Consider the following 106700-nt stretch of genomic DNA (forward strand, 5'->3'; position numbering starts at 1 on the left):
CATTGTGGACGCCGGCCTTTCAAGGTCTGTGGGAGATGTAGCATCCTAGATAATACACCGTCACATGAAACTTTGAATGATCTGGTTGGGGCTAGGTGTCGGGGGTCGGCAGCTTTTTGGTCTGTCTTCTTGAGCCTCCGAATCACGATTTTCAGACTACTGAGCTCTTCAGACTGAATAAGAATGCAAGGGTACTTTAACTCCCATCGTCACCTTTTAGAATAAAAAGGAAGACGAACGGTGTATGATTCCAACAGGTTTTATGAATTTAAGGTGTCTTTTAATATCTGCGTGAACCACGAAATAGTTTCCCGGGGAACTGTCACGTCTCCTTCTTCATGTTAAACAGTTGCTTCATTTTGCCTCACTAAGAGAAAAGGTATCGCTTTATTTCTTAAAAGAGCACAAGAGGGTTTCAGTACCCTCTTTAGGTTTATGCATCTCTGTGTGCAATGTTTATCGTTACTAAATATAGATATGAAAAGCACCAATCCATTTCACGGTATTTAAAACACAATGGCTCTCCAGCCTCTTCAGCTTTCCTCCTATTTCAAGTGGGAAAAAATACTCAGCCTGCAGTATGTGTGTTGCCTCAGAAAGATGTATGCGTCTACAGTAAAATCATAAATGCTTGGTTGCCTGAACCTTTATAAATATCGTCCTTTTGCCCACTGAAGTGATTGCTTCATTAGCCCAAGATATACAGCTGAAATAAACATGATATACAGTGTGAAGTTGTTCTGATTTTGGCTGGATTCTCAGTCTGTAAGGTCCCTTTTACTCTGGGGAACATAAGATATTCTTTTCTGTTTGCAGAGCTAGTGATTACTTACGCCACAGAGGACAGAAGACTTAGGTTGAACTTGATCTGAAAACATTGCTTAATCTTGGGGCACTATCTAGAATGGTCTCTGTTTCAGCCGAGGTTCAAGTTCACGTCCCTTTGATGCTGTAAATGGAGCATGTCGGACTGGCTGACGCAGTATGAAACATACTGCGTACTTTTAGAAGAACAAATTAACAAATTATCTGAGAGTTAGCATGCTCTGCTTTGAATGCTGAAAATTCAGAGGTAGTGACTTTAAAAGCTGATTTGTGTTTTCTTTCATGCCCTAGAGCTTCATTCACACGTGTTGTCCTTCTTGTTCCTTCTGCTGATCTAGAACATCTGGCTGTCTCGGCAGAGTTTATACACAAATGGACCACAAAGCTCAAGTGAGAAAGAGGATCCAAACCCTTATTCCAGTGTTGATCTCCATAGTAACAATTCCCATGGTAATTGAAGCGGGTATCATCCACTGGACAACCTGCTCTAGGTGACTCTGTTTGAGCAGGGGGTTTGGACAAGATGACCTCCAGAGGTCCCTCCCAACCTCAACCGTTCTGTGATTCTGTGAAGTCTGCCTCCCCCCGAGAATCAAAGCCTTGAGCTTGTCCTAGGATGATTAAAAGTGGCAGGATTGCTTTATCAGATATATTTATGTTCTCTTTCATTTAAAAATGATAAGGATATGGCTGAATTTTTAAATTGTATTTTAAAAACAGACGGAAAATCTGTAGTATCTCTGTGGTTCTTCACCCCCCTCAGTCATTCATTGAATCAGCTGAGCATATTTTTCCACTTTTTTCCAATTATGGTACATTTTTAAATTTCAATAGGAAAATGTTTTGAATATTTCAGGATCTGGCTTGTTCTTTTCTGCCTACAGTCTTATTTTTTAACCATATTTTTACATGGTATCCCTTCCCAGTAAAGGAAAAGGAATGTCAAACCTTTTTCCGTTCACTGCCAGTGTCAGTATAACTACGGCGTGATTACATCCCTAGCGCCAGTCAAGCAGATAAAAGACTTGTTCAGGGTGGGACTCTCTGTTCCAAGGCCGGTTGCTTTGATACCTGCTTTTCTGTTCCTGCAAAGCTTTCTGCCTTGTATCTTCAGATCTCTTTAGGCTCTGTTTCTTCTCATAGATCATTTTCAGCGTTGCACATATTGTCTTCATCCAGGAAATACAGCACTACACAAACTCATCAAACCTCTGAAATACTTTTTATATGCCCATTTACAGTGGGTAGTGCTTCTGCAGTGATTTTTTTTTCCACATCCAAAACATCGCAGCAACAGGCAAAAAATTGCATCAGATATCAAGGTGGTGTTGAATTTTCAGCAGCAGTAAGCTAATTGCTGTGTGATCTTTTCTCCATGCTTCTAATGCTAAAAAGCTAAAGGTTTCCCAGGTACTGCAAGAAAAGATTTGTCACCCTTTGGAGAATTTTCCCAGGTGCAGCTGGTTATACACGATGCTGTGGGAAGACTAAATCACAAATTTGCTGTACATTCTCTCTTAAACACAACGTGTAAAATTGTCTCTTAAAGGCAAGATGTATTCTGTGGAGGGCTGAAATACTAGAACCCTTGTTGAAGTTATCTGGGTCTCATGTTAATAAATTAATAAAGTGATTTCTGTCATGTATCTTCTAGTTATAGGTGGTTTACTTTTGTATAGCTTCAAAGTGATTTTTCTTTCAGGAAAGAAAATTCCTGTGGCTGAAAATAGTACCCCAGGCCGAGGCATATATGTTGGAAGGGTATAGACAATAGCCTAGGTGCATGGCAGAGTCATCAAAAATAAAATCCTGCCTTTCCTTTCCAAGACAAGCCGTGCAGCTGATTTGTGATGGGCTGCCTTTGGATTTCATTGCTGCACCATTAAAAAAAATGCTGACCCAGAAAAATCAATAATAACCAGACCAGAGGACTGAACACTGAATTGTGGGGTCCATTCCCACCCCTAGGTAGATTCCTTGGGTCATCCAGAGCAGTTCCTCTACGCCTTACTTCTCCTTCAAGGAGAAAGAGAACAACTCTCCGTCTGAGAAGGTTCAGAGAATAGCTACAGGAGGTCTTCAGATGTTTATAACAGGAGGGCTGTCTACTGATACCCACACCCCAAAAAAGTGTCCAGAGAACCCTAAAGAAGCAAGTTCAGCTGCAGCCCTCAGAAAGGCCATCTACAGAGAATCCCATTATGATTCAAAAGCCTGCTTAAATAACAAAGAAAGCTTCAGTCTTTGGTTCCTTCCTATTCTGGAGTAAAACACAGTGCTAGAAGAATAACATCTGTAGCCATAAGGATGTGTTGCTTTTTATGTGTCAATGTAGGGTTTTTTATGGAGATGATTGAGGAGACCAGAGGGAGCTCCTTAAATTACAATGAGCTATCCAGGTAATATCAATTTGGGGTCATTTTCTATTCTTTTCTGATCCTTAATGCCTAAGCTCTACTGCTGATCTTTGCAGCAGGCAGATGCCAATATAAACTTCTGTTCTCTTTTCCTTCTTTATTTACGCCTGACACACCAGAAAATGTAATCAACTCTGCAGATACACCACGACTAGTGCTGCCACAGGGCTGGGGCCTTGCCCTGGTAGGATTACACAGCTGCTTGGGTTGACTAGTCTGTCAGCCTGCTTGACAAATTAATTTTCTCTTAACTGGTTACAGGTGATTGCCTTTTAAAACCTTGGCTGCAGAAGTTTGCCCTTGTTAATATTACCAGGCGAGGAAGAGTAAGTGAGATAGTGAAGGAAGTGGGAAAGTTGGTGTTTTTAAAGTAGTTTGGCGGTGGCTATTTTTCTTTTGTTTTTCAGTTCACCATATTAAACTCTCATCAGAGATGGACCAAACAGGGGGAAAAAAGAAATCTCAGGCAAAAAACACCCAGTAAATCCTGCTTTGTCTAGCACAAATACGGAGAAACTGGCCTTCTGGCACCTCGGATGGCGGAAGGTTTACACTGGAGAAGAGGAGGGTTTGGCTCTTCATTCCTAGGGATTTGTGTGCATAAAACAATACAAGTGCATTTGTGTCGTTTCTTAGGCTGGAGCCTTAAATCGCAAAGATTTACACACTCCCAGTCTGACCTGGTACTAATCGTTTGATAGTACACAAGCTATGAGGACGTTTCTTCTGCCCCCCGGGTCAGGTCTCAGGGGGAGGCAGGGTCTGAGGTGACACTGCCTCAACGGGAGAGCTGACGTTTCCTCTGGCCTCTTGGGGCTGTACAGCGTTGGTATAGCCTCAGGTGGTGGCGAGTATCCGTGCACGGGCCCACTCAGCCTTCGTATCCCACCTTTGGCCGAAATTACAGCTTGTGGCGATGACATCTCACCTATTAAATGTGTCAGAAATGCGTGTGAAAATCTATGTTGAAGTTGCTTCAGGTCTGTGCCTTTTGACAGCAGGACTCAGACAGTAACAAACGCTTTTTGGGGGACAAGCTGTCAAAAGCTTATGTAGACTGAAAGGATTGCGCTGTGTACCTTCACACGGTTTTACTTGTGAGTAACGGTAACTAAAAAATAAAGTGAAGCCACCTACAATTAAAGCACCCCGTAAAGGAAAGAGCAGGGCGTCTCCATGTTGCGAATGGCGAATGGAAAATGAATACTTTGGATGTCAGGTAACCAGGGGTGAGAGCACGTTTCTCTATTGAACACACATGACGTTAAGTGGATGAGTACAAACACATTTTCCACATATATTTAATCATGCATTCACAGCCCTTTTTTTTTTATCTTTAATTGGGATATGGGCATAAGAGAATGAAGTGGCTTCACATCACCCTCCTGCGATGTTTTACTGCTGCACAGCAAGGTCTGTGCGCATTAGCCAGTTCTAGATATTAAAAATGCTTTTGTAACCTTTGCAGCTGGCACAGAGGTTGTCAGACTGAGATCTACAGCTGAGGTGAGTGAACAAAAAGCTTCTCTCAGTGGTGGTAAGCGGGCGAGAAGAAAACAGTGGTCTAGGGATTTGTCAGAAAGACCACAGAATATGGCAGGGCCATGATGTCAGTTGTGATAGTTTTTTTGTATTTAATTAGCCTTCTAACTGGACCTCCTAACACATTGTAGACTGTCTAAAGTCCGGCATGAAGAGATACATTCAATGTTGGAACAAACGAAGAGTTATGACTCCTGGGTGGTACTCTGCCTCTCGGACTGGTTTGAGTCCAGCCCTCGGATCTTCAGCTTCGCTCCGTTGCAGCAGAAGAGCTGAGTTATGTGGTGGGCATCATGCTCGTAGGCTGGGCGATACGACCCAAGAAGCAACAGACTGACAGTATGCCAAACTCCGGAGCTTTTCTTTGAATGCAGAAGTCAGCAGAAAGGGTCCTAGGTTGCAAGAAGAATCATAGAATAGTTTGGGTTGGAAGAGACCTTAAAGCTCATCTAGTTCCACCCCCCTGCCCTGGGCAGGGACACCTCCCACCAGACCAGGCTGCTCAAAGCCCCGTCCAGCCTGGCCTTGAACACCTCCAGGGAATCAATGTGATGGAAATAGCCCCCTGCAATATTATGAGCTCTGTTATATTCTGTCCGCGGGGTATAATTTTTGCCCGGTGCTTCAGTCGGGCACATGAGAATTTGACATACTTATGTGAACGCTTTTTAAAATTGGAGAAGGACATCGTGTTTTGGTTCTAACTTAGTGCTTGTGACTTGCAGTTTAAACATCATGATTGCAATATTATTGTGCAACGTAGGTGTAATAGCACATTACTTTACACAGGCGTTCTGATTTCTGTTTGAAGGAGCATTCAGGAATCCTGTATGTATTTAAAATGACAAGCGGTGACATTGTAAAGCTTTACAAAATCAGTTATTAGGGAAACGAGCGTTACTTTCACTTTGCAGAATGTACAATCTATGCCATCAATTACAGACTAGGTGTAGTAAATAATGACTAGCTAATGAAAAGTAAAACTGCAAATTAACTTTCTTTTTTTGCAGTGGGAGGAAGTGAGGCAAAGACCAGAGGCGTCTTCCTGACACCTCACGGGCTTTCCTGTGTTGCTTTTTGTTTCTGTTCTAAGAATTTTGCCAATTCAAAGAAGCTGTGCTGGCAACAGCCAGCTGGCACCCTAATTAAGGCTTCAGAATTATGTTCTAATTTTGTTCCAGTGTTGCAAGGGTGGAAATAATTTAGCTTCATGGACGAACTGCAGCACTGTTGCAAAGAGTCATAATCCTCAACTAGAAGGTAGGGAATCAGTCCTGTCACACCCTCCTACCTTCCCACTCTCCTCTTAAATTTTAGGACATTTGTTTTCCTCCGTCACTTCTTTGGAACAAACAGAAAAGAAAGGGACAGAAGAGGTTTCCCACTCTCCGCCTTCGTACTCATCTATTTCCCAGGGTGGGACCGGACAGATGCAGCTTCTGGCTCACAGCATCTCCATGGCCTGTCAGGATTGCATTTAGCTGCTGTTCGCAACTTCTGGGGCAGTGTGAGATACACAGACTTCATTTTTCGCCAGCTGCTGGGTATTTTTATAAATAGAACTGGACAGGAGAAACACACTCGCTTCTTTTCAAAGATCCTACCAGTTGACAGGACTCAGTTTTTATGGCGCAATTCGCAGTCCTGCTAAAAAAAAAAATCAACAGAAATCACAAAAATGTATTGGACCTCTAGAGATCATCTAGTGCAAGGGAGTTGGACTAGATGATCTCTAGAGGTCCCTTCCAACTCTGAAGATTCTGTGATTCTGTATTCTCCCATCACAAAGAAACCTAATTTCATTTCACAATAAATACACGGGCATCATGCAGCCAAAACCTGATGCACTTCCCCTCATACTTCCCCCAGGTCAAAAATTTGACTTAAAAACAAAAAGTATTTTTAAAAACTATATTTGAGGATGTGGTGCCTTCATAGATTATGTTTTCAAGTTTCTCTGCAATCACAAAAGTTCGGTAAATGATCTTTTGGGGAAGGGGACTGACTGCTTGTTTTTTAACGACTGTTGTGATCCTTGATCCCAAAGGTTCCCAAATCTCAGGCACCAGACAGAGAGACAACTAAATTCAATTCATTCTCCTCCTCTTGTTTGTAAGCTGACTTAAGGCAGAAGATTCTTTGGGTCAGACTTTGTTCTTAATTCTTGTGCACTAGAAGAATCTCACATGGCCACCACTGCACAGTTAATAATAAAAATGCAGACGAAGGCTGCTAATTCTCAGCCATTAGCCCCCAAGTGTGATACCTGATTCCCTTCCATGGAAAACCCCAATCAAAAAAATATCCACAGTACTTTATAGGTGGTTGGATCTGGAGTTACATTAGAAGAGCCAGGGATTATACTCTTTCTGCATAGAAACACAGACCTCAAAGTATTATTCCTTTGCTAATGTTGCTTAATGTCTCTAGGCCTGACTGTTATTTGTTATTCTGAACTCCCTTATATGAATCTAAATATATGCCAGTAATTAACTCTTCATTAACAGAATGGAGTTTGCAAAGTTTAGCATTAGATGGGAAGTGCCGTATGAATGGAAAATACACAGATGTATAAGCACATATGTATGAGCACAGGACCTCTATATAGGTAGACCTGGAGGTTATCTGACATATCTCTCTGCCGCATCCTGCTTTTTAAACTTTAACTCCTTTGTTAAGACCTATGATTGCTGATGTTACATAAACAAGGACGTGGATAATTTTTGTTCTTGAAAGAAATTAAAGGCTTAATGTTATGCTAAAAAAACCCAAAACCCACACCAAAAAAAACCCCCACCACTTTAAGATACCAGCAGTAGAAACCAACTGTAATAGAGGAATTTGTGACTTGGATGTTTGGTGCTAGTGAAAATTTTACTACCCACATAATCATTAATAAAACCACACACTTTTCTGCTTACATAAAGTGATGGATAAATAAAGACAGTGCGAGTGGAGGTGAGATAACTCATTGACAAAGAATCTTGAAACCCTGCGCTCTATTTGGAGGAAGAGTTATGTTGGCCAGGAAGGTCTCCAGCCGGGGCTTGTGGTCCTATTCTTCTGGGCTCTGTGAAGACTTGTAATGAGAAGAACCTTCCAAACCATTCTCAAAGTGCTTACCAAGACCACAAGTGGGAGGTGAAACAGATGGAGATTTACCATTTCTGTAGTAAGAAGGCAGGCACATCTAGGCAGTCCACCTTGCCATACACCGTCCCACAACACCATTTCACACTGAGGAGAGACCTTCTGCCAAGGTCCTCACCAAAACTTCTGTTGTACCTCTTTATATCTGTCAGTGTTTGTGTCCTGTTCCAGCTCCCAATTTAACGCCTTATCTTTTCACCTTCCTAAATATTTGCTAGTTCGGGTCTTTTCCTAAACAGACAGTCCAGTTGCATCCCACTAAAAGCACCTGGCACACTGGTGGATGGGTTGCTACATAGCACTTAGGGCTAACGCAGGCTCAGCATCCTCTGCTCCACGTGTTGCACCAGGGAAACACCTCCACTTACTGCTCTGAGACAGCTTGAAGGAAACGTAAAGGACAAATTGATTTAAGGAAAACAATCCCTTTGAATATAATGGCGCCTAAACCAGATAATTCCTTTTGTCTGTAAACTCTCTGATACCGTTTCTGCTACTCCAAGCTGAAATTGATTTTTTTTTTAATCACAGGTCAGTTGAAAAAAAGAAAGATGGGAAAACACAATAGAAGGTGCCAGCTCTATTTTTTTCCCCTTCTTCTCCTCACAAGCGAGTCCAGAGGTTCAGATAAGCCGGGGAAAAAAACAGGAAATCAATGATCTGTCACCAAGGGCTCCCAGCAGTTCCCTTTCTAGCCGTGTACCGCAGCAGCAGACAGCACCGGTCCCCATGGGCTCTGCGGAGACGTCGCCATCCCACAGCTCCCCACCGCCACTGGAAGATTTGCTGGGAGCACGGGCTTCGTGTCACACCAACTTTTGCCAATTTTAGATATTTCAACTTCCTCGCATCCCCTCCCGATATGTCACAGGAGGCCCATTAATTCTCTCAGCTATGTCTCACACACCACGATACCTTTGAATCATCTTTACCCTAAAGGAAAGGAAAAAAATAAATGCCTGGGTCATTGCAATTCCACGGCTGCCTAGAAAAAGCAGTGCCATTCCTGCAAGGCTCTTTGATTTGAATGGCCCGAGTAGAGTGCTGACCATTACTGGTTCTATTTCCTTGGACTCAAAAGGTAGGACAAGGTTTTATGCTGGTAATTTCCAGATATTTAGGAGGCTTTACCTCCCCGTGTCCTAGCTTTATCTACAGTTGCAGACAGCAGGATTGTGTTACACATGTCTCGGGAGAAGTTTTGAGAGCATTTCATTATTAAGAATTATAGCAATATTATCCAAAGAGTGTGTCTGGGAATAAAAACAGTTTCCAAGTAGCTCTGACCAGTGTTCAGAAGAAAACCATACCTGACTGGGCAATGAAAACAAGTTAACGTGACTGTGCTGCTTGTAAGAGAAACAAACCTGGATTTTGCCCTCTCGGTGATATGTTAACAGAGTGTCCTGCTTTGAGAATTAATTCTAGCAGGTGGCAAATGACCACAGTATTCCCCATGAAAACAAGTCTCTGAGAGTGCTCACATATGGCACATTCCAGCGGAGAGATAAAACTCAAGATTGCTTACTCCTTGAGTTAACCAATCCTACAATCTTTTCCCTAAAGCTGAGAAATAATGAGCCTAATTTCTTAACCAAACCCTATGAGTTTTAATTAGAAATATCAATATATTTTTTAAATTAGCCCAGTGAACAAGGATTAGATTTTCCTTGTGCAAAGCCATGGTTTGTCACTGCTAGGCACTCTGCAGTAACACTCCAGCCTGGTGTAGGTCACTTCAGGGTGACCTTTCAGCCCTGTACCAAGAGTTTCTATTCTATGGGAGGCTGCGGGAACTGTATGGCAGGTATTCCTCTGCTCACTCATCGACTGAATTGTTTCTGGCCTTTTATTGCCATTGAAGGGTAACGTAAAACTGAGCAGCTCTGACCGTTCGAAGGCAGAGCAGGTGAACCAGCCTGTGTGAAGCAGGACCAAAATGAGAGGAATACAGCAGGAATCTCTGTGCCGTTTCCGTGCATGACGTGCTGACTTGTGCACAAAGCATCTCGACTATAAATAAGAATCTGGCCCTTTGTTTATGAAGCTTGATGATTGGCATCTTAGATGAAAAGGACGAAATCATCAGATCATTAATGCCTTTCACTTTTTGTCAAACGATGGGTGAAAACTCCAAACAGAACTTGGGGCAAAGTTCATTAAGCTGGCAACAGTCCTGGGATCACAAGCCAGGAGCTTCCAGTGAATTCTGTTCATCTGGGTCATTACCCAAAATGGTCAGAGACAGAAAACAACAGTGGACACCATTGCCGGTTAAATCTCTCCGTTTTGAGTTCCTCCTGCATTAAAAAAAATAATATATATATATATATATGAAAAATATAAAAATACTAAGTCCATGTCCATGTTTAAAATCATAAGTCTGTGTTTCTCCTCTTCTTGAACAGAGAGCAGCTTGAACTCTGGATATACAAGTTAACTAATTTTCCCTCTTTCCAAGATTTTGTGCTCTTTATGCAGAGATGGAGGTTTCTGTTTCACAGTTTTCTGATATTCTTTATGACACCAATCCCAGAAGCCCAGAAGCACGTACAGAACACCCTTCAACAGCAAAGCTGTTGAAACCTTCATGCAAACTTCAACGCACTCCAGTTTTAGATTCTTGCAGCTGCTGCAAATCATGTAAGTTTTTTCCGTTCCCATCTTCAGCAGATATCTTCCTAGTACTTGCCTGTGGCAGCATGGTCTAAATCGTACGGGCCAAATTCCCTGCCACTGTGTATGGGTGCTGTTGTAGGCACCCCAGGGAGCCTCATTCTTTTGTACTGGCGAGTAACTGGCACCAGAAGCGTGCGTGTGCGTGTTGCAAAATGAAAACAGTACCAAAATTCAGGTCCTCGTGTTCTGTTCCCTGCAAACACCATGGTAACTCCCAGAGCTGCTGAAGTCCTGTGTCCCCGTAGTGCACCACATGATGCTATAAACAGCTACGGGGAGCTAACTCATAATAGATAAATAGCTAATAGCTATAAATAGCTTTAAGATTTGTCTGAAGGAGGAGACAGTTTTATGTCTTTTTAATATCTGTCAAGCCACATGCCTCTGCAAACAGCTGCTAAACATTTTTTTCCACTCAAATATCCAGTTTAATAAGCTTCTGTTAGCATTGTGGGGATATTTCTGTGACAAAAAGAATCGGGTTCTCTTAAACTAACAAATCTATGAAAATGGTTTTAAAAATCAGGTGAGTATGAACTTGCTAATAAAGATACAGGCTACTGAGAGTTTAATCTCTCCTTTCCCACGATCGGGAAGCTGAAGGGTTTTTGAATGCCTAGGAGAGATTGACTGGCTACTGAATAATTACTGGCATAGCTAAACCATCCTGCGGCTAGTCCAGCATCCCTGGAATGATTCAGTCAGGCAAACTGGGGACTTTCTTGAGTTGAAGGTTGCAGCTGGAAGTAGAACAGCAACCTCTGACTGAGACGCCCTAGTGGTGCATGTTTTTATGCGGTAGCACCCAGCATTTGCAGTACAGCCAGGGGAGGTGGCTGCCATGGGCTATCCACCATAGCCCAAGCCCACACTGTGACCATACCTACTGAATACACACAGAGAACTGACACCTCGTTGGGTTTCTAGAGCCCCCAGGTCTAGAAAGTTGCTACAGGGGTCCTGTCTTCTGCTGCTACTGTGTCAAGTGATATAGGTAATAAAATTAGCAAGTGACAATTGGAAAATGGTAGATTAAGCAAATTGTCCTGGCAGGCCACATGGAGGAGGAGCTCCTCGTGATGGGACTCAGCAGAGCATCAGGAGACCTGCCAGCAACGTAAACGTTTCATGAATTTGTCTCAGTTGTGCTCAACTGTCCATGAATAACAAACCACAATAAACGGTGGAAGCTGAAATTTTTCATGCTGGCAACTCCAGCCAGGACATTTGGTTTCCAGTTGGAAATGTCTCTTCATGTAGAAATTTCATTCCCCTTTATTCAAGAAAATAGATGTTAGAACATCCTACAATGCTTGAATCTGTAATAAAATGTTTTCTTTACATCAGATTCCAGAAACTGGTGGGACGGGGAGTTGGAGGGATTTTAGTAATTTTTAAAAATAAACAAACCCATCAATCATTGGAAAAGTTCTCTTCCTGGCTCTGCCTCTGCCTTCTGATGGGATTTGGGGTATCTCAGGACATTTACTAACCCTTTGTTTTGCCAGCTTAATGTGGAGCTACAGCTATCCCTGCCCGTGTTTGCGTTACACCAGTGGGTTTCTGACCTTGGATGGGCTCTGCTTTCATGAATCCTGCAACACTTCCCCTTCTCTCCTCTTGTCCTCCCAAGACCTCCTAACACTCTCAGCGGCATGGCCTCACTTAAACTGTTGATGAACCGTGGATAAGAGCCCATCTGTCTTCCGACGCCATGCATCTTCTGCCTTCACCCTTGTTCTGCTTGCCGCTGCCTTCTGCAGGAGACTGCACAAGAGAGCGCAGATAAGTTGCTCTAAAAGGGCAAATGGGCTTCCCGTGCTGATCCCTCCAGTGCTGTCCCGGAGCACCACAATCACGGACAAGCCAGCCCTGCCAGATGCGAGTGGGTCAGCATAATCTGCCCCCATCCACAACTCTCATGATAACCAGCACAAGATGAGCCAGGACAGATTGTTCTCAATGACAGACTCTAACTTCTGCTACTCTCTAGTGCCAGCAATTACTTTAGCCAGAGCATGACCATATTCACACAGAAGATTAGCCTTTTCCATGAATACCAGTACAGTTTTCCCTGTAATCCTCTACTTTCTTTCCCCTTTAGAGTCCTGAGAAAACTTCTGCTGGCACAAATTATCCTGACTCTACAGAAATCAACAGAGCTCTGACAATTTTTCTTCCAAGTCAGGTTCTTCTGCCACTTGGCAAGGAGACCCACAGGGCATTAAGGTAACCTGATAGGAGAATTCAGGTCTTTGTCCCTGCCCTTGGACCTGCCTTACTAAGAGGGAAAGTAGAGTCCAGGGAACGAGAGTGAAAGGGCAGCACGATGTTTAACAGAAATGAATGCCATCATAATGCCATCATCATCTGCAATTGCAATAGATCTATCTTAACGGCAACGAGTTTGGAGTCAGGATTGCATTGACTCAGTTTGCACGACCTCAAGAAATTCTCATCTAGTTTCTGCTTATTTTGAGTGAAAACAGTCAGGAAGTGGACAGAGTGCTGCTTTCTTTCATTGGGTGTTTTGGGAAGTGTGATTGATGGGCTAGATGGATAGCGTTATGGTTTGTGCTGTCACAATAACTCTTCATGCCTGATAGTGCAGGGCTGCACATCTCACAAAACCTTGTCAAAGTAATAGTAAATAGCCTTTTTGAACTAAAAAAAGAGTAAAATCAAGATTAGTACCAGGAAGGACAGAAATTCTTCTTGGAAGTTATTTTCTTAATATTTGGATATAATCTACCTTATCCAAAACATCTGTCTGTGTGCACAAGAAAGAAATACACTTTCGTCCCCTGCAGCTGTGTCCAAAAATGAGGTAGTAAGTATTGCTTCCTGATCACACACAAATGGGGTTTTTATCTGTGCCAAGATCATAATACGAACAGTGGAATAAAATTGCAAACAGACAAAAAAAAGGGCACACACCTGAAAGCCTTTATCTCGCCTTTCCATCCCCTGAGCTTCACTAGCCTGCTCTAATAAAGCTTCCCTAAAGCTTTGTTTTCTGAGGACATTTATATTCTATTAGGAAACTGCAAACATCTCCAACAATAGCTTTGTGTCAGGCCACAATTGTATTCCTTGAGGCTAATGCAGGCTATTAAAAAATAAAGTTCAGCCAGTGCCCCTTCGGTTCTGGGGGAGCTGGACAATTTGGATGTCAGCTTCACTTCCAGTTCCAAAGCTTTGCTCTATAGAGGGTTTCAAACCTCACGATTACAACAAGAGAGACTATACCCGCTAAACTTGCGGAGGCCACTAAACTGAGAGGGGCTGCAAATCAGTCGCAGTTAGAATACCAACGTATCTTGGCAAATAGGAAAAAAAAAAAAAGTCTGGAAAAAAAATGATTCTATAGGGACTAGACCAGGGCAGAAATGATCATACATCACTGCAGAAAAGGGGGCAAACTGAATTGCAAGCTGAGCTTGATGCTGTCCCTTTGCAAAAGAGCTGAGCTGCATGATGGGCTGGCCAGGCTGGGAGCCTACTCTGCAAAGGCGGGGGGAGAAACCCTGCTGTACGCGGGGCTGGGAACGCCCGAGCTGAAGCACCAGTTGCAACACGGCAGATTTACATGGTAGGAAAAATCTTTTAATTGAAAGTGTAGGGAAGGAGCGCAGCAGATGGCTTGAGGATGACACAGAATCTGCATCCCAAGAGATTTTGAAAAATAAGTGGGGAATGGGTGAGAACGACAAAGGCAAAGCTGGTTCTGTCCTGAAGGAGGGGCAGGGGATCCCTCTTCTGCTTTCCACGGTTGCGTCTTTGGTTGCTGTGCTGGAGTTTGGGCTTCAGTTCTCGGAGCCAACTGGGGTTAGAGCCAGTTGCGTCCACACAACTTGTGCAGAATCACGGGCTGTGCAGGAGAACAGTGTGTTGTCCATGTACTGCCTCAGGGTTTCTTCATTTTAATTCATTTCCCACAGGACTGCACAACAGAAAGAGGCAGCACTCCAAGGAAAACATCCCTGACTGACCTTCATTGCCCCCAGTTAATCCCTCTGCTCAAGTGGCCAACTCACTCCAACCCAGTGCCAGAGCATTGATCACTTCACGTGACCAGGGCGTCCGGGCTCAGTTACAGGACTTAAGCCAAAACAACAATAGATGCAACTACTAACTCCATGTCTTCTAGACATCACTTACATATAAATGTCCCTTATCCCATCCATGAGATATGCAAGCCTAGAAAGCGTCACGTTGCGCCAGATCAGTAGCCCACCTAGTTAATCAGGCCGTGACTGCTGTTTGACTGCCCTGTGTATTTCCCTGTAAATCAGCTCCTTTCTCCAGAAAGGCACCTTTGGAGGCAGTTCTGAGTATTGGCAACTGGCAGGAAGGCAGCAGAGCAATAGTGGCCTCTTGCAGGCATGAATAGTTTTGCCCAAGCAGAAGCATTATAACTTGCACACACAGAGTTATAGGAAAGAGTCAATTCCCTCCAGCCATACTAAAATCAAAATATCATACTCCTTTCTGAGACTGGATCTAAATGATATTTCCCATCCTAGCATTCCTTACAGAGCTAGGAATTGGGGAAAACAGGCTATTACTCTGAAGAATCCTTTCTGTTTGAAAGAGCGTGCTCTTACATGCTTTCTAAGGATATCTTAATTTCTCCTCGGCATCTACAGGGCTCTACGGCACACACAGGAGGGAAGCATTTTAAGTAAATCACCCCAGCCTGACTTCAAAGGAAAGTGAGCTGGACAAGATGTGCCAAAGGGTTTAACATCTGCGCCATTCCTATAAAGCATTGTTTTGTCCTTCATACTTAGTGAGGAGACACCCACATGTGTTTTCCACTTTCATTGTGAAAGCAGGAAACGTTTAATTAAAATCAAGCTTAACCTACTTTGTTTTCTCTTCATGCCAAAGTAACATCAGCCGCTGAGAGGGAGGATCTGTAAGTCTTGGCACCCAAATGGCCTCGCCCAGCGGAGGGACAGAGCCGGAGAGATCCGGAGAGATCCACTGGGATGATATCTGTGTCCCTGGGGCATGGTAACAAATTAGGTCGTGTACCAGGAAGAGCAGAACTTGCTGTGTGCTGGGGAAATTCAACACAGCTAGCTGTACCGGGCCAAACCCTGCTGTCATTTACACAGAATGACAGAAAATAGGGATGGCAAGAACCTCACCAGGAGGTGGGGTCCACCTGTCTTACTCCGGTCTGTCACCCTGGTGAGCCACAGCCACTTGGGGTTAGGGAGCCGCAGTGAAGGCAGCTGCAGATATTGTACTCCAGGATCCTCCCCAAACCCAACAGCCACGGCTTCAGGTACCAAATTAGATTAAGAAACTCAGAGTTGTGACTGATTTATATCCTCACTGGATCAGGCCAAAGTAAGGACGCACCATCCAACTTAATATCCAGATCTTACGATGTGGTGCCTTTCATTTTCCAAAGGCCGAAAGGCTTTTCAGTCCCCTTTCACTGGCCCTATGGCAACACAAATCCGTGTTATGTGTTAGCAATGCAGAAAACAGTCCCACGGTCATGAGCGGTTTGGGAGGAAGTTTAAGGCTGCAGATTCTTTTCCCAGAGACAACTCCACTTCCAATTACATATCATTATGTGTCGAACACAACTTTGCGACCCCAAGGGTGGTATTCTCAAGTGCTTTTTGTTACAGAATCACAGAATCTTAGTGGTTGGAAGGGACCTCTGAGATCATCGAGTCCAACCACATAAAAAAAAAAACCAAACAAAAACACACACACAAAAAAACCAAACAAACAAAAAAAGCACCCACCTACTAAACTCCACACCCACAACCCCACACAAAACACCCCACCACAAACCAATAATCTTGGGCACTAGAGCATGCCCTGAAGAGCCATGTCTACACGTTTCTTAAATACCTCCAGGGATGGTGACTCCACCACCTCCCTGGGCAGGCTGTTCCAGTGCCTGACCACTCTGTCAGTAAAGTAATTCTTCCTAATATCTAATCTAAATCTCCCTTGCCACAGCTTCATACCATTTCCTCTGGTCCTGTCGTTATTCCCTTGGGAGAAGAGGCCAACCCCTGCCTCTCTACAGTTTCCTTTCAGGTAGTTGTAGGGGGCAATGAGGTCTCCCCTCAGCCTCCTCTTCTCCAAACTAAACATGCCCAGTTCCCTCAGCCTCTCCTCATAGGACTTGTTCTCCAGACCCCTCACCAGCTTGGTGGCTCTCCTCTGGACACACTCCAGGACTTCAATGTCTTTCCTGTAGTGAGGGGCAAATGCCAGGAGAGGCACTAGTTCTCTTAGGGGAAAAAAAACAAACCCTGCGTAGCGGGAACTTTCCATGCAGTGATCATACGTAAAGCCCCTGGAGGCATCCATCAGGCCACTTTGGAAAATTCTGTAGCTTCAAGGTAGGCTCTGATTTCCATTAAAATTTTCACCAATTCAGATATTCTTGAAATTGAAGCATTCTTCAAATAATTTAGTGTTTTCGGTCAAATCTCTCTGTGCAATTTTCTTGCAGAAGATGAGTGACCCAAGTCAAGCTAGAAGCAAATTAACATTTGCAATTTTAATAAATTTCCCAGCCAGGTGTTAACTTTCTCATTTGCAGGGAAATTTTGAGGCAGGCTTGTTGAATCCATAAATTACTATTTAAAACCCATTGGGATTGTCATATTTATCAACATAATCACTGGCATTTTTCTACAATTTAGATGAGGCCTTTAGGGCTTAGAAGAAGAGCAGCCGGAATATAGTGCTAGCCACGATCCTATTATCAGAAGACAACCCCCATCCATAGGAACATAATCCCTGGCTCATATAACATATTAAAGTAGGCTAAAATTGATTACTCAGTTACAGATGGGGTAACTGAGGATAAGAAGGAAAAAAGTGACTCAGAAAGTAGGATTCCCTTCTTCCATGAAGCTGTAACATCTTGCAGGAAAGAGAAGGCTGAGAGACAATGGATTACCTAAATATATTGTTGTGCTTATGCATCCAAAGTGAGAAGAGGATGGGTGGATTCGTCCCATGTACCCATGCTACAACAGCGGAGGTTTGTCTCAATCATTTTAATGCCGTTTCTTGTTTTCCCTTCATTCCCCCTTTGGCCCATCCTGACATCACCCCACACTTTAACTATTTGGCCCCTTCCTCCTGTTTTCCCCAGGGAAGGGGAAGTAAACAGAAGTTGACATAAGCTCAGGAAGGAGCTCAGGACAGAACAGGAGCGTAAAGTACTGTGGCTCATAGAGTCAAAGTACAGCAGTGTTGTTTCCTCGGCTTTAGAGGCTATAAAACAGCAAGCAGCAGAACACAAGGATGTTGTCATGACAATGAGTATGATAAAAAAATGGGGGGTTCTCTGCATGGTTAAAGTGCTGAGAGAAAGGTAACCAGGACAGCAATAAACACTTGATAGATTTCACTGTGTTGAGGACCAAAGCAGTGGAGAGCCTGAAACATAATTACAGCAGAGACAAATTATCTGTTATTGATGAAATGACCCAAACTTTTCTATCTGTATTGATGGACACTAGCGCTCTAGTGCCATGAGGCACAGAAAAGGGTCTGTGTAGGCCTGGGCCTCACGGACTAGTCCAACGTCCTCCTAAATTAGCAAGAGTTTCTCCAGAAAATCAAAATCTATTCTACAGGCTAAATGCCAGTCTGTAGAATGAAATATGAGGGTTACAGTGTCACCATGCAGATCTCCACCCAGAATGTGGACTAGATTATTTAGTTTGTAGGGAAAAAGCATCAGGACAGGTTCCTTGATGAAAATTATTACTTGGGGGAAAAGCATCAGGTGGCAAGCCTCAGGCTGGCCGGTTACAAATGATTTTAAGAGGGGAATCGTGATAGTAACAGTAGTTAGACTTTCTGTTTACTCTTCTGCAGTTTTTGTAACACCATCAGCTATGGAAAACTCCATAATACCTCCTCATGCCCCCTACAGCACTTTCAGTCAGAGGCACCTTATTCAGTATCAAGCAGTTATGCGTCCTCCTCCCAACAACAGTAGACTCCCTGACATACAAGAGTCTCCAGAACTCGTGCTCATCAGCAGAAGGGATGGTCAACCATTCAGTGAGTCACCAACGTCTGCCAGGTCAGGATCCTAACTCTCTGCCCTACCTCAGCAGGCTTTGGGTAAACAGAGATGAATTAGAAAGGGCAGGCATAGAAGACGAGGACCTACAGACACATTCTGCCCTCTCTCTTCATGCATCCACCCTGTACAGGGGAAGCCATTCCTGCCTGACCTAACACTGGCCAGCCAACTTTTCTGCATGGTTGCAACGCCACATTCAACCCATCCAACCAGGAAAGGTGCAAGAAGAACATATGGTACAGTCTGATGCCTTGACACTGTAAAAGAGGTGACAAATGGAGAGAAGTAGAAAAGAAATCAACAAAAGTGCTACTAAACACACAGGTTAAGTGTGAGTCACGGCACAGTACTCTCCACCCACTCAGGCTGGGTGAGTTGAGGTTGAAGGGACAGTGTACAAGTCCAACAGCCACAACCCAAAGACCCTGGATGCTGATCACTGCAAGAAGCCAGTGCCTGTGAAAAATTCTGAGCCTATTTTTTTTTTTTTTTAAAAACCTATTTCCCTGTTTAATCAGGGCAGCAACAATGGGAACACCATGCCATGACCCGACAACAGTCTACCTCAAAACGTACAGTTCTCTGGATAGAGGATTCCTTTTTCGTTTTCTCTTGTGTTCATGAACTATTTACCTTTGATCCTAAGGATGCAGATAATGGTTCTTTTTTGAACAAAGACAAACTGATAGTAATAGACCTCTCAGTTCATAGGAGGGTTTTCTTTGTTTTCATGTCAAAACACACTGGCTCAGATCCAGCTAGCTGTCCTGAGTTTCTGGATGTGGCTCTTGAGCAAGGTTTTAAAACTAAATCCAGCATTATTTAATTGATGAAGACTCATATTTTCAAGCTTTACAGGGACGACATGTCAAACAATAAGGAATGGTAGAGGCCAGCCTGCCATATTTAATAAACTCTGTGGGTCATCCTCTCCATGGGTCTTCTGTTCTTGCAAAAATAAATCTCTAGCTAGTCTCCTCTAGTCTCACTGATGTCTCCCTCTCTCAAAGCAGACAGCCCTTGCTATGTTGAATTCCAAAAGCAGGAATAGTCCATACCTTTCTGCTTGAGCATGTCTGATCACATTTGTGTTCTGTTTCACAATGCTGGAGATCTCTGCTGCTTCTCTAGGACTGCTCCATAGCCTACTAGATAACACCAGCAGGAAGTTTTGCTTGATATTCCCGCTTCTTCTTCTTCTTCAGCTGGCCTAGATAGGTTCAAGTGTCTTGTTCAAAGCCTTTCTTCAGGACATCTCTCATTACGTTGCTAATCCCACCCCCATCTTCTCCATCTATGTTCACAGCAGTCCTCTTCAGCAGCACAAGAGGGCTAATACCTGCCACATCGTGTTTATTTTCTTTCCTTTCACAGCTCACCTGAGGCTCTTTCCTTCCTGCAATCATCTTCCTGTGAAATTAAGAACACATGCAGCCAATCACATTTTCAAAATTAGGTCCTGCTTTGAAGGCACACCTGCTTTCAAGCCCCTCAGGGCACACTGTAGGTCACTTGCTGTGCCTGTGAGAAGGGCTCCTGCTGGGCATCCAGGCACCGGAGAGGGAGTCCTAACTTTTCTGATCTCAACTGGGGGTAAGCTTTCACCTCTGATGAAACCAGAATTTCCACACTGAGAATGTGTCTCTCTGCTGCTTGGACAATGCAAGTGAACACTGGGGTCTTACCTCTCAAGTTGGCCACAAAACCCCTTCAGGTATTTTGACTCCTCTCTTTGAAATTCCCTTTTGTTTCCCAGCTGCCATTAAGAAATGTGCCATTCTGCCGATTGCGCAGGATCTCAAGGACTTGGAGGTCCAACTTGGCTGGAAGAATTTTCCTCCCTGGCCACCTTTCTTTTCTCAGTGGCTTGAAATCAGTCACATGCCAGACAGGTGGCCACTGTGAGCACCCCATCAACCCAGCAAGAATAAATGGTCGTTACTTACCTGGCACATCAAGCTACCAATGGTCATGGTGTTTACCATGGGAAAGAAGAGGGGACTCCCTCGTTTCAAAGCAGGGTCTGGGCTGTGTTGTGAAGGGAGAAAGCCAGGCTGATATGTTGTGGGCAGCACCTACATACAGACCGTCTCCGTTTCGTTCACCAGAATGACAAATGTGGGAACCTCTCAGCTAGGAAACTAGTGATTGATTCATATTGCATCTAGGGAAGAGAGACAGCAGGCATTTTTTGTAATGGAACTACACTGTGCATAAGTAGCTTATGGCACTAGGACTAACAACTTCCCCGTTATTACCTTACCACTCATATTGGAGGGACAAATCTGACACTACAAAAGTGCTATTTCTCCCTATTCTGTCACACATAGAAGAAAATCACTGGGAAGGTTTTTACTTCTCTTTACTAAGTGGAAACTAAAGCATGTTTCCCATTTATTTGCCTGGATGTTTAGTGTATCTGTTATTTTTAAAGGTATTGAAGTTCACCACCTCCAGTCAACAGGCTACTGTTCTTACACAAAATTTTACTGCTCCGAGAAGAAGTCACACAAGGGTTAACTGACTTGTCCAAGGCTGGGAGCACAGAACCAAGTGGGGATTGTAACTAAGGGGCAACCAGGCTCCTTTCCTGTTCAGTCACACTGCTGTCTGCTCTGCGATGATTTCATTCACCAAAACATGGTCATGGACAAAGAACGGACTCTGCAAAAACAGCCCCTTATCTGCTCCTGCCTGCCTCTTGTCCAAGTCATGTGTGATTAGTTTACTGACACAAACACCCCTCTGGAGCCAAAGCAGCTGCAGAAGCGAGCTGTGCTCTGATACAGTTCATGCCTTTACAGCAGGGTAAGAGCAGTAGCTATGGTCTAGCCGAGTCCAGGAGCTACGCTCTTTATAGAGCTGGAAGAAAAATACAGCTCAATTATAAGGTATCAAGTAGACCTGGTTGAGCTGGCAATCAAAAAAAAAAAAAAGTCAATCCTGACTTGTAACAATAACCGCAGTGAGTATGAAATAAAGATTAGCTCTAGGGAACAAATACAGGACAGAGAAATGTAATTCCTAGGAGAAGTTTTAACTTGCCGTTTTTTTAATTTGTTGGTAGGAAGCAAAAGGGTTCAAAGTACTTGGGGCTGGGGAGACTAGAAGCAGATAACAGCAGAGCCTCTACGTGCCATAACTCCAACCAAATATCTTTTAAGCAATTACTCCTGTAAGAATTAAAACTGCGGGAAGCTTCATTTCAAATAGGTCTCTGCTATGAGGGTTCTTTCATATCTGCTGTGAAAGGAGCTCTGCAGCTGCTTTTCTCTAAGTGAGGCACTAGTAGGCTCTCTTCACTCTATGCAACTCCTGTTTCCATTAATACTTCTAGGAACGTATTCTACCGGAGATCTTTTGTCCTCTGTCAACCTTCGTTGAAATTAGCCAGCAGGAGGAAAGAATCGTATGTGCACACAGCACTGGGTGTGTGAGTTTATAAGGCTTGTTTCCTTGAGAAGACAGGCTAGAATCATCACCGTGCTTTGCAGTCACCTCCTCAGCGTTGATTCCCACTGCTAGCAGGGACCGTGGAAGCATGGATATAGGACACGCCATGGTACGGACCTCCTGTCATGCTGCAGCAGCTTTTCCAGTGCAAGTGTTTTGATTCCAGTTTTAAATCTCACGTCCATGCTTTTCCCAGTTTCAACTTCAGAGAGTTCATTGGAGACCCTCATCTTTTACTTCCTTATAGGTATACAATGTGAAAAACAAAGGAAGCACACCCCGTAGATTCAGAAAAAAAAAAAACAAAAAACAAAACCAAAACAAAACCAGGGAGCATTTAAGACAAAACTCGGTCTTTCTAAAAGTACAGCCTCAAGAGTTTTAGGCCACTATGATTCTTCTGGGGACGGGATCTTTGCTCTGCTACAAAACAGTGTTTGGTGTTAATTAACCTAAGACAATTCCCCAGTATTGCCTTAGTCCATAGTAACGTGTTTATAGATGGACTTTTTTAATGCTACTTCTTCTGACCGGATAGGACAGTCAGATTACTAGGATGTTGCCATGGTATATTTTTTTTTTCTGTATTTGCTCATATTTATAAAGAATTTTGAAAACTGAGACTAAAATCAATTTTGCATTTATCTGTTTTTTTAGTACTTACACTGGAATACAACACACTAGGTAAAAAGTTATTCATTACCAATTATTTTAGAAGAGAAATGGTTTAGCTGATAGAGCCTTCAGAATCATGTCTATATATTCAAAGGCAATTTGTTAAACAGTTTGGTGCAGTAAACAAATCTTTAACCTTCCTGAAGAACAGGAAATCTGCCTTACGCTAAGGTTGTTCAAACTCCTGTCAAGCAAAGATTCACTGCTGAACACAGCAAGGAAACTGAACAGCAATGACGAAAGCAGAAACTGGAGACCAAGATGTAGGACCCCCAGGGTCCGATGATGAACCACAGGGTGAAGGCAAGTCACTGAGGTCCAGATCCATCCCATTTAACTTTAGGCGCTTAAAAGAATTGGCTAATGTAGGAAGATGGGCTCCCTCACTAGTCAATGTAGAGATAAAAGCTTCTTCAAAGAAAGTTGAAGCACAGCCAGAATTAACATCTCTCTTTATTACATATAGAAGTCTCAACTCTAAAGTTCAGTGGTGGTCCTAGCCTCGAGTCCTCACTTAAGTGCACAAAGTTACTCCCTTCCCAGGCAGCCCAAACTGGAGTCCAGCTGTCTCCAGTGCAGCTTAAATGTCTCTTGCTGCAATGTATGTTCATTCCTTCTTGTCCTGTATCCAGTAGAGAACAGTTTATTCCTCTCCTCTTTGCAGGAACATTTTACACTGTCATTGTGTCCCCTTAGTGATGTCTCCGGAGTAAACAAACCCAGTTCTTTCAGTCTTTCCACTCCAGCCACAGCGTCAAGGCCTCCAGTTGTTCTCACTGCTTGCTTTTGGGATCATGCCACTAGGGCTTACATACTTCTAAAAGCTGGCACCCAGATCCGGACACAGGCATTGCCAGTAGACTAATGCCAGGCATTGATTTGCTACTTTATTTTCAATAGAGTGGAGGGATTATTTTGTGTCTTGCATGTAACTCCTGCTTGTGATGCTTGTGTAATAGTGGTCACCACTCCCCAGAGACCTTACAGCATGTCAGGATTATCAGACCTTTTCACTGAGACAAACAAGGGCCCTACCCCCTTAGTCCTACTCACACAGGAATGTCTTTTCATGGTACGGTAACTGGTGCCAAGAGTAATAAGAGAAGGAAACGGGTATAAAGAGAAAAAGACCAGTTCGGTGGAATCAGTAGGCAGCAATCCCACAGACCAAACATCGGTGGAGATGCTGAAGCGGTGAGTCGCAGTCTGGCCTTGCAACAGTCCTTCTGGGTGCCACTGGGAAAGTCATTTAACCTGTCTGTCCCTTTCATTTCCCTCCTAACTTTGACCTAACTCACCTGGTTCAGGTCTGGAGGAGGACACCTGTGTTACCGCGTCCTAGATTCAGTCATTCTCCTACCTCACTCAAACCACCGAACTCCACTGTAGTACTAGTGGCAACTGAAGTAAAAATTTAAGAGCCACACCAGATGCTCAACCCAAGTCTCCAAAAATACTTAAGAGTGAATCTGTGATTTCAGAAAGAGTTGAATGAGAGCTGCAGCGACCTGGGAAACAGCAAGATGCCCTAATGTAAGATGCCTCCTGTGCGTTCCAGAAATGCGGTTCCTGGGTTTGAGACTCATCAGTCAGGGAACAAAAGCGATGCCACACGATGTGGTTTGTATATGAGTTCTGTAGACAGCACATGATGAACAGCAAATACGCAAAGCAATTAGGAAAGCAAAGAGTTCATAGAGAGCCTGTGGCCTGAAATGCTTTTGCATGAACAAACTCCTTGAATCATTATGAATAATTAATGTGTAAAAAAACCCTCCCGATCTCATTCCTGGATGGTCTGCAGAATAAAGGGATAGATAAATCATAAGGAACAAGGTGTTTGCTGAGTGAGAATAGCTAAGCTAACTATGAGCTTAGCAGTTTCAGATTTCGAGGCTGCAGCGAGTAGCCTGTGGTTACTGTCAAAAACAGCTTGAGCACTGAGGTGTCTCAATAACAGTTCTGCCATTTAAAATAGTAATATTGTTCTGTCTATAGGAGACCTTTCAGATGAGGACTGCAAAGTGGTTCACAGCTATTCAGCTTCACAAAAGCCCAGTGAGGGCAGAGAGACTATTTATTAGATGCAATTATGGCATCATTACTAATGCATTACAAATTTATTGGCAGATGTAATTTTTTGCTACTCTCATATGAGGGAGTTACATGCATTAAGTGGAATAGCTAACAAAGAAAATTTTTTTTAAAAAAAGTTAATCTCCCTTTTTGTCCAAAGGCATTGTATATAAGCAGCAGGTATATCAAGAATTTCTTGCAGGTATCATTTATGTCACTTGGTCATAAATGAGTTTAGCTTGAAGCCACAGTGAGGTATTTATATATTATTCGATGTCTTGCTGATTGAAGACGAAGGGGAAAAGGGAGGCCTAGTTAAGCTGAATTCAAAATTAGGCTCTTAAAATGAAAATTGAGATAGGACTCAAGAATGACTTTGTTTCATCAGACGCTGAACAAAACTAGAGAAGCACAGGACTGGCAGAGCTGTGTTAAATGCCTGCAGTAAAGCTCCAGTGAAGTCACTACAACTTTTGTGATTTACCCACACCAACTGACTACCCCTCTCTCTCCATCTTTTTTTAATAAAAAAGACACGATTTCTAGAACTTGGACAATTTTTCTAAGCATTAAAATGGGTAGAATGGTTAAGGTGGCAGATATTGTGATCTGTTGTCAAAGGCAACGTCGTTTCAAGAGAAATACTTTTCTTGGGACTTGTTCTACTGGGGGCATCCCCATGAAGAGGTATCATGTTGAGGAGGTCACTGACACTAATGCTGCATGTTGTTTTCCTCTTTCATACAATAATTAAAACTAATTACAGCTTGAGGAGTCTGGAAAGAAGGCTTTGTAATTTTCAGGGGTGTGCTCACTGATGACCTAATCCTGCAAGGGGCTAAGTACTGTCCGATCTTCCCCATATTCCTGGGAATCTGGTCTAACACTACCAGGCTGGATCAGAGCCTCCCTTTTAGTTTTAAGACTTTAAGATTAACCATATTACTTCACCAGTGTTGTGGCTTCACCGTCCATGAGGGAACCCTGAAGTCTTTGGTGACTGCACAACCAGCACGGCTTGTGGGGAAAGGCGTAGGGGTGGACTGGAGCTGCCAAGGCTGGGCTGACATGTGGACCATGCTCTGTTGCTCGGGAGTATATGGAGTCCCTAAGAGAGAGAAAAAATCGGATCCAAATTTCTGAGGAAAGACTACAGTCAGATAAGATTATTGTCGGACTCCAATGCCAAGACTTTGGGACAAGTTATGATGAAAAGAAAGACACTGAGACCAAAGCCAGGCCCAGGGTCACTTCAGCTCTATTTCTAGTTCAGCTGCGCTTCGAAACCACGATTGTTTTACTGAAAGATGTAGTTATATAGCTTTAAATTCTGGCCAGATTTTCAGAAGTACAGAGCACATATTTATTTGCTTTACCTCCAGGAAACCAGGGAACGCTGAGCGCTTCACTTTGTCATGCCGGGTGGCTGGTGCTAAATGCAGACTGAAGAGACACTTCCCAACGGGTGGTACCTAAACAGAGGATTTGCCATCAGAAATATGCTATTACCTGCAGAGCTGGAATATCATAATTTAATTTGTTATCACAAATAGATGAGCAAACTGGTGAACAGTGAAGCAATTCATCACTATCTCAGCATGATTTTACGACAGATAGAAGAAAAAAGGGCAGGCCCTGGTCCGAAACTATTTAAGAGCAAAATGTGCATAGGTGACAAATAGCATAATGCAAACCAGCAGTATGAAGGCCAACAAGAAATGGTCAACAGGGATGTCTCCTAGCCAGTACGAAGAGGTTAATAGAAGCAGATACGTTCCTTAAAGGATTGGCTTAAACACAATCAATGTGTTTAGAAGAAGTAGGTACAAGAGGATTCCAGCACTTCTCCTTTCCCTCTTGCCAGAGGTCTGTGGTGGTCTGCAAGTCAGCCAGGGTGGTACACTAGTAGGTAACTGACTAGTTCACCCCAGTCTGAGGTAGGTATAAGTCAACCGTTTATTCGGTGACAATTGAACCACAGCAGTTTTCACTCAATGACATTCGATGACTATATTGAAGGTTAACGTTAAGGATGTTTAACCTTTCTCCACAATTTCCAGAACTAGATACCAAAGACATTTATCAGAGATGACCAAAGCAACAGGTTGGGGAAAAACAATGCCAGAACACCCAGAAAAACAACAGAAGTAGACCAAAGTTGTGGCAATAAATTTCCAGAAACAGATTTTTTGGGGGATAACTGTTAGCTTTTGGGTTTTCTTATATTACATAATGGCAATTTCACATGGCTCTGCATGACACCCATCCAACCCTGAAACTTCATACTATTTCTTCCTCTTTTAGCTAATCCTAAGACTATTTGCACCAAATAAAAGCACTAGATCCCCACACTTTTTGGAGAGGTACATCCCTCATTACTTTAAAATATCTTTGCTCTGTTCGTATGTGTCATGGCAGGTTAATGTTGTATATTTGATATTTAGCCGAGGGGACACACAGGGCTACAGCTAGATGCTAATCACTGCTTATGAAATCTAAGGCAAGGCTTATTCTTCCCCTTAACAAAAAAAAAAAAAAAAAATTAGTTTACATTGTTTTAAAAGATACTAAGGCAATTTATGAGGACCATCACTCAGAAAAAGCCTGTCACTGAACATTATGAGTTGTCTGAAAGACAGACTAGAAAAGTAAAAATTGCAACAGCTTCAAAAAGCACTCTTAATTCCACCAAAAAGGAATAACCAGTCAGCTTTTTCGCATGTTGTGACATAATCTCAGCTATTCAGAGCTCTTTCCCAGGGTACTGCCCTCAGTTAGCATGAACTGCAATTGACTTTTCTTGCTTAAAAAAAGCAGTGGGAACCCTAGCCCATTTCCCTGCAAAATCTGTCTCCTCAGTCCTACATCTGGAGACACTCAGCCAGCAACACTGGGCTGCCCAGACATCCAAATCAGTCTTAGCCACGCACCCACCATCACAGCCAGCCAGAGCCGGACCCGTAGCCACGCTGCTCAAGTCAGTCTTTTGCTTCCAGAACATAGATACATATTTCCCAAACATGTGAAAATGCTGATTCCACCACAAGCCACCTGCATTAGTCTTTTTGCACATTCCAGCCACTAGCTTAGGGGCTCTAGTCCTCCATGATGTGAAGGGGAAAGGAATGGTTTCCTGACTTACACACTTCACCAACCAGCATGTTGCTTGACACCAAAACGCTGTCACCATGGCTTTTCACTGCACTTCATGTCCACACCTCATTGCGTGCTCGTAAAGGATTAGCTTTTAGTTCCAATTAAAATGTGAGATATTTCCCAAAACACGCAACTTTTTTCCTACAGATGGATAAGCCTCAGGATGGAGAAATAAAGCGACCTCCTGCAGCCAGTATGCGTTGAAGCTAGAATAGAGTAAATTCTCAGAGGACTCCTAGTCACCACTCCTCTCCTCTGGTCTCCGACCACAATCTCTCTGTATAAACAAAGGCTCTGGCCTCCGCAGTGTTTTCTGGCCTGCTGTAAAATGTTTCGCCACCCCTCTCAAAGGAATCACCGATGCTTAAAAAAGAGGCAGTCTTGGTCAGGCTTTTCTCACAGTGCCAGTGTCTCTGCGGAGGAGTCCGGATGACAAGAAAGTATAGGGAGTACAGTGAGACCTGGCAAATTGGGCAATAAAAGGCAGCTCTTAGTTGTAATCTGGATTAATGAGCACATTATTACTGCTCCAAATTAATATTAGTTAAGATTGTAAATAAAATGCTTCAAATAATTCTTCTGTCAAATAATTATGGGGATTTACTTTACAAAAATTACATTAACAGCAAAAAGAACACTCTGTTTCCAGAAATACCAAAGCTGGCTTGTTCTCAGCAAAGTTTGAATATTGCTTTTGCCCAAGGAGAATTCATTCCTGCAGAGTGAACGGTAACACAATGGTAAAAGCACTCTATAAACTGGGACATCAGTCAAGGGCTCAGTCAACAACAGCAAGCCTAGATCATGCAGAGACAACCTGTCACTGAGAAAGGCAAAATAAGAATTTCCTCTGAGTGAGATACTTAAAAGTTGAACCACAGACCTCCTCTGAGAGGTGCAGAGTGAGGCTGGGGAAGGGAACAGTGAAAATTATCACCCAGGTAGACAAAGAGCCAGCTCTTTAACTACCGTACATTGGTGTGACTCCTTTTGAATTAGGCTTCTGTATGACAAATAAATACACTTGGCATGAGCCAGAAGTTTTACTCCCAGTACAAACCTCTTCTGCAGGTACAAGACCAAGCCCACTTTCTGAAAGGGTCACATTTCCAGAGTCCCTTCCTTCACTCACCTCAGTCTAGGACCCTACACTTCTCTAAAATTGTGGGTAGGATTACAAAATACATCACAATTCTCATGAAATACAGGAAAAGCAGAGACCTGGTCTCAATCCTACAGAGGAAATCAGAACTTCTTAAAATCTAAGCACTTCTAAACGGTGCTAGGAAAAACAACAAAAAAAGAGTCCTCAATCCATTCTGTAAGGATTGAATGGAGTTGAACTCATTGGTCATTTTCCTGAGGTTTGACTTTTTAGCAACAGCACAACACAGATTTCAAGAGACAAGGAAGCCTTTGCCTTGGCTGTTCCTCTGCATCTTTTTACTCCATGTATGAGAGACAGACACAAAAAGACAGAGAGTCATTGCATCTCTTTTGTCACCTGGAGGGAATTAATGAATCAGCCTCCTTGTAAGAGGGAAAAAAATGCTCTTCACAAGGGCTGGGTTACTGAGGCAGGGTCTTCCAGACTATCAGGATTTATTTCTGTGTCTTCCGACTGGTTTAGAGTCTTTCAAACTGTTGATACTCTCGATCCTGTACATGCTGACCAACACACCAACCACAGCCCTCGAGTCAAGGGGAATTAATAGGCGTTCAGTACTTTGGACCCCTCAAGTCAAACTCGGCGTGTGCTTGCTAACGTAGAACACGCCCCTACATAGTGTGCCTCATGTAATTATGGTGTCACACGCACCGTATAGGGCTGGAAAGTACGGCCACCTCTGTTATTTAATGTATTTGGGTTATATTTTTGTGGCCTTATTTAACTAAAAGCAACTACATACAGTATTTGGCGCACTGTCACGTGTAATCAAGAGATAATGTCAATGGAATTGCATGTTGTCACAGGATAACAGCCTCCCGCTGTTGCTGAAATGCCAAATTGAAGCCGAGATGTTTATGGAAAATAAACGTCAAGTCAAAGCCAAGATGTTTATTTTAAAAACAAGAGACATGGATCTTGTGGCAATGTTCCATCATGTCTCTATTTCTCTAATAACAAATGTCCAATGTGAATAGAGCCAAGTGACGGTTTCTTCCTCGGACAACGCGGAGCGGGTGAAGCCTGATCACTTCACTTGAAGACTTGCAGAGTTGTTTCTCATCTGCTTTCCTTCAGTTCAGGTTTTAGTCAAAGCATCCAGGTAATCAACACAAAATCATTTCTCAGATGTATGCTAGGTTTAAAAAGGGATTTAGGAGGACAGCAGGAAGAAAAAAGGACACCAAATGCCTTTTTAATTTGCTTTTACATAGAACTTTTTCTCCAGAGAAAGAATGACAACAACGTGAAGCTCACTGAAGTCAACGGGACGCATTCCAGGCATTTCAGTGGGCTTTGACTAATGCCTTAAGAGAACAAACAGTTAATATTTTAAGATGATATTATGTTAATAATGGTGGTGACTGAATTTGATTGCAATGGGGACATGTCTGGACCAAGGCTGGACAAGGAAGATAAGATCCTTTTGGGTCATAAGCAGCAGCCTGGTCACCCCTTGCTCCTCGCAGGCAACTGCTCATCCCAGCTGCTGGCCCACGGGAGATTTCTGCTGTATCCATGCCAGCCTCACAGCCACAGAGAAGCTGCTCCTTCACTTCATTTCTCCAGTAAAGCTTCCTGAAATCCAGCTGGTTACCCAGTAACACTGATGACAGAGTTTATTTTTCTTCGCGTGGGGAAAACTGAAGGATATTTGTCAAGACCCAAGTTGCTGAGATACAGTAAAAAGCCATGTTAAAGCTAAAAGTAAGAGCTGGGAAAGTCCAGATCTTAGACATGATGCAATCTGATTCAAATTTGAAAATTAGAGTTTTTTCAAACCTAACTATAAAGGCCCAAGTGATGAGACAGCCACTGCTACTCCTGGCAACCTAACGGGTTTGACGTCCTAAAAGCTCTTTCAGATATTCATATCAAATTTTCCCTTTCATCACATTACCACTCATTAAATCTCCTTGTATTCATCTAAATCATTCGTCTTGCTCCCTGACAATCTTTTCTTCCTCCAACTACATTAAGAGATTATGTTTTCAACAAGCTAAAACTGTCTCTTCACTCTCCCCATCAGCTAACCCCACCATACTTCTGTAAACGTTCGTCACCTCTCTGCCAACATCCCCCTCTCCAACCAACCTCGCAGGCCACGTGAGAGCGCCCAGACGCGGTACGCAGAGCTCAGAGCATCCCTGGAGATCCAGGGATGGGCTCCGGCAGCAAGTCACCCGTCTGTCCCCAGGAGGCAGAGCTGGCAACAGCAAATCCACTGCCCCCATTGCTGCCCCAGCCACTGCAACGAGAAAGGACGGGGACAGCCCCAGTCCTTTTCCAGTCTCCTGACCCACTGCTGGTGCTGCTGACATTGCCCAGGGCAGCAGCGTGTACGTAGATGCCCATGCAACAGACCCTCATCTCACAGTCTGTTTCGCATGGAGAGAGGCAAGAGGACAAGCAGGAAGCTGTGCAAAGCATCTCAAAGGGCTGCGTTTAAAAATATACCTCGATAACCTACTCCAGGTCCTGAAACGTTGAAGCTTCACAGCTCACGCCAACAGGGTTCCTCAAATGCAATACATTTTGATTTTAATCGGAACTATCCGCTATCCTCTGTGCAACATTAGGCTGATCTGTCCTAATAACTACTGAGAGTTTGGGCTTTTTTTTTTTAATGACTTCCAAGGGAAAAAATAAATTAGTTGCTCATTAAAAACTATGGTCAGGAGAGCAAGTAGAAACAATCCATTTCTAGATGGATTCAAGAGCTCTTCTCTTGACCTGATGGCCTTAAATAATATGCAAGCAAAGAGTTATATTACAATCATGTGAAGGAGCTGTCTGAAATTCAAAAAAACCAAGGAAATTCTGAGTTAAAGGAGATTTGCAAAAGGTAACGCTCTGAAAGGGGTTAAGCCTACAGTGATTATTTGGCTGCTCTGTGCTGCGAGGACCAGAGGGATGTTCTGTACAGAAATCATAAATTTGCTTATTTTTTCCTTTGGAGATGCATTGTTTCCCAAAGACATTCTGGCTCCAGCTCTGATCTGGCATTCCAGATTGATGCTTGTTGAACCAACAAAGATACTGGGAAGCAATGCATGATTACGCATCTTCTGGTTTATTGCACACTTGCTAGTAATTTCCTTTACTTCTCCAACCTTTAACCTTACAGTGGGATGAGGATCTCCAACTGGAGATCTGACAGGACAGCTTGATAGGCAAAGAGCTGGCATTTGACTAGGTTACATTTTTAATTAACTCTATAAGGATACTATCGCAATAATGGATCTGAACAGATGACAGATGGATGATGCTCCAGGAATAGCAAGCAAAGGAGCTACATGGTACCCTCAACCCTGCTTCCCACTGTCAGTGTCATCTTGGAAAAGTATTTGAGATTTTATCAGATTTTAATCTGCCTGATTTTGCACTAAAATGGACTATGCACATTCACAAAATCCATCCGAGAGTCTCAGCTGTGAAGGCTTTGGTGTGGTGAGGCACCGCAGGGCTCGCACCTACTTTAAGTGGTCCAGCTAGACGTAGAAAATACAAAATTGCTTCTATCCCCAAGTTCCTCTCTCCTAACCTGCTTTCAGATTATTATTTTTTTTAAATCGGTATTACAGATACTAGTCCTGGGTAAATATTCCCAGCCACAATCCTGCTGCCTTTTATTCAGCATAAGGTCTCCCTCTGCTCTTGAAGATGCCATGCCGCCTGCCCTTCCCACCGAAGAGGGTCATGCTTTGGTCCAGCGGATGACGAGCAGCAAAGCAAATTCCATGGGAACGCGAGGGAACGGTTTGCCAAGCAGCAGGTCCGAGCTGGTGTGTGGCCTTTAGCCCAGGTTAAACAAACAGCGTGTAAATAAATAAATAAATAGCTCCTAGGTTGCGACCTTGTAAATCAAGTCTAAGCCTGGAAGGGATTTTTACGGTCCAGCTGGAACAGCAGAGCAGTCTTGGCCAAATAAATATATATATAGGGAAAGAAAAAAAAACAATAACTGTGCCTTCCAGTTGCTCCCAGGCTGCTGTGGGGAACGTTTGGTGCTGCTGTACGACATGCTGATGATTAAAAAAAAGGAGAGAGGGGACCTCACTTTGATTTACCCAACAGCTGTTTCCCATTATTTTAAGAGGTTTAAAAGAGGAGTAAAACAGTTAAATGCACCCAAGAGTAATCTTCCAGCTTCGGAGCTGAAGAGAGGGCTGAGCAAGTAAATGAAAATCCAGCCCAAGTAGTTCCTAGCAGCAGGTTTCATGGAAGTGGATGGGAGGCGGCCAGGGATTTGCTCAGGGTCCGTTATCTGAGCATTACAGCCCCGGGACGCTTCGTGTGCTTTATTGCTCATTACCAAATAACAGCACTCATACGGAGAGCAGTGCCTAGATTTGGTGTGGTTTGACCAGACTGGGTAATAGTCTGGCTGCATTTTTAAAAGTCCAGAGAGATCTGTTCGATGCACCAGAGGAAAGACAGAAACGGGAACTGGGACTTCCACCTCCCAGCCCTGCAGCGGCTTGGTGTGGCAGGGCTGGGGAAGACAGAGCAGAGAGGGCTCACGAAGGGGAGAAGCCATAGCCACAGCCCCTGCACAGCGCTGGTAGCACCATCCCTTGAGCCAGAAGGTTTTACATGGGGCTCTGGGGGTTTCTGGGCTGGGGCAGGGGACACACATAGAACCATAGAATGGATTGGGATGGAAGGGATCTTAAAGACCATCTAGTTCCAAGCCCCCTGCCCTGGCCAGGGACACCCCCTGCTAGACCAGGTTCCTCAAAAGCCCCATCCAACCCGTCCTCGAACACCTCCAGGGATGGGGCGTCCACAACTTTCCCTGGGCAACCTGTTCCAGTAACCGCGCTCAGAGCAAAGAACTCCTTGCTGGTGTCTGATCTAAACCTGTCTTCTTTCCGCTGAAAACCCCTACCCTTCGTCCCATCACTGTAAGTGATGAGCGTCCATAGGTTCTTCCATGGAGAATGATGCCAACGGTGCTGGATGCGGGCAGGAGCCCACAGACACGCGCCCCCCCCCCCCCCCCCGGGGCCACCCACCCTGCCAACGGCAGGGTGGGTGGCCCCGGGGGGGGGGGGGGGGGCGCGTGTCTGTGGGCAGGAGCCGCCGGGCAGGCTGCAGGCAGGGGTGCAGGCAGGGAGGGGCGTGTCTTCCCCGCCCCCTCGATACCGATTGGCTGGGGGCGGCGGGGCGGGGCGGCGGGGCGGTGCGGAGCCATGCGGGCAGCCCGGGGCGGCGGCGGCGGCGGCGGCAGCGGCGGCGGCAGCGGCGGCAGCGGCGGCGGCGGCAGCGCCGCCTTCCTGCCCGCGGGCTCGGCCATGGGCGATGGGTGGCTGCCGCCCGACTGCGGTCCCCAAAACCGGTCGGTGGCCGGCGGCGGGGTGACGGCGGCGCCGGCGGGGGGGAGGCAGGTGGCGGGCGAGGTGCTGTCGCAGCAGTGGGCGGTGGGCATGAGCCTGCTGATGGCCCTGGTGGTGCTGCTCATCGTGGCCGGCAACGTGCTGGTGATCGCGGCCATCGGGCGCACGCAGCGGCTGCAGACCCTCACCAACCTCTTCATCACCTCGCTGGCCTGCGCCGACCTGGTGATGGGGCTGCTGGTGGTGCCCTTCGGGGCCACGCTGGTGGTGCGGGACACCTGGCTCTGGGGATCCTTCCTCTGCGAGTGCTGGACCTCCCTGGACGTACTCTGCGTGACGGCCAGCATCGAGACCTTGTGCGTCATCGCCATCGACCGCTACCTGGCCATCACCTCGCCTTTCCGCTACCAGAGCCTCATGACCAAGGGTCGGGCTAAGGGCATCATCTGCACCGTCTGGGCCATCTCCGCCCTGGTCTCCTTCTTGCCCATCATGATGCATTGGTGGCGGGACGAGGACCCCCAGGCGCTGGAGTGCTACCAGGACCCTGGCTGCTGCGACTTTGTCACCAACAGGGCTTACGCCATCGCCTCGTCCATCATTTCTTTCTACATCCCCCTCCTCATCATGATCTTCGTGTACCTCCGGGTGTACAGAGAGGCCAAGGAGCAGATCAGGAAGATCGATAGGTGTGAGGGCCGGTTCTACGGCAGCCACGAGCAGCCGCAGCCGCCCCCGCCCCCTCACCCTCACCACCAGCCCATCCTCGGCAACGGACGAGCCAGCAAGCGGAAGACCTCCCGGATCATGGCCATGAAGGAGCAGAAAGCCCTCAAGACTTTGGGCATCATCATGGGGGTGTTCACCCTCTGCTGGCTCCCTTTCTTCCTGGTCAACATCGTCAACGTCTTTAACAGGGACCTGGTGCCCGACTGGCTCTTCGTTTTCTTCAACTGGCTGGGCTACGCCAACTCCGCTTTCAACCCCATCATCTACTGCCGCAGCCCCGACTTTCGAAAGGCCTTCAAGAGGCTGCTCTGCTGCCCCCGGAAAGCTGACCGGCGGCTGCACGCCAGTGGTGGGGAGCTGGCCCGCCTGCCCGGGGGCTTCATCAGCACCGTGGGCTCCCCCGAGCGCAGCCTGGGAGGGACCTGGTCTGACTGCAACGGGGGCACGCGGGGCGGCAGCGAGTCCAGTCTGGAGGAGAGAAATAGCAAAACGTCCGATTCGGAGTCCAAGGTATAGGGGAGGGACACGTGGGGGGCTGCGTCGGAGCCAGGGCAGGGGGAGAGGCAGGCAGGGAGATGCATGGGAGCAGACAAATCCCCGGCAGCCGGCCGGTCATAAAGCTAGTGCCAAGCAAAACTGATGCCTGGCTTAGCCGGGAGAGAGCGGGTGTTTACTTAGGAATAAAAGCAGGTGAACTGGTGTACGAGATACCTCATCCGAAACTACAGCAAACAGGAAACCCACTGACCAGAGAACAAAGAAAATAAACAGCCCGACCCAAAGATAGCCAGCTTATATTTAGGAGAAGCGCTTTCGAAAGGGGCTGCGGCAGAAGCGCCCGTCGCTCGGGTGAGTTGACCCAGGACGGTGCTGGTGGTCAAACCTGAGCGTGGAGGTGCCGGTGTTTGGCTGACGAGTTCGGCTGCGGCTAGGGTCTCGGCCGTCCCCCACCTCGCCGGGGGCTGTCGGGTGCCCCGGGTTTTCATTCCCTCAGCCCCGGCACCGGGGGGGGTTTTGGGGAGACGCAGGGTCCGTGCTGCAGGTGCTCCGGGCAGAGAGACCCGGGGGCAAGATGAGCTTTAAGCTCGGGGTAGCTGCGCTCCCCTCTTCCTCAGAGTCACGGTGGGGAAAAACAGGGAGTAATGAGGAGCATGGGTGTATTTTGAAAGGGGGTAAAAAAAAAAAACCCAACCCACGCTCGTGTGCTTTTTCCCTCTGCATCAGCCAGCAGTGAGTTACTGTGCTTATCTCCTTCGGCCAGACAATAGCAGTCAGGCTGAGAAACTTCTACCTCAAACTGTGCATATTGTACAGGGGAATAAACGGACCATGTTTATATTAAACAGCATATTTACATACCGTTAATAGTATTTTATGAAAAGGCGGGGGTGGGGGGGAGGTGTGTGAGGAGCCTTCTGCAGCTCGTTCATTGTAATCACAGATGAACGGGGGAGAAAAAAAAAAAAATCCTGGCAGCAACAAAAAATTACTGCACATTTTTTTTTTTTTAAAAACGGCAAGAAAGCCGTTTTTTTTGCACAGTGTTAAGAGTTGTAAAGTTATTTGAAGATGTTACTTGCACACACATACACACGCGCAAATTAAAAATGAAACGGAGGTTTGAGTAACACCGACCCTGAAACTGATTTCTGGTTTTGTCTGATCTGTTATAGTTTTATTGAGAAGTGACTTTTTTTTATATTATTTTATGAAGGTACTGTAAATATATCCATATTATAAATTAAAATATCTTAAGGGACTTCTATTATTTTTATTTTTGTTTCCAAGTGCCCACGTGAATCTGCTGTTATTTTAGCACTTGTGTGTCATTTCCATTTTCCTCTCTGTGTGTGTTTTATAACATATTTATACTCCGGTGCAAATTACTACTGTGTAAGTAATTGGTCTATGTGCAATAAATACCATTGCAGCACAAGCGAGCGTGTCTCTATAGGTTTTGAAACAATACCTACCTGTAATGGGAAGAACAGCATTTGTTTTTCTCCAAAGATGGCTCAGATTACCAATATAACTCTATCTAATGGCTTTTCCTGACACGGTATTGTAAAAAACGTGTTTGAAACCCAATAAGGTCGTGTTCCTGTTGCACTGAAGTCTGCTGACTTCCCTTAAAATTAATGGCTGAAGACAAGGTGTTTCCAGTCTGATAATGAATACACTCATTTTCTGTAACTATTCCTTTCTGGAATATATTCTTTTGCTTGTTTGTTTGTTTTTTGTTAGGAGTACGCGTCTGGGAGTCAGGAGACCAGAATATTTAAGATTACAGAGGATGCTTAATTTGAAAGCTAGAAATGGTCTCGAGTAGAAAAGAAATCTCCGTACGTGGTACCTGCCGCCCCACAAGTAAGTCTGCCTCGTGCCGACGGTGGGCCTGATCCTGCCCGAGCGAGGTGGGCGGTGGGCGTCACGGTGGGGTCGGGTCCCGGTGCCGAGCGCGGAGGTCGGGGGAGACCCCTGCCTGAAAAGCAGCCGCAGGAGGCTCGTGCCCTGTAAGGGGAGATGGCAGCCGGGCAGCCGGTCGCGGGACTCCAGACTTTGGTTCCCTCTTACTGTGAAAAAAAAGGAGTTAACAGCCTCCGAGGGAATGGCTGGGGCACAACCGGAGCAGGATCGGACTCTGGGATAGACTTAAAACACTGCTGAAACCTCTTCTGTGTCACTGGGTGGAATAAAACTACCGAGTTTGTGGATCGTAAAGCTAATGGTGACGTGCAGCGTGGCTTCAGCGTGCTGCCGACAAGTCACATACTCCTTGGGGGCCAGATCATGATAACCGAATGTTATATTGCGGACTGACCCAAGCAAGGAGGTGCTGTGAGCAGAAGGGCTTTAGATCTGCACTCCCGGGACAAAAGATTTTCTTCCTTCATTGCTTCGTGAAGGTGCGCTGCATCCTTGTGGTTTCATAAAGTTTTTCGTTACTGCAATGAATACACAGCAGATAGAGCAACAAAAAGGCAGCGTGGAATAAAAGTGAAGCCATTTTTAGCTTTATTAAGCTCAGAAGTATAGTTAAATTAGAAATCAGCTCCCAGGAAGGGCACTTGCCAAAGCGAGATCTTTAGGATGGTGGCCAACGGTTTGTTTTTGGAAACCATTTGTTCATTTTTTTTTTTCGTTTTAAAAATTAAGGAATTTGCCCTTTGCAATTTCTAATGATGGACTTTATGGGGGAAAAAAAAAAGTTATGCTTTTTGTGTAAGCACAAAATAAAGGGACCAGGGAAGTAAATAATACTTTTCCATTGATGTTACTGGGGTTTGATGTGAGCTGCAGTTAATGATGTCTCCCTTGATAACAGTGAAATGAGCTCCTTAAAATGCGGGGGTGATGTCAGATCAGGTGCTAAGTGAAGTAGGCTCTGCCACCAAATTGTTTGCTATTTTTTATTAATGTGGTTTTGTCTGTGATTCCAGCAAAGACAACAGGACCAAAAGGGTGCCCAGAATGGTGGTGTCTGATGCCGGCGACCACGGCGAGATGTTGTCTGCGCATGTCGGGGTCGGGACGGGAGGGGAGGCAGCCCTGCGGTTCTCCTGCGCCCTAGGGATTGCAGGGAGCCGGGGCAGGACCTGCCAGCGTCCCCTTCTGCCAGGCAGAGCAGGGCAGGATCCGTCCCCCGCGCCCGGCTGGGAGCTGAAGTGGCTGCGGAGCCCCCATCCTCGGCGGGGGGCTGGATCCTGGGGAAGCGCGGTGCCTGCTGCGGGGGGTGGGATAATCTAATGGACTTGGCTCTTCGTCTCATAAATCATGCTTAATTGTAACCATCCGAACACTCGTGTCCTTAGACTTTAAAAAGTGATGAAAGTTTTGGCTCGACAGGCTCCAACTTAGGTGGGAATTTTATGGCCAGAACTTGCTCGGCTTCTCCTGCCGAATAGCTGCGCTGGGTCATGCTTCTGCTGGACGAGTGTAATGGCACTGAGAAGGTGAAAGGTAGGATGAGTTTGGCCCTTTGGCTTCAGCAGGGCCAGCTGTGGGAGCGAGGTGGTCAGGATTTGTCCGCCGGTGAGTTTTGGCCAGTCAGGGACCTGCTGGCAGGGTCTGGAGGCTGGCACGTTAAGTCCCTCCGGAGACAGCTAAGATGATTCACCTGACAGGGTGGATGGCGGACACTGGTCCCTCTCGCACGGTGTAAAAAAGGCGGTGGCACAGTAACGGTGCGGACAGAGCAGGACATATGGCAGGCACGTGTGCGAGGAAGGGGAGGCTGCTGGCGAGCAGTCTGCCGTGGATCACACCCGGAACAGGCTGTTCTCCGCGGAGAAGAAGGATACTCTGAAAAGTGTTACGGGGCAGCTGAAATACTCCGGAGGCGATGAGCCAAACGCTCACGACGAATATTTTTTTTTTTTTTTTTGTCTGACAAAAACCAGACATGGATTAGCGATTGGAGCTGCAAGTCAGACAGTATAGGAGGTGGGCATGCGGCTGCACACGTACGTGGGCAGGAAAGTAACGGCAAAGAGCCGCCGGCCTGCAGGAAAGGGAGGCACAGGTAAAACTGAAATCCACTCCCAGAAAATTATTTGGCGAGGGCGTCTGAGACTTCCACAGGCGAGGCGCCTGATTCTCAAAGGCGCCGGCTGCACTTCAAGCCGTGTTTGCTCAGCACTTCTGAAAAGCAGGCTGCATCTCTCCACGGGCTTAGGTGGGAATGCATCGGGTGGGAAGCCTGGCTTCAGTTTTCCGCCTGTTGGGGAACAATAAGGATGTTTCAGACACACGGTGGTCTTGTTGAAGCGCCTGCAGAAGGACTTCCCGGCCCGCGAGGGCTGTGCAAAAACACCCCGGCAAATTCACTGCGCTTGGAGACCGCGGCCCTCAGCGTTACCTGACTGTAGCTCCAAGCAGCAACTGACGAACGAATGAAACTAGGTGCAAAAAATGTGGCTTAAAGTTGTCATCTGAACTGTGCCCATGGCACACGCCGGGTTTGACAGCATCAGCTGGGGGTTTGCGATACAACACGCACCGGTTTGTCTGCAAACGCTGCTTTCCCTTTTGGGTATGCACATGTTTTCAAGCATAAGGACAACTTCTTTATCAGCTTGCTTTTTTTTTTTTTCCCTTTTGACTTTTTTTTTTTTTCTTTAAACCCTATCTGTAGTCGAGGTTTTATTAATAACTTTTAAGTGGCTATTTTGCAAACCTTCCTTGTGCTGCACGCTTTCCTAATTTATTGTAATTTCCCGTCCGGTGGAGTGCACTCACTTCCTTTATGTAATATATCAGCTGCGGGGCTGGAAATTGTGCTGCCATGAACCGAAAGAGCAGACTTTCTTGAGGCCAAATGCGGTCAGGCATCATTGCCACTGGGAGCAGAATTTGACCTGATAATCTAATCTCATATGAGAGAGTATCTCCCGAAAAGTATTGTTACCAGCAGCAAATGACCTCTGTTAATGAAGCTGGAGCAATTAGTCCTATTCAAAGCTGTCAAGAAAATGTTAACTGCTAAACAACAGTTAACGTTGGATAGCTCAAATAATGAGTGTTTTGTTTGCTGGTGTGTGTTAGGTGATGTGTTGGGAAATAATTATCCTTTGACTAGCAGCCAGCTTTGTACTAATCAGAAAGGAGAAGTCATGTTCTGTTTGAAGGATTAGACCTAAAAATAGTTCTGTTGCCGCCACATGAACGAGTGAAATGAAGCAAATTCACGGAGACGTACACACCTTCTTAACATTTCGCTTTTCGTCCTCAAAACTCATTGTTCAGCTGGAACTTTCTGTTTGATCGTGTCAAAAGCACTAATACGATCTCCTGCAGTAGCGCTGAGCACACTCCCCCCGAGGAGCATTACCCTATGCGCCACTGACTCGCTTTCAGAGCCTGCCAAATTCCCCAAGGGCCCAGGAGGAAGTAAGGAGTCTTTCTCTTTATATAAACAATCGCTTATGATGTAAGGTCAACAATATTTGTGATAATCGCCTCGCAGAAGAAATCGATACGCTTTCCGTTTGCGATGCGTGTACGCCTGCCCGTGCGCGAGGAGCAGCCGTGGTAACAGCAGGTGATTTATTCCTGCGATTCGGTAACTCCAGGCTGTCAAACTGCCCTCGAAACAGTGACCGAGATGGGAAAAGGATAAAAAAGGTGATGCTGGCAAGGAAATCCGGGGTTGTCATTGCAAACAGCAAAAACCAGGGCATCTTTTGCCATACTTTCCCACTTTTACTGGGAAAGCCTTACCAGTTTGGATAGGGATGCACCTGACGGATGCACTATAGAAAGGCAGGTTAAGAAGAGTAAGGGGTAAGGCACTTCCCATGCAGGACTGTGCCACCAAGAGACTGGCAGCTGGAACATGCCCCAGACATGCCTAAAAGCTTTTCTTATTCTTTTTGGATGACAGCAGCAGACTGAAGCACACCTGAGCAGCTTCTCTGCTGCTTCCTGGCCACCTGTGGCCCCCAGGACACGTGCCTCCCCCTTAGCATCTCCCCTTCCATGCCAAGTTTTGCAGGACCTGGAGCTTTCCCGCAGCCCGGAGCTGTTGTCCTCTTTGGGCGGTGCAGCACAGGAGGTGCCAGTGGCCCCTGGGGGCGGCAGGTGCCGCAGGGCACAGGGTGCTGCCGCGGCCGTGCCAGGCGTGCTGGTGCAGGCCGCCGGCCGCCCCGCTCCCCTGAGTCACCACTGCCTCCTGCACGCGCCAGAGACAGGATCGGGCCCGATTCTGGGAGGGTGCTCGGGTTTGTTATGTAAACTGGCCATCAGCTTCCTGGTTCACAGACACTGGCAGCTCGGTACGCACGTTCACTTTGCAAACTGCCCTTTTGGCTTAGAATCATAGAACCATAGAATCGCCTGGGTTGGAAGGGACCTTTCAGATCATCTGGTCCAACCATCAACCTAACTCTGACAAAAACCGTCACTAAACCTTATCTCTAAGCACTATGTCTACCTGTCTTTTAAATACCTCCAGGGATGGTGCCTCAACCACTTCCCTGGGCAGCCTGTTCCAATGCTTGATAACCCTTTCCGTGTAAAATTTTTTCCTAATATCCAATCTAAACCTCCCCTGGCGCAACTTGAGGCCATTTCCTCTTGTCCCATCACTTGTTACTTGGGAGAAGAGACATCTCGGCTCCTAGGTTTTCCATGGTGGTGTTGGCTTGCTCGGCCTTAGCATGCAGCAGCATGAGGTTTCTGGCTGTGCCCCGGCAGCGGTCGGCATCCAGACGTGAATGGTACCAGGCGCCGGGCAGTGTTTCGGTTTGGTCATACCTGTTCCTTCCAGGGTAGATGCTCGGAGTTATCAGTACCAGCTGCACCAAGGTGCAAAAGTACCAAACAAATAGGAAATTTGTTCCTATCCTCCAGATCCACAACCTGAAGGAGAAAACAGAAGTTCACCCAGACTTTTGCCATTGCCGCGGTTAGCAGTGCGTCTCAGATGTAATGATATGCCTTTCCTTTCTGATCCTGTGTAATGCACCAAATCCTGTTGTCCTTAATGAGATTAAATGAGGATTTTCTACTACTTCAATGCTCCAGCCGTTAGCCACTGTTGTGCGTCTCTAGGCAATGGTGTACCTTTGCATGCCTGGCCCAGTGTCTCTCTTAAAGCCGTGATATTTAGACTTCTTCCTGCCAAAATTATTTTTATAATTGGTCTTAAGCTCGTTGGCACAATGCTTTGAAAGGTAGATTTAAGTGTATACACCAAAGAGGCAACCAGAGGCATTAAGGAGCTCAAAATCTCAGGAGCTGCTGGCTGTATAAATATTTCAGCTACCAACAAGTCGTTTTTCGGGGCCAGGCGAGCGCTGTGTCCCCTCAGAGGCTGTCAGCTGCCCTCAAAGCGTGGCTGCAGAATACCCTGCCGCTGTAAGGGAAAACTGCAGGGACAGCACAACAGCTCGTGACAAAAGATTTGACAGGTGGTAAAATTTAAACAGGGCTTGCTGGCCAAAATTTAGAGAGAGCTGGTTAAGAGAAAACACGGTGCCCAGAGCCGCCCTCCCTCTGCTCCCGTGTGGGTGCTTAACGTGCCTCCCTCTCACCTGTCTCGGAGGGGACCCCAGTGGTGTTCTGCGACACGAAGGTGTGTGCCAGCCTGTCCCCCGCCTCGGGGCTCGCCGCCCCGCCGTTGTGCTGCGCAGGGAGGAGCGCTTCCGCTGGGGCTGGAGCAGGTGAACGGGGAGATGTCCCACAGAGTTCCCATTGTTCATCAGCTCGCCCGCTCGCCGTCAGCGAGGGGTGTTCTGTTTGTCTGTTCTTCCCCTAAATACTCACCTGGGAGCTGTCAAATAAAATCTCAATTGACTTCCCTTTGGCAGGAGGCGGGGTGCGGGATGCGTTCCCTGGCAGGCAGCTGGGAGGGGGATGCAGGACGGGTGAGGAGGGGACCTGTTCCTGACACCCCCCACCCTGACCAAAGCATCACTGGTGCCCTGGCAGGTTCCCATCACCAGAGTAGGACATCTGCAACACCACTGTGCACCCAAAATCCCTGATCCCGACACCAGAGCATCTGATCTGCTCGTGAATCAGCTTGCCTCACATACTCAGGTTTTTTGGAGCTTTTATGTAATATTGGGCACTGCTGTAATTGCCAGTAATAACAGGTATTGTAACACTGGGCTAAACCACCTTGAGAGCATCCACGGGAGAGGTTTTGTTCCTGTTTCGCTGCCAGGCGGTTCCCAGCTCGCTGGCAGCGGGGTGAACGCATGTCTGCAGTTTTCAGCATCAGCCCATCCAAGCCGGGGCTGGTGCTCGCACTCTCCCCTCCGCTGCGTGTCCCGCTGCCCGGACCGGCTCTGCCACCTGTGCAACCTCCTGGGCTCCTCGGGCTGAAAAGCACGGGAATGTGCAGAGTGATGGGGCTGAGATTGTGTTTTGGTAGCAGCCCTGATTTGGATCCGTCGCTGTGATCACAAACCTTGTGCCCGGCGGTGATGCTGCAGAAGCTGGGACCCAGACCAGCACCCTCTGGCCTGTCGTTTTGCCTGACCTGCGCCGGAAAAGCAGGACTCGCCACCTAAACCTTCCCTCCCTTCAGGCGCCACGCTGAATATTATATTCAGAGTGGCTTAGCCATTGAGCTTCTTGTTGCACGTGAAAACTGAAAAAAAAAAATGAGCTTTGTACAAATATTCATGCAATAGAATAAAAACATGATTTAAAACTGATTATCTGCTGTGTAGCCAGACCACGGTGAAGAGGATGGGACAGACTCCTCAACTTTCGGCAGAGATCTGGACCAGGGGAGCTGAAAGAGCAACTCAGGTACCAGGTGACAGCACTAAGCTGTCCCCAACTGCAAGAGGGTGACATGGCAATGGGCCACAGGCGTTGCAACAATAATTCCCCAGGACGAGCGTCTCTGTTTGCACAACAACTTCGTGTGGATCCCAACGCTGACGGGCACCATTGAGCTGTTAGTGACTTGTGAGTAATCCCCATTGTCTGTGTCTTCTGCTGGATGGTGTTTAACCGCTTTTATTCCCGTGCATTTTATTCCTCGCTCATGTGGGAGGGAGGAAGGAATGCGGTGATAAATATGCTGGAATAATTTCAGTGCTGGATAGTTTCCATTAATGTATTTCTCATTATGTAACGCTGCCATCGCTGTACAAAATCTGGAAAGGTGCCTTTCGGGAAGATGGAACATTTCTACCTAGCCAGAGTTAGGAAAGTCGTGTTGTGGAGCGGGCTGGCCTTTGATCAGATGCTTGTTAATTGCACCGGATGCGCTTGGGCTTTCGCATGGTATGGATTTCTTTGCCCTTACATTACGAGGCACCTCATAAATTAAATGGTTGATGTTGTCAAATGCATGCCATTAGCACTCTGAGCAGATAAGGCGTTCGGTGGCCTCAGCGGGGTCTATCGCAGGGCCTGTCTCCAGATAACGCCCTGGAAGGAGAACAATGGTGCTCCGAGCTCCCAGGGACCTCCACTCTTCAGTTCTGCACTTCAGAAGAGAAAAATTATCATCTGCATGGCTCAAGCTCTTTTTGAAATGTGGTTATTTTTTACTCACACATTCCAAGTATTTTTTACATGATATCAGCAAGAAACTTGAAACTCCCTTTGAGAAGAGGAAGATTTCCTGCAGCCCTACTACTAAAGAAAATGGGTAGATCAAGTAGTAAAGTTCAACAACTTACTTAGCATTAAATAAGAAAGAGAATAATGAATTGGATTTTGTGTGCCTGTTTTTCCTCTGCAGGGAACAGGCAGGCTAATGGCTTTGCATTGCCTTCTGCTTCTGTTCATCAGTCTAGGTGAGTTCAAAACACTGCTGCCTTTGTGCGCTCTCCTCTCCCTGCTCACTTCTCACAACTTCAAGCACTTGGAGCCTAGCGAACGCATGGGTTTGCTACCATCAATGCCATCCAGACCAGTGAGAAAAACATGCAAGGTTAACCCCCTACGTCCGACGGTGGTGTGTGGCCTGCTTGCTGCATGGACATCTGTATTTTATGCTAGGTAGCCACAAGTAGGCAATTCCTTACTTGGGGTGGACCCTAGTTTCCTACTATTATGAGCTCAGGCTTTAACGTCCTTCAAGAGAGACATTATTTCCCTACTGGGTTCACCAAAACCTGGTTGGGTCTCCAAACCACTCCTTTGTTTACGGGCTTTGCCAAGCGCGCCGTAGGGCTTTTTACTGGGGAAGGAAGGGAGGTGGTGTAGGAGGAAACTATTACAAAGCTATTTAACATAAACAACTTTCGCATGCAAACTCCGAACACCGCTTGGCAAGGAAGAGGTTAAAGCTGGGGGGTGGAGGACGGGGAAACTCATTAGGGCAAAGACATAAATAGCAAGTCGGGAAGCCTGGGGAGGGACACAGGGGAAGGGGAAGCCATGAGTTGACCCTCGATGGGGTGGACTGCCTTGGCTTGCTGAAAGCCCTCTGCCCCTCTGCCCTCAGGTTTGGATCTGGATCCCCCCTATGGCACACCAAAGCCGGGGGGATGCTCAGACAGAAACCCCACGTAACTGACCAGGAGTCCTATTTGATCAAAGGTGAACCCGAAAGGTGTTGGGGTCACCTGAAGACTTTCTGTGGAGCCAGAAACCACTGCTGGTCTCACCTGCCCCTTCCTGCTCCAAACCTTCACCGGGTCGACCAGCGCCTGCCCAGAGCCGGGGAGCTGCTGTGTGCCCGCTCGGATGGTCGGAGCAGGATTTCCGTTTTCCTACCAGCCTTGGTGCCTCAGCCTTTCTGGCCTGTGTTTATTCCAAATGGGAAACGCATAATGAGAAACTGTTTAAACAACTTAAGGTACAAGGAAACTCACTGGAGTAAAGTACAACGTTAAAATACATTTCCAAGGAAATGATGCACTCTCCAAAAGGACTCCACTCAAGCACTGCAATTTAAAGTTGCAGGATAATTGCTGGCCATCTTGGGTGCTGCCTGCAGCCTCATCTAGGCCTGAGTGTGGTGCACAAGGTGGACAGGAGTCTGCCAAGATCGTCTGTGCTGCTGGCTGCTCTTGCCACCAGCAACCATTCATCGGTAGTTATTGCAGATCTTTGCACACGAGATGCTCAGTGTGGGCATAACTCTGCTGGCGAAGAGGCACCAGGCAACGTTTTATAAACTCCGTGCCAACAGATATCTTAAGATATACACAAATATTAGTGAGGGCGTTTCCTTAACAACAATGTTTTAAACCACCCATAGCAGCTATGTGGACCAAGATGACAAAGTGCAGAGACTGACCAAGCGAAGGAGCATCTCCCCTATCTCCCGGGCTGTGGGTGAGGTTGGTACCCAGGCACATTTGAATGTCTGAGGTTCAGGGAGGGTCTGTCCTCTCGGTTGGTTTGCTTGCATGCGTAGGTCTGGACAGCCTGGTGCTGGTGAAGGAAAGCCCAGGAGCCACCAAAGCCCTGGAGGAATTCTCTTGTTCTATTTCCAGCCCTGCTTTTTAAGATACAAAGGGCTTCAGATCAGATGCATTTCTGAAGCTTATCTGTGTGAATATTTGACTGCTTATTCAAACAGAACAAAAACCTTCAAGCCTTCTGAGGTCCATCCATCAAGAGCCTTATCTCCCCATGTCACCGCTCAGCTCCGGCTGCTGCTCGGAGCCTCCTGCCAGCCAGGGCTCAGCTCTGCCCACCAGCTTCCCATCTCCCCTTTCCGGGCAGCTTCATGGCATTATCCAGGGTCACCTCCTTGGCTCCCTGCCGCTTCAGTGATGGCCTCTGCATTGCATGCAGGAGTGGCAGCCTGGGCTGCTGCATGGTCTACAGCCAGCCAGCATCCCGATGGGCTGCATTTGTGCTGCTGTATCGCAGCCCATCGCCTCCATCCCCCACATACATAGCCATCTGGGCTATGGCCACAGCCACGACCACAGCAGAGCACACTGAGTCTGCTTGGCCCCAAGAAAGAAGAACATTTGTCTTTTTTAATGGAATATTAATGAAGCCCGGATAAAGGAATGCAGTCTCCTCTATCTGAGGTTCAAAGACTGAACTCCCCAAGGAGAGTATTTCTGATCCCCTCTCTGGTAAAAAGGAGGTTCTGTAAGAGGTCCCCCCAGCTGTTGGGTTGGGGAGGAGCGTCAGCCCTTGCCACCTGACAGCCGCTGGTCCCCTCTGGCAGAGGCATCCTCACCGTTGCAGTCGGGCTGCTAGAGATCTCAGATAGCATCCCTAAGAACCCAGGTGGGCTCTACCCTGGGTGGGTGAGCATGGCACGTGAGCCACCGAGATGCACGAGGAGCATGGTGAGCACGCAGAGGGAGCATCAGCATCAGCAGCCCTGCAGAGGTTCCTGGCCAGGTAAAACAGCTGCATGGTTAGTCTTACGCCCAATGCATTATACAATGCATTATTCAGCCTTGTCAGAAGAGCCTTTGCAGTGCTTGGTTTCAGGGCCACAGGACATTTCTTGCTTTGCAGCTGAGCTGGCACAAGAAGTCGTCTGCAGTCCTGCCGTCCTGTCAAAGCAGCGGCCAAAAACAACAGGGTGAAGACTTTGGAAAGAGCCACCCCTCCACAGCGTAAACGAGTTTAAATGGGGAGCTGGCTGGCTCAGGGCTTGAGAACAGCTTTCAAGCACATCAGAGGTTGAAATCCTGTGCACAACGGCGGGGATCAGAGGTCTCTGCTGCTTGGTACTGCCTAGTCTTGGCCCGGATCTAGACAAGCGTCAGCATTGGGGTGGCCTTTTCCGATGGAGACCATTTTCCTATGGTCCTTTTCACAGGAGACTCTGACCCGTGGGCTGTTGTTGCTCTCCTCCCTGTGGTTTTCATTTTTTTCTCTGTTTTGATAGTCAGAAGGGTAAAACTAATTCCCATCTCATATATAACAATGAATTTGACTCAATAGCAAGAGGATAAATGTACTTTTTATACCGTGGTGTATTATAAGCTATTTATGAATGTCATATCACTTCTGGGTCATCTTCAGGGTTTAAAATAAAGTTTTAATTTAAACATAATTTTCCAGTGTTGACAGATATGATAAATACATTTTTATTCCAATGAAACCTAATTTCAGCAATGTTTTGCAAAAGTCGTTACAAGCTAAGGATTATTCCCCTGACTTTTTTGCTTTGTTTGTCTCCATGTTCCAGTGTTTAGTTTAATGTTACATTCCATTACAGAAAAAACATCTGTGACTACAGTAATCTGTTCACCAAGGTCTCTGCTTAAGGGATGGGAGGATGCTTTTGAGAAGAACGATGGAGGGAGGAGTTAGCTTGTGTCACGGAGGCCTTGGGGCAGCGGCAGCACTTAAGGGACACTACCTTCCTTGCAGCTCCGTGGTGAGCTAATCTTGATATTCAAGGCAATCCCAAAAGAAAGCCACGAGGGCACAGTGGGACAGATTTCATGTCTGGAAGGTGAGGTTAAACAGAAGGCCTCCATCTACAGGAGGGCTGCATTCCTGTTGCCTCAGCTACCCATCCATTGATGAGCTGAGTCCCTCCAAAATGTCTCTGGACATTCTCTGGTTTTCCTGCTTTCCCATGTAAACAGCTCTGAGGAAGATCTCTTTTTCTGCAATCAAACGTTTTCATTCTGCAGTAAAATAGCTCTCACATCAGCTACCATTGTATTGTGGATGCAAATGCCGCACACCAGAGCCCTTATGTGTTGTGAGGGGAGGGGGTCAGACCCTGTGCTCTGAACAGCAAAAGCACAAGGAATGATGAGCAGGAAAAACAACTTGTTTTAAAGTGCTTTAAAGCTGCTGTTTATCTTCTGCACCCTGCAGCTTACAGCCCATATTTCTCACACCACCTCCCCGTTAGACAGTCAAACAGGAGGCGATGCTATTTGGAGAGCCAAGACTGTGTGCTGGAGACTCGCGAACACTGCCACTTGTATCCACATGGAGTGGCCTCCATCTGCGAGGGGCTTCCAGCTGCTGTGCTAAAATACCTGGGAAAGGGGCATCCAGAAGGGGAGGGAGGTCTTCTTCTGGTGGGTTGCCATGTCACTCGGGCTGCTCTCATGGCAATACCTAGAGGTCGTCATCCGGGGTGGCCAGCTATGGTAATCCTTTCAGTGGGAACAGGTGCTGGAGGATAATCCTGCTGTTTTTCTTCGTTATGGCTCACTTCAGTCACTAAGACTGAGCAAACAGGATTATGGGAGCAGCCATTCAGGAGGTGAAGCTGCTGGTGCTGGGTGTCCGTGGCTCTGTGGACATGTGTTTCCAAGGCAGACGCCGCCTTGGCGGAGCAGCCCGCCCTGGCAAGGACAGTGCGGCAGTGGGGGAGCCATCAGCACCAAAGGGCTTTTGCTGGCCGGCTCCTGCCATTCTCGCACAGGCCTGTGCTGTGCCCCTCGGGGACAAGGGCTGGATGCCAGCTGCAAAGCCCATGCTCTTTACAGCTCTCCTGGAAAGGTAGAAACTGCCCGGTCCCGCAGCAGCCAGCGGCATCGCCCCAAAACCTGGGACCAAGGCCCTGGGGAGGGAGGACGAGGGGCAGCAGCTCCAGCCGGGCTCCAGGCACTGTGGGATCCCCAGGGTTTATGGTGAACCAGCCCCTCCCTGTAAAACTTCAGAGCAAATCTGTCCCTGTGTAAGCACGGCTTCATGCTTCCAGCAGACTTTCATGTATCTCCAGGTTTTAAGTCCCCAGAGTGTGCACTCATCCGTTCCTTCTCAGTCCTCCTCCATCGCTCGTAGGGACCAGCATGGGCCCTGGTGACACTCCTTGCTATGCAAAGTCAGTGCCTCTCTGTTGCTGTTTTACCACCTTTTGCTTCTGCTGATAACAACCCCTGACACACACAGCCCCCCCCAGCAATTCCCTTCTCCACCAGCAAAGGAGGACGATGTGTGAGGTTCGTGGCACCAGCCTTTACGCAGTGTCTATGCACAGACATCTGCTCCCCTTTACTGGTTCGCTTTAGGACTTAGCCGACACCTAATTTCAGTAACAGCAAAGCGATCGAGCTTGGCTTCATGCGTTTGTGGCAATCTTGGTCCCAAGCTGTTTTAAATACCAAGTTGCAAAATAAGCATACGTGTACAGAGACAAATACCAATCTGCAGGAATAGGAACTAGAGACGTGCAGCTCAGGAAGGGTTGTTAAAGCTCCAGCTTGTAGCCGTGCTGATAAGGCAGTTTCCAAGAAGTTGCCCAGCCCTTAAATTCTAGAAACTTTCTCTTCCCAGGTCAATAACCTTATATGGACTGAATCCTGGTGTCATCCTACAAGCAAACAAGGTCCAGGCAGGACCTTCTGAGAGTGATAGAAAAGCGAGGAGAACCCGTGTTGCTAAGAAGAAGTCCAGACACTTTGTGGCATAGAGAACGAAAATAATCTGTGAAAAGCACATTTGGTAATTCTGGTATTTTGGGGAAGCACAAGAAAATGTGCTTCGAGTTCATTCTTCTCTGGTCAGGTCTCTTCCTTGCCTGGGAGGGGGTCAGGACGGTGTTGGCTGAGCGGCAGCTCCCCCCTTGCTGTGCCACGCAGGCAGGGGGCTGCAGCACTGCCAGGCTTGGACTCCCTCCAAGGTCCCCCCTCTTCCCGGGGAGCCCTCCATCAGCCCTGGGAGCAGAGCTCTGCCCCCACCGTGCCCCAGCACCAGCTCCCTCACAGCTACGCACCCTGCTTTTCACCAGCCTTAACCACGGACATGAAGAGAAGCTCTTTGGAGAGATTTTTCATAGCATCCTGCATCTCCATTAGGAAAAACATTCAATGCAGCTCTAGTGAGAGCACCAAGACAGAACTGATGAGACACAGTTGGTTGGCTCCCTCATTTCATGGGGATTTTTTAAAATATCTTATGCAGGTGTGGGAGTTGACACAACAGAGCACGCACCGCATTAAGAGTCCGTCCAGCTTGTGTGTAAACACTGCTAGTCCCTTTTAAAAACTCTTAGGAGTTGTTTCATAAACACAACATGCTTAATTTCCAAATCATGTGCCATTTCCTCAGTGGGCCTGGTGGGGGAGGAGCTGCCCATGTGGACATGGGCTGCAGCCCCACGTCCTGCACAGCAGTGCCGGGTCCCTGGCAGCAGAGCCAGGCAGAGGCTACCACCTGCTGGACCTTTCTCATGGCCTCCCTGCTCTGTACCTCTCCACAATGACATTTACTGACGGCATCAACCGCTTTCTGAGTGACCACAGAAATGCTGTGTGCTGCGCATCGTGGCACAAACACCCCTCGCGAGCTCTTCATCAGTAACAGAGCTATTGAGATGCGTGTCAGCCGTGTAAATGGTGAGGATGCTCAATGAGTAGCTTTGTGGGCCTGACCTGTTTTTTGCTCATTTGGGGTCTGACGTGTGTTTTCCAGTGTCCGGGTGTGCTCTCTTCCTTGCTGGCCCTGCAGGACAGAGGTATCTTTCTGAGCTGAGGCAACTGCTGGAGTTTTGCTGAGCTGGGGAACCTGCCATTTCCCCATTGAAACTTGCTCCCACCAGAAAAAGAAATGACTCTTCCAACAGTCTTTAAGAAGGGGGGATAAAGTTCATACATACTGGATGGGCACCTGCCTGAATTTGCGTGGGACCTCACCCTTGTATGGGGGGGTGTCTTGGAGGTCTACCTCAAGACCCTTGCACGCTTAGGAGTCTTCATGGGAAGCAGTGCTAGAGCACGATTCCAGCTCTGCCGTGCAATGGTGCATCACGGTGCAGGCAGCACTCCCGAGCAGCCAAGTCGGGTCCACGGGGCTGCTGCTCTTGTGAGGGTGCAGGACCTGGCCCATGTAATCCAGGCAACCCATGGTCAGGTTTGTCCCACTCAAGGAGCTCAGCCAAAGGACTCCAAAGGACATTAAGGAGGCCCTTAATCTCATCATGCAGCCTTGAGATTAAGGGACTCGGCACCTGCTTTGGATGGGCAAACTTTGGGGATCTTGCAGGGCTGAACACCCACTGCTGCCTGTGTGTCCAGGGGGGCTCGTGATGCTGCAGCATATGCATTTCTGGGGCAGAGGCTTTGTTTTTCCACCAAGCATGCTGAATGCTGTCGGTACAATTTCCTGACCTAGGTTTTTTTGGATTGAGCTGCTCTTCTGAGCTGTCCTCAACCTCGGCAGGTTGTGCTAGCTCACACCTACATCGCGTCAGGCCTCGGCTGCCCAGTTAGCCAAGCTCCGGGAAGGTCACTGGAAGAACTCCAGGGGCCTCAAATAGGAGTTGACTCATGCCCCATGAGATCAAAACAAAATGTCTCTGCATATGACAAAAATATTATGGAAACTGTATCATTCATGCACAAAAGCCGCACTTCAAACTTTATCGTATAAAATACATAATATCATAAGTGGAAAGAAAAATTGTGTGAGGCCTGGTACACATTAAAATGATGGCCCGTGAAAAATATCCTTTCCCATAAACACAGCTATTTCCTGCACACAAGTAGGCATCCAAAGCTGGAAGATTTGGACCCTTTCTGCACTCCTTCAAAGCACTCATTTCTCTGTAGCAGTAATTGATTTCTAGGCTCATCCCTCGTCTTGTCAAGAGCGACCCAGAGCAAGTGCTTACGATGGAGTTCTCCATATGAGGCGAGGCGGTGGTGTGACAGGTAATGCTTCGGGACGCCTGGGGGCTTCGGGATGCCATGGGCAGGCTGCAGCGCTTGGCTCGCTTAGGTCTTTCTGGGAGGTCTGACTCTGTGGTCCAGTCCTGCCCCACTGATGCTGGCCAGGATTTGACCGTGGTGCTCAGCAATGCAGAGTCCCTGCGGTCCCCACAGCTGCCGTCTGCAGCTTGATGGTGTTCCAGCAACAGCTGATTGCCACAGCCCAGGGAGCAGGATTTAGCACATCACCTCGAGGAAAACAGCAGAGGATGGCTTGGCATGCACAGCAAATGCAATTCGTAGAGAGAAAAAATGAATTAATGTGGGTATTAACCAGCAATTTGTCGTACAGCCTCTAAAGCCAGCTTCTGCTGTTGTGAAGCGTGCAGTGAAAAGCGACGGGTACTTCTGCCTCTCCTCTGGCTTCTCCAAAGTTCTTCGGTGCTGGGAGCAGGTGAACTCCACCAAGGCTGTTTGCTGCTCAGTAAATGGAAGAAGCCATGCTGAATGCTTCAGCTGCTCGCCGCAACTGGCTCTTCCTTCTGAGCTGGGGCCACAGGACGAAGTGTAGCTCAGCCTTTCCCCCTGTGCTGCGCTCCTCTCCTCGGGCAGGAGCACCAGGAGCTGACTGTGGACACTGCAGAAGTCTCCTAGTAGGCTGGACCTGAAGAACTTTCTCGATGACAGAGGGGTCCCACCGCAACACCCTCCAGCAGCTGGGCCCAAATGCAAACACATTCAAGCTTCAAGCAATACAGAACCAAGTGAAATAACCCATCTGCACCGTTTGTCTACTGTTGCAATCAAATGACCCTTTTTTTTCCCAAAAGACATGCAGTTTAGGCCAGCTGGTCACACTGTGCAAGCCCATCGCTGGCCTGCATCCCCAGAGAGCGCGAGAGCTGTGAGACGGCTGATGGGCTCTCCTGCTCTCCTGCCCCAGTGTTATGGGTTGGCTGTGGAATGTGGCTCAGCTAACTGTGCTATACTGGTTCCTCGCTGGAGCATGTTCCCCTAACTGACATCAGGAGACATCAGGAGACATCCATCTGCGATGACTAAGCTCTTCTTACATTCCAGACATCCAACAAATAAATGTTTCTTGAAAATAAGCTAGCGTTTTGTTTTGGGAAATGAGCGAACCATCAGCCTGGTCGGTTTTGCGTAGGGGGCAAAGCTTCACGAGGACCCGCTGGGCACCAGGCAGTAACGCGAGCATCTCCCTCGCCCACCCTCCCAGCTCGCCTCTCCTCCTTTGATGGGTTTGGAATGAGCTCTGGAGGTCTAACTGCCGAGAGTAATGATGTGTGAAAGCTCACTTTCATTTTTCACTCTACTTTTTTGGAAGGTGGAACATTTTACAGTTGACAGTACCACGCTAAAGCCATATGAGGCAAGTGACTATTTTTAACCAGACGGAGACTATCTGAGAGTCTACTGCTGAATCATTTTAAACAAGGAAGAAATCATGGGATCCAAAAGTGGTGCTGGGAGGGATGGGGGTGGAAAGGCTTTTATCATGTACTTGTTCCAATAACTGTTCAACTACTTCAAGACTATGATGACGACTATCTCAAAATGCCTGTGGGGTCACTTCAAGTAGTGGCTGCATTTTACAAAATGCTTCTGTTTTGAGAGAGGGGTGGGTTAGAGCATCTTGAGAGGCTACCCGTGCTCGTTAACCCACTTCGCACCCTGCTCTGAACTGTGCCAAATGGGAGGAGGCACTTGAGCTTTTTAGCACTGCCCTTCCCCGAGCCCCCATCTCCCCAGATTAGCTGGGTGCAATACGGGAAGGCTTGTGGGACCGCAGCCTGAGGTGAGAAGGAGAAAGGGTGGCCTCAGCCCTGCTCTGGATGCCCTTCCACCTGACGGCAAAAAGCACCATTTCTCCCCCCTCTGCCCACGCCAGCGCAGAGGTGGCACTTCAAATAACGCGAGTTTGCCAGGTGAAACCGGCCTTGTGGATAAACTGAGGAATTTCCCTCCCATTTCCTTTGTCTGACATGCCTCAGACTCGCAGCAGCACCCCTTCTCGCCAGAGGGCTGGCAGCCATGGACTAAGGCAGCTCCTCGTGCGAGGGAAGGGAGAGCTAGCAAGTACAGCTGAGTTACAGCTGCCCAACAGGCCGTGACCCAAGCTGTGTTACGAGCCGACCAGCACGACCATGTGAATTAATGCATGGCCTTTTCATGCTCACGCAGAGCACAAGGGTGGCAAACCCGTGCATTGCGTTTAGCTTTGTTCTGAAGTTTGTGGTTCCATCTCACGTGCAGCATTTGGCCTCGGAGCTGAGCTGAGTCCGTGCAGAAGCACAGCACTGCACCATGGTGCCGGACCAAGCACCAGGAGGAACATTTCTGCATTTGACCCCGCTGCGGTCTGCAAGGCTTTGTGGTCTGCAATGTTTTCCCATTTTGCAAGGGGAAATCGAACCTCCTTCCCTGACCTAGTTTGGTGCTCGGTCACTGGCCTGTCTTCTCACTATCATTGAAACCATGGTGGGACACATGTCCTCATCTGCCTTTAGACCAGTCTCTTTGCTCTGATTTCCCAAAAGCTGCTGCTCCTGGCTTCCAGAACAAAAGTCAAACCCTGCCTCGAGTTTGCGCTGCAGCACGGCTGGGGCAGAGTGTGTGGAGATGACACCAAGGCATCATGGAGAGATCCCGTGTCTGCTTGTCACACAACAAAACATAGTGCCTTACTTTTGGGGAGATGGGGAAATTCAAACGGATTATTTCTCTACCAAGCCATCGCTATCACCTCCAGGAGGAGTGAGTGCATATCAAGAGTAGTTTTAGCTGCCAACTTGGTGGCAAGCTGGAATGAGGAGCATGGAAGGCCGTGGTAGGTAGGTTGCAGCTCTCTCTGGTGTCTCTGATACACAGCGTTTGCCTTTGCAAACATCCTGCACATGAGCTATAAGACCAGGTGGACTTTCTGGCTGCAAGGACACAGAAGCAAATTTAGCCAAAGGGACTGGATGCATCCCCCTTAAAAAGCCGCCAGGGTCGGCGTCTGCAGCACAGGGAATGGAGCTCAGAATAAATGTTCCTTGAACTCCATGTTTTTAAGAGCAATTGCGAAGCGAGGGGAATGCAGCACGGCCCGCTGCGACCTCCGCCAACCTCTGCATAAAACCCAAAGCGCTGCAGAGCCCCGGCTCCGTGCCGGGGGGGTTATAGCTGTCACCGTAGGTGTCACCTCTCTGTGGTTTTGCTCTCCCCGTGCAATGGACAGAAGCGAGCAGCAGGGGCTGCATCGCTACCCGTGATGTTAAAGGCAGCACAAGCTGTCGAGCTCACACGTGTGGTCTGAGGGGTCTTGGAGAGAGGAGACTTGCGTCTCCCATGGGACTTGGCTCCCATGTGGAATCTCCATCCCTGGAGTGGCCCAGAACTGCCCTTCCAAAACCTCCTCTTCTCCCTTTTCCTCTGGTTATTTCTGATCTCACCCATACTCTCCGGGCACCACTGCGGGGAGCGGGTGGCTCCCACCCGGCCGGTGGGTGCAAAGCTGACCTGCGCCTTTCACTTGAGGAAACGTGTGGCTCAGCTGATGCCACCGATGGGCATCCAGCATGCTCACGCTTGCACGCCACACGTGGCTTGTCCCGTCCCTGCGCCTGAAATCTTGAGTAATGGGGCCTGACACGTGTGTTTTTCCAGAACAAAATCTCTTCAGATCAGATTAATTCTGCAATTTCCATCTGCTTCCTCCTCTGCATAAATGATGAAGACTTCCTGAAGCTAACGGCCAAGCCTGCTCGAAGCTGGGACATTAAAATTAATCTTTTGTTCTCGGGTACTTTCTGTAGCCTGACGACTCGTGGTGCTGCTTCTCCCTTCTCGCCTGCAGACCCGTAGGTCCCCAAGCCGCAGGCAAAGAAGCATTTTTTGGGAGGGAAGAGGAGGGCAGGGTGTGAAGTCTGTGGGTTGGGGCCCTCCTGGAGGCTCACACTGAAAGGTCTTTGCCGAGAGCGTCCCTGTCGAGCCGCTGCTGGCGTGGGGCGAGGGCAGCGCAGTGGGTCCAGCCTGGCGTCCACCACAAAGAGCCTCAAATGCGCCTGCAGCCGCATCCCCATGACCCGGGGCCTCAGGCGGTCATCCACGCATTTCTGAGGACATGGGAACAGTGAGCTGTGTTTAAAACCACCAGAAAGTCTCTCCTTCCCGGTTTGAGGGGATGCTCGCTGAATAGGATGTTTGTATTCGAGCCCTAGCAACGCTGTGTCCTGTAAGTCCTCTTTGCATTAAGAGGAACTGAAATTTTGATGGGAACATCTTGTATTGTGCATGGATTTCCCCTCTGCCGCTTATCAGGGGTTGCATCGTGTTGCTTATATTAAAGTCTAAAATACAGATGAAGCCGTGAAGCATGAATAATAAATGCTGCTCACCAGTAGATACCCCAGAAGCACATCCCATTAATAAAGGGCACTGGGTGAATAAAATGCCTCTTACTGCTTGAGCAGGACATTTTTGTTCACAGCTTTTTAGCAAAACAGAGCGTTGGGTCTGAGCCCAGATGTTTGTATTTTCGTGTGGATCTCCATTTGCACTTTCTCATGCCTCGTTCTATAACCTGGCTGCATTGCTTGCGTGAGTAGTGCTGGCACCACAAACTTTTCCCAGCCTATAAAAGGCACGGAGCAGAAGTGTAGGGAACATAACCTGCATCTGTCTCCCACCTGCAGTGCCACCACCAGTCCATATCTGACAGGTAGGGCCTCTCTGGATGAGAGATCTCAAAGCCCCTGGTGAAGTGTATTCCTTTTTTTTTTTTTTTCTAAAAAAAGATGCTAATCACATCCTCATCCAGCTTTTTGTTTGAGCAAGACACAGCGTCCTGGTGCTGAGCTGCATCTTTCTCGGCTTGCTCTGCTCACCAGGTGGGGCTGTTCTTGTGGGATTTTTCAGCGTGGTGGATTTTAAATTTACAAATTTACAAGTTTACAAACCTGAGCACGCAGCTTTCGTGCTTACTTCAGTATCACCCCTCAGGAACAGGCCTGTTGATGCTTTCGGTAGGGTCAGGTCCCTCTTTCTAACACTGGTTTTACTTGCGTCTGCTTTTGTGTCCTTCTCCTGCCTGCCAGCTGTGAGATCTACATCCCTGTTACACAAGCGAATGTTGCCGGTGTTTTCCTTCTTGATTGTTCTGCGTGTAATTTAGATTCCACTAGCAGCATTTAGATTATGTCATCGCATCACTTTAACGGTGTTTTTCTTGGCCGCAGGTTTGATTTTCTTGGCGTCGTGGTTCGGGCATCTCTGCAGACACATCCACTTGCTCGCCGCACACGCCGGTTCCCCTTTTGCGCACCTTGCGCTCACCTCCGCACATCCAAACTGCGAAGTACTTATTTTGCAATTCTTTCCTTGCTTGTTCGCAACGGCTAACGCAATTTCTCTTCCCCTTTCATTTTCGTACGTCAGTACTTATCTTGGATTAAAGTTGTCCTTATACTAATGAAAACTTTAAAGTTTTCTTTTTGATAGGAGTGCCTGGAAGATCCAGGCAAGGACCAGGAACAACTTGTCCTGGTTGTGCACAGGCAAAACCCAACGCTCCTGGTACCCAAGGGCTTCTGCTCTAACCTTCACACGGGACAACACAGGGACGTGGACAGGGAGACGGGAGCATCAAGAAATGATGAAGCAGCATTACGCAGCACGATAGACCTGCATCGTTGGCACTAATCATTTGCAGACCTTTGTCAGCAGCTGTGCAAAGGGATTCCGCAGGAACCATGAAGGATAACTACGTATGTTTGACTGTTTTTCATCCCTTCACACACAGCTCTTCATTGTGCTCGTCCTTCTCTGGATGAGCACCTTCCCAACAACATGGATTTAGGACCGTATTTTTCCCTGGACCATTTAGCAAAGCCCGTTCCTTACTCCTCGCAGTACTGTGTCTCCAGCTTCCCATAACGCTAGTGAAGGGCTCTTGGCGGATTCACTCAAATCCTCACATTTATCATCCCCGATACTATTATGACACAATCTTCCCTTTCTTGTAAGAGCTGACAGTCAAATCAGACATGTATATTTTGCAAGCACAAAGTTATCTGTTTTCTTGTATTACCAATTATATTCCTTGCCAGTGCTTTTTGTTAAACAAAACCGAAGCAATTGCTCCCCAACAACAATTTTTTTTCTCCTTTAAACCCACCAGAAATTCTATAAAGGCACTGACCTGGAATCTGCATCTTCCTTTTCTCCCCCCCTGCCCGTGTTATTGCTATTTCTGTGCTCTCTGCCCTGAGGCTCACAGCTCTTGGCTGCCACGTCCCCAGCAAGCCCGGTGCCTTCTCCCAGGATAGCTGGGGGCAAGCGTGATATACGCCATAATTCCCACCGCACAGAGCGTGTGGTGGGAATTCACCAAACTCTGGGCCTCCAGGAACCTGAAAGCAGACTAGAAACGCAAGCAACGTGCTGCCCTCATGACTTCTTGTCGTAAGATATAGGAAGAAACAGGAAAAAAATGGGCCCAGATATTACCCTGGGAGAAAGCGGTGCTGGAAGGGCAAGGTTTGGCTCAGGGGGATGGTCCCTGTGCCACCACCATGGCCTCCTCCTCGGTGGGAATGCTCTGTGAGCAATCACGAAGCTGGGTGAGGTCCGGCAGGGGCTGGTCCCTGGATCCCACACCGGCAGCAAACTCCCAGAGGCCTGGAGAAGAAGGAGGGGAAGGGAAAGTTGATGGGGTTGGGAGCCAACAAAAAGCCCAGCACAGGCAGACACTTCCCTCCAAAGTTAATAAGATGGTGGAAGCCTTTTCTGTGCCACATTGGCAGAGACAGCCAGACTTTTCTAGTTCTTTTTCATATATAAATCCACTCAAAAGTGCATGTTTTGGATGCCCTGGGTTTGAACAGGGAGAAGTTAGGATCATGCTGGCAGTTGCACTCCAGGTTTGGGCTTGCAGCACCCCAAGTTCGTTCTGCAGAGGAGAACCATCTGTTAGCATCCCCCCATCTCTCAGCTTTTCACCAGCTCCCAGCCCTTTCCTCTCCCTGTACATCAATTTTTAAGCCTTTTCCGTGTGCTGTGGGCAGGCAGCTCCCCCAGCCCGAGGATCCCGGAGGAGCAGTGAGCTGGACGGGGGGGAGCACACGGGGGGGCTGCTCACAACGCTGCTTCTCAGTGTTTTTGCACACCCAACGTGTTCCTGAAACTGTCATTAATGGTGCCCAGCCCAAGCCTGCCTTCTTCCAAGACCCATCAAGGACACAAAACCAAACTGAACCATGGATATTTATTTTTGCAGGCATGATGGACCCAGGGAACTATAGGCCGGTTAGTCTCACCTCTGTCCCTGGGAAGGTAATGGAGCGACTCATTCTGGATGTCATCTCCAAACACATAGAGGAACAGGAAGTTATTGGAAGTGGTCAGCATGGTTTTACCAAGGGCAAATCATGCCTGACCAATCTGATAGCTTTCTATGATGTTATAACGGGTTGGCTGGATGAGGGGAGAGGCGTAGATGTCATCTACCTTGACCTTAGCAAAGCTTTTGACACTGTCTCCCATAACATCCTCAGTAGGAAGCTGAGGAAGTATGGGCTAGATGAGGTGACAGTGAGGTGGATCGAGAGCTGGCTGAGTAACAGAACTCAGAGGGTTGTGATCAGCGGCACAGAGTCCAGTTGGAGGCCTGTAACGAGTGGTGTCCCTCAGGAGTCAATACTTGGACCAATTTTGTTCAATATATTCATTAATGACCTAGATGAGGGGACAGAGTGTATCCTCAGCAAGTTTGCTGATGATACCAAGCTGGGAGGGGTGGCCGACACTCCAGAGGGCCGTGCTGCCATCCAGCGTGACCTGGACAGGCTGGAGAGCTGGGCAGAGAAGAACCTAATGAGGTTCAACAAAAGCAAGTGTAGGGTCCTGCACCTGGGAAGGAAGAATGCCAAACACCAGTATATGTTAGGGGCGGATATGCTGGGAAGCAGCTCTGAGGAGAAGGACCTGGGGGTCCTGGTAGACAGCAAACTATCCATGAGCCAGCAGTGTGCCCTTGTCGCCAAGAAGGCCAATGGCATCCTGGGCTGCACAGGGAAGACTGTGGTCAGTAGGTCGAGGGAGGTCATTCTCCCCCTCTACTCTGCACTGGTGAGGCCACAACTGGAGTACTGTGTCCAGTTTTGGGCTCCCCAGTTCAAGAGGGACAGGGAACTACTGGAGCGAGTCCAGCGAAGGGCAACCAAGATGATTATGGGACTGGAGCACCTCCCTTATGAGGAAAGGCTGAAAGAGCTGGGACTCTTTAGCCTGGAGAAGAGAAGGCTGAGGGGGGACCTGATTACAAGTATCTAAAGGGTGGGTTTAAGGAGGACGGAGCCAGGCTCTTTTCAATGGTTCCCAGCGACAAGACAAGGGGCAATGGGCACAAGCTAGAACATAGGAAGTTCCGTTCAAATACACGGAAAAACTTCTTTACGGTGAGGGTGACAGAGCACTGGAACAGGCTGCCCAGGGAGGTTGTGGAGTCCCCTTCTCTGGAGATTTTCAAGACCCGCCTGGATGCAGCCCTGAGGGATGTGCTTTAGGCAATCCTGCTCTAGCAGGGGAGTTGGACTAGATGATCTCTAGAGGTCCCTTCCAACTCTGAAGATTCCGTGATTCCGTGATGTTTTCAGAAATAAAGTCTTTGTTCAGGCCTAGCCTCGAAGTGTCATAGACCAGCTCAATTCCTCAATTAACGGGCAAATTGTATGTAGGAAAGTCCCACAAACAACAGGTTCGTTGCTGGCTGTACTCCACCTTCCTGACAGCACAAACTGGGTTTTCTGGTTGCCTTCATGGCCTCAGCTAACAAAGCCAGGTCTGGTCTCTCTCTGGGGAAGACTGGCTCCTTTTCCAGTCCTGCCTTGACTACTCTGGCTGACTTTGTCCCTGCTCAAAGGTTTGCCCTGGCTGATGAGCCAGCAGGTCAGTAAGGGAACAGGAGGTCCCTTATGCTGCTGGATGTACCAGGTCCCTGGTGGCCATAAGGCTGAAAACCCAAAGGAACCACCTCATGTTGGAAAATGTATGAATTTTTCATCTTAATACTTATACGAGGGGTCAGGACCTCATCTCACCTCGCTGCCGGCCGTGTCTGAGACAGGCTCCTCGCTGGTCACAGGGCAGCCGGACAGGGGACAGTACCCGGCCGGTAGCTGCTGCTCTGTGCCCCAGTCCAGTGTGGTGGGGATGAGCCGCCAGCGCAGGAGCCTGCGAGGCTGCTCTGAGTCACCCTTTGGACAGACCTCGCTTCCTTGCTGTCCGATCCAAGGCTGCTTTCTTGGCAGAAGCCTCCCCCAGCAGTCGGTGGTAAACGCGCTGCTTTGGGTTGGGAGGGTTCGTTGGTTTGGGTTTTTTCCAGTGTTTGCTCTGATACACAATTAATTAAACGTAAGTGCCTCCATTTATTGCTCTCTAGAGAAACCCGGCTGGCTTGCATGCCCTGGCCTTTGGGGACATTTCTATTGTTTCAGCTACCGCCAAATCCAAGGAAAGCTAAATCACACTCTCCTTCAGTGCGATGGCAGGCAGCTCGCCCGCAGCCGTGCCTGAGCATGGCTTCTGGTTGCCTAAACGTTGTCTTTAATGAGAGACACGCTGCAGTGGATTTGGCATGACAAGGTGACCACTACCAGCGAGGTCTGGGCTCCGCCACCAACCCGAGCAAGGTCAAATCAGTTTGAAATAGTTGACTGGTCTTTTCACCGTCAACAAGCAGCCTTGGAAGATTGCAAGGAAAGTCTGAGAGAGGGAAATGGTTTGACGTAAGTCAGGTAACAAAAAAATGTAATCTGCGAGCCTCGTGCTACAGGCTTACTGCCAAATCTGCCACATCTCTTTTCCAAGGGCTTCACCTGCTTTAGAAGCAAAGGGAAATTAATCCAAGCCAAGTTTTGTCAGGTCCTGGTTTAGAGGCGCACCTACACTTTTGAAGTGCCAGCGTGGTAGTCATTCCCTGCCCGGCAGCCCATCTCGATGCACTCGGTATCAGGGTTGGATGGCTCAAGAAAAAACACAAGGGCTTTGAAGCACAGCATCCAGCCCGCAGATACCCGGATCGATGGCTGCTCGCTTCACCAGACTGGTTTACAAAGCAGCAGCTTTCCTCCGCCAGTCCTTGCTGATGGAAAACGCCTGCTTGGCTCCAGCTGCACCTTTCTAGAGCCCAGAAATTCTGATTAAAGCCAAGCGAAACAAGGGGCTGTGGATGCTGGGGGAGGGTTTACCTGGGGCAGTGCAGGGGTTTCCCTGCCAGCTGTCCTGCCTCGCTCGAGGAGCTCTGTCTCCTTGGCATGGAGGACATGGGAGCTGCTCAGCCACCTCCGACACGCTGCAGGTCACAGCACAGCATTGACAGGGAAAACACGGACTCCTTGCTTCGCCTCATAAGGCTGAGCAGTGACCGGCAGCAGGTCAGGACCTACTTGAACAACCACACAGCTTGGGAGCAGGTGGACAGCAGTGGGCAATAACCTCACCCCGGGCCCGTCCTGTCTCCATCCCCACCGCAGTGGAGTCCTGTCCCCTACACAAGCCATCCCCGATGCCTGATTGAGCCCCAGGGCCAGATCAGACGTGTGGCAAGGGGAAGGGACCAGTGAAGGGGCATCACAAGCCTGGCTGCCATCAGCCTGTGTCATTCCCGACATTAAGCCCATGACAAGCTGATCATTCCGATTTCTCACTTCAGGCTTATGGCTGAAGATCCCTTCTCCAGAAGGGTGAAACATTTTCCAGAGTCCATCTAATCAAGATTTCTCTGATAATCTAATTAGTTAGGTGAAGCCAGACCAGCTGATCAGTACAAGCCACTTAAAACATTAACAGGTCACAGCTCTGAGCCCGTTTGCTGTTTTTCAACCTCTTTTACTCACCAAAGTTTCCAGGGAATTTGCAGACCCACAAAACAGGTTTAGGCTGCCCAGGGCTAAGATTGTTTTTTTCAGCCCGTGACTTGACCATATGCTGCTTTTACCCGCAGTGTTGGTATAAGGGATTTTCACCTTCTTCCTCTCCCCTGTGCCAGGCACCAACTGGAGTTAAAATAATTTCAGACATAATCATTTTCAAAGCATTTTTAACAAGCTGCTTTCACAGTGCAGCCTCACAATCCCTTCTGTCAGGCTACAGACCACAGCTTGAAAAAGCATCGCCCTGCATTCACACCTTGCTTCAGCCTTCAAAGGCAGCACCAGTTCCTGAATAACCGCAGGCTGGTGTGCCTGCTAGCCTGGGCTCTCCTACCCTCTGTCATAGACTCACAGAATGGCTTAGGTTGGAAGGGATCTCAAAGATCATCATGTTCCAAACCCCCTGCCCTGGGCAGGGACACCTCCCACCAGACCAGGTTGCTCAAAGCCCCGTCCAGCCTGGCCTTGAACACCTCCAGGGATGGGGCAGCCACAGCTTCTCTGGGCAACCTGAGCCAGTGTCTCACCACCCTCAGCGTAAAGAATTTCTTCCCAATACCTAATCTAAATCTCCCCTCTTCCAGTTTGAAGCCATTACTGTCACTACACTCCCTGATAAAGCGTCTCTCCACATCTTTCCCGTTGCCCCTTTAGGTACCGGGAGGCCACTGTAAGGTCTCCCTGGAGCCTTCTCTTCTCCAGGCTGAACAACCCCAACTCTCTCAACCTGTCCTCACAGGAGAAGTGCTCCAACCTGATCATCCGATCATCTTTGTGGCCCTAACACGTGTCAAACACCAGCATTTCAGTTAGAGGTCACAGACTTTGTGTTTCATTTGCTCCTCCTTATTCCACACACGTGGGTTTATTTTATACATAGAAACTTCTTAAGAAGCTCACAGGCGTTTAAGACGAGAATGGATTCAGCCTTTTAGTCCACGAGGCGTTTCACTCGAGGCATCAGAGCAGCCCCGCTGAGATCAGCAGGCGGCTGCACATGGCCAAGAGCCCCGCAAAACCTGAGGGCCAGAGGATTTCCTGACTATGGGGCATCCACCGGAGCAGAACAGCCACAAACACATCTAACTGCTTATTTACACACATGAGATGAGAACAACTCGTTCGGCAGCACTCTTCCACTGCAAAGGTTACATTTATGCCTGCAAAAATCTTGCAAAGACCCGCTGTGGTTTAATGCAAAATAGCCTAAAAACAACCGCAACTACAAAAACCCGACCATACCTCTCTATTTAAAAAAAATCTCTCAAAATAGGGCAGAGAAGGAGAGAAAAATAGCAGCGCTGACTTCCTCTTTCGCAGTCGGCTAGACAAGTAAACCGCTAGCACTGGGTTATGTATTTATCACCCAACAGCTCCAGTATGAGACGGCCTTGCTTCAGGGCTGAGCTTACCACCGCTGTGCCGTCAGAATCCTTCCTCTGCACAGCCTTGTGCCGCGTCAGCCTGAAATACAGAGGGGTGAGAAGTTGTTCGCTGAACTCGCAATTGCCGCCAAAGCCAAAACTAGTATGTGAGGAAGTTCAGCTTCAGGCTGTCGTTTCCAAACAGCAGCGGTAAAGTACTGGGGGAGCGCAAATGAATCTTGAATTTTGGTCACGTCCGTCACCAAGAGCTGCACCTGCTACCAGCGGAAAAGGCTGGAAGAAAAATGGTCAACTCCAAAACAATTCCAGCAAAGGGTCATACAGGTAACAGTAACCAGAAAACTTACTGGGAGCCCGCACCCTGGGAAGCCAGTGGTAGTTTGCCATTAAATTTCAACAGAAAATAGGACACCTCCTTCTCTCACTTAAGGTGCTCTGGGAGATACTAGAATAAACTCCATAGAATCATAGAATCATTTTGGTTGAAAGAGACCTTTGAGATCATCAAGTCCAACCATTAACCTAGCACTGCCAAGTTAAATTATCCCCTTCATGGCATTCCTTTCTCCCTTTTTCTGTCTCCCTACCAATCAGGTTGCAAGGGCAGGACAGCCCATATTAATCTGATTCCCAAATTTTTAATATAAGCATAGCCACAATGAACAGCCAGCAACATGACAGCATCACTTTTTTTAAAAGCAAAAACAAAGACCTCAATAATATCATGGCTAAAAACCAGGCTACATTAGATCTCTGCAATGGAATAAATAAACCAGAGCAGCAAATAGTATCCCAAATGCGGAGCTGTGGCCAAGAAAGCCAGCCCTTGCTGGTTTGTCAAACCTGTGGGATTGTCAAATTTGCATGACTCAAGGGAAAAGGGGACTCCAGCATCAAGGCTGCTTACTGGTATCGGCAGTGGCTCACAGCAGTAGTTAATTGCAGCCCACCTATCACCTGTCCTTAAGATGGAAAAGTCTCACCCATTTCCAGAGATGAATGAAGTACAGTGTGAAAGCCGCACAGCCCTTTTTTCCCCCGGCATCGCTGTTACAGGTGCCCGGCAGAACCGGCGATACGGCAGGACACACTGCCACCTCTTGTTTGGACACTGCAATAGGAAAGTACGGGCTGGTGGCCCGCAGTGCCCTGCCAAGCTGCGGGCAGCAGCGATGCCTCCACCTGCAGATCATACTATATCCTTATAGATAGTTATATCCCACTTGAGGGGAAACAAGAAGGGGCTTTAATGGTGCCCTCCCAGTTTCCAAGCTGGCAAGAAGTTTGCTGGCATTTAAGCTGTTTTTAGCCTGGTTACTTGTTCGCAAGCATCACGAGGACATTTCTGCTCTGTCAGAAGGGGAGGCCCCCAGGCACTGAAGATGACCACCCAACAGGGAGCAGCCGGGCACCACCACCACCAACCTTCATGGAGAGCTATCAGCGCGACCCAGAGTTCATCAGTGGTGCAACACGCAGACCCAAGCCAGACTTCCACACATTTGTATGTTTATTATTTCAAAGTACAATATATACATAATGTATAGCGATATCTTCAAAAACTTTATACAGAAACAGGTATCTACAAAATTAAATCAACAGACGTTCTGTGTATATTCAGACAAGGTACATACATATATTGGAAGATTCAACATAGTTTCAGTTAGAACACGAAAATGGGAAGGAAGCCCCCATCCATCTCGGAAAAACTCTAAATACCACCCAGCTCTCTCTGCAACGCAGCCCTCTGCCCTTCGGCAGGGCTCAGGTGGCTGTGGAGACACGGTAAATCTGATTTCTAGTGCCACCTACTGCTGACATCTCGATGTTTCCATGGCCAGCGGGAAGGGCGAAGGCCCATTCGGACAGGCCTTGTGTTCCCTGAACCCCTTCCTAGATTCGGGGCTCTGCAGCATGCGGACACTCTGCTTTACGCTTGGTTCAGTGGAAGCCAGAGATCTGATTTTTTTAAATTTTATTTTTGAACCAAAATATTGTACTGAAAAAGTATTTCAAGAGAGCAACTTCAGTTTTAGTAGCTGGAGATGCTGCAGGTGGTGCCAGCAACAAGTGAAGATGATGAAAACATTATGGGAGGAACAAATCAATCTCCCCTGTTTTCCGGAGACTAAAATTAAAAATATTGCACCAGTCTATGTGGCAGAAAGCCAGAAATTTCTATAGCATAAATTGGTATTCTTCAGTTCAGAGCGTCTGGCTTCAGACAACAACAGTGCTGTATTTTACAGAGGGTGGAAAAGCATAGGCAGCTTTCCTGTAGGGCCTCTAACAACATCTGGATGTGCGATGTTTGAATTAAAAGAGCACCCTGAGTATTTAAGAAACAGCTGTTTAAGCCTGTAGGACACAATTAGCTACAAGCTTGGGATTTTCAAAAGCAGCCTGTGGCAATTACATCTCTAATGGACATTGAATTTCAACGACAGGTATGTAGACAACTGCTCCAGGCTGCCTTCAAAATTAGTTTATCAGTTTATCTCTAAAATTCGGTTTATCTGAGCACAGTTGTCAATCTCAGGTTCATAACATAAAAAGTTGCCAAAACACACAGGTAACCGCAATGCGATGGCTCCGCAAGCCTTGCACCCACTCCGCACCAGCCGGTGCTCACCTGCGTGAACCACCCCACGGAAACACACCTTTCCACAGCAGTGTTCTCGTTCTGTGCACCAGTATTACACTCCTGACAATCCACCCCACGGAAACAACAGGCAGGTGCCTTGCCAGCACCATTTTTCTGGCTAATACACCACTGACTCTCAGGAATGAGCAACATCATTAAGCAAAGTTGCTGGCTGACCCTGTCATGTCACATTCTGGGCTTACAGGAGAGAGAGTCATTTGCCAATGTGCGAGCTAGAAATTTCCATCTCTAACAGGTACGTTTAAAATAACACCTGTAGAAGAGTACTTTGGTCCATGAAAACACCGTGAAAAATAAACAATGTGATATGTTGCCTGCTTTGTGTGTGTCTCCATAACCAAGGAAGTAAGTCTGAGAAGTTTCTAGTGATACAGAGAGGAAGCAGCATTTCCAGCAGGGCAGGAGGACAGCTAACTAGGTTTCTCAAATAACTTAAAAGGAGAAACAACCATGCCAAAAAGAAATAAGAATTTCCACAACGTCATTGCACTTATTCCATCTGCACCACACCTCTCCTTCATTCACATTGTACACCTGGAGAACGTACATTAAATGATTACAATATTAACATGGTATCTAAAATACTGGAGTCATTCAGCTGAACGCCTGAAAACATCCAGAGATCTGGTGTGTTAAACCATGAAAACACAAACATACAAGAGCTAAGCTATGTTCTGACATGCAAATTGTTCTAAATTCTTCCAGCAGAAGGTCTAGTTCAGTCACGAACAACTGCCTGTTCGCTTCCTGGAAGCTGGTGACAAATCTGTCTCAGCAGAGCCAGGTATTTTCCTCTTCACATCACTTAAACAACAGTAAAGCAGAGGTAGTCCCATGACTGGACTGGTCCAAATTGCCTAAGACTTCAGATAACCATTGCTCTCAGGAATTAGAAAAATATATGTATAAAACCCCACCCAGATTAAAGGCTCATAGTTTCTACAATGCTCGGTCAGGTTTTAAATAATTTGTTTCCACCTTCCCTTGCTAAAGAAATACTTAAACCTTTGACTCTGAAGGGACCCTGCCATTCAAGACTCTTGAGGCTCTCTGGACCACAGACCAGGTCTTGAACCCACGAGGACTTTCAGAGATACCTATCTTTAAAGTAGAAAGGAAGCGTCACTGTTTTGAATCAAACTGCTCAAACCAAATCAAGCCCTTTTGCTCAATTTGGTTCATTACAAAGCTCAAGTGACTCAGTGGCACCTGAAAATGGAGTGCACACCCCTAAATCCCCTAGATGCTTTGATAAATTATCCTCCTGTGTGCTGCTGGCTCCAGGCCTCTTGTTTTGGGCATGATGCAAACGGTGCCTGCAGTAAGCTAAATCGCATCCCCCCCCCAATATCCTTTCTAATTAAAATGGCTATTGTAAGTGTACATTGAATCTTTTTTCATGATAATAGGAAGTTCAAGTATTCAATAAAAACACAAATTATATATTTACACTGATCTGGTCAATTCATTTTGGTCAAAAGGCAATAAATACAGAAATCTACGCATTTACTGCTGGAATGGAGAGATTTCAAAACATTGTGACTAACCAGAATCTTGACACCTTGATTCTCTTCCTCCATCACCCTCTCAGCCACTGAAGGACTAAGAAACGGTTCTCAGTTTGTGCCATTTTGACCAATTAATTCTTCACAACAGTAAAATTAAGGAGTCGCACAGACTTCTGCGCCACTGGCACACTCCAACCAATAAATTAAAATCCGATTTAGATATATTTCCCATTTCTTACCATTGCTTTCACTATCTGGTCTACCCACAGTTAATAAGAAAATTTAGTAAGCTTCCATTTGGCTTTGAAAACAGATGCAATCACAATGTCCACCTGTACATACATAACAATGGGCAATTAAAACTCCTACTTTTTAAATGCTGTTAGTTATGCAGAAGGCCAGAGAACTTTATTAACCAATCACCTGATGTCAGACTTCTTTAGATCCATACATCTAAATATCAAGAGTTTACAGGATTTGTTGAATTAATGTTTGTTTCAATGACACATACCCAACAACTGAATCAGGAAGTTTCTTAGTCCCTTAGTTTTACTGTTGTTTCACTTCTTTTGATAAAGAAACTGACCAGTTGAGTGTTAATCTAAAACCGAAAATACGCAATATCATGGCCACCACTTAAACCCCAAAATGTAGTGACAAAGCATTCTTCCATGCGCATGTCAAAAATGCTTAATCAACCTAAATATCAGAAATAATATGCAAGAAAGGAAATAATGTCTGAAAGCCCTTAAAGCTCAGTAACACTGGATATGTTCAAGAGCAACTAAGACGTAATTTGTTTTATTTTTTCAAGCTCCATCATTAAGAGACTGATTAATTATACAGCGCAGAAATTAAAATCTCACCGCAACTCACTCAAAACATAGTATGCACTGCAAAGCATCTGTATGTCATTTCAAAGAAAAGTTTTGTCTAAATGTAGTGTGTAGCAAAATTCAGCAACACCTCAGGCTGGTATTGGGTAGCCAGAACCATGTTGATGCCAAACCCTGTAGATCTCTCACAGGAGTGAGCCTGTATGGTTAAAGGCTGTATGCAGAATACCAGACGCTTGTGCTGGCAGGCAATCAATTTCAAGAAAAATGTAAAAAACAGTGGTCTGTAGCACCTGCCTTTTCTGCATCTTCATGTCGGTTATTCCATAAAAGTTTTAGTTATGTCTGCTTTATTTTCTGTTCCAGTTCATGCTTGTGTTTGATAAGCCGTTCTATTTCTGTTCCTAGGGTTTGAAGGTTTTCCTTTGGGGGGAAAAAAAAAAATAGGATAGGGTAAGTTACACAGGGAAAATGACTCAATCAGCACAAAATGCACTAATAAGTTAAAATTACTGTTTATGTCAGCAGGTTGATACTTTCAAGTACCCAGAACAAGTGCAAGTGATCAGACAGAGTTGGAGAAAACCAAGCTCATTTCAATAAAGGATGCGAAGTTCTCAGCAAGTCTTTTTTTTTTTCCGTTACTAATATCCTACATGCTGTCTAGAAAGTATAGTGTTCAAAGGGAATGATAATTACAGGAAGAGATCTCCAACTTCTGCTGAACACTGCAGTCCGGCTGGCAGCCTGCACAACATTTCCAGCCTGCCACCTTTCCCGTGCAGCAGACGTGCTGCCCCAACAGCTCAACGGGGCACCCAGCTGCTGCTGGGCCCCTGGCTCCAGGCGACTGGGGGAGAGCATGGAAAGGCTCTTGCCTGCTGACTGCACAGGCAGCCCAGAATTTACTTCACACAGCAGGCCATTAGTGCGGAATACAAGGGCCCCAAACCAGAGGTTCAGCAGATATCAATGTTAAAGAGCTCTTTGATTAACCCAATGCTATCAACATCACCAATTCACAAGGAGCTGACTTCTTAAAAGCCTCCTCCTTTTAACAGCATGCATCACTTCGAAGCAGTACATCAGAACCACAAGAACGTGCTGAAGAACTGGCATAGCTACTCACTTTCAATGTAATATTTTTCAATAATGTATCTTCTAACACAGCCTGGAGCTTCCTGTTTATCTCTAAGGAGAGTTCCAACGTGAGACCACTATCTGCAGGATGAGATGTATACAGAGATGCCATAATCCCGCCCCGTCTACTCAAGTGTACTTTGTTGAAGTCAGAGGCCTCTGACGACAGTGTTCCAGCTTCTTCCCGCAAAATGTAACTCTGAATAATTCTGGGGGGTGGAAATTAAAAAACATCATAGTGTTACAAGGCAGTGAAGAGTCAGACACTGAAGTAACTTCAGATTCCATTTGTAAGAGTAATTTTATTTTCAAGTCTTACTGAAAAGGCAGTAAAAATCAAATCCTGCAATTTCTAGGTCAGTGGAAAATCTCAGATACCACAAGAGCTATGGGAGATGCTGGTAAACTGAGTCACTACAATGCACAAGGCCTATGTATTTAGAAGTATTTAGTATTAGTATTTAGAAGTAATGTTACTACTGGAGCAAAAAAGGTACTTAAAAAACCACGTGTGTCTACTTTTCTTTGCTGAAAGACTACAGACAGGGTATCTTAAACTTTCTACAGAGGAGACAAAAATTACAAAGTCTCTGCTCAAGAGTCTTCACAAGCTGTGATCATGTTCTATGAACAGATACCAGATGGGCATAAATGTACAGGCTCGTTAAGCAAGGGCTATACTTAACAGACAATTGTACTTTCCAGAGGAAGGTATATGCCACAATTTCTTCCCCTCCTAACTGAAGTTTCAGACATCATCCTGTAAGATGAGATTCCCATGTAAGTGGAATCTTGTCTCACCCATTAAATACCAACCATCTTTGGCTCAGACGTGTTGTTTGTTCGATATGCATGCCAGACTACCATCTGGAATTATGCCGATTCTCCTTCCAAAGCAAACACTTACTGTCAGCATCCTTTTAAGCACATGAAGAGAATGGACACTTCTGTTAACCAGTGGCAGCAGTCCACCTCAAATCAGCCACCTGTTGACCATTTTGCTACCAAAAAAACCCACTTGCACTATTCTATTCCTCCTGAAAAATTTTAGTAGTAAACAACTCACCAGTTACTGTAACTGCTGGGGAAAGATAAGGAAAAAAAAAAACACAACAAGACTAACTGTACCTTTGAGATCTACTGTCACTGCAATATTTTCATTGTTTTAAATATTTCCACTTAGACAATTACTTCTCTTACATAAAATTCAGAACTCTTGTCTAGTGCACCAGTTCAATACTAAAAAAATTGTACGAACAGAACTCAGAACATACTTTGTTTTTTTCCTGATTTCCTCCACCAGTTGTTTAATGTGATCCTCCATAAACTCCATCTTTTCATTTTTTCGAGCATGTGCCTTCTGTAGCCTTAGTATTCTTTCAACCAAGACAGATTTGTCCACCTCTGGGAAGCTATCCACAGCTACTGAAGATCCAGTATTCTCAGGTGACCTATCCTCATTGCTGCTGCGCGCATTAAGGGACCCTGCAAATACATCCATATTTGTAAGAGCTCTCCTTTGCTTTTATATATGAGGTAAAACATCTCCGCTAGTGCACTGCATGCATTCATTATATTTCAGTAGCTTAAGGTATTTTCTTCAGAATGTCAGTTTCTGTTACATGTTAGTGGGTTTTTATATAAACAATTCTTATACCAATACTTAAATGATACACAACAAAACAGCAGTGTAGTCCCCTAGCACAGACATAGCTCCTTTAGCATAAGCTTGCTTCAGTAATGCTTATTCCTGTGTCAGTACCTTCATATTCATTAATATTACTTTGTACAAGACTGAGCTGATTTTAAACACATCTGATTTGGAGCCCACTAAAATTACAACACTGTATACAGACTGACAAAATATATATAACTGCGTACAGACTGACAAAAGCCTTATGTATAAACACTCTGCAGCACTGATCACTTAGAGCTTGAAATATTTTCTTTTCTTTCTATTCTTCTGAGTATTTATCTCTCTCATACAGGGAGATCACAGGACACTGACAGAACTGACCCAACTTAAAACCCAAAGACTGAGGAAGAAAAAAAGATGTTGTTTTCAGTGCTAAAGATAACCACTTTCTATCTGGTTAGAAGTAATGAATTTTACACAAATACATGGATGTCTCTAAACATGCTAATTGATTTATCATTTACAGAGTTGCAACTGTCAATAGTGCAATTAAACAATGTTGGAAGCCACTGATCATTTCTGTTTTGCCTCTGGCAGCATTTAAGAGGGTCCTCTATAAACTGGAGTCCTCTGAGCTTGCTCCAAACATAAAAGCAACAAAATAAAAAAGGTAGGCATTTAAAAAGAACCAAAATATATAAACATTAACGTTTAATCTCATAATAAGAACCTACAACTGCATTTTGCCAAGTGCATTTTGGTGCTTAAAGGCTATTTTGTCAGGTTTAGTGGGAAGCTGCCCACACACTGCATATACGCAAACCACAGAAAGAGCAAGGCTCACGGCAGTACGCCATGGCAACCTTATTAAGACCGAAGGATTGTTTTGGCAGCCCTGCTATGTGCTACATTACCTGATGAACTGGAACGGCTCCCCATGCTGCTGACTTCTTTGTCATAATTACCATTTTCCATCTGATCCAATTTCCTGCGTGCTAGAAGTATAGTAAAACGATGGTTACCAACAGCAGATTAAAACGCCAAAATCATAGTGTTACACAACACACAAAAACTCTAATCCTCTTTGACCTGCAATAATTTAACACAGCTTGACAACTGAAAGATAATGGTAGCAACTAAAAATCTTAGGGGGAAAAACCAACAACCAAAACCAAACTGCCCCCCTCCTCTCCCTGCCCCCAACCACGAAGCACCCAGATGCAACATCCACCAGGATTCTCTACACCCTGGAGCAGTCGCCAGTTGAAGAGAGTAATGTCGTACATAGGATTAACTGGGAACCACAAGACTTAAATTTGATTTTACTTCTGATTATGACTGCCATGTAAGTAACCACTGAATGACAGAATGGCAGCTCTGTTCCGGGATCTCATAACTGTATCACTACTGGGAGCTGTGTAGCACTTGTGCCAGAAGCACCGCTCATTCCATAGGGATCAAGAGAGAAAGTGCACAGCTGTTCATATAGACACAAAGAGAGCCATGGAACTTTTCTTGCACAATGCCACCAGGATCTCTTCTTTCAAATGCATTTCAAACAGATTTGATTATATTTGCATTCAGAGCACATGGATTATTGGGTACTTAATGATTTCTATTTGTTGACAAAATTAGTCATCAGTCTCTGCATATCCACCTTTAAAAACCGCAGTGCTCTGTTTAATATACTAAAAAAATATCGGTCACAAGCAATTCTTGATACAGTCAGCAACTAGGAATCTTCTTCCAACTTTTGAACATACTCCTACACAGACCAGGACCCATATGTACCCTCAGTGGCATTTCACTAGTCACAGACCAAGCACTTTCAAACAAAGACCGAGTTCTTTCAAAATAAATCTTTCATTTTATGTCTACGCCCATTTCAAAAGTTGTACTTAAGACTGAAAATTGACACGAAACCCTGTTTCCTTTAACTGCAGTTTCCCCAATACCTCACTTGCTCACTCACTCTCATTGTCCTCGGGGACCGGGAGAGCTTGAAGGGCTACGCTCGGCGTGCACACACAGACAGGACCCTAGTCTCTACCAGACACTGTCAAGGGGCTTACAGATGGGGCCAAAAATATCTGAAAATAATTTCAACCTAGCTGAAGTTGTTTCGTGAGATCTTTCAGGTTTGCTGCATGCTTGCGCTTCTGGGTAGCCAGTTCATCTTTAAGTTCATCCACGTGGGTCTTCAGCGCTGTTAGTTCTTTCTGCTCCAAAGCTAGCTGAGCCTGTAGTGTCTCAACCTCTAGCTTTCGCTGATCCTCCTCCTTCTGCAACTTGATGGCCTGAAATTGTAGTTTTATTTTCAGTCATATTAAAAAAAAAAAAATCCAGCCTAATCATACTGTACGCTCAACAGCCCTAACTCCACTTTTCATCTGAGAATCATTCACGTTTTACATATATTATTTAGGCTGAACACCACCACTGCAAATAAACATGCAGCACAGTGCAACACTGCAGAGTAAGACTCCTGCACTATCTCTAAAACATCTACATGATACAGTACAGAGCCACACAGAGCTGCACAGTGTGGTCACATTACCTTCCACGACACACTAAGTTTGCTAAAAATCACATTTATCTCAAAGTACAAACAGGACCTAAGAAACAGTTTGCAGTAATAGATTTTACAGACAAATTGCAACCTTGTGATTCTTTCAATGACAGCTGCACAGAGAACAACTCTGTACTTCCAGAAAGATGGAAAGAAGAACACAGTCACACACCCTCATTCCCATGCAGTGTGCCTCAGGATTTCTTTCCCCCTTAGAAACATGAGGTGTACACATCCCACTGCCATTATTCTATCAAATTGGCAAACCCAATGAGAAATTGCTGTTAGGTAAGTAAGGACACAAGGTGGAATTCATGTGTCACATCTTTATCAGCATCAGGCACCTTACTAGTGCAAAACCCAAGCTGCACGCTGTACTCACCAGATCATCTTTAGTCTGTTGAACACATTCCAGCTGATTCTGCAGCTCTCTTTCGCTGTAAGAAAGCTTATCCAACTGGCTCTGTAAGGAATTGTTTTCAGACTGAAGCTGTGCATTCTTACTGGTTAATTTTTCAGTGAATACCAATAGCTCAGATTCTCTTTTCCGACTACCTTCAATGTCCTTCTGGAGATCAGCAATCAGAGAATTGAAACCATCTACTTCTTCCTTTAAAGCACTGATTTCTTGTTCATCTCTGTCAAAACAATTATATCTTATTAGGGATAAGGTGAGCTCAAAGATATGAAACCTTATTGAAATAAAAGCATTCAGGTCAAGACCAAACAGGGCAGGGGAACAATTAACAACCCTGGGGCACCTGTTAGTCACTGGATGGTTTTAAATGCCAAGGGAGTTTACAGATTCCATTTCATGACCTGTTGCTGAAGTGACAGGTATTTGCATCCCCCAGAAGGATAAGCAGTCATTAGCTTCCTCAAGGAAGACCATCTCTCTGTATTCAACTTCATGAGCTTCAGTACAGGATATAAACAAAACCCTCAAAACCAGATCCTATAGATAAGAGGAAGGTCTGCAAATCCAACAAAAGTGGTCATTCTGTAAGAGGACTTGCCTTTAAAAGATGGGGAAATACTCCAGTTTTGAGCCTCTCCAAGACAGCAGTACGGTGACCTCTGAAACATCCTTATCCAAGCCATGCAGCTCAGATTCAAAGGACCTGTCTTACCCCACACTTACTCCCCCAAACCTCTACAAAACAAGTTTTCGTTTCTACCAAAGCACTCCCATTAGGAGACTTTTTATCTATCACTTGCAAACCATTTGAGTGAGAAAGGCTGTATCTTCAGTTATGATCAATATTTTAAAGAAAGTGACTGAAATTTATTCCGAAATTAAATAGCTGCTAACAAAGTTGCAAACTAAAAATGTCCTCCTCATTCGCTCTTGCAATATTATGTCATTATTTCTGCAATCATAGGATTTCCTGCACCTTTCTAAAACCTTACCTTCCAACATCAGCAGAAGAACCCTCACCTCTTTCTCACAGGGAGATTGTATATTCAAATTTAAAAATAAAATTAAAGTAACACAAAGTAAAGGCATACACCTCATTTAATTCCCTGTCAGACAGTGTAATTACTAGGAGGCTTAATTCACTTTAAACCAATAACCCCATATCAACATGTTTCTTCAAACAGAGGTGAGGCTCGGGCAATGCAAATAGTTAGTAATTCTTCTGAAAAAGAACGATTATTTTGTAGAAGTAACTGAATTCTACTAGAACTACCAAAAAGAGGAGTTAATGTAGTTAGTGACAACAGAAGTTAGCTAGCATTGTGCTACCAAAGGATAACATCAAACGTATTGCACCCTGCTTTTAGAGTCTTGTTTAGGCTAATTCCAACTTTCAGAAGACTTAAGACTGAACAACCACAGCACTGGTATTTTTTTCCCAGTCATTTATGCTGCAAAACATCTCACCTGTAGCTCCCATTTAAAAACCTATGCCAGAAGGCTATGCTTATATTTTACATTTCCAAATACGTTGTTTCGTTATGACAGTAGAAATGCCCAGCTAACAGTCAGGGTTGAACCAGCCAAAATTAAATGTTTAGACCATCCTAAAAGAGATCTCTAATTTATCCTTAAAGTTCTTCAGTGAAGGAGACCAGGCAACACTGGAGGCAATCAGTATCCTGCTCAGCCACAAAGTTCTTCCTAGCATTCAACCTACAATCATCTTTCTTGCAAAACTCTTATTTTTATCCTTCCACCAAGGAATATGTTGAACACGTGAACAAGGATGGCTGAACACTCTCTTTTATAATAGCCTTTTATACGTTTAAGGACATCTCCCTTCTGTCTTCTCTTCCCTAGGCCAAAGAAACTAGCCTCCTCTATTCTTTTCTCATTAAGAGGTAAGATTTTGTGTGAATTAAGATGAAATGCCATTTGCTTCCAAGAAAATTAAAGGCAGTAATTTTATTTATTCTACACAACAACAGGAAAAACAGAGGTCAAGATTCCAGGATTTCTCTTTCATAAATGATAACGGGAATTTACTCATCCAAGTTTTAAATTTCTGGTTCAGATTCCACAACTTTATCAAACATTCTAAGGAGTACATGCTAAAGACAGAGAAGTAACAGACAATATGAATCTTGATGTAGGCCTAGTAAGCATTGTATGGGAAGAATACTTAAATAAAAATTTGATCCAAATTGAAAGACAGACAGATATTTAAGTATGTCTAAACTACTGAGAGGAAAAGATAACACTCTGCTCACAGTCATTTTAATTCATTTGGCAGGATCCCAAGTGAAAAATAACTGTTATTGATCGAAGCATAAGCTTTGTTTGTCTCTAACAGATTGCAGTTTCCCTAGAAAGGCTGATGACACGGTGCCAATACAGCTGATCAGCACACAGCAAATGAAAACGCTTCATTCTCTGAACCCCAAGGAAGACATATAATCACTGAAATATTTTTCAATGATAAATAAGAACTGTTTAAAAGCACAGGAGGGACACATGGGTAGTTCTGCTTATCTGACATTTGTCTATCTCCATTTATGCAACACCATTACAATCAGTGGATACTATTTGTATATTCTAGTCCATATGTACCATATAGAAACATGACTATGCTCAGACGTTCCTGAAGTGTTCACAAAACGTCCAACTCTTCTCTGAGATTATTTCTCAGAGAAAAATATTTCTCACATTCTTAAATGAGCAAACTTTGACACAGCAGAATGAATTCCAGTCCATTAGAAATACAAGTGAACCCTACTATCTGACGACAGCATCTGTCAAATACATAAAATTGTTTTTGTTAAATACTTTCATTCATCCATTACAATTTTGAAGCACTATTTTTCCAGTTCAGTTGCTTTTCCACACTCTTTCAAAAAAATAAGCACTGGGCAGACACCTAGGAGACATAACTTCCTACAGAGTATGCCAGAAAGCAAGCACTTCTTATTCTAATAACGAAAGACGTAAGCATTAGTCTCAATACCCCCATCTTGTAAGAGGCCACCAAGGTTGTCTCCAGTACTAGCAATATTAGAATCATAGAATCGCCGAGGTTGGAAGGGACCTTTCCGATCATCTAGTCCAACCATCAATCTAACTCTGACAAAAACCATCACTAAACCCTATCTCTAAGCACTATGTCTACCCACCTTTTAAATACCCCCAGGGATGGTGACTCAATTAGAAAAACACTTAACTTAGAACCGGGATTCTTCAAATTACAATACATTTTAAAGCATGAATAATTCCAACTGAAAAAAACCCACCCTTCCATATCCCAAATAATCTTTTAAATCACTCCTCAAAGTGCATAGCTGTACCTCTGATGTTGATCCTGCAGACGATCTACAGTTTTGACTCTGTCCAGCAAATTCTGAATTTCACTTTTCTGCCTATTAATGATTTCTTTATATTTGGACAACTCATCTTCTGTTCTTAAACGTTCATCTTCTAAACACTTTACCTAAATAGAAAAATAAAATAAAATCAGAAACTACTTATTCTCCCAAACTTCAGAGATGAATTGCTCTGATCAAATTTCGAAATTGTTGAACAAAGCTTGTGTGTTATTTTTTGGCGATTCCAAGTAGCAAAGAACAATATCCCAAATATTTCAGATCAAATACAGTCAGAAAAATAAACATACAAAAAAATGCAAAAAAAAGAAAATAATCAAACAAGTGTGATTAACATTATTTATTTTTTTTTTGCCCAAAGACTCAAGCTTAATCTAATGGACCAGGATCCAAAGACATCATCTTTCCCCGGTTACCAAGCCAACCCCTTATTATGTCTTTCTCCCTTTTTATAAGGTCCTGTTGAGCTAAAATCCTGCTTCAGATAGAGGGACTGGCACGCTAATCTATAAACTGTTCAGAAGTTATGAATAGCATATACTTCTTACCAGAAGTCACATGTATGACCTCTACAAAGCTAGCTTCACAGGTAGGAAAAATTTACAAGTATTTTTCATTTTCTAATGTTATTAAATTTACAAGATGTATACTAAGTTTTTTCTCACAACTTTTCAGTCCAGTGAGGTGTATGTCATGAAACAATACATTGATGTACTATCGATCAACTGATACTCCCTAAGAAAGGCTACCCAGAGTCACAGTTACATATCCCTTCTAGTCACATGCCAGCCAGCCTCTAATGACACTGTTTATCCTGAAAGAAGTAAAAACACAATTAACAGATTGAATACAGTCTAGTTGCAAAACCCAGCGTTACGCCTTTAAGCCCCCTGCAATCCAACAGAGCACACATTACCTTTGTTCTCAGCGTTCGAAGCTCATCCATGCCCTCTTTAAATGTCCTCTTCAAGTCTTCCAGTTCTTTTATTTTTGCATGATGCACCTTATTAAAGAGTGAGAAGGTCTTTGAGAAATCTAAATGGTCAGTGGCATCTCCCGGGATGTCAACAAAATCTAGGCCAATGCAGGCCACCACAACAGCTGGGAGGGCTTGAGGCAGAACAGGTACCCTGAAGGTTTGTTTTACTTACTCAAAAAGCAAAGCCAAGCCTAAAAGCTTCTTTATTCTAAGAAGAACTGAGAACAAAAGTGAGATTACACACTCGTTTTAGGTGTACAAATCTATGCCATAACAGCTCCGAGGGAAAGTTATAGGCAAACTGATGCCTGGTTAACTCTGAAGATGGCGTATACATGTATAAGCTGTGAGCAGGTACTAAATCATTAGAGAATTTAACTTTTGGCTAGCAAATCTCTACACAGAGTGGAGGCTGTTCCTGGTCTCTCCTTGCCATAGAGCTTTGCAAAATACCAGCCAAAGAAAGGTCTGCCTATCATCTGAATTTGTGCTCTAATTATAGCAACATTCATGTTTATAAATGAAAGAACAGTTATTTTGTCCTCATTATATCATCCTTTTCCCATAACTTTGATTTTAAAAAGCGCATCCAAGGTAATAGCTAAAAATATCCTCCAAAAAGCAGGGCTGGAGGCAGACATTTGGACTGCAGTATTAGGTAAAAAAGAAAAATGTTTCGCAAAAATTGTAAGCGCCTTAAAGTAAGATTCTCAAACTAAAAAAACTCATGGCATTCTTAACTACTAATTTGCCAACTGTGTTGTCTCCACAAACCACATATTTACCTCAAGGTGATCGGACTTCTCCTGAATTTGTTTCTCTAGTTCTCCTTTAGTTACTCGGAGTTTTGCATCCAATTCATTCGATTTAATTTCTTCTGACTCCTAAAAGGATTGAAGATACGTAAGTACAGTTTTAGAGTTTTATGTTCCCCTTTCTGGTTTTATGAGCATACAGCCAGCTATTCACACCACCGAGTCTTTCCTCTAGGTACATATCTAACAATTCTGAACATGCCAAGAAAGGCACCCACACCGCATACCCATCAAGACAAACATTTTCCCTTTTATTTAACAACTTTCCAAGTACAGAAATCAGCTCCTAGTCATCTCAGCCTTGTAGCTCGCACAGGATAATTCTTCCCTGCTATAGCTTAAGACAGAAAGGAAGGAAAAAGAAGGCTCAGATGCTGAACACTAATTTCACATCCTAAGAAAGTGTGCCTACTTGATATGTTTTTATCATTTCTTGACAGTTTTTCCTTATCTGGTCTGCTTCTTCTTTTGCTTCAGTTAATTTTGTCGTTGCATCTTTGAGGCGTTCCTTGGTTTCCTACAAAACCAGTAATAAATAATGGGTTAAACCTATTCATCTAACTTAATCTGGGAAAAGCATTTCTCATAACAAGTTTCCTATTTCAGTCTGGAAAGAATCAAGAACAACAAAAAAAATACGTCCAGCATTATTTTTCCTTCCATTATTTCTCTCATCTATTATTTTATGCAATTTTGTTTGTTCCAACACTGAAAGCACAACAAAGACCTCTTGGTTATGCACCATGCACATTTTCAGATGATAGATTTAAATCTATCACATAAAAACTGAACTAAGATGACAGTTAATTTATGCAAAAAACAAATTAAAAGTTGATCACCAGATTAAACAAAATCCTCCGCATATATCCCCCCTCACATCCTTTCAACATTTCTATTTTAGTATAAATATGTTTAAGAGCACTATTCTGACCTTTGCTGCAGGTGTTCAAATTAAATAAAAACACTTTAGAAATGGATTTTATTACTATATAGAGAGTAAACAGTACAGAAACTACATTCCTCTGACTGTATATTCATGTCATTGCACCAGTACTTCACTAACCTTGTGTGAATCCATTTCTGTTTTCAGTTTGTTCTGAGCCCATTTTACTTTGATAACATGAGAATTGATTTCTTCTTTCAATTTTTCTATTTCTCTGTTGAGTCGAGTGGCTTCACCATCCTAAGAAGATTTCATAGATTTTATTTTATGAACTTAAATCATCCAGTGCTTCTACAAGACTCCTGCCCAAGCGTCAAATGCATGGTTGTTTTCTTTAATGTCTGAGCTTTACAAAAGCCTGCACAGAATTGAGAGTGCTCAATAATGCTGTAGCCCATAATCCAGTGGGGGTGGGGTGGGGGGGGATCAGTGTTCTGGTTTCAATAGTGAGGTGAGGCTGCATTACTGCTAATATACTTTCATGTTACTTATCTGTTAAAAGGCAAAGCACAGTCTAGAGTTCTGATCTAAAATAACTACGTCCTGGGTAAGCTGCACAGTCCTCTTTTTGTTCTATTTTAGCAGAAAGATGAGGAAACACAGGTTCAAAGTGGTAAGGTCATATATTATACACGGCTACAGACAAAAATTGTGACACCAATGGAATGGTATTACCAACTATACAGGTGCAGATTAGTGTGAGCACTGACAGCAAAATGTACGCGAGTCAAATCACTAACCTGTAAGTCAGTGTCACGAAAGGATGTTAACAGAAGCACATTGCTGGTGTACCCTTCTATGCCACTGTCTACAAACCACAGCATTTCCAAACTGTGTTTCTGATGTAATAAGTTCATCTTACCAAAAAAAGCTTAAAGCAGCACTGTATGAGGGCAGTACAATTCCTGTAAGGCTCTAGTGTAGTCCTCAGGAGTTACGAAGTTACATTTTGTTTAGGAAACCTGAAGTCATGCTCCCACTTCCTATTCATGTGAGAGAGCACACTGAGGTGGTTTCTTGTTTCAGAGGCATAAATTTTAGGACTTTTATTAAGATGTATTTTTCTGATCCTTCTGTTCCTGTCAACTGTACATCGTACAACTGCATAGAAGAGGCCCAAGTCAAAGTCTGAACAATATGAATATATCAATTTTTGGATCTTTCACATGAAATAGAATTGTGAAGCACAATACAAAATGACCTCGATAATCTAAGAGGCTGGTGGGAATCTTACTGGCTTCTAAAAAAGAATGGCAAATTTTGGGAATTGAGCCTGAAAAATCCTATTGCTTTATCGGCAATTTTCAGTAGTACAAAAGAGAAAATAGAGAGTGAAAACACAGAAAAATAGCAAAAAAAGACATCAATATTTTAACGCCATTACAGCCTTAAAAAAAAAAAAAAAAAGAAACCAAACAAGTTATAAATTCCCTCAAATCCAGGCATCTGCAGTCTTTTCGATTTTCTCAAAAAAAATCCCCTAATGTTTCACAAACTAATATTCAGCAAAATATTATAAGAAACTTCAAAAAGATGACTGAACTCAGTAACTTCTTCCCCTTCCCTTGGAGGAAAGGGGTTTTCACAGCTCTACAAAAAAACCAAATGAAAACAGGTTTCTTTCAGCAAGTGCAATAGTGAAGAAGTGATAAGGTTGTTCTGATAGTGCTTTTAATCATTCACTCAAGTCATACAGCAATACTTAGAGCACCTTCGTTTCATAGAGCTGGTGCAATCTTCCTTTTTCCTGAGAAAGCTGTTTGATTTTATTAGTATGCTTTTCAATTTCTTTGTTTGCATCTCTCACTCTTCTCTCAAGTATCTCCTTTTCCTTTCGGAGGTCAAGTGACTCCTTCTCCCCTCGGACATATTTCATCACCATTGTTTCCTTTTCATGGCGTGCTTCTTCACATTTCTTGTTTGCCTTGAAAAATATTAAAATAGAATGAATTGATCTCTTATTTCATTAACTTTTATAAGACACTACTGGATACTTTCATATTGCAGTACAGTAGCAAAATAAAGTAGGACTCAAAAGCTCCAGTTTTGCAAAGACTAACATTAGATCCCACTTAAGCACTGGAATTTCTCGTACTTCTAACAGTAAATATATACCTAAGCAGCTGCAGCTTCACATCTAAACATCTCAAATGAGTTATCAATACAGTAGTAATTTCTAATATAATCTGTTGTTTCAGAAGAAAAGAAATGTATTTGGCAAGTTCTAGTAACAAAACAATTTTGCAAATACCCTGTACCAGTCCCCTCTCTTCCCTCATCCACATGCCAACTGCACAATCGTTATCCAGTGGCTTATTTTTTAGATGGCTTATTTTCACAGATTCCCCCCATCCCAGCACTAACAAATTCCGCTTCAAAGAAAAGAGAATTAGACACAGAGCTTTAGAATTCATATGATACTTGGCACAATATGATATTAAGAAGGAGAAAAAAAATAAAAATCATCTCAGGTGTCAGTAATACAGGAGACAAAGTAAAAGCTTTGTGCTGGAGTTGAGAAAAATATTAATTTTGTGATAACCCATCTGGAAAAAGCCACTGCTAGCTTTTACCTCCTTTAGAACCAAGATCAGCTTACAGGCAAGGAAAATGAGATTTCCTTGAGGGCTGAATTCCATACATATAAACATACACACTAAAAAGAGTTATCAGGCACTCTAGAACGTTAACAGCTATTTAGAAAAATCACTGATGCCAGTTATCAAAAATACATATATAACCACACGCTAGTAGTTCCAATTTTGGAAAACTTTGCCTTTCTCAGTGATCTAACAACCTAGGGTGCATGTCTCCTACAAGAACCAAGTTTGTTCATATGACATTCAATAATCAAACGTTTTCCATATTACCTGCTCCATTCGAAAGGCCATCTCTTTATGCAACTGCTGAATAGCATTTTTGGCTGCTGCATCTTGAGTTAAAAGTTTGTCTTTAGCAGCTTTCACTTCTTTGTTAAGCTCTTCCATTCTTGCTTCCAGCTAAGAGACAACATTATGATATAATTATAGGGAAAATAAGACTTTGATCATGTTTTGTACAAGCAGAAACATTTCATGCAAAATTAGATGCTTCAACAGATATTTACCTGTATTTTACACTTGTCAAACTGCAACTATCCATATCAGCATCTAGCTTTGCATTACAGTACAAGCACGAAAGATGTCAATTCTCATCTTCAGTGAGAGTGCAGATGCATCAAATCAAGTACAACATGAGGCACAGTAATTTCCTACACAAAAAAATTGGATTGATAGCAAATGCTGAGATGCCAGAGCAGAGCTGGCTCCTCTCTGAAGTTGCTTCACCTTCCACCCTTTTGTTGCTATCCCTGTGCCATATCCTCCACCGTGCCAGCAAAGCAGTCACGCATCCATACTGAACTGGACTGGGAATTAATTCATTGAAAAATAGCTTGGCAAATAAAGAGGTGCTTAGTCATTGTGCTGGCACTTTTTTTAGCCGCCTAGTGAACCAAGTCAGAGACCTGATCCAGCTGAAGAATAATTACCGATGTTCAACTGGAACACTTCCCAGAGCACGTTCACTGCACAGTCACGCAGGTTCAGTAGAGGAAGCAGCAGCAGCAGCACTAGCGCAAGAGCAAGTGGTGGCTACATAAGCTGTAATGCTACCCAAAGGTTGTTCTAATTGCGCCTCAGTGACTCCTCTTCTTCCAGAGGAAAGCCAATTCACCAACGTCGGTTTGGTTTGGTTTTGGGGGGGGGGGGGGGGCGGGGTGGATGGGTTGTAAAAAAGTACAAGGTCTCAGGGTCAGTATCTTACGCTTTTGTGCAATTCCAAACCGCTACATAAAAGGCAAGAACAACCGAAAATGCTCCTGTCACCACACAATTAATTGATCACACCCTCTTCAGCTTTGCAAATAAATCACTGCCCCTATGAAATCAAAGTTTTACACATACAAGCATGCATGTACTAATTTAGAAATTGTAACATTAAAACATTCACATCACAAATGAAAAAACTCAAGTGTTTCACTGCAATGTAGTCTTACTTACAGGTGATATTCAACTACAATATAGAAGTATAACACTCCAAACTAGTATTTTCTGAAATCATCTGCAAGCGTGTAATATCACAGATCCTTCTTATCTGATCAGAAAGCAAAAGAAACTCCCTCACAAATATCTTTTTTTTTCAGAATGGGATAAGGAATTGCTGCATAATATAGCTTCATGAAAACATACAGTGTTATCATGGGAATACAGACAAAAGAGAACAAGTAAGCTGCTCAGACTGGTTTATTCAGGCATACGCAATTCCAATTTGTAACGTAAAAATGCGACTTTTCAATTCCATTTTCAATCACATCATGGATTTTCAGAGATTCTTTGAAATTAACCAAAGACAAAGTTTCTACCTACATCAATACATTCCTCTGGAACACCACAAGCCTGACACGCTGCTTTGAGACCAGATTTCTGTGTGATGCAGGCATTAACAGAGAAACCCGACAACTAGGGTAGTACCACCAGGACTTTGACAAACAGGAATTAGTAATGTAAATGCTACCTCTTGCCAGATTTCTAAGCTGTAATCAGTTTATAAAGGAACTGTAGGAACACTAGTGGATCGCTTTGTAATAGACAAGCCAATGTGATACCTTTTCTTCCCACACTAAAACCAGCTCACACCAATGCACATTCTATTCCTCTTTGGCCTGTCATGGTTCTAACAGTTCACTGGGGAAATGCCTGCATATAGTAACCGATAATACCAAAATGATGTGCAAGACCACAGCTAATACTCTCTACTCTTTATACACATTCCATACATTGTTAACATTTACAACTGTAACACACCCATCCACTTCTATTAGCAGATGCAGTAGCTAACAACAGAAGATGACAAATTAAGAAGTAATTGGCCTTGATAAAACACTTGCCTAAGATCTCCATTATGTCTACATACAAGGAATAAACCATCCTATCACGATAAAAGACCGAACTTGTCACGTTTTGTAAAAAGGTCTAAAAGGTCTTCAACACACGCTGTCTCCAGCGGGAAGCCAAGGTACACATAACCTACCTACCACGGCAGCCACGAAACGGGAACTCTCATGACTTCTAAGAGAAACTTCTAGATATACAACGCTTAAGTGATCTCTAACTAGAAAGTCAGTTTATCCAAAGACATTTTAGACTGTGAATAGTATTTCTTGAAATGGAAGAGCAGATTTATCCTCTTAAAAAGCTTAGGAAAACAAGCACAGGCATTCCTTCCTTCTCCTCTCTGCTATCAAGGACACCTTGTTAAATAGTGGCAACAGTGACACCATATACAGGTGAAACTGTAACCAGCACTTCGGTTTTGTTATCTGTACCTGTTTAATAATGTTGAGGTGCTGCTTTTCTGTTTCTGTTCGTTTTTTCAATTCATCTTTTAAGTTGTCCTTTTCTGAGCAAATTTCCAAAATCAGCTCTTGATGTTTTTTATTTTCTTTTATCAACCTGTAAAGGAAAAAAACCACGAAATTAAGTGCAAGATACTTCAGTACTGTGTTTGTTTGTTTTTAATGTTGAGATATGTGTTTTCTCCTCTTTGGTCTGCAAATTTTATTGGGAGTTACAGCCAGAAACACTAACGAAATTCACAAAAGCCTTACAAAAACCAAAACAGCAGTATGTTGTGCACAGGAAACTTAACTCCAAACCAGCAAACAGCATCATCCTTGTAAGCAAACTGCTTGTTTCCAGTATTTTAGAGTTATTACTGTCCGTGATGAAGTGAGACATGTGGTACCTCTACACAACTACAAGATGTAAACGCTAACAATTTTAAGGTACTTGTAAGACCTTCCAGTCAGATAGCTCCAGCAGTCAAACATCTGCAAACACAGGTACTGCACTCATTTCGTGTACCGGAATGACTCAGAGTACCCCTTGAAGTTCACAACCTGGTAAGAAATGGAACCCTGATTTTCTAAGTCCTAAGTAGGCGTGTAACTTCAACGGCATCCATGCCTTATAAAGTTCAGATTTTTATCAGCGGTTTGTTCCTTTGCAGCTCATCCGTTTGAAGCCTGAGTTGAAGCTGACAAGTATTTAGTTTGACCTTCTAGCACTGCAACAGAAGACAGTTATACATAAAACTCAGAAGTTACTTAGTTAGAACTGCTGAATAAACAGAGCCTGGAATGTATTTAACTGTTTAAAGATACAGTCCGATGGTGGATATATTAGGCCACTAATTGAGTAAATTTGTGGGAGGCATGCACTTACCTGAGCAAGATATTTAAATAACCTTTTACATACATACTTTCATCTTTAGCTCCCCTCCTTTGAAATAAATAAATCAATCTACACAAGCCAGGTTTACAAATTACAAGGAATGCAAAACCATCAGTGAATGACAGTTTACCACTTCTGAACTGTTTTTTAATCTATTAATGAATACTCCAGGATTACAAATTCTTAATCCACACAATTGCTGCTCACCGTTATATCTTAGACCTGATCACAGGAGATAACCGGGCTATTTCCAGAGCAACGTTACAAGAAATTCTGCTGATCATAAACTAAGGGACAAAACCAACCCAACGCAGAATGCTCCTTGGACCAAACATAAAGTGTTCCACAGCAGTTTTTACGCTCTTGAGGCGAGTCCCCAAGAGCCAAAGGGGTGCAGCTGGGGTAGCAGCTGGCAAAAAAAAGAGACCAAAGACATGTTTATAGAAAAAACTTTCTGTGTGTATACATAATACATACTTATATTTATATAAACATTTGCTGCTAAAAGTAATTGGTCCACAGATGGAAACACCTGCCTTTGAGTATCCAAATATCTTGTTCACTTACCATCTCCTGGAATTACAACCATCTACTCACCCACCACTTCAGATTGCCACTCCTCCTCCCCCTTAATTACTGAATTCTATGCATTCCCAAGCTTTTCTGTCATCAACTGACTTTCCTCACATTTATGATTTCTGTCAGAGGTTAACTGGTGCAGTGCAAGAGACACTTTCCCTACTCTGCTCCTGGGCACCTCTTCTCCCTCTGCCTGGTTTTCCCTCCCTTTGATGTCCTCCCATACCATGGTATTGGAGTGCTTTATATGAAAACTAGGACACTCATTTCCAGCTCTGCAAGCAGGAATAAATTTGAAGTTAGAGGCTACATTTTGTTAGCAAAAAAACATTTCTAAAGTGGTAACGGAATATGAAACACTAAGTGGTGAATCACGAAATCAAATAATGAACTGGCTTTTCATAAACATAATATTCTTCACATAGTGTACTGCCTGGTAGAACTATTAAGCCCGGTTTATTACAGCAAAGTTTAGAAGCCATGCATTTCAAAAGCCCTCCTATAAAATGTGGTAAGACAGTAGTTTATTTATATATGACATTTCCAACTCAAATAGCTCTCAATTGATTAGCAACTCAGCTGGATTACGACAGGAGACTGAATACTACTTGAAAAAGAAATAGGTAATTTCAGACTCATAAATGAAATGCACATAGTGGGAGTTAGTAATTATTAAGGTTCATTTCTCCAAAAACATAGATGGACTGAATGAATCCTGGACTATTTTTATATCACCATTACTTTTACAGTATTTAAGTAATTCTAGACATTGGCAGGCTATTCAACTGAACAGTTGGCTATTCAGTTCCTGCCAAATTCCACAAGAATTCAGAGATCTAAGCACATCTATTTATTTGTAAGTACATACCGCAAGTAAAAATAATTCCTCGCTTCAAGAACGTAATTTCAAAAAAGCTCATTAACTGTCCTTAAAACAGCTCACAAGAGACCATGTGTGTCATACCAAAGTGTTGCACACAGTTGCACACAACATGCAAGCAAAAGTCTTCAGTACACACCTCCAATTGTGATGAGCATACTCAAATACTCACTTTTTTATAGTTTGTTCTTGCTCCAGGTACTTATCTTGCACACATTTTTCAAACACGGCCAAGGCATGTTCACCCTTCCGCACACCATTTGGGAATTTTCGTTCCTTTGAAAAATCCGTAGATAAGAGTTCAGACTCTATTTCCTTTAGCAAATCCTCCTGTGAGGAAGTCTCATGTATTGTGGAAATAAGCTTCTTTGTGCAGTCTGTGTCATAAGGGCTTTCTGAATAGATTTTATCGCTGGATTTTTTCCCAAAGTCAGACTCCTCCCTTAGCTCCTGTAGTAGTTCCATTAATGATTGTTCTGTCTGATTCGCTTTTGTATCCCGTCGTTCAAATTCTTCATTAGATATATGTTCTGGTTTTGTGGAGCCTTCTACCTTTCCTTCAGAGCCGGTGTTAGCACAGCAGTCTGCCCCTCCACACTGCTGCTCCTGTCTTTCTGCCAGGGCCCCATTGTTGCTTATGCCAAGAACTGTCGAATCCTGATCCGAGGGCAACAACCTTGATTCCCTTTCCAAGACAGCAGCATCATCTCCAGTGTAACTTATGCTTGAGCAGTCCTTCATTCCAGATGTTTTATCAGACTTCTCATTATCTGGGGACCTGGAAGAGGCATCATCCAATGGATTAACTGGCTCCAGCGTGCTTTGCATTTCTGGTAAATATGCTTCCATCATTTTCCTTTGGAGATCTAGAAGTAGAATTCACAGTACACAACATATTATATTCAAAATCAAAATTAAAAGAGATTGAAAGAGGACAAAGAAAGGCCCCATGAAAGTAAAATTGAAAGGGCAAAAATATTTAGATACGTGTTACGCACAGTTTCTTGATTTTCCAGACTAACTTTTAAGTACATGCTCCACTACAAGTTTTTCTAGAAGACGAGAAATCAAGGATAGCAAACAGGAAGTTAAAAAAAAAAAAATCTAGAGCCTTACAGCTTTCATTTTCCTATATGCTATTTGAAAGTGGTAATATGCCTTGACTTACTCATTTTTACAACACAGGGTGGCTCCCTCATCCAGCCAGAATATACAATTTCCTTACTGTCACGTCCTCACCCACCACCCATACAGCAAAATGTATCTGTACCCAGCAACCTAAGGGAAGGAAGAGGCTGGGGAAGGATGGGGGTGAGAGTCTCTTTTCCCATCTGCTTTCAAGCAGCCAAAATCCCTTGCTGGAAGAGCACAGATGGCCTGTGGCAGATCTGCTCTCTCAAAAGTAGCTTGCAGAGCAAACATTTGAGGAGTTGAAAAGCTATGTAGAAAGTGTTCTTCTAGAAGGACACCATATTGAGATGCAAATAGCCAGAACACTTGTGGAAGAGCCTGGGTATAATGCTGTGTCTTCTTTTTCAGCAATCCCAGATGGTCAGGTGTCTGGAAAGACTGCTGTCATCTTTAGCAAGCACAAGAAGCCCATATATCATTTCCATTACAAGAAATTTATTACAGCAGTCATAACTTAGATGCAACCCTATCCCCTGATCCTGAATAAATTAGACTATTTAATAACAAGGCTAATTTTTTGTTTATAAATGCAACTCTGCTATTCCAACAATTATGTCAAAGGAAGCAGTAACCTTGCCATGTTGCAACACCAAGCTTGTTTTCATACTTGCTTTCTCATTTGTTTAGCTTTCTCTTGGGTCACAGAGTCCGAGTCATTCAGCTACACCCTCTAGGCCCTGCACTTTGACTCAGTCTGAATGAAAACCCTTTCTGCTGCTGTGTTTCACTCCTCCAGAGCCCTGCCTTATTAACCAACACTTATTACTAAGGCTTACGTTGTTAGAACAGAGGGATACATAAATCCCATTAGGTCTCTGACTAATTGCTACCACCATCACCTTTTGCTATTACGTATAAAAATCAGGTAGGGAAAAAAATGCAGCAGCCTCAGCCCAGCTGTTTCTACCAGGAAACACCATCAAACAAAAAACCTTGCATCAAAGGATTTCTGCTTAGATCAACAATGGAGCCAACAAATCCATCTACTTGGTTTTTGCAGCCAAAACAATTGCTCTTTTGCGAGCTATCTACTTTTTGATAACTTCTGCTAGTAATGAAAGTTCACAATGTACTACTGTTATTCTAAAATAAAACAAAACAAAAAAAAAGAAGCAACACCCATGGATGATCTCAATCTGCAAGCAAAGACAATGAACATAACGGCAAGAAAAGGCGTTCAGTTTGATAGTAGCAGAACATACTAGTTCCTGCTTAATTAAAAAGCTGTTAGAAAAACCGATGTTTTGAGACTGGTGCATTTAACACATTCAATAACCACAAGATAATTTGCAAATGATGCAGTTAAGAGGGAAGAGAAATTCACCTTCTAGTATCTGTTCCCTCTTGTCACAGGTACCTTATAATCCACACACTCAACTGTAGAAAGAGAATGTATTAACACAAAGTGGAGGTATGATTTCTTTCTATAGCAGTTACTCCAGTCTAAGTTCTTGCTGATGCTTTGTCTGGAATGATTAAGAGGGTTTTTTGGCTCATTTTAAGCCTTTTCTAAAGTACTTTCTAAAGTGTTATAAAACCCAAAAAATATGTAGTAGTTTGATGTATTACTGGCTTAAAGCTGCACATCATTGCCCAGCTGCTGCAATTCACCACTCCAAGAAAAGAAGTGGTAAAATCAGACATGCGAACTGTCATGCCAGTTACCATACCTGAAATCTCCCGTCCAGTCAGTAAACTGGATGGTATTTCTCTTCATATGAAAATAACAGGCAAAAAATATAGCCCTGTTAAGACAGCACACTGGGAAGGATACTTTTTCATCTTGCTGTGTTACTTCCTTCTGGAAATAAGACTGAATTAGTAGTTGAGAGAAAGATAAATCTATGGGGAAGCAGAAATACAATTATTTTCGTAATTCAATTAGTTGCAGAGCAATAAAATGCCTCTACCTCCATATCCATAATATCTTACATTTAATATCAATCGTAAATAAAGCATAGGTTTTGTATCAAATGAATGAGGAATTTGAATAGTGACTATACAAATCAGTTCAAGCATTAAAAGTAAATTATGATGATTCTGTGTTCCCTGCAGACCTAACCTAATTTTCAGTGGTACCCAGAATACAATTTACCACATTAAGAACGTTCACAGCCCTTCCAATTCCAATAGATTTGGGCAGATAGAGCTAAAATCCAATGTATTTGAATCTGTTCATGACCCGAGCAGATTTTTTCTCTACTGCTTCTGGATAGTACTAGTTTTCATGTTCCAAGTACTAATCTTTAAACAGAAATAAAACTTCACAACTTATCATAAGACCACAATTTATCTTCACATCAGAAATACTCACACAAAGAAATTATGTGAAGCAACTGTCAACGCAAGTTCATCTTGATATTCAAACGTCTCTTAAATACCCAAAGTTTGCTGTGCCTACCTCAGACAACTGAATATAGCAGATACCTCCGTTATAAGGCCAGAGACGGAAAACTAAAGAAAAGCTCCCGCTTCGTAAGCAAAAGGTTTTGTGTAAAAGTAGCTTAAAATGATCAACATTGCCAGCCCAGCAGTAGCTAGTTGAAATGAAACATGCCAGTATGTGTTTCACATCAAGCATACAAATACAGCAAGTCCCATATAATATTTGGACACCAAGATACGTATTTGATAGCAGCTCCATGTCTTTCCAGATTTTATATCCATCTTATCCTACCTGTCCTTATAAGTAACTCTCCCCAAATCAGGGAAGTAATAAAGTTACGATAGCACTCTGTTACTAAGCTATTTTGTTTTCTTAGTGCATTATTTTGTGTCTTTTACGATGTCTTCAGAAAGCATCAAAAGCAATCATAAAAGGCAAATCCTGACTCAAGCAGATCAACTGTTTTATGTAATGATATCTCGTAAATGCATCAGACAAGCAAATCATGGTAGGTCAGCACACAGTACTTGAGTGATAGCAAAGTTCCAGGTGAGCACTGGCTGACCTTCTTGCACTGCTTTGCTAAGCTTCTACCTTCAACCATTTCTGATGCTTCCCCAGGGTTGATCATCATCTGAACAGCATGACAAGAGTGCCTTGCTCCTCAGTCACCTCCACGTGATGTTTCCTTTCCCTTCTGCTGCATATGCCACAGGAGAATGTAATCACTACCAAGTGAACTCAAAACGCCCAGGGTAGGAACTTCTTTAAGTACCATCCTGAGATTAGCCCAGCCCAAGCTTGCCGGCCTGCATACCTTGAATAGCAAGCCACCTTGTGAAACTGTCAGACATCTAGTGCGGCTTGTGGAAAGCTTTCTGTCACTGGCTTATAGCACTTTCTACTGCTGTGACAGGACTCTCAGCATTCACACAACTGGTTTGACCAGTCCTCCTCCTCTGTTTTACAGGTCACAATTATTTTGACACTAATGCAACTTCCCCACATTCCTGCCCCTACTCTAAAGCGAAGGAGACAGCCGGCTGTGTTTCCCCACAATGCAGTAATACAAAGCAAAGCAAGTGGAAACGCATCAATTCAAAACCTGGTGATGTGAGCAGCAGAGAATGAGGAACACGAACACAGCTCAGCCAAGTTTCCTTTACAGCAATATATAGTCAAGCCGTACCCTTCAAAAAACAAAACTTTGGGGCTTTTCTGGGTTTGTTTGTTTTTTTAAAAAAAACCAAACACCCAGGCACTGTTTTTCTCATCATAGATGTATTCTTCAAAGAAGCAAGGAGCTTGCATACTTTTCCTCATTATCTCGTGGTATTCACAAAAATTAAGTTTAAATCTGCATCAGCCTATATTATGTCCATTTTAAATACCACATTAGTAGTCGGAGAAGTAGTTAAACTGCAGCCAGAGGACATAAAACATTAAAGGCTAGTACTGGCAAGGGTTGCAACCATTTTTCATACTACTGTAACTGAGATGTGCTTATCTGCTAAATTGCTGATAGCGCAACCGACTGCACTCAAAAGCAGGGAGTAGAAAGCCTGCTCATTCAATGAGCGGCCAGCACGCCAACTTTTTAAGGCAGAAACGCCTCACAGGTATGTAAAGGAAAAGCAAAGACTCAGGAAATAATATCTTTTTCATCCACTTCCTTTGTTACACAATAGAAACATCCTCTATTAACTGCTAATCAAATGACAAAAATAAGAACAAATGTGGCAATCATTCATTTAAGCTCATCAATGAAGCATGATACAACGTAAGTATTGATTTTCTAGGAAGAACATCAAAAAACTTGATACATGGTCCTGCAACACACCAAAAAAAGAAGAAAAAGTACTTCTAGCTACCTTCAACAGCAGTCATCCTGAGTGTTTGTTCAGCCCTGGCCTCAGGGGCTATTCATAGATAATGACGTTACAAAAATATAAAAAAATCTTGCAGAATCATTGCATATAAAAAGGTAAAACTTGCAGATGAATAAAATGTACGAGCCACTGGAATTTATCTGGGTATTTCCATTTACATTCTATTGTCCGCAAGTAATCTATCCCAAGGTTTAAAATTACTTAATTTTTAAGTCAAATAATGTTTAATACTTAGCTATTTTAACAGTACTGACATGCTCTGGAAACTACCAGTACGTAGGACAAAGGTACTTGTTCTACTAAATCATTCAATCTGCTAAGAGGACAAGTCAAGTAACTTGTCCTTACGTAAGATTTGGTATCACTCTTGCAAGCTGAGTATGTACTATGCTACATCCTGTTAGTTGGATTTCTGGAATAGAAATAATAATGTCTCTAATAATGGCACTACATCATTAATATGATAATTTGGGTTATTAGGCACTTGTTTATAATTTAATTTTTACAGTGAAATGAAAAGAGAACTTCCAGAAGAGCCATTGATACCATGTTTGAACATGAATTTGACTGTTTATTAATCCAAGATTTATTAAACCACATAAAATAACTGCGTAAGAAGTATGTGATAAGACATTAATATTTAGTGCCTGGACTAAAACCATAGCAACTATCTGCAGAAATAAAAAGCCAATTAGCAGATAGAAGATACATGCCACTAATTTTAAAAGCTCCTCCAATTCAAATTTTGATTTTAATACAACTATATATTCTATTAAATTTGGTTATGAGAATTAATTTTCGCATGCGATAACGAAGTAAGTTTAATTATTCTCATTTTAGCATCACCCTTTCATGTATACCGTTAGACATGACATCAAACAGAGATGTCACAACACAAGCCAGCAATGGATACCTTCTAGAGGTACAATTCTAGAAACACAATTACAAATAAAAAAATACTTCAAGCAAATACCTACACCGCACCACCACACTAACTCATCTATTCGACTTCACTGGATGAACACTTTGTCTGAAAATTTAAGAATTCTATATTTTTCTGTATTAGCAGACAGCTAAGACCTACCATTTTAGAATCGAAATTTAAGCCCTTTCTCTTCTCTTCTTCCCCCTCTTTCTGCCCATTACCCACTATAAAGTGAAAGAAAACACTGCAGTAAAGGTGGAAGACAGAGGGAAGGTAAAAAAAGGGAGTTTCAAAGTTGTTCCTTTCCATACACGCTTTACCAGTAAATTCTCACTTCAGAGTCTTTTCACTGGCATGGAGAGAAAAGCAGTTTCTCTAACAGTCAATCCTGCTCTTTCCTCTGCCAAAAAGTACATACACGCTTACTTTTTAAGGAAGCTGTTGACACCCTTATCCCTGGCTGTCCATCAGGTTATCCACTATGCCACCTGAAAATCTTCCCCCCTACTCCAATACTGCTAATTCCCAGCCACTAGAAGGTAATTCATGATGAAAGCAATTCCCTGTATGCTTCCTACTGTCACAGATCTAATTAAGAACATAACCTTTCCCAGCTACAGCCTGCTATTCTGTTATTACAGGCATGCACTGAGATTCTGGTACATTTTAATTCAATATTACGCCATTTCAAACTGCCTGTCTTTTCAATCTTCTTATGGTGCACAAACAGGATTCTTTTAAATCCCTGACAACAAAGGACTTTCCTAAGCAAATGCACTATTAATGCTAGCTTTTAATTTCATAAAATAGATAGCTTGACCCAAACTATCAACACTTACGTTGTAAATAGTCGAGAAGGAGGAAATGACTTTGTTTCAGCCAATTTCAAAGTACATGTGAGATGTCATCTAAAGAAACATATCAAATGACAACTATAGGAAGCGTTTTCTGAGGTGTGGCTGCCTAGAAGAATTCACTAACAACAAAGAAAAAAAGAAAGCGTGTGCCTTGTCACCTAGTAACTATCACAATGGGGCTCTTTTACAATACACAGATCAAGGAATGACAGAAGTGTGTGCCTGGGGTTGTTCTGTAAGCAAAGAGACTGACGGTCAAGGTCCCAAGAAATAAAAATCACTGCTCTAAGAGAAAAAAATATATTTAAGCTACAATGGTTAAACATACTGTAGAGAAAGGGGCAAAAAAATAAAAGGAAGGAGGGACTAATGCTTCACAGGTGTGTGCATATATAAAAACTTGTTCTAACCAGGGTGGATTCTAAAAGAAAGTGAAGAGCATTGAGGTAAGTGACTCTGAGGCACAAAACCTTCTGAAAGGGAATAACAAGAAGTTAATACAGTAAATGCAGTTCCCTGGGCACCAGGGATATTCAGCCATCATATAAGGGCCAGTAGCAGTCAATTATGTCAGTTCCTTTCAACAAGAAAGGGTTTTGCATCATCTTTGGGTAGATGTTTTTTGCTCATAGCTGTGCTCTTAGGAGAGACCTTGTAGCAGAGCCACTGATAAAGACGGAATCGTCTACTCTCCAAACAAGTATACATGCAATCCACAAAACAGTGAAAACACAGTTCTTACATCATCAGCTAAGACCATTGATGCTCTTCACCTCTGGATATGTAAAAAGTATCCAGGCAGGTTTTATAGGATACAAAACAAGCTCATTTGTAAACAGAAGTACAATGTAAATTTACAAAACCATCCTCTTTCCCCTTACATTTCATATCTGTCACAGCAGAATACTCAAATTTCCTTTAAGTAATAGACCAAAGTCTCAAAATGACCCAAAGCTGCAATACAGATCGGATGCATTTCAGAGAGTAGGCAGGGGACAGGGAAAGGAGTGACGAAGCACTCCATGGCTCATGGACAGATGACCCCAACAGTCAGCAGGGTCCTCAGTACCATGACCAGGCAAGCAGCTAAGTGACAGAAAAATCTGGTGACACCAACACAAGCAGTTCGAGTTGCGAGAAATCCCTACCACTCTTACATGGATGCCACCTCAGCACTCATATAGTTGCGTTTCCGCTGTAGTCTGTGCTGCAAACTTGCTAAGGAAGCACTGCATACCTCTAAACAAAGTCCACGTGTTACAGGAAAAAACCTACCTAGAAAACAAGCCCCTTGAAATTGCTTCAGAGCAATTCTCTTTACACTGTAATTTGAGATCCTTATTTCCTGGTGCTTTCTCAAACTGTACGGGATCTGTAACTCACAAAATTGCTGCTGCTCCTCTTTATTTTGTCTTCAAGATGGCCCCTTCTCAAGATAAACTCCACTAGAAATTCACCATAAAAATCTAAGCAAACACCCTTAAGCAGTAGGGTGCTCTGTAATACTCACTAACCTTCCATATATTGGTTCTGGTTTCTGAACTCATGGCAAACTAGAGTAAATTAAACTTCATTTATCTCTTTTATTATGCAATTCAGGTTTAGCGTACAGTTTGCCTTGTCAGTTACTGGGAGAAGGGATAATGCATGTCCTTTGGCCAGCTTCTTATGAAGATAGCTAGAAAAGGCCTTTACTCTTAACATCCTCAACCTGCCCAATGAAAGCAAATCACTGCTTCTCTTATCTAGTACTAAGCCGGAAGACCTGGGCTGCACTACTTAACTCAACCAGCTGTCTATCCCAGGCGTTGTGGTACCAGATTCCAATTTATTTCGCAAAACACCTCTCCTCCTCTGTGTCCTCCTCTTCAATTCAACCAAAACCCACTCACTTGATCTATGGGTTTACATAGATTTTTTTTTTTTCTATAGCAGATCCCAATGTTGTGGGAGTGAGTGAGGAAAGAACAGCTTCATTTTGATATTGGAGGTGTCAGATACAGACACTTATGAATCATTCCAGTTTTAAAAAAGCTGAATTTAGGAAAGTGGACGTACAGCTTGCCTACATATTTAGAAAGTTATTGCTGTTATCTCTGTATAACCCAGCTGCTAGATGAACAGAAAATTCTATACCCCAGTTAAACCGGCTCGAAATTTAATGCTTTCATGATGACTGTGCTGTTTGTTCACCTGCAATTCTCCGGACAGCAAAGTGAGCACCAAAGCACCTGAAACTCTAGCTGACCTAAACACATACCAAAAAACCTGGTTCCTCTATTTTCATTACTCTAGCTTTCTAATAGGTCTCTAAACATCAAGAGGTCTGTTCATTGATATGCGTTATAGCTAAAGGTTGAAATACTACCAACTTAATTGTGCAACCTTTCAAAGCTGTTCCAATAATAAAAATAATAATTAGAAAAATGACACATAAACACACAAGAAGGCTACTAAAAAAATACAAACTAAAAGCTAATTCTAGGATTGGCAGGGCTGGAAGACAGGCTTTTTTTTTAAAAAATGAAAAGCCTCATGGAACTATAGCTACCAAAGAAAACACTGATTTTTATTTTTTTTCTGAATCAGCCCAGAGTAAATTAAAATGCAGCCATGTAAATTTCCAAGAGGAAATTGCATGCATTTTACAGCTATTTTGAAAATTCACACTTGCATCCCAAGTCCCATTGTAATACACTTTGCCAATATTCCAGCCCTCCAACTAGCAATTAAAGCTCTGAGCAACAGCCCAGCCGCACCTCCTGACACACACTGCTCTCCTGGGCTCCGCTACAAAAGAAACCTCCATTACGTGTCTTTACACCGGCCCATGTCTTGACCTGAAAAGCAAGCAGCACTAGAAGCTTCCCCTTCTTTAGCAAATACACAACTTGTAGATGAGCTGGAATTTAATCTCTTTTTGCTAAGATGGAATCTAGCATTTACTTTTGCATGCAACCTAAGACTGATTTTTAATCCAGTAATACTGAGCAATATGTTTCAAAACATGCCTTTTTCCTGACATGATTTTCAAAGATTCATATAAAGAAAAGATCGGCAATGTCCTAAATCTATCCTGAGATAGTAGGTTCACACTCACACCTTAGAAATTGTGATTCAACAGTAACTGTGATTTTAAAAAGGAGTAATATGACATTATAGTGTACATGCAAATGCATAATCAATACGTACTCCACCATTTAAACAACTCTGCCTCTTATTCACTCGTGTTAAGCACATGTAATATTAAATTTCAATCCACCAATTGATTTTTACAAGAGGGTTATTACACTCAAGCAGAGTATCAACCCAGAAGCACCTCTATTCATGTAAGCAGCTACTGAAGCAAAGGCATATATGTAGCTAACAAAACCACATTTATCATTTATACTTCAATAATATGTTGGCTTTTACCCCAACCATTGCAGTACAGACTAAAGGCTCCGGTAAAAAGATTTTTTTATATTGCCTTACCTTTCGACTCACGCATCTATGAAATTAAGTAACATATGACTGAAGTTTCAATAGTCAAAAGGCTTTTCTCAACAAAGCTCTGATGTTCATCAGAAAACACCAGCAAAAGCAGAAACTGCACTTCAGCACGATTTTAACAGTTCATTTACAGACCCACTTCCCTCTTGCAGGCTCCTGGGCAACAAAAAGACAGAGTCCAAGTGATTTAGCCAGTCTTCAAATGCAAATGTTAACATGAGATGGAACATAACACAGTGTAACACTGGAGATGAACTTTATTTCAAAGAGTTCATTAGGATTTATTGACTGAAGAATACTGAAGAGAATGACAGTGATTTGTAGAGTTTTCTTGACAATTCCCACACATATGAAGCAACCAGCAACCAAAGCAAGTCTAACAAAGTTACATGCAAAAAAGCTTCATAAATGCCATAGCATTTATTAGGAAGACCATAATTTATTTGTCTGAACAGTTTGTTCTACAAAGGACTACTCCTCTACTTTAAATAGCATGCTACAAAATATTCTATTAGAAACATAATCTTAGTTGAATCACAATCGAATAATAAGTACTTTCTATTATCTTTAAACAGATAATCCTAAACCAGAGACATTAAAGTAACAATTAACCACCAGACAACTGTTAAAATCACAAAGCTGCCAACTCATTTCAATTCAGGTTTAATTTCCAACCTATTACACTTGGGTAAAGATGAAACTGTAGGCCAGCTTATATGATACCATATGTACAAAACTGCTAAAGAAATAACTGATTTTGGGGTATAACAACATTTTTTCTTCTTGTAGTTGTGTTGTTCATTGTAAACAATGTCTTCAAAAACTTTTCACATCTTTACTAGGCAATAATCATTGTGTGAGCAAACTAAAATGCTTCTCCAAGTCAGTGCCAACCTGTCATTGCACTAGAACTCTTGTAAAATTTTACATGACAATAAGACTAAAAATAAAATGGAAGAGTAATCTTACAGTTTGCCTTAGCCGTTAGATGTAATCTTGATAATACTTTTCACCTAAACTAACCTGAACAGACTGAACACACCTTTCTACTTCACTTGAGTCAGGTTTTTTCTTTTTCTGAAGCAACGTATCCTCAGCTACTGCCTACTGCTTTCCTGTTGTTTCCAATTAATACCCAACTTAATTGTATTTTGCCTATCTTTCATAAGAACTCCATCACAAATGGCTTTCCCAGACTAATCATTACACCACCAGATAAACTCAAATCCTACCGACAATTCTGTTTTCAACTGAAGTTCATGAAGAAATTAGCCTTCAGCTGAAGTCCTGTTCTATGTGACAGGATACAAAAAGCAGCTCTACTGTATACCCGCTGTGTAGAGGGACAAATCGAAGATTTCAACTTAATCGAAAAGGACTGGGATAGAAAGGTCCACAAAGCCAGATCTTTTACATAAATCTGGCATGAGATGTATAAACACGAAGCCAGAAAGACTGTTTGAAGTGCATTTGGTTACATCTCCACAACAGAGCAGCAAGCCACCCAACTCTGGAAGTGATGAAACACAACAAAAAGAGATGAACTGGACTGAAAAGCATCACAACAGTTAAGAAAGCCAGAAAAAGAGCATCTTAAGAAGAGATGAAGCTGATCACCACTGCCTGTATTCCATACAAAACAGATAGAGGGTGGCCTTGAAGTCTCATAGACTGATGGCCTTCCTGTGTTTATAGATCACACATACAGGAAACAAACACACTTGAGTCCCACCTACACTGGCTCTCCCAACATCAATTCAACTGTGTCTAAGAGCCAATAAAAGATAGTGCTCTAATTCAGAGAAAAGATTATTGGGATATCACCTAGTATTGCTGAGAAGGAAGATGCAACATATTGTGGTCCCATCTACACAGAAAAGCCAGCGGACTGCAATACAGACAGGACAACCGTGACTCACAGTACAAGTAGTAAAGCTGGCCGTGTACTGGGACACCGAGTCCTCTAGCTAAGGCATAACTTGACAACAGCTCCCTGATTGAGCTCACACAAAGACTTGCTTTGATGCCCTTGCCTGAAGGGAGGGGAGCGTAACAGTGAGTATACACAGTGGGTACTCTCAGGGTTTCCTTGCTTTCATCAGTTTAATACTTAATCTCGAATATTTTTCTCTTTTTTAATCTGACTTTATATAAACACAGATTGCACAGCCCCATGGCAGTGCCAAGGTGCAAAGCTCAGCACTTCTACCAATTCTTTTAACATGAGTCAAGTACTTTAGGAGATAAGGTTTACTCAAACTTCATCTTTGCTTTTCTTTGCTTATGCGACAAGTTAGATAGTTGAGCAATATTCTATGAATTCCTTCAAGGCATCACTAGGTTTCCTACCAATCTCATGCAATTGGTTAATATTATGCTCATATTAACTCCACATATGGAGTCAAGTAACAGCACAACTCCAAAATACAATTCATCAGTTAAGGTTTAACGAGCGGGACTGGATTTGTTCCCATCACAACACAAGTCATGGGGTACACCTCAATAGTGTTATTTTTTGTCATACTAATCCCAAACGTGGAAGTTTAGGGGAAAGCAATATAGTAGCAACAGCATCCTTTTACCGTGAACTTCAAATGAGACTTGGATAGTTAAGGGTTTATGCACAGACTTGTAATCTTCTGCTAGTAGAGTGTCTTCAGCACAGAACAGCTCTTACTCTTCAAACTAAAGAAAACCAGCCTCTCCTTCAGCAACTGATGCAATGCCAGCAACGGCAGTTCTGTAGTGTTTCAGGATTTTAGCATCACGCCTTCAACTCCGCTTACAACCAGGCTAGTACCAGCCAGTTAGTCACTACCACTGCCCTATCTGCATTCACGTTCTGACGCTGATAAAATCACCTGTGCAAAGAAGAACATTTTAAGGGAGGGGAAGAAATCAAAGTCATGAATGAGTTCACAACCTGGACAAAGCATACATTCTATGACAGGTCTTCTCCATCTACAACTAACTCTCATTCACACTACAAAAGTGAGAGCACTGGCAGACCTTCTTACAAAATTCTAGTGTCATAGTATTGGTAAGATATGCATCTTCGCGTATTTGGCATTGAAAATTCCAGCATATTTGCTATCAGTGGCTGTTTTCAAATGTTGTTTCCAGAACACGCAACATGGTTGTAGAATTCCAACCATGGCATTATTGTCTGCCTGACCACTACATACCAAAAAACACCATTCATGAAGATGGTAAGGTTCTACTGTTTTCAAACCTGATTGTCCTACGGAGTTTCTCCAGTATCCCTGGAAACAAACAAGCAAAAAACTTCAGTGCTTCAAGGATCTGAATGAGTCACCTGTAAGCTCTACACCAGACTGACTTCTGCTAATTAATGTGAGGCAGTATTATATACAATATTATTAAGTATAAAAAAAATAATCAGTAACCCCCATACTTCTTAAAATTAGGGTCATGATTTTCTCCATTCTTCTGACACCGATTTGGTTCTGATAAGATTACTTTTTTCACCCCCAATTGGAGGCAGCAGGGCCTTGGTCTATGACTTTAAGATAAAAATTATCCATAAGGCTTTCCAATATTGTTTTTGGCAACAGGAAAATAAGTTCAGAACAAGCCAACGCAGAACTGTGTACAGGATATTGCCTCCTGGAACCCCCATGTTAACCAATTACTGATTTAACATATTTCTCCTGCCTAATAACACTACTAAATCCAGAAAAACACTTGCTTCTTTCCATAGCTCTTTAAAAAGCCAGCCTTGGGAAATTCAGTATTAGCCTTGGCTAGTGATAAGCAACATAGCTGCTAACGACGACCAAAGAAACCACTCTCTGTACTTGGTTCTTCAGTCCTTTTCTCAACACTTTGAAATAGCAAAACTCACAATATCAACAAACATCTGTCAACAACCCCCAAATCAAGTCTTATACAACAACAGAAAATATAGTTTTAAAGCCAAGTCAAGAACAGATGATTGAAGAATTTCAGAAAAAGTTTCTTCTTTTCAAAGGCAATGCAGAACAAGATTACTTCTCTGTATTTTTCATAAAATGGATGACCTTTCAAACTGACAGGCTCTTGAAACATCTTCAGACTTTCAGTTTCTCATACTTCCAGAGCTTAACCATCTCCTCCTAAAGTCAATGGCAACATAAGCATTCATAGCAGCCAGTGATTACATTTCCTTGCCAGTATAAAAATGCAGCTGTTAGCTTATGCTGTTTCAACAGTTTCCTTATACAACAAAACATACTGGGACACCGGTCACACGTAGATTTTTAGTGTATTCTGCCTGCAACATTTTAACTTCTGAAAAGCAGTTTTAAAGAAGATAAAGCAAACCAACAATGAAGCCGGATTACCTTCTAATCTTACACACAGATTTCAACTCTGCAAGAGATCCTCTCCTGGTCCGCAGAGAGTCTCACTGGAAGGATACCCGTACCAGACTCACCTGTGCAGACTATTTTCCAGGACAAGAGCCAAAATCCGCAAGCCTACATCATAATCACCTCGCTGAAGTTGCAGTAAAGCCTCCTGCATTCAAGCCTAGAAGGGCAAGCAGCTTTTGCAAATACCATCTGCAAAAACAAGGACACGTACTCTACTGCAACGCTGCAGCCGGCTCTAAAAAATAACCTTCATACCGGTGTAACAGTGGCTGGGTTTTGTTATCAAATTATTTAACCGCATAGCGAAATCAACACACAACCAATGAAAGAGGACAACCTAGTTAATGAGGTGGAGAAGAAAGCTGTCAAGAAACAAAGAGACCGGGAGCCAGCGCAGGAGCCGGAGGCACCCCCCCGGGAGGTCCCGACTCAGATGGCGCCGCTGACAGGACTTTACCCCCCCGGATCCCGTGTCCCTTCGCCCCTCTCCTCCCCGTGGAACCTCCGCCTCACCCACAGACCCGGCGGGACCGCTGCCAGCCCAGTGTCCCCACCTGCACACACACATCCCCCCGCAGGGCGACGGGGCACCGCGGGAATCCTCCCCTCGCCCCCGCGGCCCCTGCCAGGCCGGCGCGGACACCTCCCCCCGGGGTTCACCGCCCGCTGACTCCGACTACGCCGCGGGAGGCGGCTGAAGCGGCTCCCTGGCACCGCCGCCCCCCTCCCGAGCGCGCCGGGGGCTGCCGAACCGCCCCGCCTCACCCCGGCCGCCGGTGCCCCCGCACCGCCCCCTCAGGGATCCCGGCAGCGCCTGCGGGGCTGAGGGGAGCCGGCAGCAAGCACCCACGCACCCGCCGGCCTTTCCTCCCGCCTGCCCGCCCTCCGGCGCCGCCGCTCACCTGCTCGCTACGAGGCCGGTAGGGACGGCGGCAGCTCCCCCATGGCGGCGGCGCGCCCCACCGGCGCGACCGTCCCGGCGAGCTGACACATCAACAAAGATGGCGGCGGCGGGCGGCGCTCCGGCCGGGAGCGGGGAGGAGGCGTGCCGGGGGGCGCGGGCAGCCAGCGGCCTGCCCGCAGCAGGCGGGGCCGTCACCCGGCCGGGGCAGAGCGGCCCCCGGGGGCGGCGGGGCGAACGGGCGCTGCCCTGGGCTACCGGAGCGAGCACGGGTCTCCGCCTTCGGAGGAAATTCCCCCACGTGTTGACGGTAGGCGCTGCAGCCGGCGTCCCGGAGGGGCTGGGACATCTCCCTCCCCGGAGGTGTCCGAGGGAGTGCGGCCGCAGCCCGCAGCACCCCGTGGTGGCGGCGCGACCCCGCTCGCCGCCTCCTCT

General features: G+C 44.6%; 2 protein-coding genes and 1 long non-coding RNA gene across 11 annotated transcripts; 1 reads left to right on the forward strand and 2 right to left on the reverse strand.

Annotated features, from left to right (window-relative positions):
- Nucleotides 1-4620: 4620 nt before the first annotated feature.
- LOC141744826 (uncharacterized) lies at nt 4621-37535 on the reverse strand. The gene is made up of 6 exons (XR_012587595.1): nt 36182-37535; nt 26283-26378; nt 25853-26014; nt 19761-20866; nt 6076-6431; nt 4621-5176 (listed from the first exon to the last, which is right to left on the reverse strand). It is a non-coding gene; the product is annotated as an uncharacterized LOC141744826 (long non-coding RNA).
- Nucleotides 34444-58573, forward strand: ADRB1 (adrenoceptor beta 1). Of its 5 annotated transcripts, none has more exons than XR_012587593.1 (3): nt 34444-35808; nt 37543-38204; nt 38739-44462. XR_012587593.1 is itself a non-coding variant. In XM_074591569.1 (2 exons), the coding sequence occupies exons 1-2, from the start codon at nt 34528-34530 to the stop codon at nt 58556-58558; spliced, it is 1287 nt and encodes a 428-aa protein (XP_074447670.1). In that variant the 5' UTR covers nt 34444-34527; the 3' UTR covers nt 58559-58573. The 5 variants fall into 5 exon arrangements, 3 of the variants coding, with proteins under 3 accessions (XP_074447670.1, XP_074447668.1, XP_074447669.1); XR_012587594.1 differs by having other exon boundaries at nt 37543-37665; XM_074591569.1 differs by lacking the exons at nt 37543-38204; nt 38739-44462 and adding an exon at nt 58553-58573.
- Nucleotides 58574-67123: 8550 nt separating this feature from the next.
- On the reverse strand, nt 67124-106396 carry CCDC186 (coiled-coil domain containing 186). Of its 5 annotated transcripts, none has more exons than XM_074590781.1 (17): nt 106267-106376; nt 105427-105553; nt 90424-91117; nt 87886-88012; nt 85391-85519; nt 84232-84444; nt 82641-82760; nt 81990-82094; nt 81548-81646; nt 80700-80786; nt 79748-79890; nt 76368-76623; nt 75524-75713; nt 74331-74411; nt 73055-73265; nt 71770-71989; nt 67124-71063 (listed from the first exon to the last, which is right to left on the reverse strand). In XM_074590781.1, exons 3-17 carry the CDS (start codon nt 91101-91103, stop codon nt 70980-70982), a joined length of 2745 nt encoding a protein of 914 aa, XP_074446882.1. In that variant the 5' UTR covers nt 91104-91117; nt 105427-105553; nt 106267-106376; the 3' UTR covers nt 67124-70979. The 5 variants fall into 5 exon arrangements, with proteins under 5 accessions (XP_074446882.1, XP_074446883.1, XP_074446879.1 ...); XM_074590782.1 differs by having other exon boundaries at nt 105427-105521; nt 106267-106284; XM_074590778.1 differs by lacking the exon at nt 106267-106376 and adding an exon at nt 100974-101147 and having other exon boundaries at nt 105427-105467.
- Nucleotides 106397-106700: the final 304 nt, after the last annotated feature.

This window comes from Larus michahellis, chromosome 6, assembly GCF_964199755.1.
Source record: "Larus michahellis chromosome 6, bLarMic1.1, whole genome shotgun sequence".
Classification (NCBI taxonomy): Eukaryota; Metazoa; Chordata; class Aves; order Charadriiformes; family Laridae; genus Larus; species Larus michahellis.

Excerpts from the sequence above, each read along its gene's own strand:
- CCDC186 (XM_074590778.1), bottom strand. Across the intron at positions 80,787-81,547 it reads AGAAGTCCGATCACCTTGAG|GTGCATCATGCAAAAATAAA; the intron begins GTAAATATGTGG and ends CTCTTTAATAAG. Across the intron at positions 79,891-80,699 it reads TTCGAACGCTGAGAACAAAG|GTAAAGTGTTTAGAAGATGA; the intron begins GTAATGTGTGCT and ends TTTTCTATTTAG.
- ADRB1 (XM_074591567.1), top strand. The coding sequence starts at position 34,528 with ATGGGCGATGGGTGGCTGCCGCCCGACTGCGGTCCCCAAAACCGGTCG. Across the intron at positions 35,809-44,477 it reads CGTCCGATTCGGAGTCCAAG|CCAGACCACGGTGAAGAGGA; the intron begins GTATAGGGGAGG and ends TCTGCTGTGTAG.